Raw genomic sequence first — 143678 nt, forward strand, 5'->3', positions numbered from 1 at the left:
TGTTCATTTTGGATTTGGATTGCAAAAGATGAAATTTGTTAAGAGGTAAGAATGCTTTAATTTACACGTGTGTTACAATTGATTTGAACTATAGGAATGTATTAGTTTACATGTGTGTTTGTTGATGCACGTTAATTTATCGACTTTGATGATGCAAATATGTGTCAAAACTGTCAATATGTGTGCTATGCTTGATAATTTAAGTTTATTTTTTTTAAATTATGATAAACATTAATATGCACGTAGGATCAATTTGATGAATTGGATTGTTATTTTTCATCTTGACTTTTATAATTTTAATATTTTAATATTTTTTAAACCTATTTAATTATGATAAACATTAATATGCACTTAGGATCAATTTGATGAATTGGATTATTACTTTTCATCTTTGTTATGAAATATTTGTGGATATCCATTATTCCGGAACAATCTAGGGTTTATATTCTTATCCAATTAAACCCTAATATATTGTATGTATATATACACCTTATCATATGGAATAATATACACAGATTAATTCTCTCTCAATCTCTCACCCTTCCCCATTATTTCACAACACGTTATCAACACCATAGATCTCTCTCAAAGTGACAAATTGAATGGAATATAAATCCAAATTTTGCGATTTGCATCTTGCGTGCAATTATGTTACTTGAATTATAGTGTTGTTTAATTCAAAATTCACAACAAGATTAATGGTTGGACCATATTCTTGTTGGAATTACATGATCTGTGTTGGACCATATTCCTTTAATGGAATTAAGTGGGTTGCGGTCTCCTCGTGGCATATGTGAGATGTGACTAATCTAGAAAGTGAACATATTAAGAATAGAGAATCCTCAATTGCTACAACGAGATCCGTATCAGGAAAGTTTTTCATCTACTTATTATTTTCGTAACCATATTGTATATACAGTATATGTTAATTATGTTACGAAAGTTTAGTATTTTATTCGTTGTTTTGTTTTGCAATGTCGAAATTAAATTAGTACTCCTAAATGCTTGCCACATAAACTGTCGAATAATATACCCATATTAGTGAAACAAGTTTGGCATGACACTAATTGGTTTAATATTGTTTGACTTGTTATATATATGTAGTATGTTGTAGAGTATTATCCATAGTGCTTATAGAGACAAATTCTCATCACTCTATTATCCCCTATGTGGCACACATTAAATACCAATCCTACATCGCACATTTATGTGGCGCTCTATAATTTTTTTAAAATAACAAAATCCTATGTGGCTCTATAAAAATGCGGGGAAAAACTCCCCTTTATATATATATATTAGATTGGGACTAAGACTTTGTTATTGTTGTTGTATTTATGAATAGATCTCTAAATTGATTTAATTGGAAAACAACATAAAAATGATTCAAATACTGAGTACCCCCTTAACGCATTAGTGGCTAGTAATCTGAATCAAATGTATGCATGCACATCATTTAACCTAAATAATAATGCACCCTCAATTATCCATTGTATGTACGCACATTTCTTAAATAATTAATAATACGAAGTAAGTAGTTTTATAACAGTAATCATACACTAAATTTTGGCCCGGGCAATACTCATGATTATATATATATATATATATATATATATATATATACTTTCCGATCTCAATTACCATTATTATTTATTTTGTTTTGTTTTTAAACAAAATCTATTACCTATTACTAAAATAGAAGTTGCTGACATCACCGTTGCCCACATGTCGCTTTTTCAATAAAAAATTTCCCGCCTAAATACAATGATGATATCATTTTTTTTTGTAGAGCTATTATATTTAACATTTTTTAAATTTAAATATTGGAAGCTTCTACGACATTACAACTAAAACCTATCAATTTATCTTAGGAAATTGAAACAATTTTAAATAGTACACTAATAAATGACCTTCTATAGAACTATGAATTAAACAATGTTGAACATATAATAAATCATAATTTTTGATGAAAATTAAAAATTTTAAAATTACAAAAAATACGAATTCTTATTTATATTAATGTATAATAGAGATTTATTTTTAAAATGTACAAATTAAAAATAGGTTTTATATAAACCGTACATCGCACGGGTTCTAACCTAGTCATGTAATATAACATAGATTACGCTTGAGATTACGATTTAGATTAGTATATATTGAATCATGATCATAAGGTTAATTATAATCTGTGACAGCAGTACTCCATGGGTTCAAATATAGTTTCAATGTAACTGAAATCATTGGGATACTATCTATAAACCTATATTAAAGGCGAAACCTGGAATGACACTTGTCATTTTCTGGTTAAAAATTTTCCCACCTTTTTTTCTTTCCTTTTTTTTTTTCCTTATTTTTTTGCATATTTTAATGACATTCATTTTATAAACTACAATAATAGCTATTTCCATTTTAACAACATATCTAATCCGATTTTTTTTGAAGGAATCTTACTAATATAGATAAAAAATAAGGTATTGTAAAATATTAATTTCCAAGATTATTATAATATTATCAATATCAATTTTTTTCTCCAACTTTTATCATTATTTGACAGTAAGATTTATTTTAATTAAAAAAGAAAAATTATTTGGTATACTTAGTATAAATCTTAAAATTACATAACGTTTATAAGAACAAAATCATTCTGTTATAGTATGCATAACATATATTGGAAAATTTAATCTAATTACTCTATGTATCTATGTGATTATTATAAAATAAAAACCCCTACTACTCACTAAAAATATATTAAAAATTTATTGCGGAATACTTATTATTCTAAAGTAAAATGAAATCAACTAAATTTTCATATTATGCTGGTCAAGTGTGTCATAATTTAAGGATAGATGTATACGAGTTTGTATATGGGTACAAATCTAAGCTAATACTTTAATTTTCTTATATAAAACCTTATACCTTCTAAATTTCTATTACTATATATTTTTGTAAACAATCCAATTCAATAACCTTTACGTATTTGGTATTGATATAAACTAAAATTCAAGTCATTTTGTTACAAATAATTTTTGTAGATAAATTAATGTTGAATTTACCAACCATTATTTATAATTTATTTGTTGTAAAATTTAATTATGATTGTGCATGGCACGGGAGTTAATCTAGTATTAGATATATTTCGATGTATATTTTCTAATAAAATGTGATCATTTTACATGGAGTATCTAGCAAATTCATGAACTATAAATGTTAATGGTAATTTATATCATAAAGACATGAAACACAACCGTACCATAACAACTAAATCACGACACTTGAAGAATAATAAATCAAGCACATGTTATATGGAGTAATAATATTACAGTCAATGGATAGGTAGTAAAGGTATCATAACTTAAATTATTAAATAGTTTTCATATATGATGTATCTCCACAACCTAATTAAAATTCTAGTTCAAATATATGTCTAAATTTGCTAAATCGAGTTGTATTTTTCTAGTCAAAGTAGGTTTCTCGAGTTAGCTAGGTTTAAACTTTGACACAAAAAAATACAAGTACGTTTTTAAGTTGTCTAAGCACGCACTTTTTCAAGTAGGGGTGTGTTGGGTTGAGGTTATTGATGAATTAGTTCGTTGTACAAAAATAGTTGTACTATAGAGTAGAAAATTATAATAGGAGTAGTGTATGTACGTAGTAAATTAGAGGGGGGGGGGGTAAATTGGAAGGTTGTGTTGAATTCAACCTGAGGACTATATGATACTTCCTTTAAGCCCTAAAAATTCTGACGGTGTTTCTCTCTCATATATCACCCTACAATTGGCCTACATACCCTAGCTTTGCACTTCTCCAACTTTTCAGAGATTTGTGTAATTTCTTTGATTATGACACTACCATCATCACTCTTTTCCTTTGCTTTCACTTTCATTGCATTTACATTACCAGTATGTACTCCTTTTTTATCTCCATTCTGTCTGTTTTAACTTTGTTTATTTATTTTATTGTATTATTTATTATCTCCGTTTTTACATATTTGTTCCATTTTTTCATGTGTAGAGTTTTAAGAGAAATTGGAGAAAATAATAAAATATGGAGGTTGTGGGGTAGGTGGAAGAATAAAAAATTGTAAAAAGCAAAATAGTAGAGAGAATTGGAGAAGAGATAATATGAAATTAATAAAATATTATTTATGTTGAGTCAACTAGGTGAGATAAATTAATTCAATATTGTAAAAGTTTTCCAAGTAAGGAAATAGAACAAATATTTTAAAACCGCTGAAAATAAAAAGTGAAACAAGTATTTAAAAACGGAAGAAATATATTTTTATCTACTTCGTTTTACAATTCGTTCCAAGTTTTACATAAAACTACGTATTACCTTGAATTCTTGAAGTATGGTTCTATCAAGATAGTTTTTGCAAAAATATCACACAACAAAGGTCATTACTTTATGAACTTTGTAACTCATATTTACCAAATTTAACATTATTATTTGTGGATTAAAAAAATATTATATTGAGATGCAATCATTGTAGGGTTTGTTCACATTTATCGAACTGAGCTAAACTGAAGTGATTGGAGCTGAACTGAACTAAAATAAGCTGAAATGAATATTTTATGAGAGAAGGAAATTAGGAGTTGAACTGAATTAAACTGAACTGAACTGAAATTAAATTGAAGTGAACAGGCCTGTAATACAAACTAGATTAAAAATAGATCTAGGAGATGCTCCCGTGTGACGGCGTGTGACGGGGTTCGAACCTCATCCCTCGTGATAGGAGGGGGCTTCCCGTGCACCTTATCTATAAAAAAAATTATAAAAAAATCTCGATAATTCAAATCCCAATTTAATGACTTTACTAATAACAAAAGGTGCATCAATCCTTATGATTTTTTTCGGTTTAATGTATGTGTTAAGACATATCAATCTAAATATATGCTTAGCTAAAATACAGTAACAGAATATATGGAATATTTTCCTCAAGGGATTTCATTCACTGACTTCCCAATATATACAATGTAGCCGCATAATGCTAGCCATAATACAAGGCACCTATTTAGGAACTAATTACAATCATATCAATCTAAATATATGCTTAGCTAAAATACAGTAACAGAATATATTTACATATATATCTTAACAGTATGATATTCAAGCACTTGAGAGGTGAGGCCGTGAGGGTAATGAATTTCTTACTCACAAGCACCTTCACTGCTTCACAGCTCCACCTAGTGTAATTCGAATCTAAAGCTCTAGGATATGAGGTAAGATCCTTACTAAGTGAGCAAACAGTAAGTTAGTAATCACTGCATGACTCAGATTAAGGGTTTGTTCTATTCATCTTATTCTAGGGTATGAGTTAGTATGATTCAGGTGTGCTTTTTATAGATGCGTTCTTCTTATTTCAATCCCTTACTTGAGTACTTCAAACCGTTTAATTCAAAAAAATCACCAGGCCAACTAAACCAAAGTTGGGTTATTCTCTTTACCCTAAAAAATTACTTTGCTAGATGCCCCATATGAAGCAAGTCTTGTTTCACAAGAAGATGGATTCATGATAAGTTCATTTTCCAAGATAAAAAATCCACCTGTCCTAAAACGATAAGGAAGGGAATAACATAGAAAATAAATGTGTTAGCACCTCTCAAATCGATCTATCACACTGATTGTCACATGATCAAGTTAAAAGATTTTGATTTGCTAGCAAAGGATTTTGGATTTGGAAATTGCATAAATTTCTAAATACCAAATAATGAGATGAATTGCTTTAATTTTGTGCTTACCTCATTAGTCATAAATCATCAAGAGGGTGGCTGAGCCAGCCGCTTTCCCTCTGTTACACTTCCCTTTTCTCTCACTAGTAATTATTATTAGGACTACTTTGATTCATCTTATTTTTATTCTCATCAAATAACAATATCTCTCAATTTCCCACTTTTAATTGGTTGGTTGGACCGACCTTCAATTAAGGTTACCTTTTTGTTTTGAATTTTACTAATTTTTCAAATATTTTAATTTTAGTATAATTATGATGAGAATTATAGGTGTCTCATATGTGTAGTCGTATGAGTAAGTAAAAGTGTTACTTCTTACCTTATATCTGAAGTGTATAGGTGACTAAACTAATAGATTAATTACAATTGTTTTGAAGATAGAATATCATGACTTAAAATTGTGTTGTACGAGTATATGTCTCTTAGCTTGATGCGGTTAAGTATAGATCCAAATTCTAAAAATTGGTATATAAGCTGAATATTCGACTAGACAACAAAATCAAGAGACAAGTTAGAAGGTGATTGTGAATTTGTGATACCATACAACTATACAAGTATATCGGGCTAACCTTTTCTGATACAGTACATTGCAGTTTTCACTAGAATCAATCTCTAGTGTGGGCCTATGGTAGGCCCAACACATATAACCCTATTAGATCTATTTTATATTCTTCACATTTTCAATGATTTTTTTTTTTAAAAAAAAAAAAGAAGAAAAACACACTATGACAATGACATGATTTTACTTGAAAAAAAAAAAAAAAAAAACTTATAATCGACAACATACAAAATTACAAACCAAAATTTATATAATGGTGAAATATGGAACTCAATGTTTATGGAATTATGGTGATAAACCTAGGGCCAGTTCACTTCAGCTTCATTACAGTTCATTTAAATCCTTAATTTTCTTCTCTTATAAAATATTCATTTCAGTTTTATTCAGTTCAGTTCAATCAGCTCAACTTAGTTCAGTAAACGTGAACAGACCCTTATTTCATAAAAGTACATAGGTATATTAAATCCAAGACATGACTCAATGCAACATGCAATAAGGTAATCAAATAATATTGAAGTAAACCAAAATTATTTGACAATGAATTTTACTCATAGCCATACAGAAATTGACCACATCATAAGAAAATGATCTACTACTATACAAAGTACGAATCTTCAAGAAAAATAAATGAACAACGGAACTTTTGAATATGAGTATTACCCGATTAAAATACAAATTTAATAATGTGAACCAGATTAGGTCTAAATGACTCATTTACCACATATATAAGCCTACCCTTACGGATTAATTCAGTGTAATTAAAATTTTATGTATTGACAAAAAGTGTGATATGATCCAAGTAGATTCATTGTCAATTTTTCGTATGTACATAATGCAAATTGTAAATGCATAATATATGATGAATTAATATTGGAACTTGGGCAGGGTTTAGTCATGCAAGTTAATAACTTGAGTGCCTGGACCACCCTCTAGTAGCCGACTTGAATAATGGAAGCTATAAACAAATAGAAAATGGTAACAAAAATAGGCAAATTACTAATATGAGTCTACTGTATAGACTGAATGGTGGGTAGCTCTGATATCCTGAAAATAGGCATTTTTGTTCTACAATTATTCATCTTCAGATCCTCTATCTCTTTTCTTCATTTTAGTTTTATGATTCAGATCTACTTGATTTATTATAGCCAAACATTCTCGGAAAGAAGCTTCAAATTAAAAAAAATATTAAAATTTGTTTTGTTAAATTTAATCTAGGAGGAGAATTCAATTTAAGCTACGCGATTTATTATAGTGTTAACGTTTATCCATACATTACATACACAAAGTAGGTTTAATTTTTGCCTATGAGATTTATATAAAACTCCGTAAGATTTATGTTTAAGGATTTTATGTGTCTTTCTTTTTATCTTCAAAATGCTACACATATGTCAATGTTCAATTACTCTACAATATGTATGTACTCAGCTTTGTTGATATGCCGAGTATGTATTATTGTGTTGTTGGTTATATGTTGGTTACATGGTTATAACCTACCGTATTCCTTAATAACCCTTTGAATATTCATCATTGTCCGTACTAACAACCCTTTTATGATCTAGCATTGCTCTTGCTTTAATATAGGTTGTGCTCTTCATTCAACACTCTCAACACTCAGAGTAGTCAAGTATAGTAGTATACCTCTTAATATATTTATTTGTTAAACTATAATGACACACAACTTCGAACTCTTGTCAAAATTAATCACTACTCTCATGAATGAATGATGAATTTGATCTCTTGCAACCATAAACATTACATACAAGTATTGAACATTTGTGAACTCTTCTCAACCCTACCAACAAAAAAGGAAAATAAAAATAAAATTCATGCATAATTGCATATCTATAGTATTTGTTATATCCATTTTTAATTGGTCGAAAAGCCCTCTCTAAAAGGAGTGGAGAATAGAAACCTTTATGGAGATTAGCAGGACCCATACCTTTTCATGTATACCATGTACTTATTTTATGCTCATTTCATAGTTTAAGTGAGTTATTTTCTCAGCAGGTATATAATTAATCTTTCTCGTAAAAATTAAAGAGAGGGATACGTTAAAAGGTCTAATGAATCACATAAAGCTTATATATTAGTCCTGACTTTTACCTAAAGGGTGTGTTCTCTTTACCTTTAAATTTCTAAACTTTATAACTAAAGCTTATATATTAGTCCTGACTTTTACCTTAAGATTGACAATATTTCCTTAATTGTATACTACCTCTGTTTCGTATTAGTTGCAACTTTGAAATATTTTATATCTCACAAATAATACCTCAAAGTTGCAATTAATAAGAAAAGGAGGTAGTAATAAATAATTGTGAGACTCTATGTGACAATGATAAAGAGGTAATTATAGAATGAAGTACAGACAAACTACTTACAAAAGTATAAATTATACTATAGAATCACAACTTCAAGTCATACGGAAATCATGCAACGAGTAATTTAAAGCATAATGAATTATTTATGAATTGGTTGAGGTTCGATTTTTATCATAGATCTTGCTAACGAACGCCCCCGGACGTTGGATAAATATTTAAAATACTACCAAAAGTGATATAAATTTGGAAAAGCATGACAAAATCAAGTGTCGATCGGTGTAATTAATGTTCATTTTAATTTAACGTTTCCACTTGTAGTTAGCTTATCCAACGCCCCCGGACATTCGTTAGCTTTTGCCTTTTATTATAGGTTGCATTGTATCAAGGAGTATTGACTGTCGAGTACTTATAAAATTATGCCACACAAAACCAAATTGACAATGCACATATATCACATAATTTAACACAACCACATAAATTATATGGATACCCAATCATAACTCGATTTGATACTTTGGAGTACACAATATGGGATTATATGGGGATAAGCGGGTCAATCACATGTCGGAGTTTTCACTTCTCAATGAAGCCCATCCGACGTTTCAAAAATTTAACACAACTTTTAAACAAACACCAATTTTCTATACGGTTTGAGAAAGAGATTAAAAGTAAAAACCACACCATTAAACCTAAGCCCTTTTTTTGATAAAAAAAAATGCTTGAAATAATCTTTGAGACTTCCCACGACCAAGTTTACATCAAACAAACCAGAAAACAAACATCATGGGATTCAAAATAAAAAATACTCCATGTTGAAATGCATCTTTCATTAAAATCCTGAAAGTACATTTAAGAACATGCAATAAATGGCACTCACTTTACTCCTCACAAAGCTTTTAATAATGTCATCAAAACTTCAGTAATTCCAAATTCTATTTACTTTCATTTTTCTGATTTGTCCAATTAATTAAACAATCTTTTAAGACATCATCATCAACATATCATGAACTCACACTTACACATACATGAATATCATTAGTAACAGGAGACAGTATCATCAACTTTTAATTTCACTCAGAATATAATAATATATAAATATTTATAAGTATTTAATTACACTTAGAATTATTTGCACTCACTTTTCTGAAACTGCAATGATTACTATTGAAAAATGCACCCTAACTCTGAGTAACTCATACCACCTTTAATTTTTGTTTATTTATAAAAAAACAGGTACTGAGTTTCTTGAACATGGTTAAAAAAATAATAAAAAAAAAAGTAAAAAAATTGGGAGATAACCCTAGTAAAAAAAAACTCTAAAATTCTTCCTTAAAAAAAATTCACAAAATATAATAGAGAGTAAAATAAACAAGTGTTAGAATCATCTAGTAAACTGGTAAATCAGTTGTTTTATTTTAATCGAAGGTTGTTTTAGGTCAAACTAGAAATACCGAGATTTTCTCCTAATTGAAGTCTAATTCAATTTAAATCCGGATTAGTCGAAACCTCTTTATATTATTATTGGGTGACTTGCTATGTAAAAATAGAGAAACTTTATAAAACACATTCATTCATTCATTTTCTCTCTCTTTCTTAAAATCAAACTTCTCCATAACTTTTCACCCAAGCAATATATATCCTCTGATCCCTCAGTCTTTCTACAAACCTCTTTTGTCCCTTCCTTTTTTCTACAACTCCCTCTCTCTCTAACACAAACTTCTCTCTAAAATAAAACCCTCTACTCCAAACAAAAATAACTACAAATTCTTGTTAAAACTCTTCCAAATTTATTCCCAAACATTCATAAAATGGAATCACAACAACAAGATGAGATGAACATGAACTTAAACTGTGGGAAAATGACTAATAATAACATTACTAATACCAGCAACAACTACCTTTGTAGGCAAAGTAGCACAAGATGGACACCAACAACAGAGCAAATTAAGCTTCTTAAGGAGCTTTACTACATCAACGGAGTTCGGTCTCCAACTGCTGATCAGATTCAGAGCATTTGTGCTCGGCTAAGGCGGTATGGCAAGATCGAAGGCAAGAACGTCTTCTACTGGTTTCAGAATCATAAGGCTAGGGAGAGACAGAAGAAGAGGCTTACTCCTACCTCCCCTACTACTAATAACCCTACTAATAATACTATTACTACTAATAATAGTAATAATGTTGGTAGAAATAATAATTTCGTCAGAAATGGTGGTCTTACTTGGAAACAAGATCATCAGGATATCACTCTTCATGCTAATAAGTACCCTTGCACTATTAACAATCCTGGTAAAAATTTACAACTTTTTTTTTTTTGTTGTAAGAAAATGTTTTAACTAGATGTAGTATAATGTTCATTTAGAAGCATTTTTGTTGTTTTTTTTGTAATTTTGTAGTTAACTTATTTTTCTGTGAAAAATAGTTTAGTTGATATATTTGGGTGTTTTGTAATATATGTTGCAGGGGTTTCGTGTTCGAGTTCATCAAATGGACAAGAAATTCCTGGTGGAGGACAGTTGATGGGGGGTTTTGGGTATGGAGCTGTTAACATGGAGAATAAGTTTAGGGTAAGTACACTTATTACCCTTTTTTGCCCTAAACCTCCTTGTTAATAATACAAGTATTAATTAGTTATTAGCAACTTCAATTTCTTATACTATATATGCATATAAGTACAAGTACTTTAAAGTACTCTTAGCTTTGGCCCATATTCATCCTGCAAAATCTAAACCCAAATCTTAACAGTTCTTTCAATCAGTAATAAGTATGATCATATTCTTTCAGTCTAATCTTTTGGATTATACCGAGATTTTAATCATAATAGAGATGAATATAATGGAAGAAAATTGAAGAATATTAGGGTACTAGTACAATAGTGTTAATTATAGTATAATGTACTCCCTCCGTTACATATTACTCACAACAAATGAATACTTTATGTCTTACAATTAATACCCTTTTGTAGCGAGTAATATGTAACAGAGGAGTATGTAAAGTTGGCCTGTTTTGTATAGATAGTGAAAATTAATAACCTAAATTGGACACTAGACTATAGCTTAATAGAATAGTACTATGCTCTATATTTTTTTTTTTCTGATCACTATATATAATTTTTTTGACTGGAAAATATTATTTTCAGGACTGTTCAATATCAGGAGGTATTTTTAATGGAGGAAATCATGTGAACCAGTGGACTGCAGTTGGAGCTAATTACAGTCCATATGCACCAGCATCTTACGCAAATTTACTGGACAAGATATCAACCATCGACGAAGATCCTTACATTGACCAAGATCATTATGGGTCAGAAACACCAGAGATAGAGACCCTTCCTCTCTTCCCTATGCACAATGAAGAGCTTGATCACGACCACGACCACAACCACGGCTTCTATACCATTAAGCCTCCATCAGACGGCGGGTATTACACCGGTGGATACCGATGGTCTAATGGTAGCGGTGGCAATACTTCCCTTGAGCTTAGCCTCAACTCCTACGGTTATGGCTATTATTCACCAAATATCTAATTTGTAGTATGATGACTACTCTAAGAAGAGTATAGTACGTCCTTGACTGTCTAATCTTAATTAGTTATTAATTATTGTAAGTTTTAGTTAGTAAGTTAATTAGTTAGTCTAACGCTAACCATCATAATCACTAAATCATTGTCATATACTAGTAAGCTAAGAGTTTAGCTAGGTAGTGGTCTTTAGTTATGAGGGTATATGTACGTTTTCCTTGTAATGTTACCCTTTCAAACAAGACCCTAGTATTCTTATAACTTATGATTAAGGCCGCGTAATTAGGATGTACTTAAATTTCTAATCATATCCAAGTGAGTATATTACATAGTGATAATCTAATTTACTACCTCGCATTTAATAATTAATAGAGTACAATTATGATCTTATGGTAATCTAATTTACTAGCTCGCACATAATAATTAACGGAGTTAGTATGTTAATATATTAAATCAAAGAAAAAAGGACATTAGGAATAAGTGAGTGATGGGTCTGTGTATGTGAGTGTCTCTATCTCTTGGTATCTGACTAGAACAGTGCAACAAGAAGTACACATGACCTGTTGTTAAGTCTGTTTCAGAACCTCAAGCCTACACAACAGGACTAGCCCTACAAATCCTTTCTGCCTCAACAATCAAATAAAGAAAACAAAAGCAACTCTCTCACTGTCTAATTAATAACAAGATATATGAATATTTGTTGTTATATGTCTTCTTCATACAATAAATGCAAAATAATAAACTAATACTCAGTAAAATTACACTATATATATATATATATATATATATATATATATATATATATATATATATATATATATCTATATATATATATATATATATATATATATATATATATATATATATATTTTAATACAAGGAGATTCATTAGCTGATGTATGATAAAAAAAAAATATCCACAAAATATTCACTTTTTATTAAATTAATGTACTTAATTACTCACGATATTTTAAATTATATTTTGGCGTAATAAGTAAATACATCTAGCTGTACAATACAAATGTTTTTAATACCGACCTTATTCTTGATGTTCCTGACTAAAGTTAGTTTAACTAAAATTGTGCATATATTTTCAGATAGATGGTGCAATTCATTCTGTGTTTAATCAATAGAATGTTAAGACACTCAAGTGATGACTCAACCTAATTTAATGCAAGGGCTATTAAGGGTATGAAACCTTTTCGTGTTTTCTTTATGATGTTGTAAGGGAGGTCCAAATTTGTATACTAACGTGTTAGAAAACAAAACATGATGTTTGGGGCACAAAATGTCAAATTTTGTAAACATTAAACTTTAGGAATAACTCATAAAATAATGTTTTTTTAAGGTAATTCATCAAAAATTCACTCACAACTCAAAAATTCTCCTAAAAATTGGCATTGAAAAATGGATTAATGCCCTAGAAATCATAATCCTTGGATTTGGATGGCCAATAAAAGTGTTACGTACTATGTAAATTTTTATCACTTGATGTCATATACCACGCACAAGGAGAACAATACTAACTAGTAAAATTCCATGTATCACTAAAGGATCGGATGACATGTACTCACATAGACACATATAGTCACATGTATAACAAAATATTACTCCGTATATAAAAAATACTATACGGGGCAAGAAAATAGGATGGTCATATGAGCAATTTTCAAATCATATAACACGAGGGAGCCCTAGTTAATCCTCAACATAAACAAAAATTGTTTATCTAATAACATTTTTATAATAAATCTATAAAATATCCCAATTAGCATGACATTTTTACCACAAGATAAACATTGTTTTTGTTTATCACGTAATACAAAGACGTAGTTCCCTCTTCATGAAGATCCAGGATTATAGTGACAAAAGATACTCATCAACATAATAATTAGGGAAGAAGCAATGCTCCCAGCAAGTCCCAACATGCATGTGTATATAATTCCAGATTTGTAGGGACTAGACGAGTAAGAAGATGAACTCAAATATCATCTCGCTTGACATGATAAGACCAGCCAAAACAGCATTTATAATATAAAATTTAAAATAAAAAACTGCAAACATACTAAATTCATGCAGATAGATTCAAATCAAATCACCAAAAGCAGACTACCAATACGGCAATACATGATATACCGTATTTGATTTAGCTCCACGTTGTTATTCATATGGCCAGTCATTTGTTTTTGTATATGTTATTTAAATATGTTAAGGGAAAAGTTTATCTTATTAACATGAAAACGCTTCAATTTAAAAGGGGTCATTTTTAAATTGGCAAAAGCTAATGAGTGCTTCCGGAACGTTAGATAAGAAAATTAAAAATTGAAAATATTAGGGTAAAACTAACATTAATTACACTGAACTACGCATAAACCAATATAATCATTCCTTATCTAACGTCTCTGGGCACTCTTTAGCAAGATGCATTTAAATTTATTGAGGAAAAAGTTTAGTTTATTTACATGAAAAAACACCTTAATTTAAAAGGGGCCATATTCTTGCTTACAACTAACCCTATAACACAAAAATTAAGATTTAACATTTCTTAATACAGTAGTACCTTAAGATTCCATCAATTTTTGGATCTAATAAGAGGTGGGTAGCTTTCATTATTTTTAATTAAACTTTTGAAAACAGATCACCTATGTTGGGAGATAGGGAATTGTTGATGATTTTGGAACAAAATAATCTATCTTTAAGGATGTAAATCAACATCATTAATCACACTTGCATGCATATACATATACAGATATACTTATGTAAACATGTCACAATATCCAGATTTTAAGGTGTGTATCATTCATTTAACTTTTTAGAGCCTACTTTAATTTTTACTCCGTATTATTGAACTTGAACAATTTTTTTTCCCCCCCTCTAAACTTAACTTCTCATAATTTATTTTACTTTATTTTATCTGCAGTTCATTTCCTTGATTGAACAAACAAAACAAAGCCTAACTTTATCTTTGAACTATGATAATATTTTCCAATGCATTAGGGTACACATTTGCACATAAAAATATATTCCGTGCTTCGTAAATTTTTTAAGTTACTATGTAGTATTAAGTACAATAGGATATTAAAGACTCATCACACGAGCTAAGTACCTCGCATATTTATTTATTTTTCTTTTTATTAAGATTAAGAGAATGACCCAACCTAGATCTCGACCATCACAATATTCTTAATGGTGAGTAAGATACTTTGAAATAATGGGGTGAGATTCAAGTATTCTCACTTGGTGAGATTCAACCCCAACATCTTAGGATTCTATACCTTACACATAATGTAAAAGAAAAACATCAAAGTTGGTTCACATATACTCACTCATATACATACACACAGAAATATAAAAACAAGATAAGATAAAGATATGTGCACGTGGAATATAAACTAGAGATGAAAGATAGCACCCCACGAAAAAGGTGAATTGGTGGGAAGTGAACCCTAGCTACTCATACAATTTGATTCATAGTGTGAATTATTTGTAAATGGAATTATTATTTATAGTCCCTCATTTTATTTATTTTGTGGTATCAAAGTGGGTACAATTTGATATGATATTTGCCTGCACATTTACAAAATCTCAGTCCTACTTGTCATAATAATTCTTTCAAAAAAAAGGAGAGAGAAAGAACCTCGAGAAATTCCCCTCCAATGATGAAAGGGAAGAACACATAACAACTACAAACAATATTTCAGCCGTTATTATTAGATAAAAAGGTAACTAAATTTGTGGGTTTTGAAGTTTGTGAACCTTTTTTTCTCTTAGAAATTGCCGCATATTATTAGTCTGTCTGTCTGTCCCATCAATTTTTTTACCATTCCAACTGCTCGAGATTTTCCCTATCCACTAAAGTATCCTCGAATTTCTTAGCTACAATTATTATTACTACGCGTTATTAGCCCCATATCAAAATTCTATGTACTTCTAAGGTTACTTAACAGTGAAATTTACCCATTGGTGTTGAACTGAAGTGGAATGAAGTATATGGGTAATGTTACAGGCATCCCTCAACACGGCTATGCTCAAACGGAGCAATTACAAAACTTTTACGGAAATACTCAACTTGTAAAATGACTCTAACAAAGTTTTTCTTAAGTTAGACAATAGTATCAATATCTTTACGATATTTGATCTTAGGTCTACCTTTAATAAGGTTAAACTTCCTCAGATATTTGTTTGCGAAATATCCACTTTAGACTGTAGTGAATGAAATCTATCAAATTATCGTCATATAATACTTCACTTGTCACCACTATTAAATTCCGACCACGACACCAACCACTACTTAACACGTACTCAACTACAAAGTATTTGTTTTTGAGTCTAGGAATTTAAATACAAATACATATACACCCCAAGCCAAATCATTCAAGCTCAATTACGCATACAAATAAAGAATAGGATTATTCAACAAACCCAAAACTCTTCAACACAATTACGTACTTCCAATAGTGAAAAGCAAATGGGGTCACCATATAATAACATTGAAAGGAGATAGATAGGAAAAAGATGATGATGATGATGATGGTGGGGTCCCAATCAAGAAGATTTTGGATGGATGCCTTTCCTTGATTTGGTTTGACAAAATTTCCAGCTTTTGTTACAAGGAGTGACCCCTAATGTCTTTTAGGGCACTTACTGTTAGAGAGAGAGGAGAGAGAGAGAGAGAAAGAAGAGAGAGAATAAGGGTAACTAAAAAGACAATAATCCCCTTAGTAGGGGAATTTAGTTGTAGATCCAAAGGAAATCTTGGCTACTTTTTCAGAGGGTAAGTACGTAATGTCCTTAAACTAGCAAAATGAAGCGTGACATGCATCACGCCTTTTTTCATGAAAGCTTTGCTTCCATAAGCTTACTACTGCAACTTGTAACATTTGCCTATTTTAGGGTTTCACTTTGTAATTTTTGAATGGTTGGTTTTTGAATTCACTCTTCTCAAGTTTTATGTACTAATATAACCCCCCTCAAAATGCACACAAACATCATTGTGTAAGTTGTACATTGTACATGCTCTGTTGTGTGCATTACATAAGTTATTTTTGTACTTTCAGACTATGCGCATGTGCATCAGGACTATGTAACGTAAGCTTTCCCATATTATTCGTTTTGCCCGACCTGCACCTTGCTCTTCTTTCTTTATCTGAATGGTTTTCCTTTTTTAAGAGGTTCCTTGAAAATCAGGGATGGGGGAGGGTACATGTACACCACCTTCGCAGAGTTCGGTATTCACTAAGGAGTTGGAAAGATGGAGAGGGAATTGGGCTCTTGGGCTTAAACTGACAGGGTTCTCGGCCATGCCAGCTTCACTTATACCCAAAACAATTATTGGTGGCACTTTCTAGAGGCCAGCAACTTGAATGATGGCCATGTACATGTCAAATCTATGTCCATATTATTTGGGGCGGACCACCCATAAAGATCTCTATCTACCTATCCTTGAAGAGTAAAACAAAACAGAACTCCTAGATGAGAACTAACATTTTATGGATACAAGTTCAAAGCTCCATACTTAAAGTCTACAAGTGCCACTTTGTGAATATGGATGATGATATTAAGCAAGGGAATGCATGTGCGAATTTATCAAGTTACAACACCTCCAAACAGTCAACATAAGGTCCAAGTTACTCACAATGTTACAGAAAGCTCCAATGCGTGGGAGATTTATAAAGTACATATAAATATGTTACAATTTAGGGGTGAAAATTAATGAGCTAAATCATGAATATATAGTTCATCAAAGAAGAGTATATTTATAATGTTACATAGAACTCTTCGACAGATAAGATTATGATACAGAGTTCTCGACGTTAGTACCTGGATGAATGACCATTTCTTCAGTAACATGAGTTCAGCAGCATGCAGCCAAAGTATCACCACTTCTCCTCAAGAAGCTTCAATCCATAATAACTCTGACTTGTCTTATTCATGAGCTGTGAACATAAGTTGTTGAAGCAGACTCACTACAAGGAAAGATTCCATCATAAATCGTGATTGAAGGGTGCAAGCTGCATTTCTAGTTGACTAGACAAGCTGCATGTCTAATAAGCATAAATCCTTAACTTTGACCATCTGATGGGTAGTCTCATGACTATTTTCTTCCCGCAATAATTCCTCCATGATTAGTCTCATTGCTATTTTCTTCCAGCGTAAGTTCCCAGTTTAGACAAATCAGGAACCCAAAAAGATAGCTCAGAGGATCCAGTGGCAAACATGACGTTTCCTGGTGCCCATTTTATTACAGGAGGTTCCTTTTCGGTACTCATCCAACTTGCCACCTACACAGAAATTATTCGTAAAACATTACTAATTGCAAATTCTAATGAACAGTGGATGATATGAGAAATCAAGAGTTTAGAATGCATGTATGACTTGGAAAACTATAATATAATGGACAACTAACCAGAAGGATCCTAATGTATAGCTTGCATATAAATTTAATACAACGGACAAGTGACCAATAGGATCTAACACCTTGATCACTACATGAACATTTGTCCGATGCCACAAAAGGGTACAGAACAAATCAATTCACACCAAGCACCAATCAATCACCCCCCTTCCTTGATTTTAAAAATAAGGGAAAATGAGGTCAGAATTGAACAGTTTAAGCAAGGTGTAACAGAAATCTAATGCTGTTGACAACTGCTGAAGATTTTCAATTTCTCTAAAGTTGCTTCAACACATATTTTGAACAAAATAAAACAGAAACATTAAGTTTGGGCATGATGGAAATTTTACACTGAAAAACATGTTTTATTACTTCCGCTTATATACAACGCACAATGCTAAATGCAAGGGTGGGTTACATCCAATGGTAGTGGTATTTTGATTTCCAACATAAATCAAGGGAAAAAAAATCCTAGATCTTCCCAGACCGCATACTATATACACTTCTTAAGATAAAGCCTTTATAGATGTCCTTCCATAATGACGATTGCCAAATCAAAAGTTCCCCACCACCTAATTTCTAGCTCATGCAAACTTAGGTATCCAGATACAAGGGATTCTAAAAAGTCAAAATGCCAAGGAAGAACAAAGAAGCCAAACAGCCAGTGTGACATCTTTTCCTCAAATTTTATCATCCAGAAATACAAGATAGTACCTTCAATCAGGTAAGAAGACTAAAACAAGAACCATTTAATACTCCATACCTCTTTGCCACTGCGGACACTCCATGCATATACACTGCCATCCCCTGAACCTGCAGAAGAAAGTGGAATAAACCAAATTGGAAATTACTTAAAAGAAGAGAAGCATAAACAAACTGAACAAAGGCTGAATCCTTTCCAAACGGATAGCAGCATGTACTACAACTATAACACATCAAAAGCAAGTAAGCAAACAAAAGGCCAGTAAGGATCCCACATTCCCACTAATGGAAGGACTAGGGACTAAAATCATAGGTATGAAACACAAGTTACACAACTTTGTGCACAACCACTTCTAACATAAATTCATCCAGATCTGTGGATTCATTGAGCCTTTAAATTTTGTCCAACTTTCTCACTCCTACATAATCACATTGACAATGTATAACCTACCAAGAAAATTGCTCCCTCCATTTGAAACATTCCAAGAAAGTGATGTGCTGATCACAAAAATTCTGCACTATCATGTTTTAAATTTTCTGAGAAAGAATATCAAATGATGCAAGGAAACAGAGGTACACATACACTCAGCAAAACAGGGAAACAAATTAAATTCATGAAAGATTGGTCAAATGATTGTTTGACTATCCAACATAACTAGTTGGTAACACAAGATGGAAAGAGTGTTCAAGGTGACAGACAAAAGATATGTAGCCACAGTTGTAAAGCGATTAGGGGAAGGAATTTACAGCCATAACAGGTATGCAAATTTCCAAAGACGGTATCAATAGAGGGATTATGCTAACAAGAGTGAACCAACCCTTATAAATCTGCAATAAAGTAGAGCTCAAAAAATTGTAAGAAAGGGAGAAAAGCGCATGGTAAATCAAAGAATAAGCATAATTGAAAAAAGCAACATGCAGAAAAAGCTAGCAAATACGATAAAAGTTGGATAAAAATATAGACTAGGGTAAATTGATGGCGAAGTCCAGGCCCAGAGCATTTGAAATATTATCAAAGACTTGAAGCCCATAATGAGACAAAAGTTTAAGTTAGCTCAGACTAAGGAGAGGGGAAAGCAAGGACTTGCAGTGTTAAACCGCCTGAATGAAGGCTGCTGAGAAAGTGCTTGCCAATTATGCAACATCAAAGCTAGGTGAAGCCTGTAAAGGGTACTTTGACAGCCCTCTCAATAGATTGAAGAAGAACACATTTGTTTGGGAAAGGTCAGCTCCTCTATTCTTAGATAAACCTCGCTTTTGCATTAATATGGAGGAAGTTAAGAGTAGCAATCAAAAAGAACAAGAAAGGGAAAACATTTGACCTGAATTAGGGATACCAAAGTACTTTGGAAAAGTTAACATGCTAAAACAGTGCCAAATGTCTATATCAGATGGTCAAAACTCAAAAGTATGTAGAAAGGCATGATGGTTAGTAAAATAGGATACCAAGAATTCCCCAATAAATGCTGAGTTGCATCATGGTCTACTTCGTGTTCATTTCTATTTCAGCATTATTGGATAAACTTACTAGCTCAATTTAAGGCCCAAGGTTTTCGACCATGATGTATAATTTTAACAGATGACATCTCTGGTCGGCAAGTATCAAAGGGGTTTAGGTAAGCAAAATTCAGACAAACTTGAAATGTAAACTCAGGGGCCATTTGAATAAAAATTCATATCTGGAATCAGAATGAAATAAATTCAGGAATGGCAATGACCTTCATCCCCCACATTCTCAACCTCGCCGCTTTATCCATCTTAGCCCTCGCCTCGTGTGTGATTGACACCTTGGGGCTGAAGCATAATTGTTAATCAAGAAACTGTGACACAATATCTAGGTGCCTAGGCAATTTATAGCCACTGCCCATGGGAGTATGGGACACATTTGGTGGGTCAAAGATGATGATCTCATGAAAGGCTGGGCCATTGAGCATAGTCCATTAGTCATATGGACTATGGAGCAGCAAAGTCACCCTAACCCTACCCAAAACACGCTCACAATCTACATCTTAAAAAAGAAAATAAAAAAGCTAATTCTCTCTCTTACAGTCATATGGATGGCTTGACAGACTTCAAAGAAGTTTATACCCCACACAGACACATGCACATAATTCCACAAAAAACGAGGGTGCCCAATAATAAACCGAAGGGCCAATCACAAGAGTAAAGGTGGCTAGTTAAAATAGCCAATTAAGCCATCCAAGGAGCTAATAGAGAAAAAACTTTGTGTATTACCTGATATGACAAACATTCCCTCGGGGCTAAATGAGGCCTCCAAAGTCGAATTGGTGGATACTGGTTTTACGTTAAATGAGCATAACTGGATATAACGTCAAAAGAAACAGGAAAAAAAATTAGGAAAAAAAAAAGATTTTCAGAGTAACACCCTATATTTACATTATAATCATACTCAATTGAGAAGTTAATAAAAACTGGGTTAAGATGTAATCTTGGTTTCTGTTTAGAGGACAACTTGTCCTACATGAGTTTTAATTTTTTTATTACAGCTGATTAATAGACATATATATTTTTATTTTACTTATAAAACAATAATTGGGGGGTAAGGAACTTACAAGGGTACCACGGAATGAATCAAGCACATGAATAAATCCATTGGTTGTTGTTAAAAGCATAAGTCTCCCGTCATTGCTGAATTTGACTACATTGGCATCAGAGAAGTCTCCCCCAACAGAATATATTTCAAAAGGGCCCTAAATAACAAGAAATCAGCCATCAAACACACCTTCTAAGGAACCCACATCTTCTTAGATAAGCAAATTGAGGACATGAAGCACAAACCTTTTCATATTTGCGAGTGTCAAACAATCTTATATATCCTCCAGAAGCAATCGAAAAGACTAATCCTTGATCGTCATAAGCTGTTGCAGGCCTTCCCTGGACACGTAGAAGACCCTGAAATAGAATAAAAAAAGATAATAATCCTTTAGGTATCACTCACCAGACAAGCACGGGAAACAATACCTAATTTAGACAAGGGACAGACAGGCAACAATCATACCTGACATTTCTCAGCCCGTTGGTCCCATAGCAGAACAGTCCGGTCCAGAGAACCTGATATAAAGAATTCATTGCGAGCACACAAGCTTAGGGATACGACCCTGAAAGGAGTATTGTCAGGCAACATGAATCATGAGAAGTAAAATCAGTCACATATATGGATGACCCAAGGAACTAATACCTATCATGATGACCTTTGAAATATCGCAAATATTTGTTGTCGTTCAAGGAGAGAAGCCGCAGTGACTCTGCAGACAAATTATATCTGATTATAAATCTTAAATATATACATTTACCAATTTACCGTTTACGTGATCTAGAGTCAAGTTAAATTACCATCCCAGCCATTTTTTGACGAGTAGATCACTGTTGTAGGATGAGAAGTAAAGCACACAAGTTCAACTCCATACTTCTTGCTATTGATGGTTTTCAAACATCTGAAAACAAAAGCAAAGTTTTTAATAATCTCTGTATATCAGAATGAAATAGCGAGTTTATACATGACAACAGCAAAATGTAAACAAAAAGTTCCATATAATTAAAGAAACTGCAGGATGATTTAAAAACTAAACATAAACATAAACAATTGCCTAATTCAATTAGCCACCATTCATCTCTCTTGCAATGAAGTCATAAAGCTTAATTCAAAAAATTCACAAGTAATGGCAGACCATGGTGTAGAAGCCAAACTGTATCATGGTAGACACTGTTAGGAGGTATGTTTGGAATGAATTCACTATTTGTTTCTATTTTTGGTAGGTTCTTTCTGGATACTTTTCCCTTAAGGCACCAACTATACATTGCCTTCGGAAGCAACAGATAATCCTTTGTTATCCTTTCGCCTTCTATCAAGTCAACGAGGTTGTTATCTGCTGTGATTTATTAGCAGACATTACTTCAATGTTATAGATAATTACAAATCACTGCTGATGATTAGGAAACTAAACACAGAATGTTGCTTAATATTCACTCTCGAAACAAAGTCAGTCTACTCTAAATCCATGTGACAACTGTCCAATGCTATCAAATGTAGTCATGCTCATAATTAAAGGCAGGTTCGGAATATGGTGATCTCTATGGAAGTTGCTGCATCATTAATCGTCCAACCCAATTTGCACAAGTCGAAATCATTGTGGAAAACCATCTAAATCCTTACATTTTGGGGTTTGGAATAAAGCGACTATTATATCCTAAAAGATGGAGTAGTTTTAATATTATATATAAACAACAGAAAGAGACACTTAGAGTCAATGTAATGCAGAACAAATAGGAAATGATAATTGTAAACCCTAAAAAAGTTGCATCCTTATTTGGCAAGCATAGACTGCGTGTGTAAAATGCTTCATATTTCAGAATCAAAACACCTACGTGGCATTGGCGACATCATACAAGCGGATCGATTCATCATCACTAGCAGTTACCAAGTAACTTGAGGTCCTATGGAAGTCCATTGAACTGATTCTTCCACTCTGCAACAGCAACAAGTGCTACAATCATTAAAGTCTCTCCATAGGTTGACCATGAAACATCAAATACACTAACAATTCAGTTAAAATATGCCGTTACCAACTACCGAGCACTCAATACGCTAGAATTAGCAGAAACTACGAAAGGCGATCTTATACACAGACAATCAGCAATAATCCTTACTCAATAGTGTATGCATGACTGGTATATACATTAATGACAACATTAATTAATCTCATAAATTACAGTTCCTCAATTGCAACGACAAATCATTCAAATTTCTTCAAATTCACCAATCCATACAACAAAATCATCATAACACAATTTATTAAAAATTAATCGGAGTGACAGAGAAACATTACATAATCGCGAAACGCCATGCCGACTTCCATGCTCTGAAGAGTTTCTTCCGTCAAATCCAACGACACTTTATCTTCTGCAAATAATGTCAAAATTGCAGCAATTTAAGCAAAAAATGATAGTTTAATTAAAAAAAAATTCAAAGACGACGAAGCAAACATTAATTGAAATTGAAAATGAAAATGAAATTAGGGATTAAGAAGAAATACCAGCCATAATTAGGGGAATGAGAGAATTTTGTGAAGATGAATGGTGAGGGTTAACACTGAGAATCCAGCAAAACCCTAATGAAAGTCGTCAACTGAATTTGGGGATTATAAGACTTGTTATTTTTTGCATGTTGGCGGGAGCTCGGCGTCCGACTCGATTACCATTTGTATTTGCGTTTGTCGCTCTCTCTCTTAATTATACACTACTAGTTCATTACACCCGATGATGACACGACTCAATAGATAATCTCAATTTTCTGTTTTTAACCAATACGAGTAACAATTTTTAAAACATATAAACCTTGTTTCTTACTTCGTATTGGTACGAGTAATTAGCTAGTTGATATTACTTGCTTTGACTGGCTGGTTATATTAACTAGTAGTAAATACGAAGTAGTTAATTATGTAAAAGTGTTTGATAAATAACTGTTAATTATTAGTTATTTTTGTGTATTCAAATAGTCAAAAAGCTAATTGTTCAACATAAACTCATTTCAAAAGGTAATTATTCAAATAGCCAAAATAGCTTTTCGAGACCAAAACGCTTTTTTAATAAGCTATTTACCCAACACCTAAGGGCTTGTTCACATTAACTAAAGTGAACTAAACTTAATATTTTATGAGAGAAGGAAATTAAGAACTAAACTAAACTGAACTGATTGGAGTTGAACAGAACTGAACTGAAATGAAATTAAGCAGAAGTGACACTGGCCCTAAATTAGCTATTTTAATTAGTCAAATCTCTAATAGGGCACAATAAGCTTACTCTCCAAAATTTTCTGTATTATGTGTATTACAACTTACAAGTCTTTATTACTACTATTACTATTGTAGTATAATATCAAATTTTTATTTACACAAACAATACAACATTAAATATACGCAGGTTTAGAGCATAATCGACAATTAGTCTAGATGATTAAACAATAAAGTTTTTCCTAAGAGGTTAATTGTTCAAACCACCTCATCCATATATTTTTTTAAATATATAAAGTTGACTTAAATCTAATTTAAATATCATTAAAGAATGTCAATTTCTGCCAAAGTTAAGACACTTTGCGTGAAAGGTCCTAAGAGCAACTCTAATGGTTGTAGCTGGAGACTTGCTTGCAATTTCAATAATTCCCTATCTATTAGCTTGACCATTGGAGCTAGAAAACTCAATTAGCTTTGCTTGGGAATTAAACTAGCCAAAATAAAATGCTCATTGAACCAATTAAGCTTTTTTCATGTATTTTCAATCCAACAATCACTACTAAGCTAATAGCTAGCCATTGGAGCAAAAAGTAGCTAAAGTGATAATTAGTTTAAAAGCTTATTTGGCATGACAAGCTAATTGTAATTGAAATTGCTTTAAGCAAATAAATGCATGATAAGCATGTGGGTAATACTTGGGGGTGTTAAATATCAAAATTTCCATGATAATTTTGTTTTTGGATGACTTTTATACATTAAACAAAGAAGGCAAATATATTAGCAAATACATACTCCATATTAACAAATCAATCAATTCAATGTCCAATAGCATCCTAAAAACAGAGTAAACACATAACCACCTATCAGGAAGAGTAAAAAAAACATAACCTGATGTTCTCTCCAAAAACTGGAACAAATTGAGTAAATCAAAAGGGAGAACCAGAAAGGCAAAAAAACACTAATTATTAGGAGAAAATTTTTTGTTGGATAATTACAAGATCCATCTCAGATTAATCATGATGAACAAGCTTTTATAAACTCAGAGTATCACCACTCCACTAGATGATGCAAGAAGAGAACTAGTACATTAATTAGTACGAATATACAGCTTAAATTGCATTTTGACATGAGCAGGTGCATAGTCTTCTTTTGAGCCACTTGATACAGACATGAAAACTGAAACTGAGGTGCCAATGCAAATACTTTCCACATCCCTTGCAAAATAAAATGACCGAGACTCCAAGAGTAAGTGCAATAGTTTCTACTAGTAATCAAGAATGACTGTAAGAATCAGAGACCAAAGCTGAGTGCCTAATACTCCCTCCATCCACTTTTTCAATAACATTGGAACCCACAACCAGCCACCAACTTTCTTTTTCTCAGTTCACCCTCCCACCCCCCACACACAGGTCCTCCTACATTTACTATGGGACGAACGAAATATATTATACACGTTGCAGCATTCAATAACAACTAAGTTATACACATTTGCAGTGCCACAGAAATTCTCCCTTTTATCAAAAAAAAAAAAAAAAAAAAAAGAAAAAGGAGAGAAAAAAGTGTCTTCTTATCATTTTAAACTATAATGCTTATTATGCTAAGCCATAATTTGGAAGATACAACAAGCATATATAGAGAAAATACTCTCAGAAGAACCAGATGTGAGGGCTTGGCCCTGTGATGTTCTAAATTTCAGCATGTAAGTTCCTTTAGCAACTGAGTTGGGTGAATCTACATCAATATATCTAAGCACAAAAGAAACTACTTTAACCCAATGAAGTTATACAATCGCAGGGCAGCCACATCAGGTTCATCCACAATTCATAGACTGACAATGGCTGCATCCAGAACTCTGGATAAAAAGAAGTGAAAATGGCAAATGGGGAAATATGAAAATACCCTCAACCCAAATAGATGCCATCCTCGCGGTGTGCCCCCCAAAAAGGGAAAAAATGTCAGTCCTAAGCATTTTTCCTATTTTGGGCTGATATAGTTTCTGCACCTGAACCCAAAAAGAAAGGCTAGTGAATATAAGGGTTGGAAACCATAATATTCCATTCACGCCTTCTGAAAGCAATACCTGAAGGCTTTTTACAAAAATGAGTTGGTATGGTATATTTGAATGTGTAAATTAACAATCAATTCACTGCATACACAAGAAGGAAAGAGCAAATATCCTCTCCTTTCCTAATGGTTAAATATAAAGAAGAGGAAATTTGCCTCTCTTAAAAACACCATATCTGATGACTTTTTTTTTGCTTCTTTTTTTCATTAAGAAAAGGCAGATTCATAACCAAACCCCCCCCCCAAAAAAAAAAAAAAAAAAAAAAAAAACCTGGAATGATTATGAAGTTATCATCCTCGCACCGCCAATTCTTGTAAGTGATCCATGAAAACTTGCAAACTCACATCATCAGTGAATATGATTTCCGAGCCGTCAGCATACTTTGAATTATGGGTTACAGATGGGTTCAACTTGGCGAGAAGAAACCTAGCCTGACTGCTGTGCTGGTCACATCTGATGACTTTAGGAACTGGCATCCGTTCGGCAATAAGTTGGTCTACATCCAGTTCAGGTGCTTCCAACAACTTTCTGAAATTCTCATGATTAGGGTCCTTGTGATAACCAAGCTTCCGCCACTGTGCAACCTTTGAGCCATAGTGAATGACCACATAGAAGTATGAATCAAAAAGCAAAATTACATCAGGAGACACTGAGCAAATATCTAAGAGGACCGGAATAGGTGGGCCCTCAAATGAATATTGGAAAAGCGTTGGTTGAATCATGATCATAGAACCAACCACTCCTTCACGATTCAACATCAACGTAAAGAAAGCGGTCTCATCTGGAGAGCTGTTAAATACATTGATAAACTGGGATCTTCTTAGATAATACATAAATTGAGGATACAGAGAGAAGTTCGATGAAAGGCGAAATGAAGATGGGTCTTCTTGAATGTAGTCTCCAAACTGGGAAGCAAATCGTATTAAATTATCATCCAGCCACCTGATGACATCTCTAACAAAATGACTCTCTGCTCTGTCAATTGCAAGCCTGCCCATGACAGCAGCTGCAGCTTCTTGATCAAATCCAGCAGAAATCTCCGGCGAATTCTTCCCCACCCACCTTCTTGCTACAGTTGTCACTCTTCTCCGGATCCCAGTTGCTCCATATCGGTAACGGGTAATAAACTGAACAAAAAATGCAGAGCCAGGTTCAACTTTCTGACTGTCATTAACTTCAAAGAAAAAAGCAATGCATGTCTTGTTTGTCAGAGAGCACAACTTCCATGCATTAGTAGAAGCTTCCCCAATCTCATTGTCACTCACTAGACTATTCCTCTTCCGAAGAGATACACATGGACCTAGGGCACCACAAATCTTTACATCATTAGTTGTCACCACTTCTATAGATGCATCCAAACACATCTTCAGGTTCCCATTGCTGTCACATTTAAATAGATGACGTAAACATTTCTTAAAATGCTCTGAGTCAAATACTTCTCCGAGCATCATAAATCCACCCGACCTTTCAACTGGGGCTTTTAATTCTGCTGCTCCCACTTGATCCAAAGAACAAGCAAACAAATCAAGAACTACGGAAGCATCACATAATCGCTGAGTGATTTTCTTATAAAAACTGCAAGACTTTTCGAAAAAAGGAGCATAACCATTTATCAACTCTTGGTGATTTCTTATTGAATAGCTACAATCAGACTCCACGACAATGCCAGGGCCAATAGTTGCAGGCCCAGATGTAAAGACCATGACCCTGGAACCTGTTTTCACTGTACATCCTTCTATAAGTGCGACTGCAACAGATATTGCAGTTCCAGTAGCCCTCAGGGAGCGATGACCACGAGCAACAATTCCTGAAGAGCATATCTCTTCAATTGCTGTTGTGACAACAAATTCACAGTTTGACACTGCTAACAGAAAGCCTTGCTTTTGGACAACCGTGGTCTTCCCAAGGTAAGGTTGTTTCATGGTTGGAAATTGTAGTAGTTGTTGAATCTGAGGGTGAGACATAACATAAGAAATAATCTTAGAAATGAAATTATTAGATAACTTATTCCGTCTTCACCGACATGAATTCAGATGGGAGGAACATAATGCAACTTTCATTTGACGCCGTTCTCCCATAGGCCACTGGACTACCAGATTCTGAAGCTTAAATTGAAAATAATAGAACATAAGCAGTAGATTCTACATTATCTATCATCATGTGACCTGAAATACACATAAAGACCATTTTTCACACTGCTACACTCGTAGACGAGGAAGCTATAGCATATTCTCTTAAGCTCTACAATGCAAAAGCTTGTAGGGTTTTGATGAAACTATTGTGGAAACAACAAAATGGTGTATGGATCTCATACACATTTTGATACAGAATCTCAATCATAAAAAATGATATCCTCTTGATGCATTCCTCCTTGTCAATTCAATTAAGAACAAAAATGAATTTTCCAAGTGTAGCCTCTCTACTTCGTCCGCACGACACGATCTAATCATCTTTAAACTAGACAGCTAGAATTATGCACGACACGATCTAGTCATCTTAAAACTAGATAGCTAGAATTATGGAAAACTCTCTCTCCCTCTCTCCCTAATATACATTTTAAAAAAATAATTTTCTTATATATATAATTTTTGCTAATCGATAATTAAATATATTGATCTAATTTAATCGCCAAGGCATGCATGAAAAGGTATATCATTGTTTATAATTGAGATTCAACATTAATACATGTATGAGACCCTCTTACTATGTTGAAATTACTGCAAAAGAGTTGTCTCAAAACCCTACAGTGCTACATTCTACTCACTATTCTCTAGGAAAACTCTGAGGTAAGAACTTTGATACTTTCTAACAAGTCAAAAGTTTTCATATTGAGCAAAATTTCAAGACTTTTATTACAGTGGAATAGGTCAAATTTCCTCATAGAAGTGTCCTGCAATTATTCCTAGTGGAGAAGTCAAGATATCAAATGAGGCCATTACCACTATAATCAATTACACCTCTTAGCAGCTGCAGGGGAAGCCTTTAGATCCTAACCCCCATCTTGCAAAAGATGGAACCTTGATAGAGGTCATCACCGATGTGGTATGAATTCTTCAAACTCTTGCATAAATCATAATGGTTTTTGTGTAATATTTCGCAGAGAATGTCACATATATATGTCCAAAGTAACTCATCTCCTTTATAAGCATGTGGTTTTCTTCTTAACATGTGTATAACACTCACTACCACTTCAAGGAAATGTATGAAGGAAAGTACAGGTTTGTAGGTAGAGATACATAGCAGTTGACATTCACAGGGATACTCCATGCCAAATTACACACAAATACCTACCATTCTCTTGATTTATAACCTCATACGGTCATACCAAATAAGCCATACTACTGATACGAGTAAAGTGCACAGCTATTAAAGCTTTCCCAATTCTAAACTACAGTTTCCAAATCCAACTCTTTATGATAAAAATGGTGATTTGAAAACTGCAGCAGACCTATTGACAATGCCACGCAAGTGATACAACCATTTTTAACTTATTAAGAAGCCAACCTGGAGATTATCATTTTAATAGATTATCATTTTAATAAAACTCTAGCCAAGTAATAATCTTTTAGGTACCATTGAAGAAAATAGTCCAGGCATCACTCTAGACCAATAAGAGGAAAACAAAACAAAATTTCAAGTCATCAACTTTCACGGTTTCACCATGATCCAATAAACAAGTAATTCACATAGTTAATTGAAATAGAACAATTAACTAGTTTACCAATCAATGCTAAACTTGGCAACAAATAAGAGTTAATGAAAATTTAAAAATTTGAAGCAACAAATTAAAAAAAAAAATTACCTGAGTTGAGCTGAGATCCCTGCTACCTTGAAAGAGCACAACCCTATTACAATCAGCAAAACCTAAATCATGAACTCTAACCATTGAATCAAAAGTAACCAATCCCACCAATGTATTCTCAGGCAATAAAGAGATCACATGCAACAACTCATTCTTAAGTGCCCTGAGCTCATCCTCCGGCGTACAAAGATCCACCACAAACACGAAAGCCGGCCCGGGTTTCGAATCAACCGCCCCGGCCAACATCGACGGAATCGAGCTAGATGAAGAGGAAGAAGACAACCCATTTCCACCCCCTAAATTACTAAACTGATACTGGTATTCAACCGCACTATAAGTAGGAAAAAGTTCAGCAGGAAGATTGTTTTCACCAATCCAAGCATACGATTTAGGAAACCCATTTCTATTATGACAAAAAGGGCAATGCCAAATCTTCGATTGATAATCAACCCGAGCATAAGGGTTCAAAATTGCCCCACATTTGATACAAATCAAGGGTTCATATTCTAACACAGGAAGCTCAGAAGACTCCATTAAAGCTAATGGTGTACACATAATTGAAAGTGGGATTACCAGAGAAGTTGCTTCGGATTTCGAAGTCGGCCATGAATTCCATGACCATCGCAAACCTTCAATTCCTTCTAATTCTATGAAATCCATTGATTTTTTTTGCCCTAATTTTGTTTTTGTTTTTACTTTATTGGGGTTTTGCGAATTGGGAAATCAATTTTGGGTGGTGGTGAGAGTGATTTCCAAGACCTCCAGTTTGAATGAATTGTGGGTGTCGTCGTTGAGTATGCCGCCGGCATCGGTGGAGGGAGGAGATAGAAAATGGGAATTTCGTCGGAGAATTGGTGGGTGGATTTGAGTGAGAGCAGAGCAGTGCGCCAGTGCGGAATCTGCGGATGCGTAGGTGAGCAATTTTGGAAATTAGAGTGCCCCCCAAGGCCGCAAATTCAAATACGGAGTATGGAGTATTAATTTTGGTTGATTTTAAGAGTTGAGAGAGTCTATTATGTACACCCGCGTGTATCGTACATCCGATTTTTATTCATTTGTTGATTGAATTAGCAAATGACTCCGGGTGTACACAGTACCCGGATGTGTATAGCATTGAGTTTTTTTTTATCTACTACAAGTTTGTAATATAGAAGGAACAGTGAAATCATACACATTAGATTTGTGTTGTTCATGTTTGAAGCGTTGCTGGAGTCATGTGTTGAGTTGGATATTCCACTAGCACCATTGAATCTTTCTCCATCCTTCTCGATCTCCACCCACCTTCAGTCTACGTTTCCACCAATAACCCCACCATCTCTAATGGCTTCACCGTCAGATTAAATGAAAACCTTGTGAAAATGGTGAAATTCAGGGCATGGTAACCCTAAAAAATAGGGGTGACCATGTTTTCACTTTTTAGGATGTGTTTTGTGGTCGATCGACAAGTTAGCAAAGAGATTGACAATGACAAGTTAAGTGAAAAAACGAGATGATTGATTGATCGGTGTTGTGATGGGTTTCGGTATTGTAAGAATTGTTACTTCACTAACGGGAAGACGGAGGAAGCGGATAGAGGCACTTGGGTTTCGTTAGAGATAAAGGAGAAATATGCATGTTTTCATCGGGAAGAAAGGGGAATGATCAAAACTCATCCTATGAAACGATTCAGTAGGTTCATGAATTGCCTCAATATTCTTGGAATATGCACCGATTTAAAAACTTTCAAAGTAATCATGTTTTATAAGAAATTGCTATTCTCGTGTCGTAAGTAGGTCTATCAAACATGTATTTAGTTCAAAATTTACTGGAAAATCATTATTTTATAATCTCTAACTATTACATAAGTATATCTTAATTCGAAAACATAATGCGCATCATAATCAGAAGTTCATGATATAGTAGTACGTATTTTTTTATTCTTATCAAACAATATAAAAATGCTCATTCAAATACTTTTAATACAAAATGAATACTCCATAATTTTTTTTTTAATCTACAAAATAGGGGAGTATATTATCATTGTTGCTTTAATCTTCACATTTTCTTTATTTCTTACCGAGACCTAATAAACTAAACTTGGTTCAAAAGGCAAGAATTAGCAGCAACGTTGCAGCCAACATACTCTGTCTCTTTCTTCTTAAGCGCGGGGTTTTCACCTCCTTCTTCCTCTCTTCAAATGGTTCTTCTGCACGAATGAGTCTACCATTATTATGGCGGCATCTCTCAAATTAAAACCCTCCTTTTTCAGGCTCAAATGCCTTTTTCCGCAACTGGTTACTCTTTCTCTCTTTGTACCTTTAATTTTTTCTTTGAGGCATTTTGTCGAACACTTTCTGGGTATTACATTTTTCATGCTTGCAATTTTTGTTCACTTCTTGTTTCAGAGGTTTTGTCACACTGTCCTTGAAAAGGGTTCAGAAGCTGAGTTTTTTGAAGAGTTGGGTCCTAAAGCAATGGTTGCCTCTGGTAATTTCTGGGTTTAGCTCTATCTTTCAGCATTTGAAATTGTGTACATGTTTATTTCTCAAGCCTAATAGATGCATCGTTTTTGCTTAAATTATAGGTTATTACACTTCCTAGTAATCTAGAATTATGACCCTTTGGTTTTATTTTGATGGGTGTGTTAGTTATGATTTTGGCTTTCATTGTGCCCTGAGTTAGCTAGATTTTGATGTGCTGTATGTATCTTCTGAGAAACAATGGTGAATGATATTAGTATTCAAGTTGGGAGGATTTTCTCTGTCCATAACAATGATTTGCGAGATTGCTTTTTGTCTAGATCGATTTGTATCCATCTTTTGTTGTCCCCATTTTCCTAACGTCTCTAGCACGTGTTTTCTTAATTATATATATGCAGCCTGTGATTTGGTGTTTCTTCTTGTGTGTGTTTGGGTGGGTACCCCTCAATGTACATTTGCCGGAACTCATATCTTTCGTATTTAATAAAAGAAAAGGAACAAACATGTTAGAGCATGTCTTGAATTTGTTAGCTCCCTACAAATAACCCCATGATCAACAAGTTGGGCCTATTCTCAATATCAATAAAACTTTCTTTCACCTGCCCTTGGACGTAGGTATCCATTGTTAGTGAACCATGTGAACCCGTGTGATCTGATATGTTCTTCGCTAATCTTTTTTGTATCTGTCAATCCGTCATAACAAGACATGAGAGGATTGCGGCTTTACTTTTGTTGGTAATGATTTGTACTTTCAATTGTAAAATATGATTGACACATGTAACAAAGCTAATCGATGAATTAATTTTTTATGCGATCACCATGTTTACAGATGTTGCTGACACTTCAAAATGGAAAAAGATGGATGCAAGGGAACTAGGATTAACATTGTCGATGATACCATATGGATCAAAGACTGTTGTTAAGATTCTACAAAGTGAAGGTTACTCTCTTGATTGCTTGTACAAATCTATTTGTTGGTCTTAAATGGACTAAATTAGATAAGGCAGTATTAGTAGTTAGATTTTCATCTATTTGGCCCTTCATGCTTATATGAGTTGTTAACTTGTTACTTACTATCATACTGATTTAATATGGAAAAATAGTAACAAATGGAATTTGACATCCTGGGCAATCACTTAGAAATCTTCAATTTCTCTCTCTGTGCCGCATTTTGATTTTTCCTCATGGCTGGTTTGTTGTGCTATACTGTACTCGCCATCCTTTCTCTTAGCTATTGGCTTTTCATTGATCACCACCTTTTTTTTTTAAACCCCTTTTCTTTCAGTACACAAGATAGACTCTCTCTTAGGTTGCTTAGCTGAGTCTTGCATTGTGTTTAGGTGCTTGGATTGGGTGCTTGAAGCTAGTATTTTGTCAATAATATTGAGCAGTTTGGTTTATAGGAAATGTGAACCTTGTATTTCTAGCTTATCTTAGCATCTTCCAAGCTTTATTATTTTAGTTTATTTCACTTTTTGTTATTTGATTTACTGTAACTCTGGTGCTTATTAGTTTCTTTATTCTAAGGTTGACATGGATTCATGCTGTAGCAATGTCATGGAAAGTTGTTATTAACTTTGCAGCAGTTGTCTGTTTTGCAAATCTATGCCTATATTATGGGATTTAGCCCTGAAGTTATTTGAAAATACCAAAGTTGTCCCCACCAGCCACCACAGTTTGAACTTTGGGGGCTTTTCAGTTCAAAATTAAAGTTGAAGTTAATTAAAAATTTTCCGTCGGTTCCATCTTCGAATAATGTGGTAAAAATATGGCTGAGAGCTATCATAAGATCTTATAGTATGAGGAATAAGGGAGAAGGCTTGAACGTAAGTGTGGGTATGAGCCCAATAACTATTCGAAAGTTTTGACGCATAGAATCAAAGCTGAAAGGATAATAGGATCTCGGATCTATGTTACTCAGACTCGGAAACCATTTCCGACATGGGTATGTGTCCGAGTTTCAACTCGGCTTTTTTGTGAATATTTTCCATAAGTTTGAACAAGAATGAAGTGTCCAAGTGTCCTACCCACGTCCAAGTGTCGAGGGTCCGACATGGGTACTTGAGATGAAATGAAGAGGGTCCGAGTAATAATGAACATTGACTCAGATGGTGGGAATTGGGAAATATACCTTGACTGTTTTGTACTTTTGTTTCACGACAGTCATGATTCAATACTTTTTTACTAATGTACATTGGGAAATCTTTATTGATAAGGCATCTTCTGATTTGTTAATCTGCAGGTCATGATGCTTACTTTGTTGGTGGATGTGTTAGAGATTTACTACTGAACAAAATCCCCAAAGATTTTGATGTAGTCACATCAGCAAGTCTCCGACAGGTGATGTGATGCTTAGTATTAACCTCATACTTGCGATTCATTCATGAAGAATTTATTAGTAACTTCTCCATTTTCCTTTTCTTGCAGATCAAGAAAAAATTTCATCGTGCTTTTATAGTGGGCCGAAGGTTTCCAATATGTAAGGTTCATGTCAGAGGTTCTGAAGTTGAGGTTTGTAATATCACTTCTCGCCTTCCTGAGGATGTTTGTGTTTTAAAATAGCCACTTGAGTGTTAATGGTCCTTTCTGGCTGTCTGTACTATCTCGTTGCATGGTTTTGGTCTCCAGGTATCTAGTTTTGAAACAGTGACAAGCCAGGATGGAGAGAAAGAAGAAGCTCATCTGCCTAAGATGCCAAAAGGTTATGATGAAAAGGATCTCATGCGTTGGAGAAATTCCTTGCACCGAGATTTTACCATCAACAGGTAGTATTCATTTCTTTTTCTCAATGTTACGTAGACTTTCCGGGACATCCAGATAAATCCATGTCAAGACAAGTTACCTTCTATGTAAGGAGCTTGGCTTTGGTTTATTTCAGCTGTCAACTACGACTTGAGCTTCCTCTGATGCTAAAGTGTTGAACTGTTGATAGCGTGTAATTTAAAATAGTTTAACTTGACACAGACTCTACATAAGTGCAGCAATTGGTCGCTGAGGACACTGAATTACATTTTAATACCCATAAGAGGGTTTTGCCTGCACTGATGTCATACAAGTATATTTTTGAATTTCCAATTAAATATATACAAGCCTATCACAATTTGAACTTTTTTTCACCAAAGGTATCATAGAGCTATGAAAGAGCATTTTTGCTTAATGTACCTTGCCCTTGTATATGTGCTCAAATCTGAGATAAAGTTCCTTTAGGGTATCTATGATTCATTAATTCTACAGTCGGATGTCCTGAACATAAATCCAATATCTTAGTGTCTCTGAAGAATATGTGAATGTGACAAACTATTTTAATTAGATTACAATACAAAAAAATGACAATTCATGTTTTTGTCTTTCTCTTGTTATCTACATCATCCTCTCTTAAATAATACTTGACTACAAACTCTAAGAAAAGAAGATTGAATGTTAGCTTGATGACAATAAGGCATCCAAAGCAAAATGATTGAGATAACCATTATGTGGAATGGAAAGAGTTAAGCCCTGGGTACAGTCTGTTTGGACAAACTAGATGGAAGAGAGTTGTGGGCACCAAATTGCTGAGATCACCAGGATCTGAATTATTAATAGTGGAGAAACAGATTCTTCAAAAGTTTTTTCTTAAATTAATTGACTTATTCACATCAATTTTTTTTCTGGCTCTTCGCCCTTTTGGACATCAGTAATTATAGGCTGTAGGGGCGGATCTAATGCACACTATTGGCATACCCTGTGCTTTATATGTATATATATTGTCGACTGCTTAAGAGAGAGATATTTATCTACTTGTTGGTTTTTTTTTTTCCCCTCACATTAGAGAGAAATAGTAAAGTATTTCAATATAACTGGAATACTAGTATAAAGTGATGTAACCTAATCAAAATACCCTAAGAATAGATTTGAGAAATTCGCAATATATTCAATCAAACGCCCCTTAAGTAGAGTACATCTCTCTCTCTCTCTCTCTCTTTTTTTCTTACCCCTTTCTTGCAGTCTGGTCACAATGCCAAAATCTTGGATTAAGGCAAGTTGGACACAAGATATGTGCCCATGTATGACATGTAGTGTTTGAAAAGGCTCAAGGTGCACTAAGGCAGTAGGGTCTTAGATCCTAAGTGCAAAGTAAAGGCGCAAGGCATGTGGTTAAATGTAGTGAGGTCAATTCTAAAAACCTAAGGCTCTTTGTGTAGAATCAGGATGCGGAAAAAATAAAATTAAAGCAGCCATGGTGCCTTATTGTGCCTCAATGTGTCCTTTTGCCCACTTTAGCACATCTGTTTGCGCCTTAGACTGTCTCATTGGTGCCTCATCGAAATGCCTTGTCAGGCCTTTCTAAGTGTCTTAGGCTCTAGTGTCTAGGCATGTGTTTCAAACACTGCTGGCACCCTTACCCAAGCCCAGGTAACATAGTTTCTTCTTCTCACTTTGGGTTCTATTAAATTTGTTTTGTATATTGACATGCGAGATTCTGGTTTTTTGTTATTGTTTGAATAAATCTATGCTGTTTAAGTGTCTGTACTTCTGCATGGATGTTTAGAGATAGTTAAACTCCCCGACTTATCTTTCTTGTGATCGTTTGCAGTTTGTTCTATGATCCATTTGCGCAAAAAGTTTATGATTATACCGATGGAATGACAGATTTGTTGTCCATGAAGGTACTTTATATTGTATTTTTTGAAGTTGTCATCTTCATCCGTCATGTTCTGTGTTATTAATGCATTTCCTAAATATATCATCTCAGCTACAGACTCTAGCCCCTGCTCAATCATCATTCCAAGCAGATTGCGGTAATTTACTCAATACTTAGTAAACTGATATATTATTGAAACATAACAACCATCATTGAATAAGAGTTCAAATCTTGTTGTGCAGCAAGAATTTTGCGGGGACTAAGAATTGCTGCTCGTTTAGGTTTCTCGTTTACAAAAGAGACAGAGAAAGCAATAGAAAACCTCTATCTTTCTGTTAAAACCCTGGATAAGGTATTAATAAAGGAATTTAGCCCTGTGCATTGGGTCATTGGCATATTCTTTCAACTTTATGCCTTTAAAAGCATTATAGTAATTTGTAAAATGACTTTTTGCCAAAAATTATTCTAATATGGGGTTTTTGTATTCTCACCTTCCATCTTAAGTAGATTGTTGTGAGATTTAAGTTGCGGTATCAAATTGATTGTCCTTTTTTGTGTCGACACAGGGGTTGTTTAAATTTTTTATGGCATCCTATCATCAATGTACTTCTCTTCTTGCAAAACACCTTTCATTGCAAAGGAATTGTTAATAATTTTTTTTGAATAAAAAGAATTTTAATCAAGAAGACTGTTCATTGTTAAAATCCATGGTAATTTTAATCTGATAGAAAGTTTCTCCTAAACTTGTCTTTCGGTGATTTTTTATTTAGGACTATTTTTTAACTTGTCTGGAATTACTGTTACTGACTGTTTGATTTCAAAGGCCAGGTTAATGATGGAGATGAATTATATGCTGTCATATGGTGCTTCTCAGTCTTCCTTCCTCCTTCTTCAGAAGTTTAAAATTCTTGAGATTTTCCTTCCATTTCATGTAAGTAGATAAAAACTTGTGTGCGGTTCTTATATTTATTGTCAGAGTGAATATGACTGATTATTTGCATGTTTTCCAGGCTGCTTACCTTGCTGATCAATCTGCTGGACAAACTCCTGTAATGTTGATGGTATGTATAAAATCGAGCAAGAAATATGGGCGTTACATTTATTGCTCTCCTTTTCTGGTTTGTAATTAGTGCTAGGTACAATGAACATCACATGATAGTCCAACATCTTTGTACATTTGAATACTTATGTATACAATATATCTATGCTAATTTTTTTTATGCTTGTTGCTCTTTATACTACTCCATCTTATGCAACATATAAGTTATCCTAGGTTGTACAATCATTTGAAAGCATAATGTGAATTTTTAAGAAAATGTACACGTAGTCTGTAATCTATTTAGACTTAGTCTGTAATCTGAAAAATTAAATAATAAGTACAATAAGGTTTTTTTTTTTTTCCCCTGATATGTGAATTTAAAAGCAATGCTCCCTCTATTTCGTAATAATTTCAATAGTAGGGAGGGCACAAAGTTTTAGAAAATTTTTAGGGTGGGGACCAAAGAGGGAATTTTAAAATATAAATTATAGTTAGTGGGGATATATTTAAGTGCTAGTATGAGAGAAGATAAAATATTTGTGTAAGGTGGGGTTAGTGGGATGAAAAATAATAAGATATTAGTGGATACTTACCAAATAAGGAATTGTTGCAATTAATATATAATAGATAATAAATGAAAAAGTAAGTGTTGCGGCTAGTAGGGAACGGAGGCCGGAGGGAGTAATAAAAACAACAATAACAACTTTTTCAAAAGTTCGATTAGCTGGACAAAGCTTAAAAATCAGAAACTGCTTGTTACACCTATAGTGTAACTTATTTTCTATGGCCTTAGGAAGCTCCAAATGAAATATTCAACGGAGAGAGCTCGAGTTTCTGCAATTGTAATAGGTACCCATTTCTGACAAAGAACATGGCTAAATCAACATTAAGAAGCATGACTCAGATTATTTATTACTCCCTCCGTCCGTTAATACAAAGCCTCTTTCTAGCATTTATTACTCACATAATAAAGAGAAAGAGGCTTTGTATTAAGGGACGAAGGGAGTATTAATATGGAAGCACCGGCTGTTGAGGATTCTGTTAGGCTGAGTAATGCTGGAGAGGTTAGTGGAAGGGTTTTCCCTTTGCTAATGAAATATGATGATGACATAGGGCCTGTTCCGATTGACTGAACTCAGCTGAACTGAACTGAGCTGAGCTTATTAATTAGTGATTTCTAACTACGGATTAGTGATCTTTGATTATTTATTGATTATTTATTACTATACATATGTGTATATACAAATGTACATATTATTATTAATAATATTATTATTATAATTATTATTATTATTATTAATTTTTATTATTATTATTATTATTATTTTATTATTATTATTATTATTATTTATTATTATTATTATTATTATTATTATTATTTTATTATTATTATTATTATTTATTGATTATTATTATTATTTATTGATTATTATTATTATTATTTATTGATTATTATTATTATTATTTATTACTTATTGATTATTATTATTATTATTATTATTATTGTTAATATTATTATTATTATTATTTATTGATGATTATTATTATTATTATTTATTTATTATTATTATTAGTAATATTATTTCAATTATTATTATTGTTATTATTATTATTATTATTATTATTATTATTATTATTTATTGATGATTATTATTATTATTATTATTATTTATTACTTATTGATTATTATTATTATTATTATTATTGTTAATATTATTATTATTATTGTTGTTGTTGTTGTTGTTGTTGTTGTCGTTGTCGTTGTAATAAGAGCTTAAAAGAATGAAATTTGGCTTTATATCATTAGCAATATCATTAGACGTAAATTAAGAGCTGAGCTGAGCTGAGCTGAGCTGAGCCGAGCTGAACTGAACTGAACTGAATTTCAACGGAAGAGAACAGACCCATAATATGGTTGATACAAGTTCAAATTTAATTGGACGGAGTCAAATATTGAGGCCGAGGATGACATATTGAGGTGCAAAAATTGCTGATGAAGGATTGTTATTGGTAGTGATGTTGACTACACCATCAGTAGAAAGATGTTGATATCTTTGATGAGGACTTGGTATCCTCTAGTCGAGCTGATAAGCTTTTGGGAAAATATGTCAATTGACCTTGCATTAATCTGTGGAAGCATTACAATAGATATAGCTCTGAGAAGATGAGCTCTACTTGAAACCTAACTGTACATGAATTAGGCAACCGACTATACTAAGAATAGGAAACAGACCCATAGATAAATAAAAGATTCCTAAAATAAATCCACAATATGATCAAATTAGTTTCTCTGTAGAGCGGTTGAGGATTGGGAAATTTATGAATTCAGTTGTGCAAAAGGGATGAAATTTCACCTACACCAGATTTGTTTGTCCAGCAGTGTCATAGCTTTTCTTTCAGCAATGAATGTGCAGCACTGCATCTGACCTTGTTAACAGGATGGATGTTAAGCTTGTTTACCCTGGTGCCAAGAAATTAATGCCCTTGACTCAAACTTAAACTCGAATTAGATTGTATAAAACCAAGGATAAATTCGGACGGCTACGATCTTAGAAAAGGTTTTTTGAACAGATATCGAGTTATTTTGTGTCTCCTCTTTCCCTCTTTAAATCATTTGTGGAGAACCTATACTTATATTGTCTCTCTCTTAATTTTCTTCTCTTATTTATTATACTCACCATATGATTGCGTATTTGACCTTATTTTTGTCTTTGAAATGAAGCTTTGGTGATTTAAATTCTGTAGATTTTATTTATGTTTTGCGATTCTTTCTTATTTGACATTCTTTTTCCTGTGCAGAAATTGTTCTCTAATCTGGATGACATGATTTCATGTGACCAACCCTGTGATTCTGTCCTGTGGTGAGCAAGTATCTATTTAAATGCTTGGCTTCTGTACACCACTGGTTGGTTATCTTTGCGAAATTCTGGCTCTTGAGAAGTAGTTAAATAAATTTGGAACATGTCCTTTGCTGCTAGGTGCTAAACAGGAAAATTTTCTCTTTGTTCTTTTGTCATGTGTGGTAAATGTTTTGTACCTGGCACTGCTGGAGAAATTAAATAATATACACAGGAGAGTGATTGGGAGTTTGGTACTGCTTACTCGTCTGTGGCTCTTCCTGCTAGTCTGGTAGTTTTATCTTGATATTGTTTTTAGATGGAACTATTCAATATAAATTGCTTTTTGCTGGTGTCTGTCTTATTTACTTGATTAGGTTGCACAGTAATCTCTTTTTAGCAAAGTGCTTTTGTAAGGGTCTGTGGCGCAATGGGCTAAATTATGACAAGATATGGTGATTGGGTCAGGCAATAAGGTGTTTTTAAATTGTGCACACACACAGACAGAGAGAGAGAGAGAGAGAGAGAGAGAGAGAGAGAGAGAGAGAGAGAGAGAGAGAGAGAGAGAGAGAGAGGAAGCTTGTGGGATTGAGGGGAAAGAGGGAAGGAGAAGTGAGGGGTGGCATGGCTAACCTATGCTGTTATGAATCTGAATCTTAAATGTAGTAAACTCTGTTAATACTACAGTAAGCTGGAAGTATAATTTAATCAATCAAAGCCTTAATCCCATAAGTGTGGTTGGCTACATGAACCAAAAGTAATTATTCCATATAGTCATCCCCAAAAATCTTCCTCTTCCATCCCTTACAATCAAATACCTCATTATCATGCAAATCCATTTGCTTCATATCCTTCCTAAATCCTTCCTACCAAGTCATTTTCGGTCTCCCTCTACCTCGTTTAAGCTTTCCATGATCCCACTCTTCTACTCTTCGTACTGGTGGACCCTGCGGTCTCCGTCTTACATGCCTGAAACACAGACGATTTTCCCTTAGTTTGTTTGCAATGTTTGCAGCACCCACTTTCTTGCGAATAACTTCATTTCTGATTCTATTTCTCAGAGTGTTCCAGCATATCCATCAAAACATGCGCATTACGTAGCCTAGTCATTTTTGGTCTCCCTCTACCTTGTTTAAGCTTGAAGTACAATTGTTGACATAAAAAGAAGGGGTGGGGGAGTGTGCCTGTGGCCTGTGGGAGTGAGAGAGAAAAGAGTGAAAGACTACAAAGAGAGAAGGAGAAGAGAGGACACGGCTAGCTTTCTTATGCTGATATGAACATAAATTTAATAAAGTGAATCTTATCAATACAGCTGAAAGCTGGAAGTATAATTGTTGACTGAAAGGGATAAATCATTATGTGAGTTGAAAACTCGAAATGCAAGCTGAAATGTAAATGCCTCTTTTGTGTGCAACAGGATAAGCTTGCTGGTTTTCCACCTTGCATTGGTCAATAATCCTCAAGAAGCTTTTGTAGTGTGGACCTTCTCATCTCTTCTGCATCATGGCACGTGGGACGAAGGTGTAAAAGCTGCCAGAGAACTTTCTGGAGGGCATGTTAATTTTACGCCAGAGATCTTAAATTCCTTTGATGATGTGGCGGGAGAGGAACTTGCAGAGAGAGTTTCTGAATTTGCTTCAATTGTGCTCGACTCTATTGGTGCTTTGACTGATTCCAAAATTCTTCGTAAAATCATGGCTCGCTACCCATCATCTCCATGTCCTGCTGCGGTAAGAAATTAAGAACCTCTCTTGCACTAGCTTGCGTTTGCCACTCTTACACACTACATACTTCCTCCATTTCCTTTTAAATTGACACATTTCTTATATCATGTTTGCCAATGCACAAGTTTAACGATTGATATCTCTAATTATCAATAAGTAAATAATTGTTAAAATTTGATATTATGAAAGTATACATTGATATATAGGAAAGTATTGTATCAAGATCCTACATGATTATGTTTCATCATAACTATAAGTCTCAAATGGTAGTCAATGCCAAATGTTAAATCGTGTCAACTGGAAAAGAACAGAGAAAGTAAAATATTCAGTATGCTCCCATTCTGCAGTTGTTCAGATATTTTCAGAGGCATTTTTTAAAATCTCCTGTTCATTGTGAGTCTGTAGGTATTTATATCAAAGAATGCTGGTAAAGCAGCAACTGCAATTTTTGACGTGCTGGAGGGCAACATTAAGTATCTGAGGAAGAAAAGGCATTGTTATGGCATTGATTACGAATTGCTTGGGAAGGGGGACATAGCAGAGACCAGATTTGTTCTTGGCAAAGTTATTATGGATACAATGAGGGGTGGGATTACCAACTCTAGGCCCAAGCTCCTTTCAGAGAAGAAAGATGGCTTCCATAAATCTAAAGTAAAAGTTGAGCAAATGGAGCTAGGGAGGCCAAATTCAAAAGATCCTAAACATGAGACACAAATTTGCAAGGGCAAGTCAAAGCGTAATACAGATGGTCCTGATGATCAACTGCACCGACAAAGTACTAAGAAACTGAAGCAGAGCAAGAGCACAGATGCTCCACATGAGCTTGTTAATAAACAGTTGGGGGAAATTTTAAGCAGCCAAAGTATAGCAAAAAGAAAGCAGCAGCATAAGAAAGAGGTGGTGAAAGATGTCAACAATTTTCTTTCACTGCCGAATGAGATGCCACAGCAAGATTCTAAGCTGGAAATTAGACAGCACAAAGAAGCCGAGATTCCAAAGGAGATCCCTGTCATGCTAAAAAAAGTACCCATGATGGCAAAACAGCTCCAAACACTGGATCCAAACGAGATACTTAATGTTCTAGAGACTTTTCCCACAACAGAGAAACAACAGGATGCTGAGGTTCCTGAAGAGATGCTGGATGTGCTAGAAGATGCATCCAGTATATTAAAACAGCACAAAACTCAGGCTTCTGTCAATGTGTTGAATGTATTAAGTCTCTCTAACCTTTTCGAAGGAGATAAGGATCCTAGCAAGCCTTACCGTAAACCAAAAAAGCAGCCAGCCGCAGGAATGCAATGTCAAAAAGGGTCTAACAAGAAAAAGAGAATACCGAAACTGTCGAGCATTTTTAAATGAGTTGACATGCTCTATGATCGATCACCAACGCTTCAGAGCTCAAGAGTTTATCACAACACAGGTTTGTATACCTTTTTCTATTCTCTCACCCGTGTGTGTGTGTGTGTATGTAGGGAGATTATATATTACTGTTATAATTTTAGAGTTTCTCTGGAAAGTGGGACAGGGTTGTGTAATATTGGTGCCCCTTTGTAGATTCAGGAGTTTCTCTCTTTTACTGAGATGCCATTTTATACCTTCTTTTTCCGTAATGTTTCTATGGAATCATTCTAGTAATTTCCTGTAAATTTGTTACTGTTGGTGCAGGACAATGCAGGTTTTGGGGAAGGCTACCTTGCAATTCCAATTTCTAGTTCAGTCGTGTCTTCAGCCTGTTGCTACGCGAAGGGGAAATAGAAATCAAGCTGCATCTATTAGTTCTTATTCAGACACAAAAATGTGTAAATTAATTTAGTTTTGGTAGGAAATGAGTTAAGTGTTAACAAAATCAAGCAACGGCGATAGGTGAATAGTGCATCAGCTTAAAATCATCTCGGTGCCTTGGCATAGATGGAACATGTACCAAGTTTATGGTGCAATATAAACCATAAGGCACATATGAAAATTATTTTCTGGAAAATTATAAAGATACGTTATTGTTGCTTTTCACTTTAGTGCTTTTACATTATTTTCAAATATATTGTCAACTCCCTTTCTCAAACTAGTTAATTTAATTATTTAAAAAGCATACTACCTTATCTACTAAGGTCTAAAATTGTGTGGAAACTGTCTACCAAGGTCACTGTATGTTTTCAAATAATTTGATTTCATAAAACTAAGTAGTTCAATTGTCCACGAATAATTAATTCTGAGTTTTGGTGATTTTAGAATGGCTCTTTTCTACAATAATGATTTGATATATATAATTAGTTTAATAAAGGTTCAATGTGGATCTTTCATAAGATCATGATTGTTCTGAAGAAAAACTTTTTATGCATATTTTGTCTATATTCATGAAGGGTGATGGTGTAAAATAAATTTGATTTTTAAACTTTACCAGTAAAACTATTTGAGATGTAGAATTTTTTTATTATCATTTGTTATATTTGATGGTTAGGTGACTTTATACTAAAGGGTTGAACTCTCAAATTTGTGATGGTAATAATGTTATTATTTTTTGTTGGTAAAATGCTTCAATGAAGGACATTGGCAGAAAAGTTTCAAGTGGGTCTTACAGTTTTATATTTTTAAAAGCTTGGGATTTATGTGATGCAGTTTGGAATTTGGATCATATGCAGTTTGATGTAGGCTGACATTCTGGCAAACCATATATTACAATTTTTTATTTGTAAAATCGTACTCTTTTTTTTTTTTTTTTGAGGCAATTTGTAAAATCGTACCTTGTGGAGTCATGTTTATAAATTGGCTTATGATGAACATTTTATTTAGTTAATATTCCTATTAGTACTAATATTAATTCACTTTTATTAAGAAACCATCTTTAAATTTTGCATTTAATTATTAATAATGAAATGTACTAATATTAATTCCCTTTTTTTTATTAAGAAACCGTCTTTAAATTTTGTATTTAATTATTAATAATGAAATCTAATGTCGACTTTATTAAATATCCGCAATTGTAATAACTTGTTAATGCAAGTAAATCAACTAGTGTAATCGCTTTCAAAAAAAAAAACACTAGTGTAATCAATAGTTTCACATATCATATGAATAATGCAATTTAAAAAGTATGTGCATATATGGAATACATCCCTTTAATTTTAAAGTGTGAAAAAATAATTTACAAAGACGAAGGAAAGGAATAAAAAATAATCCATAAATGTTTGTTAGTTAGCTTAGATACGTGGTATATCCTTTGTATTAGATATTTTTAAGTCAAATTAATACAATGTAATATCATTACTATGAATTCCTTATATTTTGTAGCCGTTATAGTGCATGTTTTTTACAAGTAAATACATTTAATTACGGGGAATGAAATCCAATGACAACTTTAATAAATGTTAAGAGTTGTGATGACTCATTAATGCAATCAAATCAACTAGCGCCGTCAATAGAACATTTAAGGTATTTCACATGTCGGTTAAAGCATGCAATTCGAAACTGGTAAAACTTTGTACACATATGTGTATATAAATATTTTTTGGCAACCACGTGATTCTTATATGTATTTTGACCTTCTATTTAGGATCGAATTCATACATCTTTACTAGACCTGTCTAGCTAACATCAAAGCTTTCAATCTGTTGTCATTGCCTTTAATACCATTAACTCAATTAATTACAAGCTAATCCAATTCCATCAAATAAATGTACAAATAAAATTAATGACTCACCACATACATCCTAATCTAAATCAAAACAGATTCTCTAAAAATAACTTTCTAAAAACCAAGCTCCAATAATTTCACACATAATCCATATCAATGAGATATATTACCTTTTATACTTTCCAAATCTTTATGATTCTCACTCTTTTCTTTTTTTTTTCTCAAACCCAAAAAAAAAAATAAAAAAAAATAAAAAAATTTACAAAGTGCATAGGAGCGTATGACTCTTGCACTTAGGGAGAGCGTATGTCATCTTACCAAAAAGGAATAAAATAAAATAATAAAATCAAAATCAAAAATCAAAAACCCAATCATATTGTATACACATTACACTAATACAATATCAATATTTTCCAATTAAGTATGATTATTCGGGCCGGGTCGGGTCACGTGGGTGCAATGTATGTGTCACATGCCAGCCAATTTATGTGACCGTTGGCTAAGGCTAGCTCATATCAAAGAAAAAAAGAAGGGCGTGGTTTAGTTCATCCAACGGCCATATATTTTCACTAGCCGTTGTATTTGAAAATTTAAGGGGGTTTAGGTTCGTGTATTTTCCAGACAATTTTTCCGTTGTTTCCGTTTTAAGGCAACAATTTTATTTCTTTCCTTTTTCTGTTTTCTTCTTCTTCTTTATTTACCTGAGCTCTTGAATGACTGAGTAAGAGAGAGAGAGAGAGAGAGAGAGAGAGAGAGAGAGAGAGAGAGAGAGAGAGAGAGAGAGAGAGAGAGAGAGAGAGAGAGAGAGAGAGAGAGAGAGAGAGGAGAGAGAAAGTGAGAGAGAGAGAGAAAGAGAGTATAATTAGTAAATGAACTAATTATACCTCAGATTTTTTGTTCATTTTTGTTCATAATCAAGAGAAGTAGTTAAGATTTTTCTGGGGTTTTTATTAATTTTTCTGGGGTTTTTGTTGATTTTTCTGGGGTTTGATTTATTCTTTGTTATTTGATTGAGATTAATTAGATCTTGAGATTATAATTAGCAAAGATGATTAACAATGAAAATCAAAGTATTCCCAATTTCCAAGGTAATTTTGTTTGATTTTTTTTTTTCGGTTATGATTGATTAATTAGATGAAATTAATTGTTTAACGAAGTGGGGTTTTGAATTTTTGTTGAATTTGTATTAGGTCCCAGAAAATTTGGGCATGAAGCTAAAAGAACAAGAAGAGCATTAAGTGTGATTAATCAGAATTTGGTTGGATCTCAGCCTTATCCTTGCGTTGTTAACAAAAGACCCGATTCACAGTAATTCTCATTTTCTCTCTCCTCATTCAAATTTTGCGAAAAAAAAAAATGTTCAAAAAATTATGGGTTTTGAATTATTCGTTAAAATCTTGTGTTAATTTTTTGTTAATTTTGTTTTACTTGCAGAAAATGTGTAATTTTTGACGAAAACATCCCCAATCCTGTACAAAGACCAGTCACAAGGTATTATTTATTTGTTTTTTAATTTCAATTTTTATTTTAATGTGATATGATACCCAAAAAAAAAAAAAAAAAAAAAAGAATAACAAAAAACAAAAATCTTGAGTTTTTTCTGATGATTTTAGATATATTTATTTTCAGGAAATTTGCTGCTGAAATTAATAATAAACAAGAAATCAAAGTTCAAAATTCAAGTGAAGTTATTGAAGATGTTAAAATAATAGATGTGGAGTGTAAGACAATTACAGATGTGCCTGTGCCAATGTCATTGGAAAAGCCTGAATCTGCAGCACAAAATCAGATTAATGAGATGGTATACATTAATTTGATATTAATTTTGGTACAAATTTTGGTTAATTATGTGAAAATAATAATAATTTTATTTACTGTGAACTTTAATAAATTACAGGAAGAGGTTGAGATGGAAGACATCTTTGAAGATCCAATCTTGGACATTGATGGCCGTGATTCAAAAAACCCTCTTGCTGTTACTGACTATATTGATGATCTTTACCTTTATTATAAGAAAATGGAGGTAATTTTTCATCAATTTTGATTGTTTTATCATATAATTTTAATATTTTTAAAAGTAATGTATTGAATTTTTAAGTACTCGTGTCGGATTGCCAACGAACAATCCGATGTGGATGGGTAACTTATGGAAAGATCAATTTTACTTGTCATCGAATTTAAAAGTACTCGTGTTGGATTATCAACAATCTGACATTGGTGAATAATGTATGGAAAGGTTTATATAGAATTTAAAAAGTAACATATATAATTTAATATGTATTCATGTCGGATCATGAGCGTATGGAAACTTTTCAAAAATAAGTCGGGTTTCACACTTGAACACATATCCATATTACGTGGTCTGTATTGAAATTAAAGAACTGCTAAGCTAATTAACCTTGTTCATAACCTCATTGCAGGCATGCAGCTGTGTATCACCAGATTACATGTCACAGCAATTTGACATTAATGAAAAGATGAGGGCTATACTGATTGACTGGCTTGTTGAGGTAAAAATTATTTATAAAATTTACACTTCATATGACAATGTATATAATATAAAGTACATTAAATGAATTTGCAATTATATATTGACTTATTGTATAGTTTTCTAATCAAAATTTTGAATTCATACACAGGTACATTACAAATTTGAACTTAGGGATGAGACCTTATTTCTCACAGTACATCTAATAGACAGATTCCTAGCTAAACATACAATGGTGAGAAAGAAGCTGCAATTAGTGGGTTTAATTGCAATGTTGTTAGCTTGCAAATATGAAGAAGTTTCTGTACCTGTTGTTGAAGATTTAATCTTTATTTCTGACAAAGCTTATACTAGAGAAGATCTTCTTGAAATGGTATATAAATTACCCTCGAAAACCCGAATTTTTATCTGATTTTGAAACACAAGTAGTAGATTTAACTGTTAATATCATTGTTTTGCAGGAGAAAATAATGCTCAACACATTGCAATTTAACATTTCTTTGCCAACCCCATATGTTTTTCTAAGAAGATATCTGAAAGCTGCTGAATCTGACAAGAAGCTTGAGCTGCTGTGCTTTTATCTGATTGAACTTTCTTTGGTGGAGTATGAAATGATCAAATTTCCACCTTCACTGTTAGCTGCTGCTGCAGTGTATACAGCACAGTGCAGTTTGTATGGCTTTAAACAGTGGAGCAAGAGCTGTGAGTTTTACACAAACTACACTGAAGACCAGCTCCTGTGAGTCTTTCTTTTCACTTCCGCGCTTACCTATTAAATATGTTACTCGGACTCTTCATCTCAACTCGAAACACAAGTTCTAGTAACATAGAATCCTACCATTATTGAATTAAATTTGTGATTTCGCGATGATTTTCTAATTAAACTTTATGGGATTGCAGGGAATGCTCAAAGCTTATGGTCAATTTCCATCAAAAGGCAGGAACAGGAAAGCTAAGTGGAGTACATAGGAAATATTCAACTTCAAAGTTTGGTTATGCAGCAAAATTTAACCCAGCAACCTTTCTCCTCAACAATTGAGTCTAATGAGAAAGGATTACTGTATAGTTTACTGACTATACAAGAAATTTGGTAATTACAACAAAATGACATTTGAAAACTACCCATTTAATCTCTATTTGAGGGGGTGTGGCTAATAATCTTGATTGGCTTTTAGGATATTGATATTGACAATATTTACCACCCTTTGTTTATGTTTCTTGCAAAACATCCACATTGTATTTCATATTCAATTTTTTGAATAAATACAGATTCAACTGCTTATATTCTGTTAAATATTTTGTATCATTTCTTCATTGTTTTTCTTTCTCAATACAAAGTAGAAAAAGTTCTTTTACCTTAAAATTCAAATCTTATAAAACCCAAAGCATTTCTTCAATTCTGTTAAAAAAGTTATTGAGGAAAAAGTATGCATTTTCTGACAAAAGTTACACTGTATATGTATTCTGAGATTTCTGACAAGTTCATATTAATATATTTGGTGAAGAATGTCCCACCTCATGGCATGGAATTAAGTTAGTATAATAATAGAAAGGACCATATTGATGAAAGACCATGAAGTGATTTGAATATTGTCTATCTTCAGGACTATACCAAACAAATTTGCTTTTACTTAGATCACCATCAAAGACTATTTTAACAACATTGATAACAACATTTACTAAAATTAAATATGTGAAATATGGCTTGAAAATATGAACACAAGTTCACACTCCTACATGTACTTCAATCGTGATGTGATTAGTGTTGTATTAATTGTTTTGAATGTTTAAATAAATATTTGAATTGATACATAAATAGCATATATTGTTATATATTGTTCACACTCTGACACGATACTTCAATCTTGATGTAAGAGTAGATATACATATTTTATTTAAATAAGAAAGTATTTAAGATGAATATTCGATTTGATACATAAATGATCTTTATCGTTTCTTAGTAAAATTTGGACTTGTTATAAAAGTGACTCCATATCTGAATCAATGCTAAGCTAAATTTGCATATCATACTCATAATAATTTCATACCCTTGCGCTATATTGTTTTTAAGCGGATTATGAATATAACCCTAATACATTTGTTCATTTATTGTTCTTTTAAATACTTCCGTATTATTAACGTTATATTTTACAAGCACGTGATTTCTCTTTATTTCCATCCACATCACATGAGCTAACATTGATTCAAATACGATATGGTACATACATATATATTAGAGATTTAGAGGTGATCAAAGTTAGCTCGACCAGATTTTGGGCAGAATTTTTCATCCCGAAATCGACTCGGGCTAGCCCAAATATTTGTTTTGGGGGGGGGGGGGGGAGGTTTGGGAATATGTGTTTTTTTTTTCAAATTTAGTTGATTTTTAATGCCCGCCCCGCAAAGCCCGCATGGCCTGACCACTTTGGACACAAAAATTTCGGCCCGACCCGAGAAGTGGGTATATTTTCAAGCGTCGGCCCGGACCTAACTCGGCTCGACCTGCCCAATGATCACCTCTAATATATATGATCCTATTCAAGACTTATCAATTTGGGTTAGCGAGTCGAGTCCGGGTAAAATTTTGGATCGGTCATTACAAGATATGATATATGGGTCAAATTGGGTCGATGTTGGGCTATTTGAGTCAGGTCGGGGTTCCCTCTCAATAACTCGGGTTTCATTCTCATCATCTGCCCTTATAACTCTTTAAACACCAAAAAAATATTAATAAAATGGACAAAGTATTAAAGTAATACCAAAAAATGGACTCATTGGATCATTAGTGGGATGATTAGGTGGGGATTACTTACTCTAATTACAATCTATAACTTTTAACCCAAGCAAAGGTGGGCTTTACCCCAACAAAAGCGCAGCCTCCCCTTTTACCTACGCATAAAGCCCAGACTTTCCCACACTTTTGCCTCCCTCTTTCTCCCACCAACTTTCCTCACTTTCTCTCTCCTCTTTCTCTCTGCAACACCTTCGATACCATAACAATGGCAGCCACCTGCAACACACAAACAACCCTTTTCCTCAAAACCCCTTTCACTCCAACAAAAACCCACCAACAAACCCATTTCCTCCCCTTCAATTTCAAGATCCGAACCCCCATTTCCAAGATCACATGCACCGCCGCAACAACCACCACACCCACCACCAAATCTCCGGCGAACCACCGATCCGAAGACCGCGTCTTCAACTTCGCCGCCGGACCCGCCGTCCTCCCTGAAAATGTCCTCCAAAAAGCGCAATCAGAGCTCCTTAACTGGCGAGGTTCCGGCATGAGTGTTATGGAGATGAGCCACCGTGGGAAGGAATTCACCTCCATTATCGAAAAAGCAGAGGCAGATCTACGTACCCTTTTGAATATTCCGTCTGATTACACCGTTCTCTTTCTTCAAGGTGGTGCTTCAACCCAATTCTCCGCCATTCCTTTGAATCTCTGCAACTCTGATGATGCTGTTGATTACCTTGTTACTGGGTCTTGGGGAGATAAAGCTGCTAAAGAGGCTGTCAAGTATGCTAAATCATCCACCATTTGGTCTGGGAAATCTGATAATTATACAAGAATCCCTAATTTTGATGGGTCTGAGTTTGAGCAAAACTCGCACGCAAGGTATTTGCATATTTGCGCCAATGAAACTATTTATGGTGTTGAGTTTAAAGATTACCCTGTTCCTGCTAATCCAAATGGGTTTTTGGTTGCTGATATGTCTTCTAATTTTTGCTCTAAACCTGTTGATGTAACCAAATTTGGGCTTATTTATGCTGGTGCTCAGAAAAATGTTGGTCCATCTGGGGTTACAATTGTTATTGTTAGGAATGATTTGATTGGAAAAGCCCAGAAAATTACCCCAATTATGTTGGATTATAAGATTCATGCTGATAATAAGTCACTTTATAATACTCCCCCTTGTTATGGAATTTACATGTGTGGGTTGGTTTTTGAGGATTTGTTGAACCAAGGTGGGTTAGTTGAGGTTGAGAAGAAGAACAAGGCTAAGGCACAGGTACTGTATGATGCAATTGATGAGAGCAATGGGTTTTACAAGTGCCCAGTTGAGAAATCAGTGAGGTCATTGATGAATGTACCCTTTACTCTTGAAAAATCGGAGCTCGAACCCGAGTTTATTAAGGAGGCTGCTAAGGAGAAGATGGTGGCTCTTAAAGGTCATAGGTCTGTTGGAGGGATGAGAGCTTCAATCTATAATGCTATGCCTTTGGCTGGTGTTCAAAAGTTGGTTGCTTTTATGAAGGAATTCCAAGCTAAACATGCTTAGATTTTTTTTTGAATGGTTTGGTCTAATTTTGGCACTTTCTTGCAGCAGAATATCTGAGTGTTTGTTTCTCTCAGTTTAATTTTTTTACCTGGTTTGTTATGTTTGTTGCTTGTTACTTCATAATCATAATCATGAAGTATATTAGTAGTAGTAGAAGAAAGTTTTGTTTTTGAGTATTGTATGGCCAAATTACAAGAGCCTTTTAGTGGATGAATAAGTGTTTTACTGCTATGCAGCTCATTAGATAATAGGAGTATCACATTGTATGCAGTCTATGAAATATGCACAACTTAATGAGAATTACTATTACTATTATTACTGGGAAGTGTTCTGCTCATTCCTATTTTTTTATGTTATGCTTAAGATTACTGTGATCAGTTGTTGTGAGTTATGACCATTGATAAGAAGGCTCGAGGCGATAGGGGTCAAGCTCTCTTATTGGCCTAGAGGCATAGGAGAGGTGCACCGAAAGTGCACTAAGGCTCCTTGCTTTGATGAGGCATATATTGATCATTGATTCAATGCACCTTGAGCTTTTTGTATAATGCTTGTGACCTTTGTCACTTTGTGTATGTTTGAAATTATTTTGTCAGGAGGGTGGTGGTTTGGAGGCAAAGCTTTAAATCGAGTGGCAATAACATCTAAGAATGGAAAACCTTGCCTAAAATAATGTAGAACTTTTTGTATTTTTTAGAGAAATGGAAAATCAGAAAGTTTTTAACCCTGTCTTGTCTGCCATGCTGATGGACTGACTGGTCTGTGGTCGTTAACGCCTGGTTTAGAATAATAATAATACTGTGAATTTAGCAGGAGAATTAGGGACTACTTTGGAATTACAGCAACATTCATTTACAGTGTTCCCTAAACTCTTCACAAGTACTCCTTACAAAAGAGCAAAAATTAGTTCGATGAACTAACTACAATAGTACATTCTTGGTATCATATTCAAGATTGATCCATCAAATTATGTTCGATGAGTTTTGGTCATTACAACAGCTGATGGCCAAGTAAGTTACTAAATTGATTTAGTGATCGATTCCCATTTGGTGCTTATTAATCACAAAGTGTCTTAAACAAGAGTTGATGCTCATAATATTTGGCTTAGGATTAAAGAGATACAAATCAGATTTGCTTTTTAAAAGTTGTTAACTAAAGACCACTGCTTTTTCCCCTTTTAAAAGTTGTTAACTAGAGAGTTATTTCCGTCATTTCATTGTATTTATTGTTGTTTTTACAGGAATTTTGAGGATTAATTTCGTTTTTGGATCTTAGAAAAAAAAAAAAAAAAAATGGTACTGTATCGATTGAACAGTATTTTACGATTTTGCCCTCCTTAATGCCACGTCAGTTTTTGTTTTTTTTTTTCACTTTATTTATTTCTCTTGTACACTCAATTGAAGCGGCTTCTTAGCGTTCCCTCCTCCATAGAAAGCAGCTTCTTAGCTTAGGTTTATCGGACGACACCTGAACGATGAAGTAAGACTGTGATCTGAAATTCCGCTGATTTTCAGGTTAGATTTATACTTTTTTAAAAAAAAATGAAATTTTGATGTCATTTTTGGAAATAATTTATTTTATGCTTCAAATATATTGATTTTTCTCTTCTCTTCTTTGGTAAAACCATTATTGGTTATAATTTAGATACTAAATTGCTAGAATTTTGCTATTCATATTCTTAATTGAGAAAAATTTGATTTGATAATTGAGTCAAATTTGGTTTTTTTTATGTTGCAAAACCCTTGATTGTTAGCATGTTATGATAAATAATTAGCATCATCAATTGAATATAGCTATGAATTCATGGCTTTTATAGTTAGCATTATTCATGGTATTCTGCATCATAATAGATAATTTTTAATCAATTAATTACTCAAAAGTTTTGTAATTTCCTTGTTAATTTGGTTAAATTATCTAGAGTGTAAATGTTTATTAATTATTATGTGATTATCTTTGTTGTACAGGTTTAAATCCTCGATCTAACAGGTACCCTTCTTTTATCTCTCACTAATTTCTATTCTTCTCATAAATCCCATGGATATATTTGATTCTTGTATCGATTCCCCACAAACCGAACCTCCAAAACCTGAAATTCGGAGCAATGATAACCTAAATGATGAAGATATTTTTGGTTCCTCTATAAACTTGGAAGAATCTCACATCGAAGAAGGCTACAAAGATGGGTATAGGGATGATCTTACCTTGGGCAAGCAAGAAGGCTATGAAGTGGGTCTTAAACATGGGTTTGAGGCTGGTGAAGAGCTCGGGTTTTACCGTGGTCTTGTTGATGTTTGGACCTCTGTGATTCGGGTTGAACCCAACTTCTTCTCTTCTCGGGTAAAGAAGAGTATCCATCAAATTCAGGAGTTGCTTGAGAAGTACCCATTTATGGATCATGAAGATGAGAGCAAAGATGACATTTTAAAAGAGCTTAGGTTGAAGTTTAGGGCCACTTGTGCTTCTTTAGGGGTTAAATTGGAATACGAGGGATACCCTAAAAAGTCCGATTCTCATGATTATTGAGTTTTGGGCATGAGCAAGGTATTCTTGGTTGACGGCTACAGTAGATGCAGTATGGAGTTAAGATTTTCTTCTCAGTTTTGTTTATGATGGCTGTCTTACTGTTACCCTTGTAGCATTAGGGCCATGACTTTGTTATCTTAGGAAAATTAAATATATTTTTGTATTGCTTTGAAATTGTAGAAGATGCTTATCTTAAGTTGATAAGAAGTATTTATTTAGAAGCACATGGCGAAGAATACTTTGTGTGGTTTGATACTCATAAACATGTAAGAAAGTTTAATTCAATGAATCTATACATGAGAACTTTTGTATGCAGACTTCGTCTCTCAATATATTCACCATTTTTTATTGGTATTTGGATTGGGAAATTCTCATGTTAGTTGTTTTTTTTTTAATTGAATTTTAACTGCTTTTGGTGAAGATGAGTTCAAATCTTTCCTGTGATTTGAAATTTAACCTCTGGGTGTTCAATTGAATGAGATAATTACACCTGGGCAATCAGCAATGTCATTTCTATGAGTCATAGGATGTGGAGTCACTTTTTTCTTGCTTATGCTTGATCATTTAGCTTGATGCAGGATATGTATGTTGCATTGGATATATCCTTAAAGTTTAAACAACATTCCATCATCTTGGCTTATCTATTCACAACTACTTTTGGTCGTTGACTGCACATGTTATCTATTTGCCTTTCTTTTGCTTGGGATAGCAGAGGTGTCCTGAATATTTGACACTTCATGCTACTATGCTAGAGTTCAATGCTAGTGTAAAAATTGTGTGGATATCATCTATTTGATCGATTTTTTACAATTTAAAGATTTACTTTGATTTAGCAGAAAAACTTAGTTGCTGATGCTGTTATTTTTAAGCCAGAGCTACATGAGATGAAATATGTTGATAAAGATAGATCCTGAGTTTGTGGTCCTTTCTAGAATTTGATCAGGATCTTTATATTGTAGTTGCAAAGCTAACATTGGTATTCTATCTTTCCTGTAGATTGGGAAGATAAGTGGGAAAGAAGTAAATGAAAAATATGATACTGGCTTGTTGCAAACTATACATATCTGAAAGCCGCAACAAAGCTGCCCTTGAGTCTATTGAACGAGTAGCCAAGCTTGTGCATGATACTAAAGTTGTCAATAAATTTGAAGATGTAACTTATAACAGAGTTGGCTACACTCTTGTCTCTAAGCTACCTCCAAAGCCGTCATTGGATCTTTGCCCTCTAAAAGATGCTGCTTTTGCAATGGTTAGCACTGCTTTGAAAGCAATTGACTTTAATATGCACAGTGGAAGCCATCCTCGTCTGGGAGTTGTTGATCACATCTGTTTTCACCCATTGGCCAGTACTTCTTTGGAGCAGACAGCTAATATTGCAAGGTCCTTGGCCAAAGATGTTGGCACCAAGCTTGAAGGTTTGTTTACTTCATCTAGCTTAATAACCTAGAACTAAGATTTGGAGGATTCACTTTAATGTTTTGAGTAGAAAACAGAACCAATTGTGAGTCTTGATGCAAAGATTGTCATAATATTCACGTTATAATATTGTATAGCAGCTGTTTTTGTTGTCGTCCTATTGATAAGCAGCTTAAAATGGTGGCGCCTCACTGTTGTCTAGTTATGCTTTATGTTTTTGGAAAGTTGGGAGTCTTAAGGTACCTTTCAGATATTCGTTCTATATTCAAACCTCATAAGCTGTGTATTCAATCATCATCCTTGCTCCTCATTTTTTGTCCAGCACTATACTATTTCTCAAAGAAACATTTGGGTATGGATGATGTTGTGGAAAAAGTGGACAATTTAGGACATCTTAAAGTGGGAATTGAAGCTATGGAAGGGGACAGAGGGAGTATTATTGTTTTAAGCAAGATTCATCTGACAGTGAAAGAAACTGTATCTTTCTAGAGAACATGGTTATGGATCATATTTTTTTTGGGTGATCAATTAAGAGATGGGTGCCACTCAAGCCTCTTCTTTTAGTATAATCGTGATGATTTTCAAGCACCTTGGACATGCTGTTGTATCCTAGATGTATTTTATCTTGAATGGAAGCTCTATGGATATGTGAAATCTGAATTTATGCACGCTCTTTGCATATTAAAAGAGACTCCTATGACTTTAGTGTTACTCTGGTATTTGTGCGACTTATGTGACTGATAGTAACTAATGCTTAAGGCTGCCTTTGGTGTCAAAACTGGCAATCACCAAGATTTTGCAATTTTCAGCTTTAATACACAGCTAGCAGTTTCTTCCCCACAAGTAGAGGACTATTATTTGGTTAAAGCTTATCTGGACTATTATTTCACTCTTATGCAATTTTTATTTGAAAGCTGCAGTTCCTACCTTCTTATATGGAGCAGCACATGAAAAAGGACAAACTCTTGATTCAGTAAGAAGAGAACTTGGCTACTTTAGGCCTAACATTAATGGAAATATCTGGGCGGGAGGGCTGAGCTCAGAGACTTTACCTTTGCATCCAGATGAAGGGCCAAATCAAGCTGACCTATCAAAGGGCATTGTTGTTATAGGGAGTACAAGATGGGTAGATAACTACAACGTCCCTATCTTTTCCACCAATCTATCAGCTGTTCGTAGAATTGCCAAACTCGTTAGTGAAAGAGGAGGTGGACTTCCATCAGTTCAAGCTATGGCACTTTCTCATGGAGAGGAAGTCATTGAGGTTGCTTGCAATCTATTGGAACCGAACAAGGTTGGAGGACATCAAGTTCAAATTGAAGTTGAGCGCCTTGCACAGGAAGAAGGTATGGTTGCTGGTAAGGGTTACTTTACTGACTTTTCACAAGAACAAATCATCAATGCTTTCTTGGATTCTGGAGATACATCTGTTTGACCATTACTTAATTGTTAATAGGATTATCTCTGTAAAGGTGCCAGATTTCTTTGATGCATCATACTCTTGTGAAAAACAACTTCCGATTATGATACAACATATTACAATAGCAGTCAAATCTTTCCTTTGATTTTGTTGTGATTTGAGTCTACTAATTGTGTTACAGCTACGATGCTATGTTACTAACTTGGGTGAATAGTGCTCTTAATCAATATTTATTTGTTAGTTAATGGTGGCTATGACATATTGTCTCCTGCTAAATAGACTTTTTCTTTTGGTTTGGACTCAATTTTGGTGTCTTTAATCTTCAGATTGTTTCCGAGTGGTTGTATAGCAGAATTAGTGTTTTGAGTTTTTTACATCCTCGTGAGTCTTTGGCGTGCAAAACACAGGCTCTTTGGAAAGCATTATAACATGAGTTTTTCATATCTCGTTTTTCTTAGGCAAGCAAATCAAAGATGTCAAGGATCATTGCTCTTTTAACTTGTTTGCTGTAAGAATGGACTCAGTGATCGACTGAGTGGTTTGCATTTTTCTTTTGTTCTAAGCGTTACTCCAATATCTGATCTGATTTTTTTTCCTACTAATAAACAAAACATTTCTTTTTAATTTGGCCTGATTCCAACAAAAATTAAGTAATACTTGTATGTTCCTGAAAAAAAAAAATTAACTTATATATCCCAAATACAAGCAATTTTTTTACAGTAACTATAAGAGGAGAAGAAATTATCTTGCAAAGAAAAGCTATAATGTAGTGATGTATTCTCCATTCCCTTTGAATATTGTATAAAAATCAGTTGTTCTTTTTAACAGTAAGTTTCCATATGCAATGGCAATAATGATTAAGAATTTTGATGTTACAGAAAGACGATGTACATAATAAAATTAAAAAATACAAAAATTTGCAGCTCAGTGTCCTGCTTAATAGATTCTCTGTAAGTGAAGTTCACGGCCAGAAGTCTCTTTGGATTAAAAATCAGCTAGTCAGACAAATGAGAATCTAGAGAAAAGTGAGCGACTTGGTACATCATTTTCCAAGCTAGGTGATGCTTCCGCATAACTGCGATAAACTTGTTGACACTTCTGGACCTACAAGCGGTATAGAGCAGAAACAAGTAAAAAAAAAAAAAAAGACTTCTACATAGTTTTCAATCCAAATATTTTTCTTTCTGCAGAGCATCATATCAAAGATGCAGATATACAAAGGGTAGAACATGGCCTAATGATCAAATTGTCAAAAGCATCAACAATATGAAAGACTTTAACACGGAAAAGAAGCGGACTGCAGAAAGAGAAAAGCAGAAAAACAATGACTGCTATAAGCTTAAAACAAGTGACCATTAAGATTTTATAATCTGTTACAAGTTGCGCCTTATATACATCACAACTTAAATATAACTCAACATGGCCAAATATGTACATGCATATACATTACAATATACATAATACATAAAGTCATAAACACACATAGGGACGTTAGGACAGACCGATGGATTCATACATTTAAAAAGCAAACAAGCAGCAAAAATCACCTTCACCTTTCATACGAGTCAAGGCAGCAAAAACACACTATTCAAGATAGAATTTATTTAACTAGGTAAATAGATGTAATTACCTCATCAGGACTGAATTGCAGAAGCATTGCAATTACTGGTAGTAATGCTTCCACCTCACCTATGCAAGAGAAAAGTAACAAGGTTATGCTATAATTACCTCATCAATACCAATTAATAATTCAAGCCTGCCGTGAAATAGAACCCTAGATGTTTCAATATCTAAACTACACCTTAAGCATTTACCAGTTTCAAGAAGCTTCAAGACAACATTTTTAAGGTAGGTCATATCCACCCCTTCCCTCTTTCGCGCTCTATCCATACTTCGTAGTTCCTCCTTCAACATGTCAACCTGCAAGCACAAGTTATTAGGGATTCAGGCTTTCACTGAAAAGCAATTTTCTCAAACTACATCACAGCCTAATACCAGCTAGAAAGAAGCTTCTGAGTAATTGGGTCAAAAGTGTCATATTATAGATAATAGTCATAACACACAAACAGCTGAACTTCAATTTTGGAAGAAATAACAGTATCAAAGATGTAATGAACACAGAAGAGTGATGAATCCACCCATGTGGTCGTTGAGAAACTTAACAAGATAAATGTAAATGAGCTAGGAATTAACCATCCATGACCAATTAAGAGCTACAGATGGTTTTACTGTTTTGGATCAGAATCTAATCCATCAATAAGAAATCATACGAACCAAATGCGTTAATAAGGGGAAAAAATTGTAAATTACTAATTGCAATGTACTCGATAGTTTGTTGAACATCAATAAAACTGATTAAACTCCCTCCTCCTCACCCCACAAAGAGAACTGCACTAGTCTCATTAAATCACTGGGAGACAAGTCCAGCCGCTAAGGGGATCAAGTTGATCAAGGCACCTACCTGTTGGTTGTGAAGCCGATTTTCACGCTCAAGCTCCTCAATTTCCTCCTAGTATAGAAGAAAAAGAAAATCAGAACAAGTGGTATTTTAAATTTAATTTGTTCATGATGAAACTTTACCCACTTGAAGAGCTAGGATGTGGCGCTGAGACTGAGATAACTCTTCTTCTCTTTGGGCTTGCTGCCTTGCCAACATCTTGTAAGAGAAAACAGAGAATTAGCAAAATCAATTTCCTAACCACTCTACACAAACGCAACAAAATTTTCAATTCAACATAACTGCAGCCTGTAGGAAAGTAGAAAAAGCAACACGCATACATTGAAATTATCACTAAAGCGCTCTTCTACTTCCATTTAGTAATGTTTAACATACTAGGAACCAAGCTAAAGACGAAAAGGTTAGAAGATGACACTAATATTAAAACACTGACAAAAGTATGCACGTAAAATCGTGTATGCATCTAAAACAGAGCTAATGTAAGTGATTATCATCTATTGAAATTTGAAAACCTCAGTTATACACAAACACTTATCAGGATGTTTAAGTTACTATCAACTGATTATTTGCTTCTAAAGCAGATACAATTCATACTATAGCAGGAAAAGAGAAGGAATGTATAAAAGAATACCAGAATTTGCTGCTCTGCAGAGGGAGTGCTCAAGGTATCTTGTTTATGTGAAGCTGATACAATATATGAAGAATAAGCAATCATGCTGAAAAATTGCATCTTTTGATAATAAGTTATAACTTATTAACTTTATGTGCGTACCTTTCCCTTGAGTATCACCACCACCTTCCTGAAAAGAATAAACAATTTGAATAAAGTATAATCGACTACAAATAATGGGTAATGGGTTGCAGTTATAATCCAAGCCCAAATAACAGCAGCGAGTAAACTTAATCAGTACATACTTTGTGTTCCAAAGACCGCTGCAGTTTATTATTGTTGTTCAAAAGCCTTGAAATCTCTTTGTCTTTATCCTCAAGCATTTTATCAGCAAGATCACGAAATGAATCATGCTCTTCCTACAAACAGGGAGTATAATTATCCAGTGAAGTATGCACTATGCAGTAAATCATTCAATGACAAGACAACCAGCAACAAAACATACTTTCAATTTTCTATAATCACGTCTGAGCTCTTCGACTTCTTTTTGCATATCTGGCGCACTGGATGCCTCGTTTTCCGCTTTCATGGCTTCATACTTTCCTGTAATTTTGTAAGTTAAAAGTAATCTTGCATTGATAAATTTACAGTGGGAGCAAGCATTAAAAACATACCCCGCCATGTTTCTTCCAAATTCCGTAGGTTCAACTCCCAAGCACCTTTCTCTAATTGAAACTGTAAAGCCTGAGAATCAAGCTTTGATTCTAAGTTCTTTGTCTGCTGCTCAGCATTCTTAAGAGCAGCGTCCCTGGAATGTAGACACATAAAGACATTAAGCCTATGTTACTCGGACTCTTCGGTTTACCTCAAGTACCAGTGTCGGACCCTCGACACTCGGACATGGGTATGGCACTTGGACACTTCATTTTAGTTCAAAATCATAGAATTTTTTCACAAAATAGCCGAGTCGGATACTTGGACACATACCCGTGTCGGACATGGGTACCCGAGTCCGAGTAACATAGCATTAAGCAATAGCCATTAAAGGAGTATTTGATTAAATGTAAACTTTATGGTCCTGGCATATGTTGCCGATTCCAAAAAAAGATATATCATGATAACCAATACTAATATTTAATATCTAGCTAACAGCCATCTAAGTTTTTGCTCACCATTACATTCAATTGGAAAAGATATCTTCAGTTTACTACTCTTGATATTTATATTGTGTATACTCTTTAGAATAACTTTAGTACCTTTTTAGTATTTGAAATAAACCACTAAACTTCACAACAAAATAACTCAGAAGGCATATATTATCATAAACAAAAGTAATCAATAAAGAGAGCTTAGTCACAACATGACGACAACAGCAATAATAACAAAAATTAGTACCTTGCTGAAAGTTCCTTATCATATTTAGCCAAAGAAGCTTGAAGCTCAATGACAACCTTATCCCTTTCTGTAGAGACCAGTGATATTTCGTTCTCAGCTTCCTGTACGGCAAAGGACCACACAGGTTACTGAAAAATATTCAAAGTATTTCACATTAAGCAACAAGGTACATGACCCTATTTGTAGTACACAACGATCCAACTGTACCACCGTTCATAATAAACTAGAAAGGAAGGAGTGCAAGGGAGTCAAATGAAGAGGACGATAAAGGAAATTGATATTCTGATAAGATTATGTACTTTCAATGCTTCCTCTAGAGCTTTGATTTGCTCATTGTCATTGGCTGCTGCTAGCTCTGCATCCTTCTTCTGAAGAAGGGAGTGAGCACGGAGTTTGTAGGAAGAAAATTCAGCTTCTAGTCGACTAATCTACAAAGACATGATAAACATGCGATTAAAACACTTAAACAGATTGCAACTGCAAATTTACAATGTAAAAGCATCAAGACATCAGTCAAAAAGAGGGAGACTACAAATTTAAAAATATTACAATAAATCATGAATAATTAAATGGAACAATGGAGCAGGTGGTAATGATAACACAAATTGTAATGTCGTAATAAATGTACAACTACGATCCAAGCTTCAAAATCAAATGCAGATTAGCTAAGCGGACAGGGGAAAAACAGCTTTTTTGTACTTTGAGACAAGAAACTTCAACAGGTAACCATATGCCTAATCATACATTACAAATGAATTATTGCGGTCCACAATCTAAACATCACAACTAAAGTTCAAAAGAGATTATATACATCTAAACCATGTAATTCTAAAAAATGTCCTTATTTCAAATGAAAAATTAGAAAAGACCATCCAACCTTACAAATCCAGATTTCACAACAACAGGAGAATATTTAATCTTAGCTAAAGTACAAATACAAAGGTGATTCGCCCATGATCATAAAATTCATATGACTCCATTTTTAAAGGTGAATGTAAGGTTCTTTATAACTCAACAGTTAAACGAGAGTCAAAGCATGCAGCAATTATAGACAAAAAGCGAAACACGCCAGCCTTACTATGGCATGTAAAAGATAAATAGTGGTAGTTGGTACCTGTTCTCTGGAGGCTGCCAGTTCTGCATTTTTATCATTGAGCACCTGAGCTTGTTCAGACAACTGCAATTCAAGCTGACCTTGAAAAACAGAAAAACAGGGATGCTTCAGGAACTCAAGCGGTCAAGCTTTTCTTTAAAGGATTGTAATTGGAGGTGTCATGCAATAAGAAGTGTGCTTTTATTGATTAATTTTTACTTTTAATTTTAGCAGTCGCAATTTCTGCTCGCACGCGGCTACTCTCAGCAGTCTCTAACTTCGCTTTGAGGGCTTCACAGGTTGCTTCCCAGCTCTCTTTCTCTTTCTCCTGCATTCATAACGACAATCCAATTGGATGGCAGCATTAAAAAAGTCTTAGAGACAGTGCAAGAATCGAAGGAAAAAAAAATTGGAAATTTAAGAAATCTCTTAAAACAGATCTAGATAATTATTATCCCAGAATGCAATATCTTACACAAAAGCTTTACAAACTACAGTGAAACTATTTCTCAAAAAAAAACAAAAAAAAAAAAAAAAAAAAAAAAACACTACAGTGAAACTCTTTGACAACTAATAACATTAAGTGCATAGCTTAAACGCAACACAACAATGCAAAACCAACAAGGAGAGTGTAGAAACCACTTTACAGGGTCCAAAAAATCTTTACAGAAAAAGAGTGTCAAAAGATATCATGAGGTACACCTTTTTTACAAAAACAGGGAAACATAACAGGAAGCAAGAGGTATATGTCCTCTACCACGAAAAAGATCATGCCAACAAATTACATTGCAAGACAAATCAAATAAGAGAAACCTAATGCGGTTCCTGAACATGATCATTGTGTTGTCAATCACTAACCAAGATTCTACCATCAGACTAAACATAAGATAATTCAACCTGTACAGCAGCTTCTTAATTTTCAGTGTGTATACCAATCATTCACTGGCGTAATTGAGCCTAAAGGCATACAATAGATGGTGTACAACTTAAAATTTACAAGAAATACATACATGTTCGTGCTTTTGATGAACAAGTTCTCCTTTAACAGACTCGATGACAGCTTTCAGTCTAGCTGCTTCGCCAGAAGTAGTAGTGTCCATTTCAGCTATTCTTGATTCCTTTTCAGCAACAACTGCCTGGAAAGTTAATTGCCAGACATTACAACAACAACAAATACATGGCTTAAAACTCTTCCTTCACTTTAAAGGATTTTTAAATCACATGCAATACCAATTGAGGGAAAAAGTCATGTATTACAGAAGCTTATTTCACTGAAGTGTCAAGTTATTCATCTATATTGGTGGAACTTGAATACTTGATGGATTTTTTTTTTTTTTTTTTTTTTTGGGGGGGGGGGGGGCAAAAATATAACTTTAAAAGTTTTTACAATGAAATTCAATCGCATGATTTTTATAAATATATTACTTTTATCAATTGCAGTTTAACTTATGTTTCAGCAATATAGACTTGTAATCAAAGCATAACTTCTTAGTATTCATATTCCAAAATTGACAATTAAAAAAATCTCTGCCTACATATAAGATTTTAGTATCTTACTAATTTCAAAAAAGAGAGGAAAATTCTTTACCTTTATAGTTTAGTATTTTGACATGTACAATTAAAGCGTAAACCCCAAAATTGGTCACTAGTGCCAGGAACTGAGAACTAAATGGTCTCAAGTAGAAAAAGGGGGGGGGGTGGAAGGACAGAAATCGAATAGCCATATGAGAAAGGGTGAAATATGGGATAAAGAGTATTTGATGATGTGATAAACTGATAATCGGGAACAAACTTTATGTATTATTGTTTTCTATATACATCATGATACTCCATAGAAGTTATTCGCAAGAAAATGGGTGTCGCAAGCATTGCAGACAAACTAAAAGAAAATCGCCTACATTGGTTCAGGCATGTAAGACGGAGACCCAAGGGTGCACCGTTACGAAGAGTGGAAGAGTGGGATCACGAAGAGGTTGATTGAGGTAGAGAGACTGAAAATGACTTGGTCAGAAGGAGTTAGGAAGGATATGAAGCATATGGATTTGCATGAGAATAAGGTATTTGATCATAAGGGATGGAGGAGTAAGTTTTTTGTGGATGACTAGAATAATCACTTTAGGTTCATGTAGCCAACCCCACTTATGGATTAAGGCTTTGATTGAATGATTGATCGATCAATATATTCCGTAGGACGTTGTTGTTTCACTAACTAATCATCAACATAGGACGTTGCGAAGGGTTTGGAAAGAGAAGGGGAAGGCCACCACCCGCCTTTTAGACATTTCAACCCTAGTTGTGGGATGATCAAGTTAAAAAGGTCATTTTGTCCATATCAATCTCCCTTACACCTGTGTTGGACTTGAATTAGTTTTATCCAGAAATTCCAGACTATAAATTATCTTCTTATGTCATTAGGCTCACCACATTTTTTAAGGTTTTTTACCCTACTCCAACTGTTATATTGAGAGCAAAGCCTGCAAAAGTTAGATCATTAATGCTATTGCGGTTGCATCTGAGATTTTAAATCCCTGGTGTATCAGCTCCATATCAGCCAATACATATAGTCCTTTACATTTCGGTAAAAATTGGGTTAGAAAGCTGGAAAACCAATAAGTAATGGCAAATATTCATATTTATCATTCTAGGGAGTGCCAAATAGATTCTCAACCTTTGAACTTTCCACAAGACCATAGACAAGTAATAATTAGGAGCTCATTTTAAACAAAATTTTACCTGTAAACTAGAGACAGTTTCTGCAGCCTTCTTAAGATCAGATGTTGCTTCAGCAAGTTGCATTTCCAAACTTTCTACATGCTAAATAGAATCAGATCAACGAAAAATATCTGAGTAGCACTAAAATATAGATATTATAAAGTAAGGGAATTCTAAGAAACATCAATATGGCCTAAAGTAAGTGTGACATATCAAAGAAATTCCACACTAGATTCACCTTTTGATTTTTGGATGAGAGCTCAGCCATGGAAGCTTGCCGTTTTTCCTCAGCAGCTTGTAATAATACTTTCATGTTTTCCAACATCTACAAGAGTACAATTCAATAAATAAATTAGCAGATGCTTCAAAGATTTTCAGCCTTATCAACCAAAAAGCTAGGAGGAACAATGTGGAATTGTCAGCTTGACCATGATACAAGACTACAAGCAAAAACCGCTAGCAACAGTTACACACCAATTTATTACAGTTTATTGATAGAAAGATGACTACTAAAAGATTACAAACATAACACCAAATCAGTGAGCAAGTCAAAAGTTCATAACAGGATTGAGAACCCTACTGTTAAACGTTAATCCTACAATTGACCTGAGAATGGACCCAACTATGTTGAGATTCGTGCATAGAAATCATGCATTGACGATAAGGCTGCAGAAAATGGAGTTACAGATGATCAAGCTAACATCTAAGCAATTGAGCTCTAAATCATTGAGCATATTAGGGCACAGAGATACACTGATTTGCATTTCAACAAAAATGCATCTCTGTACAAGTGAAGCTAAGAACTGGTCAACCTGAGAAATTTAAACATATACGGATATACCTGTTCCTTCTCCAAAAGTGACTGTTGCAGTGCCTCAAGAGCATGTTCCTTGGGTTCCAATGAATGACGGAGCTCTTCAATGTTATCTCGAAGCCTGCATGTAGTAACTTGTCAATTCAATAATTTTATACAAGCAAAGATAAAATAGTAATTGTTTCACAGCAAACAAATAAAGTGGGGAAGACAATTAAGCCCATCCCATTTCAGATAACCCATTTTGTTTCCTTGGATATAAACATCTATGTAGAGCAACAATCTACTAAGGTATTTGGAGGTCCAACTCTATGTTTTCTTACCCTTCACCAGACCACACCAGATGAAAAACCAAGGAAATTCTTCAAAGAAAAAGCTTCCATATGAGATTAAATTATAAGTTACACATCCGCCTCATTAACTTGTACATGAAAGGCATTCGTGAAATTATAAAATTAAGGTTTAGGTTTTATACTTTTACATATGGAATTTCTAAATGGGTAATATGATGCCTGAATAAAAAGAAACAGAGGCTAATAGTAGATACTTCTTCACAGGATTTCAAAGGTCAGGTTCCCAGAATATATCATATATATATCTAGAATTTTATAATATAGTTGGCCCAAAATTTTTGAGAAAGATCTTAATCTCACTTATTGTTTTATTAATTTATTTTATTTAAAGAAAGATCTTACTTATTGTTCACACTTCTTAATTGCTGTCTTTCCCCATCAATTGCTTTTAATGCTTCTTTAGCTTGTTGTCGCGTGCGCTCCAGCTCTTGCTGCAGTGCCAAAAGTTGAGATGACACTTGTTCAGCTCTATCATTTGCATCACGGAACTGTGCTTCTAAATCATCCTTTTCCTAAAAATTTTTTTAAAAAAAAAAAAACATAAACAAGTATAATGTCAGACTCCTGAAGAAGAAAAGAAACGCCAAGAAACTTATTGCTGCTATTTTCAATAAAATAAAATAAATTAAAAAAAAAAAAAAAGAGCTGCATCCACCCGTCAAAAACAAATTAAAGAGACCAAATCCCCATGTTTCTACTGCTATAAGGAAAAAAGCCCATATAGGCTTTGTCCCTTTTTTTATTCCAAGTTCAGCTCTAAGACAGAATGTTTTAAATAAGACCAAATTAAATGATTGGTGGTCTAGTAATCTTTATCTGAATTTTCCCTAAATCCTACTCAATGGTCTCTGAGCAATAGGGGCATAGGGGTAAGGTTGTCCACAACTAGATTCCCACAAACCTCCAGATTTTTACTCGATGATTGTTTGTGGTTTGTACACGCTTGTGAAATCATCAATCTTGTCCCTAATATCTTAATCTTGATCCTCATCTTTACAATCGACATAATGAGCTACCATGGAATAATCGACTTCTTTTTCCAAGCTTAATATAGACAGAAAAAGGATGTAAACATGTAAAAATTAAGAAATCAACATTGTGGGAGAAGATATCTATGAAGTTTATAAAATAAATAAGTTTTAATAAACTTGCTGACTATCCCCATTGCCCATAAAAGTGGTTTCACAACCAATATCACGATTTCAAACAGTCAACCACATCCAATATTTAAAATCTCAGTAATACCCTCTTAATCTCTTAACACCATTAAAGTAAATTATTTATTAACTAAGAAAGTTAAGTACTCTACTGAGAATATACGGTACATATCCTTTATTATAAGTATATTTAAAAGAAAAAAATTACCTTCTGCACATCTTGAATGCGCTGCTTTGCCCTTTTGTGAAGCCTGCTAAGCTTGGAATCAAGCTCAGAATATTTATCATCTCGGTCTTTGATTTCTTGTTCCATCTTTTGTTGAGCTACAAACAGAAACAGTCAAAAACAATTTAATATAGTTTCCACATCTGACAATTTATCTTCAAATATTAAATAGTTGCCAACTTGCCATGCTATGACATACTGTCTTGGGTTTCTGTGCTCTATAAGAAAGTCCACATCTAAAGTCATACCTCTTTTTTTAAAACATGAAGGGAAGTGCCAACTTCTAAGTCACACAGAAATGCATAAATTTCATAAAAAGGAAAGGAAAGGAATAACTCACTACTGACCTTCAATAAGCTTAGCTGAGAACTCTTGGGCTCTAGCATCTGCCTCTGAATATGATTCTCTCAGGTGCTTCAGTGCCTCTTCTGCAGCACTCCGAGTCTGTTTTTCTTCCTGCAGTTCTTTATCTAACAACTCTATCTTTTCCTGTAATGCTTTTACATTATCTGATGCGGCGTTGTCTTGTTCAGCCTTTTGATTTTGCTGGGAAGATCCATTTAGTTCTATGCCTAAATTTTGCATGTGCAAGCCCTTGATCTGAGACATAAAATACTCATTTTGAAACTTGAGCTCAACAACCATTTGGACCAGCTGATCATGAGTACTAATAGAGCCAGAGTCATCCGGATCACAGACCCCATTCTCCCTGGGATGACATCCATCAGAATTCATTTCGGTCAATTGTTTAACCAGTTTTAAATCATCCTCTGCTGTAGTTTCTATCATGCCATTGATATCTCCTTCCTGGTTCAACATTGACCACCTATTTTCTGAAATACCCAATCTCAAAGTCAATATCTAATACTTTAACAAAAGACTCTCCTTGAGAGTTGGTACAGCGAAGAAAGCATAGAGCTAAATTTACAACACTTTCTAGTTTCTATCTGTACATCAGCATCTAAACCGATTACAATACCAACCTTACAGGACAGTAGGACACATTTAACAGGTTCCTTATTCCACTGCCAACATTATAGAATAGAAATATATGCAGTACATCTTTACTTGGAAAGTTGGAAACATATTTCTCTTAGAGTTAATCAAACTAGCATTCAGACAATATAATTAATTTCATACAAAGATGATATAATCAATGTGTAGTAGTACCACATACCAATACCACACATCAACAGATAATTATAATAGTAAGAGAATAAACAAGAGAAAATGCTCGTAGTAACTATGTATTACACAGATGACAGAACTATTGCGGCGAAATAACAAATCCAAAAATGTTCTCTTCTCCTCTCTCCTCTCCCTTCCCCTTTCCTAACCATATCCGCTCACTTAAAGATGTAAGTCATGTAACCAAGCTAATTGAAAACCCGATAATTACACACCTGATCTCGAATACTTAAGATCATATCAGACGCCTGGATAATGGTTCTCCTCTTTATTTATTTTTTTCTTTTTTAATTGAAGCATCATAAGTTCCTCAAACTATTATACAGTACATCTTCCTCGAGCTAATATCTCAGATCATAGCTTATTTCACAGTTAAATTGCGACAAAATCAAAGTCCTCAAACTAATCTGTAATATATAATCACATTATACAACTAATTTCAAATCATCAAACTAATCCATCATCCACCAAATAGTAATTTAAAACCCTAATTTGTAAATTGCATAAATGCAGCAACAAATTGAAACCTTAGCCGGCAAAATTGGCTTGATTTTGGCAAAATCAGCACATAATTACTCAACAATCAACCTTCGAAATCGATTTAACAACTATATAAGAATCAAAATCGCCAAATTGAAGGGATCATCAATAAACCGCATAATCAAATCGAATTAAAGCAATCGACAAGCTGAATTAAGAAGAAAGTAATCAATTAAAAGAAAAGGAAATTAAGACTTACCTAGAAAAGGTAGAGAGATCGAGAAAGGGATGACAGTAAGTTTGAGTGGATCTCAAACTGATGAACTCCTACTCCGTATTATTTCTTCGCGCTTCAAAATGAAGACAAATTCTACTTTTTAACTGTTTTGTTTTGGTGGAGAGGAATTATTTATTTATTTTTTTAACTCTGTAACAGTTTGTGTGAATAACAGAATAGTTACTCCATTAATGCTCATTCAATAATTTTTGTCTACACGTTTCGTTTAAAAAAAAAAGAAAAAAAAAACTTTGTCCACAATGGCAATTACCATGTACAGTGGCGAATCTGGGTTGAAAATATGAGGGGTCGGGATTTAAATATTTTACTTATTGCTCAAATCTAATCACTATGCCCCTCAATGGATGGTTCCTGCACGATCCGCATAGTGCATCCGCTGCGGAATGTACATTATGTTGTATCATAATGTTCATAGTTGTAGAAAATAACATATTGTTCAATTCTAATGTACACGAGTTATATTGAGCTTTTTTTTAAAAAAAGCAAAAAGATAAATAGTAATTATTTTTTTACCATATAGTAATTTCAAATCATTTTAAACTATACTCTCTCTCTCTGCAAGATTTCTCTCCCAAAAAAGAAAAAACTGAAAACTACTTCAAGTTCATCAAACCTTAATAAAGAAATCGTTAATTTAAACTTCTTGGTGCAAAATTGTTCAAGATGGTTGACGAAAACAAAAGGTAAGTACAATTTCGACATGCATAGTTGTTCAATTTGAGTTCGATTGGTAGTTTTTTTTTTTGCAAGTTCTTGGTGTAAAGTTGTCAATTATGTGGTTTTGGTGTTGCAATGAGAAACTATATGAAGTTCTTGAAGAAAACCGACCAATTATTACATTTTGAAAAAAGAAAGCAAACAAATTAGCAAATTCAGAAAAAAGTTGTGGATCTAAATAATACAATGTACATTAAAATACAGTAAAATGTTATTTTTCATATTTTATAAAGCGGATGAATATATTATAGATACATAATAAACATTTCTATATAGTTACAATGAAAAGAGCATACTATTAAAATGTAATGAACATATACCTAGAGTGAAAATAACATGCTTGCTATTTAATAATGTTCATTATCTTCATGTTCTTTATCTTCATGTTCTTTGATTGTTAGTATAATGTACTTTTATTTGTGACATAATATTCATTACATTATATTATCGTGTTCTTTGTTAATATTACAAATGTTCTTTAGATATATATAAAGAACATAAATCTATATGTTCATTACAAAACAATTACTAGTATATGTGATGTTCTTTATAAGATAAATATATGTTCTTTACAAAACAACTAAATGTTATTTACTGAACAACTATATGTTCATTCCGCCTTTTTTTTAAAAACAAAACTGGATGCACGAAGCATCGTGCATCCACCTGCAGGGAAAAAATTTCACTATGCCATATATAAGTAAAAATAGATTATTTATGTTCATTAACTAATTAATTACGGAGTACAATTTTTAAGGGGGTAGCAATTGCCTGCAAATGGCCCTAGTGGAAGGTCCTCTTTGTTAGTAAGATTCTTACTTTAGATTTTAGATTCTATATATTTAAGGTTCAAGGATTGTTGGGGTAAAAATTCTCTTATCCTTTCCAAAATTCTCTTATCCTTCCCTTTACTCTCAAATGTCTAGCTTGATGTTTAATTCAAGTAAATATTTATGGTCAAATTTGACAATTAGTTGTTAAGTATTTTGATTTGCTATTAGTTAGTACATAGTAGTTGTTTACATCAGATTTAACTAATCATCATTAATTGTGTTAAGTAATTTTTTTTTTATAACTAACTGACTAATAATAGCTATTACGAGTAGTTGTTTACAATGTTTAAACAACCAAAACACTCTTTCGACTCGGCTATTTACCTAATATTCCAAATAGTTTTTTAAAATGGTCAAATAACTCTTTTTGCTTAAAAAAAACCTTTTAAAGCTTGTTTAGTTGAATCTTGAAAAATTATATTCCCATGTAATTGAATTTTCAGTAAATGCAAAATAGTGTTTTGAGTTACTAATGGTAAGCTCTTCTATTTTGTAGAAAGTGGAATTTTTTTCATGCCTCCCAAAAATTTGTCACCCAAACGACACCTTAATGTATGCCTGATTTTTTTGTATCTAAATGGGTTAAGACTTAGGAATTGTTCTGTTTACCTTAATTTCACTTATTTTAGGTCTAATAAGTTCAGTTTAGGGAATATAAGTTCAAATAAGTTTAATTTAGGAAAAATAAATTATGATAAGAGTTATCTAACTTAAATTATAACTAAAATAAGTTCAGTTTAGTTCAGATAAATTAAGTTAAGTTTGGATAAATTCATTTAAATAGAACCCACCCTTAGTTTAAAACTCAAACTCGGTCCGTAAAAGCCATTTGGGTGTGAAATGAATTCGATGCTAAGATCTAATCCGATCCGACCCGACCCGACCTTTTTTTTTGTATTATTTTTTTTTTTTTTTTTTTTTTTATCAACTCGCATAGTACTATAGTAGTGTGACTCCATAGTATTGACGTTATAAAGAGGAAAATACAATAACCGACCAGATCTGATGGGCTAATTATAAAACAGCATAGGCTAACCCTGGTGGCCCGTACAAACCAAAAAGATTACAAACCAAAGAAACAATCAGTAGCTTTGTTAGGGTTTTCTCTCTTCAATCCTCTCTCCTCCATTGTTTGGGTGACCCAGAAAACGTTTACGAAAACGATGTACGGATCAGGCTACGCTTCGGGTTATGGCTCTGGCTACGCTTCTAGAGGGTATGCTCTCAATTTCCCCCTTTTTTTCTGCTTCGTTATCTTTAATTTTATTATTATTATATGATATGATTTCTTGGTTAAGGTTTGATGATTTAGGGTTTTGTTCATGTCCAATTTGATGATTTAGGGTTTTATTCGTGTCCAATTTGATTGATTTGGCTTCGCAGTTATGTTAATTTACGTGAAATATATTAAGTTAATTATATGATGCTATTTGTCTGGAATATTTGTAGATTAATTTCCTTTATTGGATCATTGACCCTTTATACGAAATTGCGAATTACACTATAATCCAAGAACATATGGAGTCGAATTTGTAAAAAGAATTTGAATTTGAATTAGATTAGATGTTTTTTCGTCTAACCCTAATTTCGTAAAAATATTTTGGTTTTTTTTAAAAAAAAAATTTGTTGATTGGCATTGTTTGGTTCGGTGATTTCATGTTTAAGTTGAGTTTTTGTGTTCTTGAAGAGGGTAGATTGTTTATTTTTAATTGCGTTTTAAATTATTTATGGGATTCAGACTTTAGGCATTACTCCTAGGAAATTCTGGGTTGGGTTTGGTTATATTAACAGGTTAAGTGGGGGATTTTTTTTCTTTGTTGGGTATGAAAAGGGCAATGTTGGGAAGCGGGGGGGTTTCGGACGGGTACGAGGTCGGCTCAAAGAGACAACGAATGATGGAATCAAATCCCTACTTCGCAGTGGGAAGCGGTCAAGCAGGATACCCGCCTTACAACTATGGAAGCAACTTTCAGCCTTCTGGATTTCCGGTGGTGCGCCTCAGAGGTCTTCCTTACAACTGCACTGATATTGACATCCTTAAGTTCTTTGCTGCCCTGGACATTGTTGATGTCTTGTTGGTCAACAAGAATGGGAGATTCACGGGGGAGGCATTTGTGGTGCTTGCCTCAGCAGTTCAGGCTGACCTTGCCCTGAACAGAGATCGACAGAACATGGGTCGTAGATATGTGGAAGTTTTCAGATGTAAGAAGCAGGACTATTACAATGCTGTTGCTGGAGAAGTGAAGTATGAAGGAATCTATGACAATGACCGCCCGAACTCTCCACCAGGTCGATCCAGGAGGTCTGCGGACAAGGACCAATTGGAGTACACTGAGATCCTCAGGATGCGTGGTCTTCCTTTCTCTGTAACCAAGGCAGACATACTGAAATTCTTTGGGGATTTTAAGGTGGCAGAGAATAAAATCCACATAGCAAGCCGAGCAGATGGGAAGGCTACTGGAGAAGCATATGTTGAGTTTTCATCCTCTAACGAGGCTAAGAGTGCCATGTGTAAGGATAAGATGACAATTGGTTCACGATATGTAGAGCTTTTTCCTGCAACACCTGAAGAAGCAAGGCGAGCTGAGTCAAGATCAAGGCAATGAGGAGTATACTGTAGTTAAGAGTTTCAGTTGCTTTTTCAGTTGCTAGATTGAGTTTACTGTTTTGGTTTTATCATCACTTATAGAATTGTACTTTGCGAGTTTGTTAGTATAGACCTTAAAATTGTCAGTTACTCTAGGTTTTCTGCATCATAATACAAGGTTTCAAAACTTATGATTTGTGTTTATGGCCTGTCTCGTTAAATTTTTCTGGCGGCATCTTTCCTTGGAAATTTATTCGAAAGCATTTCACTACAGCTGCAAATGTACAAGCTATACAGGTACATGGATGGCTGTCTTTTGCTATATCAATTGTCATTGTTGTATTGGGTATTCTTAATATGAAAACATGGTGGTGCCATACATGTATGGTTATCGGTTGTGCCATGCATATTTGGAGTATAAATGTATAATATATGCTTTGGATCATTGGATAAGTTGCATAAACACTCTGTATGTTACAAAGTGAAGATAATAATGAACACGATTACTTTCTAATACTTCTTCATGGTGCTCGTGTTATTGTCAGGGTTGACTTTAAACAGTTGTATATCTATTTACTAGACAGTTCCCAGCTCAATGAAGTTTATCCCTAAGGCTCAAGACTCCCCTTCAGACTCTATCACATCAGGTTTCCACTAAATTAGACTCACTCCAGACTCTCTATATTTTTTTTACTTTATTCCAAGACTCTACCTCAAACTCAGTTAAAAAAATTTAAGGATGAAAAATAAAGTACTCTATAATTTTGTTGGTCAACAAATATATGCCAAGTGAGTCTTGAGTAGAGTTTGATTTTTATAGACTCACTTCAAGACTCATCCAAATTTCATGCAAGATTATTGGTATGACTTACTCAAGACTCTCCACAAGACTCCCAATAAACACACCCATAGCTTGGGTTAGATCTTAAAGTAGCGACTTTGAAAAGTAGTTGTTGAACTGGGTTTGTCTGTTTGATTTTTTTAAACGTATTTGTTATCATGGTAGCTCTTAGGTGGATGAATTTTCAGGCCTCTCTTTTTCTAAACATGACCTGGAAGTAATGGATACTTTGCATAGAATTGTAGAAAATGTTGAGAGGTCTCTTGACTTAGACTACGACTTTGTGACGTTTCTAGATTTAATAAGACCAATAAGTGTGGATATTCTCTCAACCCGTCCCCATATCGCATTTTCATGTAACTGTATTAAATTTAGCGAAAAACCAGTCAAGCATTGATCCTGTCTGCTATCTTTGCTCCGTGTTGTACGGTATATTAAGTAATGGTCACGTCCATGTAGGTCGAGTTCTGGTGGCTCGAATTTATTCTATTGGATTCGATCGATTTTTACGGCGATCATGTATTCATGTGCACAGCTACTAGTATCGGAGATGGTAATCTAAAGATCACACTATTATAAGCGGCGAAACAATCCGAATAGTACAGTGTTTTCATAAATTGCATATACCAAAGATATTTGTCTAATCCAGACTAATCCTCCTAGGTGGGCAGGCAAAGCAAGACAGCATTTTTAAATTGTAAAGCAGCTTACTGTTTACTTATCTTTGGCTTTTTATGTTGGTCTTGTGGTTGTGATTATTCTCTCTTTTATATTATGGCCTTTTGGACTTTAATTAATGTGAATATACTTTAATCCAACGTCAAATAATTGTTGCTAGTGTCTTGTTGCTTTAAAGAAATAAAATTAATACATGTTCCACTTGTTTAGACTACTTAATGTAAGCATAATAGTATAACCTAGTTTTAGCCTAGAACCATGGAGTTTAATACCAGTACTTGCTAATTGCCACAGCTACACTTTATAAATATCTCATAACTATCATGTTACCGTTTTGACTTTTATTAACTTTTTGCTTTTCAGTATAATGTCCTTACAATTGTACCAGTGCATGTACTATATTGTGAGCTGTGACATACACTACCAACTTACCAAGTTGTCCAAGACTACAAGTTGTCTTTGTCCACTTAATTTATTTATTCCCTCCGTCTCTTAATTAGATACATACATCTAACATTTATTTTTTAGTTTTTAAAATGTAAGATATATGAAAGAGATTAGGTACGTCTTCTCACAAGACCTTGACCTAATCTATCAAGGAGTAATAAATAAGAAAATTTACTATCTAGAAACAGATTGATGATTCAGAGTTGAATAGTCGAGAGAGACACATAATCTATTGCTCGATTCCCTTCTCGATAGATATGTCTTGCTTGAAAGCTCGAGAAAGAATACAAAATAGCCTTGATATCTGCAATAAGAAGATGAAGTTTCCATAAACGGTTGAAATGACCATGTAAAATATTAATAACTGTTAGATTATCCGTCTTTATCCTCTTAATGTTCACCTAAATTTTCTTTTTATTTTCTCTCTTTTAAGTTTGTTTCTCATAGATCATTAGTCATCACAAATGGTTGTAAACTTAACTTGTAAAGGACCATGATTGTCGGAAGGAAAACAATTAAGTAATTACGGTAGATTATGTTTGAAGAACCTCACGTAGTCATGCCAGACACTTGTATTACATTCGTCGGTTTTTTTTTTCATCCGGTTCCTCCAACAAACAAGTGAAAAAAAAAAAAACAAAAAACAAAACAAAACTTATCTTATTAACACAAATAAAAGGAGACTTAAGAAGTAATTTCATGAGAGTGAGAGATAGCTTTAATGGTTAGAGCTTCCCTCCCGATTCCTGGCTACTATGTTACACATACTCATATTATTACAATCTTATTTTTTGCATGTGTGCACCCCACTTGTATAGTTGTACTATATGCATTAAATTGGCAATGGACTCTTTTTGTAACTTTGATTTAGATAAATGTTTTTATCGTCTTCAATCAAAGTGGAAAGAAAAATTAATTTCATATGGCTTAATTTAATTTCATATGGCTTAATTAATTGCATGAAGTATCACAATCTATGTAGTTATACCACCATGTTGCAATCTACTATCTATACCAAATTCACAGTTACCATATTCTTATCTTATAAAAAGTATTATTTACATTTTCTAAAATGAATTAATACAAGTTTGAGGTAGGTTTACAAATGCCAACAACGACAATGACCCGATGCAAGTTTGTAAAATTAAGCCATTAATTTACTAATTTTTCAATTTCTTTATTACTCGTATTAAATTTTGGTTCTTTTCATTGGAAGACCCTATATGATCGTTCACTTTACACATGCTCAGAACCAACTATAATACAAGTCATAATACCGTCAATAACTTCTTCTCAATGATGTGCAATAATGTGGTATAGATTTTCAAATGCAGTCTATGAATTACTTGCAATCAAATGCTTTTGTTTTTTAGGAGTTGATAAGGACAATTATGCTAAAATAAATTCTCCTTCAAAAAATACACCTAATATAAAAATTAAAGTTGACCAAGAATACAAAACAGGAAGAGTATTTTAACTACACATTCTCAGAATTGGACAAACTACACAGCAATACTGTTCTTACTTGAGAAGAAAGAGGAAGAATTTTCAACACATTTTCTCTCAATTTTCCCTCTCTTCCTTTCTTTCTCTCTCCTCCGTGACAGCTACTACCATTGCAGACCTGGGTTGAAGAATAAATTCATATGTAAACCAAAATATTGAAGTAAAAAAACCCCGGAATTTAAAATGGGTAATTTGATGGGTTGCTTTGGAAGATCCACCACCCAAGATTTACTCTCTGAAATTCTCACTCCTAATACTTCTTCAGGTACTCCCTTTATCTCTTTCTTTTGCAATTCTTCATTTTAAATACATAAAGTTTTCATCTTTTTTGGTGGGTGTTTACCATTTGTTGATATTTTTAGTTTCTGAAACTTTGGTCTTTAAATTTGTTGTTTAAATAAATGTGATTTTGATTTTTGATATTTACAGGAATTTCAACTAGAAATGCATCAGGAAAAGGGTATTCAGAAAGCAGTAGTTCAGGATATAGTGGATTTTCCTTTGGAGATCAGCTTAGTATTGGGGAAACATCACCCAGTGGAGAATTATTGGAAAAACCCAATTTAAGGATTTTTAGTTTTGCAGAATTAAAGAATGCTACTAAGAATTTTAAGCCTGAAACACTTCTGGGTGAAGGAGGGTTTGGGAGGGTTTACAAGGGTTGGATTGATGAGAAGGGCAGTGTGACTTCTAAAAGTGGGCTGAAACTTGCTGTGGCTATTAAGAAGTTGAATTCTGAGAGTATGCAGGGTTTTGAAGAATGGCAGGTAATAAATTCATTTCATGTCATCCTACATTTTTCGGTTTTGATTTACACAGTTCTAAGGCCTAACTATAAGCATTGGATATGTTCGTAAAATGAACGTAATATTTGTTTAGGAATGGCTGACAAAATCACATGTCGAGTGGTGTTATTAATGTTTTGCTGATGTCCTAATGCTTATTTTTTCTGCTTTGAGCCTCTTTTAGCTGGCTGCCTGGCTAACTATGATTATCATCCAGTGACTAGGAGTTTTAGATGCTACAGTTGGGAACCAGTAAGCTTTGTCGTTTGAGGGTGAATAGTAGAACCTAGGACTGACTGTTAAATTGGTTCTTTTTGTGATGACGCTTCTATGTGTTGAATTTTAAATGAATAGTACTTCGGATATGATTTGTTGATTGTGTTTAACTAGCTTTTGTTTAATTGTAAAAACTTTAAGAGGTAAAGAGTAAAAGTTATAGTTAGGACTTTTGCATCAAATAGGAAAGAAGATACTTACCTCTTGGATAGTTGGTAGGTTAATGGGGAGGCAGTTGGTGTTGTCCCTCTCTTCTTTTGTGACTTTAGATCTTTATGCATGATGTTGCTAAGGTCTAATTACTCAAGTTGCGGTTTTATAACTTTTTTTTTTATCAGCATTTCTTAGTCTTGACGACTGAAATTTGATGTGTTAGTCTTCAGTAGTTGAACAAAAACTTAAATCTTGGTATCATTATCGTAAAAGTTAGGTTATTATAAATACTGATCAAAATTAATATTTGACATTGTCAAAAAATTTTGCTACAGTGCTGATAGTTACTAGGCAGCCTAATTACGCATGTATACGTTGGAAGTCACGTAAAAAGATATTAGTGACCATTTCTTAACACTTTAACAGCTAATAATTGTTCTTTTGAAGTATTAAATGAATTAAGATGGTTAAGCTACCCTGCTGCCAATGTTGGCCACCTTATGCTGATGTTGGCCACCTGCTGCCAATGTTGGCCACCTTACAGCAGAAGAATTTGGAAGAGGCTTCTGCTTTAAGTTTTACTGCAGGGATAAGGGCTTCAAACCAACCATTAAATTGCTCATATGCCACCTTTTTTTGTCAATTTGTTTAATAAAATGAAAAGAGAGTTTCATAGTTAGATATTGGGGGGGGGGATCTGAGCATGTATCTAGCTGATGAATAGATATGATAAGGTGATCAGCAGGACAACCAACATCATAATGCATCGAGTTTTGTTTATAGTTAATTTATCTGACAGGAAAACCTTTCCTATTGGGGTCGTGTCTTACTTGCTGCTTCTGCTAAAAAATGCAGTCGGAGGTGAACTTCTTGGGAAGGCTGTCCCACCCCAACCTGGTTAAATTGTTGGGATATTGTTGGGAGGATAAGGAATTGCTTCTTGTGTATGAATACTTGCCTAAAGGAAGCTTGGAAAATCATCTATTCAGAAGTAAGTTTGAAAAGATTGATTGTCGATAGTGCTATGCTTTTTTAGAAAAAGCTAACTCTCTTTTGATTTATAGGGAATACCACCGTGGAACCACTCAGCTGGAACAGGCGGATGAGCATAGCTTTGGGAGTAGCCCGTGGCCTAGCCTTTCTGCATAATTCAGAAAATAAAGTGATATATAGAGATTTCAAAGCTTCAAATATACTTCTTGATGTGGTATTGTGGACGATTATATATTGTTTCTATAATAGCTTGGCTACTGTGGTAATATGTTTAAATGCTCTGTAGTAACTACTAGTAAGTAGTAAGACAATGAAAAATAAAGGAAGCAACGTATAGCTATGACCTCATTACTTTGGCTGTGTAACTTTGTTTTGTCAGAAATCATTTTAAATCTCTTCTACTGATGTGAGAATTTGGAATATTTTATTTGACACAAGCCATGTATCTCTGCACACAAATGATGTAATTATGGTAATATGTATGACAAGGATCAACAATTATGTTAAAATTTAAGCTGCACTATTATTACCAAATTGTCATGTTTGTCAGGAAATCGCTTGTAATGTTCATTCATCTGTTCCCTTTTTACATGACTGCAGAATTATGATGCAAAGATATCAGATTTCGGTTTAGCTAAACTGGGGCCATCTGTTGGAAACTCGCATGTGACAACCAGAGTCATGGGCACCTATGGGTATGCTGCTCCAGAGTATGTTGCAACAGGTAATATTTTTACACATGACAGATTTTACAACTTAGAAATAATGAACTGATGATGGATAGATTAAGGCTGTGTACATTTTGCTGAAAGTATGTGTACCCGATGTTCCTCAGGTCACTTGTATGTGAATAGTGATATATATGGATTTGGAGTTGTGCTGCTTGAGATGTTAACTGGGTTGCGAGCAGTTGATTTGAACCGACCAAAAGGGCAGCAAAATCTTGTAGAATGGATGGGGCCTTATCTCTCCAACAAAAAAAAGCTGAGAATCGTCATGGATACACGCCTTGAGGGTCAGTATTCACTCAAGGCAGCATTTGAGTTGGCTCAACACACCTTAAAATGCCTCCGCACCGATCATAAGACTCGCCCTAGCATGAAGGAGGCGGTGGAAGTGCTACAAAAAGTTGAAGCCATCAAGGTCAAAGAAAACAGAGGACGCGCTGGAGAAAAATCTCCATCTAATGATAAAAATTCTGATAATTCTCGACGTTCTCCTTACCATCCACGACACCATGATCCAAGGGCAGGGATGGGATCTCAGTCACCGAAGGAACGGTAAAACTGCAAAATACAGTCTAAGACGAGGTTTGCTCATGAAATTCCCGAAAAACATAATGGGTTCTTTTGTTAATGAGCGATTTGTTTGCCATGTCGAGCGATTTTTGTTGTTGATCTTGTCAAATCATGTTGTAAATTGTTTGGTTAATGGATATGTGGCTAATTTATGAGATAAAAGCTACTCGCCCTGCTTGTCTACAAGCTATTAATTGATTGCCCAGTAGTTTATCGTATTTAGTTTGCCTAGTTGTCTAATTCAGCTTCATTTTGTATATCCAGTGACTTTCATATGATTACATGATTCGAGAATTAGTTGTGAGTGTTTTTGTTTGCATAAAAATACCAAGACAAATAAGAAATTAAACTTTGAAGTTAATCATAACATGAATGATTGAGACAAGTTTGCTTCCAAAAGTCTTGAATTATAGGCTGTGTAATCAACTGTGATCACCCTGTTACGGAATTCTTAACCTGCCGTGCCATTTCAAAGAGCATGATAGGTGTGTTGGAGCAACCAGATTAATTACGTCGTGATGGTTAGTTGAGATAATATACAATTATTAAGGGGCCATTATTAAGGTCTTATTGATTGATGTATTCATCCAGTCAATCTCCCTAACAACAGATCGTTGTCTTTAATGAAATACCGGTACCAGTAGAAGTTATTCATGTAGTTGGCAATGAATTCCAATGATGATGATCAATTCTATTAGTTTGATCGCTTTAACACATGAGGAACCACCTGTACGCTGTATCCATGAAAATGTGGACCACTGTCACTACGAGTCTATGACAGCGACTGGATCATGCGCGTTATCCAACTTGTTTTACAGGGCACCTGGAATATTAGATGATTTACCCTGCTGGAATTTTCCTACAGCAACTGCGACTAGGTCATGTCTATTGAAAGACTGGCAGTGCCGGCTTGCCCATGGAATTGGTGATACCATGATAGGCATAGACATAGACTTAGCGGGAATTTCCAGATTTGCCACCTGAAGATGATTAGGCACAATTTGAACATCACCAAGTGAGGAATGCCTGCAGAATAAGTAAAACTGTAAAAGTCTCAACTTATACATGAACCAACTTGACATACTTTGAAACAATTAATGGTCTGGGTTCGAGTGGGCGACCGGGATGGTTTTCCCCATAGGACTGTAGTCCAAATCCAAGAGCTCTCCCTTATGAAACTAAAATTCCTACCCAAAGCCCAAACCCAAGCCCCTACCCCTGCTCCTTTATCTCCCTAGTTGCTTCTCTTTGTTATTTACTTCTAATTCTTCTTCTTCTACTTCTTTTGATTTTTTTTTGTTAACATGACTGTCTGTCTTATTCTCTGCAGTGTATATATGCAGGGATTGACGGCACCAGGCTAGGACTTGTAAGGCAGCACCATAAGATCAGACAGTACGATCCGATCTCAGTTTCTTTCTCTCGGTTAATCTACAATATATTGTGAGAGGAGATTAACTTTTTATGTTAATCTCAGAGATTAACTTGAATTCTCCCTTATTCCATTTTTCATCAAATTTAGTACTACGTATTATTAATCTTTCTATTTGTTGATGATCTTGATCTTGGTAAATGATTAATGATACAGTACTATGATAAGCTCATTTGAATGTAGTATTTAATCATTTTAGAGTTCAAATATTGCAGCTATTTGCAGATTACCATAATTTAACAAAGATTTCTTTCATCAAAGATTCAAAAACAAATTTAGAAGTGAAACTGAGGTACTAACCAATAAAATGTTTTTCTACTTTTTATCACATTGTCCCAACCAGCCAACCTCTTTCCACGCTACTCCGAAATTAAGTAAAGTAGAAAATGAGACTTTTTATCTGGCCATTTAATTTGAAAATTGCATACATGACTTTTATTTCGGGATAAAGGGAGCAGTAACTGGTTTCAAAATACATACTGTTGTGAGTATTGTTTCGTGATATATTGACTCCCTTTTCTGGTTCATGCATGTTCTAGTCTTAATAACTTAATAAGCAGATTGTTGTCTTGTTGCCTCCTTCTTTGATGTATTATTGGTTCCAAATTTCCAATTATTAACACAAGGCTGTGAATCTGTGATGTGGATTTGTGTAGTAGAGGGCTAAGGCCCTCGGCCGTTACACGACACACACACACAAGGACAAACGAGTAAATTTGCATGATCGACATACTTGTAGAGTTGTAGCAGAAGTATAAAATCATTGGGCGCTATAGCTTAATATCTACCATTCTACATGACATATGACACTATTGTCACTATATACTGCAAAATTTCGCCTAATCCAAAGATGATACTATTTTATTTTGATAATGATGCTTTTATCGAGATTAATTTGAATTAAGTTGAGAAAAGTAAAGAAAAATAAACTGATTTTACTGATTATTTTCCCCCAAATATACCCTACGAGTCTACGACTACTAAGCCAAACTTTTTCACCTCAATTTAATCTCATCTCCTACTTTAGTTTGCTTTCTTCTCTATTTCTTACATACCATTGATTTAAGTTGAATTAAATACGAGAATTATTATTGTACTTGTAGTAGTAACCACTCCGTAGCAATTTTGTCTCAATTAGTATTACATACTCTTGGATCATGTACTCCATACCAATTATGTTTGAGTTATTTTTCCTAAACCTCATGTTATTTTGTTTAAATGTCGTGTTATTTTGCTAAAATAGTATGTTATTTATTTCAATAACATGTATAAAAAAAGCATGCAAGAATGAAATAACATGTATTTATTTAAAAATAAAATGTATATAAATTGAAATAATAAGTTCATATCAAAATAACATGAGTTTTATAAAATTGGTTTCAAAATTATTTTAACGATATAAAATATTAACCAATTTTTAATTTCTTTTGATTAAATTTATGCATTGTGCGGACATTAACCTAATAATCACTATGATTAATGTTTGATTTACAATTGATATTTCAACCTTTAAGAATTATTTCTTGTGTCATATGTAACTATGTAAAAGAAATCCACATCATTTTCCATTTTCCATGGTTAAAACAAAAGCAAAACACTATTATTGTCTATTATTAATAATAATAATAAAAAAAAAACAGTAGTCGTGTACCTAAATTAATCCACCCAAACAGATTTATCTACATTTATTTCTAATTTCAATTATAAATTGACCCCATTACCCGAATTAGACATTTGTTTATGTATAAAGACTTGGAGAGTAAAGACACACACTTCGAATTGACTACTACATTGACTTCTCTACTTCTCTCTCATCATAAATCCATGTCGGTTTCCGGCGTAGGCTACCTCGCCGGCGCCGGATTATCATCGACACCACTGACGTTTTTCGGAACCGCCTCATCGCGGCGGCGACCGGCGGCAGTTGTTGCAGTCAACTTAGAGCGCAAGCTTAATTCATGGTCGGCTTCCGCCGCAACAACCACCGTAACGCCGATGGTAGGAGTGGCGGTGAATCAGGACGATAATCATATCAATGGAAAAGCCGTGATTTCCGGCGCCATTGAAGTGGAACAGGAAGTTCAAAGGAGTTGGAGAGATTACTTTGAATTGGCTAAGCTTTTCATCGGATCTGACGGTGGAGGTTGCCGTGGTCCGCCTCGTTGGTTTTCGCCATTGGAGGGTGGGAGTAGAATCGACAACTCTCCTCTTCTTCTTTACTTGCCCGGTATGTAATTTAATTCGAGTTTTGAATTATTCTGTTTCTTTTTAAATGCAACAGTAATAGATTCGGGTTTAAAATTATTTCGCAATTTAAAAAAATAAAAATAAAAATTGGAGCACAAGTTACATTTTTTTTTTTATTTTAATTTTTTTAAGTGCAACAGTTAGACTACGGAGTTTTAACTACGCAGCGTTTTTTTAATTTTTTAATTTTTTTTTTTTAACTTTTTTGAAAAGGAAAAGTACACCAAGTAGAGTTGACAATGGTATGTGGTAATGTGGATTGTGGAGTAGTTTAGGGTAGCTGATTTCGTTACTTGTTATAAAAGGTTCTTTTGAATGAATATTTTTAAAGGAGAATTTGACATATGATTATATGAATTGCATCATCTGTTTGTATGAAGATGTTTGCTAAAACTTGCTTGGTAGTATAAATGACATACTGATGTGAAAGGTGTGTATCATTAGCAAATGGGGTGATTTAATTGTTCATGCTAGGCTTGTGGGTGTGGGCAGAAGTAAAGATATCGAATTAGAGATTAATAATAGGAATGGATGTACTCCGTGAGACAAGAGAAGTACTCCCTCCGTCTCTTATTTTTTTTGGCTACATTTGACCCAAAAACTCTCACTAAAAGTGTATCCTTACATACCCATGTCCAAGTGTTGAGATTCCGACATGGGTATTTAAGGTGAAATGAAGAGTCCATGTGCATTCCAATATTACACTATCCCTCTTTGTAGTACTCCTTGAGTTTTACTCTGTATTTCTTTGATAATCCTGTTTTTACATGGATTTTTAGGTGCTCGTTTTTTTTTTCTTCATGAGTATGACGCTTGGACACTTCACATTTGGTTCAAAAACATGGATTTTTTTTCCCCACAAAATAGCCAAGTTGGACGCTTGGACACTTCATGGGTACCCGAATGCATGGGAATGCTTGTTGTTTGTATGGCATCTTGTGTGCATTTGGGATGATCTGATGGCTGCATAACTTTTTCATATACTTAAGCGAGGTATGTCGGCTACATGGGTTGCCAGGTAGGTATACCAAGTTGTAGAAATGTGGAAAAAGCTCCAAATTTTCCGACAAAAAAATGATCAACATTTTTGCAAAAATCTTGAAATTTGCCATCAATGAGTTAGGATTATGTAGAGCAAGTGCACTTGATCGGAAAAAGCTAGATGCATTATTATTGGACCATGAAATCATAGACAAATCCGACAGTTCGATAGTGCCTTTTCAAAATTAGAAATAACCTACAGAGTATTATCCAATCTGCTACCAAACACAAAAGTAACTAAACCACCTGAATCCTCTTATTTTTTGCCTAATGGATGAAACAGGATTGCATATCTTATATAAGATTATAACTAGCAGTACGTCAGCGCGTTATGTTTAATCTTTCATAACTATTTTTACCTATGTTTTTCTTCCTTAACTGTTGAACTTATGGATTGATAAAATATAATTTTCAGGACTTGATGGTCTTGGATGTGGACTTGTTTTACAACAGCAAAAGCTAGGCAAGTGAGTATTAAATGCTCCATTACCTGTCCAAAATTTTCTTATGTATGGTGCTTGCACAAACCTGCCAACATTTGATGTGAACTAATGAGGTGTTGTCTTCCTTTTCAAGGATTTTTGATGTATGGTGCTTGCACATACCTGTCAAGGACCGAACTCCATTTCAAGGTCTAATTCCTTCTCTTTTGTTTTTGCAACATTCATTATATATACATACACATGGAGTATATCACCTTTGCTTTTTTTTTTTTTTTCCTGTGGCCTGTAATCCTGTTTTATATAAGTATTAACAACATTATGGAATTACATCTTATATAACAAATGTAAAATAATTTTTATGTTGAACACTTTTTACATGTGCTACTCTCCTTTTCGCCCATTCCTCCTCTGTTCCGTTTTGTATTATAGTAACCCCAATTTCTTTGATCATATAGAAGATATTGTTTACTACTATTATCATTCTCTCTATTATAGAATTGGTAATGCTGGTAGAGGAAACTGTTAGATCAGAGTATGGTCGTTCTCCTGGGAGACCCATATATCTTGTTGGCGAATCAATGGGAGGATGTCTTGCATTAGCTGTGGCAGCTCGAAACCCTGATACTGATCTTGTACTCATTTTGGCTAATCCTGGTAAGAATTATTTTTGAGTAACTCGCTTGTGCTTGTAAATTTTTCTCAATGATTTCCCATTTAAATAATTTTTTAGCTGAAATAGCATCAATCTTGGGATTTCAAGTTTCTATAAAAATATGCCACTATTAGCTAAACCTTTGGCTATATGACACATTTTGTGAATCTTTCAATCAACGTTTAAAGTGTTACCCATATGATTTTATCTATTTGACTATTCAGAAAGTTTGGTTCCGCCACATGCAAATATTCTTAAGACCCTTGATCGATGAGGTTTTACAAGTAAAATCTGCAAGCTGGATATATAGTTAGAAACATCTCTCAGGAGATTAAAATATTGATTTAGTCATACCCTCACAAAAATTTGAAAATCCAGGTCTTTAATCCTTTACCAAGACTGAACTCAACATTTTAAGTCAACCATCACTTTTCAGTGTGCTGCTAGGTTAACTGTACATCCATTATACTATCTGTCTGGTTGCTACATACTTCAGGAGAAGTCTAGACATAATTCACATAAAGCTTTGATCACAGAGGAGGTTATTGTCAGGTCACTCCGCCAAAGCCGAATTTTACTGTGAAAAGGAACTGGAATTTGGCTTTCTTATGTTTATTCTGTTACCCTGCATGTATTAGTAATTATATGTTGTTGATTTTGGTCTTGCAGCTACTTGTTACAACAAGTCACACCTGCAATCTCTGTTACCTCTACTGGAAGTTATCCCTAATGAGCTTTCTCTGATTAGTTTACCATACACCCTCAGCCTAATGACAGGTATTGTTTCCTTTCTATTACGAAGTATTTCATTCTCTGATGTGTATTGTTTAATCTCTATGCCTGCAGTCTGTACACAGACTTAAGACTGGATAATATTTCCTACCTCCCTCTGTTCATTTAATAAATGATCACTACACCTCTTTTATAAATTAGTTGCAGGATCCGGACTAATTTGTGTTTGTCGTCTTTTGTAATAGATTTGTATAATTTTATGCGAGTAGGGTTAAGCTTTGAGTGACTCATAATTAATGGATCTACACCTCAGAAATGACGATAAAGGTGAATGTCAATGTCCAGCTGTGACTGGTGTCAACTTTTGTGCTCCATATATTCAATTTCTTTCAGAAGCAAAGTGAGGGCAGAAGTATGCCAGTATCTGTTTATAATATATGTTTCTAAGATAAAACAAGTATAGATCAGAGAAAATGTATCTGTCAAGTGATCGTAGTTCCCATGTTGCCAGAAACAGCAGTGTGGACCTTTACCTGATTTAAATCTTTACTTTGAAAAATCAGCAAAACATGGTATGTGGAGAATTTTAGTCTATTTTTCTATCTCAGAGGATGTAATAAACTGGATATTCAATGAAAGAGTTATGTATAAGAAGATGAGTTCGATTGATGAAATGAACCGTACATAAAATTAAAAATATAATGCAAGCTTTCAAAAGTTTAAGAGTCTTGTTCTTCAGAGGGAAGCTTGACTTCCATAAACATTACGAGCTGGACACAGTTTAGATACTAAGTTGTTAATTATTAACTTTATAATGTGGCTCCCTGATGATAGAGCTTCTGACTTCGTCACTACTCAGTACTCACCCATCATTAATTTTAGACAATGCAGTGAATTTTTTTTTTTATAATGCGACTTTTTGGTGCTATTCCATATTGGGCTTCAACTACGAGAATTGGACTAATTAGATTCAGATTAGCACCCAAAAAAAAAAAAAAAAAAAAAACAAGCAATTGACAATTTCTTGACAATTTTTTCAGGTGGGCCCTTTAATCTGATCTCATCTAGTGTGGGGAAAGGGATTGAACAACAAGCAACATTGGAACAACTTTCTCAAGGTCTTGGTGAGCTGTCATCATACTTTTCTGTAAGGCTCAATACTTTTAATGAATCTCCACTGCATGTATTGTCTGACATCTGAGTCATTGTGAAAATTGATTTGTGTAGTTTAAACTGTGTTGCAAGGCTTTTGAGCTTCTATGCTTGTTGTCAAAATTAAATTTTAAGGAAAGGCATTATAGAACAATAACTCCTTTACATGCAGTTTTTTTCACTCTGCTTGTCTGCTTGAAGACTTTCTCTTATTTCCTGGACTGCAGGGATTACCGGATAATAAATGTTATTTTGGGATTTGGGAGATCTATGGGAGAGAAATAAAAATTTTAAACCCTTCTACTCAATTATCATGTCTTCTTTCTGATTTTATGTGAAATATTATTGTAAGCTTTTTTGCTTAACATATATGGCTTATTATGTGACTTTACTTTGTTGAAATACCAAATTACGTATGAAGATTTATACCATTCATGTTATTAGAATGTTATTTTCTTGTCTTTTTACAACTGACAACAAAATAAGGTATGGGTTCTTGGTTGAGCTCATAGCTCATTGCTGGAAATTTCTTAGAGTGAACATGGTTCTTTCAAATTTTGATGTATCGGTGCTCAATCTAATTTGCAGAACGTGCAACAGTTATTTGTTGTATTTGTCTCCAGTTTGTTTATTCACATATTACCTACTTAAAAGACATTCATGATTAAGGTTGCAGGTCTTGGCTGATATCCTTCCTAGAGACACACTTTTGTGGAAGCTGCAGATGATGAAATCAGCTTGCTCATATGCCAATTCCCGTTTACATGCTGTCAAAGCTCAGATTCTAATTCTGGCCAGGTGGTCATTCTTTTCGTCTCATAAACTTAATCTGTTGATAAGTAACACAGATATCCTCTATATCCAGTTCTGATTTGCTTAAACCCCGAGAAAAGCATGCTATTTTAATTGTTTTCAGAGAAGTCAACTTGTTATCTGTACTAGGTAAATACAAGTATATAATGAACTCTTGCTTGCATGTACCACTCCTTTCTGTGTCAGGGTAAGATCTGACTCATGGTGGCTATCCTCACTTTTCACTTTCATTTCTGAATTTTGGCTTTTATGTTATCTCAGTGGAAGGGATCCACTACTGCCAAGTTTGGAGGAAGCAGAAAGGATTCGTGCATCTTTACCAAAACAAGAGATTTATGTGTTGAAGAACAGTGGTAAAATGTCAAAGTGTGAGATCCGCAAATTCAACGATTCTGGTCATTTTCTCTTCCTGGTTAGTTGAACTTTGTCCTTTCTTAAAGTTCAGGATCGTACGTGCAAAATTGGATGCTGGTATGACAGTTAATTCCGAATATAAATATTCATGTAATACTTGTGAGTGTTGTGACACATATAATTGCATTGCGGTGGCAATTTCATGGGGAGGGAATGTTATTTGAGTAATATTTTAGAGAGACAAAAATGCATTTGAAGACACCAGGAAATGATAGTATCCTGTTAATCCCATCACTTATTATATTGTGTGCTTATCTATCATTTATGGTATTCAGATATGTTTCTGAAATATGCAAGCTCATTTTTGAAACATCAAACATTACAACTTTACTGTATGCAACTTTACATCCAGGTCAATTTTAGGAAATATGTATGTTCATATCACACTATCTAAGGTGTACGCTCTATTATTTACATCTGCTCTCCTCTTCCCTCCCTGGAAAAAGCAAGGAATTCATCGTTTTTGTTTTATTTATTTATTTTTATTTTTTAATTTTTTTTATAGTATTTATTTTTATTTCTGGCAAGGGAAGTCAGAATTCGTTTGCCCCTCGTCTCTTCAACATTTGGTTACTTGTTTTGCACCCTTTGTATAAAATTACTTCTTGATTTAGTATATACGTAATCTGTTTTTGTTTTCATTTTTACTATCCACCTTTTCACTTATATTGTGTGGGTAATGTGACTACTATACGAAGTATTGAAGAAACCAATGTGCTTTGTCAGTTTGTCTTGTGCACACGGTATTAATTTTGCCTCTGACCCCAAAGGTTCACTCTTTTGCTTTTAACTTCCCTATCTTCAATTTATATACTTGTGTTTACATGATCCTTTTCTTCGCTGTGGATTTTCTGGTCTAGTCTTCACAATTTTTTTATTTTTAATTTTTTTTTTTTCACAGGAAGATGGTGTTGATTTAGTGACCATTATAAAGGGCACAAGTCTCTATCGCCGTGGTAAATTCCATGACTATGTTTATGACTATTTGCCTCCCACCAAAGCTGAATTTAAGAAAACAGCTGAATCATTCAGGTATATAATCAATTTTAGTATATATCTCCTGAATGAACAGCAATATGGACACCAGACGTGTAAAAGTTAAAAAGGGAGAAAAGAAAAGTTTTCGATGTCATATTAATCGTATAGCCCCTTCATTACAAGATATACAACATTTTAGCAAAACATTTTGTTTTTAATACTAGTCATTCTACTATTTCAATGCTCAATTAGTAGTTCATTCTATACCATCAATGTAATACGGAGTATTATGTCAATTAACATCATCAAAGCAAATAAGCAATTCTTCTTTTTTTTTCCTCTAAAATTAAACTGATTTCTTAATAGATACATAATTGGTTAAATTGCCTTATGTTTTGATAGGGAAGGAACAATGAGAAACTCTATTAATACGGTTTAGATTTTAAATGTTGTGTGGATCTAGAAAATAATTGTCTTCAATTCATCATTGATCACAGATGGCTTGAAATTGCTACTGGACCAGTGATGCTCTCTACTTTGGAGAATGGTGATATTGTGCGAGGCCTTGCAGGAATTCCTAGTGAAGGTCCTGTTATATATGTTGGATATCACATGATACTGGGTTTGGAGATTTATCCACTAGTAATGAATTTTATGTCAAAGAGAAATATCCTCATGAGGGGGCTTGCACATCCTATGATCTTTGCAAAGGTGCAAGAAGATGCCCTGGATTTATCTATGTTCGATTCATATAGGATCATGGGTGCAGTTCCAGTCTCGGCCAGTAACTTCTACAAGTTGCTTTCCTCAGGTTCTCACATTCTTCTGTATCCAGGAGGAATGCGTGAAGCTCTTCATAAAAAGGTTCTGTCTCTCTTAGAATATTGCATGTTTTTCGAGTTAAGCTCTTTTTTATGGAAGGTTAAGGCTTTAAAGTATAGATGAATGTCAAATGTATGTAGCTTTCCCCAATATTAGGGTAATGTAGAATAGACTTTTTTTTCAGAAAGACCTGCAGTGAGAACCTTTTGTAATGGGAAAAGTGGATTCATAGGTAATTCTAGCTACTTAGCAGAGAACTATTTTATAAAAGCAGGACCAGGATTCCTCGAGTAATATTAATAGTGTGATGCTAATTCATCAGGTAGCATCTACAACATTCTGTATCTTTTAAAGCCACTGCTAGGAAAGGAGGAGTGATCACTGGAGAAGACTTTGAGGGAGAAGAGTGGAATTGATTTTTGCACCATCTGTGATTTTGAAATGCTATAGGAGAGCCCTTAGTCTACAGAGTCTAGAAATTTGCACCACATTATAATATTAGAACTTAAAAAGCTAAATCTAGCATTACCTCTTCTATCTTCTCCTCTTACAAGATTAAGCTCATGTATTATGTTATGACTTCATTCTTGATTTTAGCATTTCTAGTTTAGATATACATTGAAGCATTCTCATCTTCCCCTGTGTAGATTTATGAATGGAAGTTGCTTAATTGACCAAAACTTACATTGCTCCCTATAAAATGTAAGGAAAATCAGCCAAGATGATAAAAACTCAATATTGTTTATCGCTTATGAGTGGTATCTTGCTGAAAACTTTTCAGCAACCCAGGAATACTGCAACACACAATATTTTCAATATCATTGCACTGTCTTAGAGAAAACAAATTAACCTAGACATGTCATATCTGAAAAGGACCAGCTATTAGATGATCCATGAGATCCAGTATGCAAGAGTGCAATGTTAGATGATTTTGCACTTGTAATTTTATATGCTTTGATAAGCAGGCATAAACTGATAATACAAGCTCCACTTTAGATGAGTTTCCCCTTAACAGGAGAAAATTCTACCTTAGGCTGTGACATATGTTAGTGAAGTCTATTGCAAAGCTTGTTTATTTGCTACTACAGTCATCAACACAAATATACATCTGAAAGTTCAAAATTAATTTATAATTTATTGCATTAAAAATGCCAGAAGCAAAATGTTAAAAGAGAAGAATCAATGATTATATAATCATGTGCCTTGTACATTAGTTTCCAAAGACTGCTAATTGACGTGGCTAATGTCTATCGGTTAAAACATTGATTTTCGAGTAGATATGTGGGCTAATTACATACAGAGCTACATAGAATTATATGCTGCATGTTTGAAACCCCCTCTCCTTTTTGGAATAGAAACACCTATGTAATAAAATATAATTGTGCCAAGTTTTACTTCTATTGTAGTTCCTGGAATTAGATAATTTTAAGTCGCAGATGCAAGTCTTGCATCTGTATGTATGATTGCATTGGAGTGATTCTGTGACAATTTATAATTAGAATTTGATTAAATGTTGAATAATGCAGGGTGAGGGATATCAGTTATTTTGGCCAGAAAGGTCTGAATTTGTGAGAATGGCTGCTAGATTTGGAGCCAAAATTATACCGTTTGGGGCTGTTGGAGAAGATGACATTTGTGAGGTTAGTTTGTGCTCCTCTGTTATACTTTATCCATTAGAACTTTTTCATGCTTGTCCATTCTGTACTACAAGTCTACAACAATGAGCTTATATGAACTTATTTGCAAATTCATTCATACACACTCATACGACACGATCCTTGGCTTACTGAGGTTAGTGAAGTATGCAAGTTGTCGACAACCTTGTTCCTTATAGATGTACATTTTTACACCTTGGTTTAAGCTATACAACTTATTTGTCTCACTACTTTCATCCATAAATTGCTTGAATTTTTTTATGTATGAATATTCTTTTGGTTTGGTTTAGTATATGACATAGTTGCATTTCTCCAGATTCTACTAGACTCAGAAGATCAGATGAAGATTCCATATCTCAGAGAAACCATAGAAAAACGAACTACTCAGATTCAGTTAAGGTAATTCTTGTCCTGATTCTTACTTGACAAGAATTTTATATGAGCCATTAAACAAACAACAAAGGCTTGCAATAATATGAAAGCATATGCATGCCCCATTCAATCTGCTCATCTACGACTACGAGTTAACCTTTGCTAAAACTAATGGTAGGACTGACATGGAAGGGGAAGTTGCAAACCAACCTGCGTATTTACCAGGGCTTCTGCCAAAACTTCCTGGCCGTTTCTATTTTCTGTTTGGTAAACCAATTGACACAGCAGGTATCTTTCTGATTTGCTTATGCGAAGATTCTATCTCATGTCTACTACTCTATTCATCATCCAATCAACTTATCTTTTTAGCATTTTGTCAGTCATCTTTGCTATAAGCCTATAATGTATAGAATTTTGTTGTGTACTACAGGGATGAAACAGGAATTGAGCGACAGAGAGAAAGCTCATGAAGTATATTTGCAAGCGAAGTCAGAGGTTGAGCGTTGCATCTCGTATTTAAAGGAGAAAAGGGAAAAAGATCCCTACCGGAGTCTTGCTGCCCGAACATTGTACCACACCATTCATGGTTCTGCGGATGATGCTCCTACATTCGAGCTTTAACTATTAGTTACATAATTACAAATGGTCCAGGCATCATGCATGCTTCCTACACAGCAAAAAAGACCTTTACAACAAAAAAAATCTGGCAATCGATCGGTGACTCAATTCTTTCTCTTATTAATACAGGGTTAAAGCTTCAACTTCGTATTGGTTGAAAATAACATTATGTAACTGCTGTATCGGTTTTTATTCTTTTCAATATTTAAATATAGATATAGTAATTAGTACTGTTAAATATTTTCATAATATACCAATTAGTTGTTGGTGTAGTGGTGATTGGGACTACACTTGGTAGGGAGGACCCGTGTTCGATCCCCCGCAACAACAATCGGAATTCGGATTAGCCCAAAGGGTGAACCGGATGGAACACCAAAAAAAAAAAAATATATATTTTCATAATTAAAGACTAGTTAACGTGTAAGCATTGAAACACCTTCCATAATAATTGATCAATTATGCATATATAGTGTTCAATTTGACTACTCTACTAGCTTAATTCTCCAACAATTTTTTTCAAGGTTTATGTGCTAAGTTTATTATTTGTTTAAATAACATATTCTATTTTCTATTATTGCCCGTCTAACGGTTCCTTTAAAAAAAAAAAAAAAAAATCTCTTTCTAAGAGTAAGGTCAATATTCGATTCAAAATTTGGCCTGAAAATAGAATACAATAGTATAATGCAATGTAAAGAATTATGAAAGTGAGGGATAGTTTAGTTGGTTTGAGATTACAAACTTACAAAGGTAAATAAGTGAGTTGATTATTTATTCCCTTTTAATTTTGTTTTTGTTTTTTTGTTTGTTTCATTATAATTTATGCCCCTTGAATGGGGATACATTCCAATGCACAAATTTGACTTACTATATTCAAATATTTATTAGTAAAAATTACCCAAAACTGATATTAAGAGAATTTGCGTCAATTTTAATATAATACGGAGTAGTAGTAAAAATCGAGTTTTAAGTATATTTGCACGTGTGATGTGCTAATGCATGGTTGGTTTTGACCATCAATCATCATTACATAATACTAAAAGCGAATCTGACACGACACTTGTCATGTTCTGATTAAAAAATTTCCCGCCACTTTTTTCTTTCCTTTTTTTTTTAAAAAAAAATTGTACAAAATCTTCATTAATATTAATTTATATATAACCTATAATATTTAACCTTCAATTTGGCAACTATATACGAAATATTCTATATGCATATTTTTTTATAATAGGTATTTTTCTATCATAAACAAACATATAAAGTAATATGAGTATTAGAATAATGTACTACTCCCGTTTTTGTATCATTCTACAACGTATTTTTTCTTTGAATTTTTATTTTTTGTTCCAACCAGGATTTGAGACTTTAGCTTTTACTATATATTTATTGATTTATTTTATAATAATAACACTATAATTCAATAACTATAAACATAAATATAAAACAAAAATTATAGTCTTTTATATGTGAACTAGTTAAGTCCCGTGCAATGCACGGATTTTATAAAATTATTTTTTATTTTTATTTTTATTTTTTTTGTGTTCCACCCGGTTCACCCTTTGGGCTAATCCGTATTCGGGGATCAGTTTTGGGTGGTTAGGTTCTAGTCCCCTCTCGATTGTTGCTGCGGGGGATCGAACATTTTATAAAATTATTTAACTAACTATAACATTAATTTAACAATTATATATAAACAAAGAATTACATTTATAAATGTAAAAAACAATAGCTATATTGACTTTTTTTTTTTTTACAATGATGCATGTAAATTTCTAGGGCTATTGATGTGTTAAACTTTATAAATATGAAAAAAAAATTAGGGTCTATTGATTATTTAGAACCCATGCTATATACCCTATCCTGTCCTTATTTTGTTGACGTAGTTTGACATACACATTGGTTTATACAAGTTTAGTTAACTTTAACTTTAGTTTTCTATATGTAAAAATCAAATTCTTAAAAATGAGTGAGTCATAGGTTTTTCATTATGATATATAAGTAAGGTGAGGAAAATAATGAAACATCAAATACTCTTATAAAAAAATATTAGCATGAGATTAATATAGAAGTAAGGCTTTCCCAAATTATAATATTAGCATGAGATTATTATAGAAATATTAGTATGAGAATATTGTAGAAATCTTGGAGAAAATTACAAAATTACTTAACATAAAAATATATATATATATAAGAATATTTCATTAGGTGAATATTATAGGCTATAAATAATTTTCATGAAGAATTAACAAAATAAAAAAAAAAAAAAAAAACACACACACAAAAAAAAGGTTAAAAAAATGGAGGGAAAATTTTTAACTAGTGAATGACATGTGTCATCACTGGTTTCGCTTTTAGTATTAAAATTATATTGATGATTATTGATTATTGATATTGAGTTTGAATTGAATTATTGATTATTGATAATGCACAACTCTCCCGAAATTAGGTGATAGGGAGTATGAAGATCAAACTTGTATTTTTTTCCCCAAATTAGATGGTAGGTACGATTACTTAATTAGTACTCCTATTTAAATGAAGTTATTGAAAATTGTACTTAGAGTACTCACTACTCAATATAACAATTAATTAAGCAGGAAGAGAACTTTCGTTAGTGTAATAAGATCACTGGACAAACAAATTATGTTGTATACTCCACAGTCCACAATTAAAGTGTTGTAGACATTGCCGTGTTGGATTCTTGCATTATATATTTGCATTCTCTACTGTTTATGTACTTTTCTCTCGTACTAAACCAATGGCTACTTCCGTCGCCGGTGCCAGATTATCATCGACACCACTAACATTGTTTGGCACCGCCTCAGCACGGCGGCGTTCAGCTGCTTTTGTTGCTGTCAATGCGGAGAGTAAGGAGGATAATTATATGAACGGAAAAGCTGTAATTTCCGGCGGCATGGAAGAGGAGCAGGAAGTTAAGAGGAGTTGGAGAGATTACTTTGAATTGGCTAAGCTTTTCATCGGATCTGACGGTGCAGGTTGCCGTGGTCCGCCTCGTTGGTTTTCGCCGTTGGAGACTGGGAAGAGAATGCACAGCTCTCCTCTTCTTCTCTACTTGCCCGGTATGTTATCTAATAAAAGGAAACATGGTTTTTATACAAGTGTGTTCTATTCGGCTGATTTTTTTATATTTGTATCTAATCTAAACTTGTATAGAAAGAACTAAAGGAAAATTGTTCACATAGTATATCCAATTATCCATACATGCAAGTTTGAGGTGGCCCGGTGGAGAAGTGGGCACGTGGAATAGTAGCCAGAGACGGTGCTATAAATACTAACACTGAAAGTGGCCTCGATGCAATTTTATTAAATTGGGCCCTAAAATCATTTTTTGAAGGAAATATACCTTACTAAATTATAAATTTTATGATAGAATTAAAGAATAGATTATTGATTAACAAATTTTCTCTTTACTTTTTACAAGTAAATTTAATATATTGAGGGTCCTTTTATAATAGTTTCACTTAGGGGCCATGTGCAATCCACCACCCAACACATATTCACAAATTATAGTGGTAATCTGGTAAATGGTCATATCAAAGTTGAGAAATGTGTTTGATCAAACTCACTCATTACAGAAGGTAAAGGTGTTCAAATAAAAATAAAGTTTACTGGGCTTCACATAACGTTATATTTGAGTTGAGAGTTGATGTGAATTATTGATCTGAAAATCAACAAAACACAAGGGATATGTTTAAGTCTAATTCTATACAGGAAATCCACCAAGAATTAAACAAAAAACTAAGACCAATCAATTAAGAATCCACCTAATTAATCAATCCAAACGAATGTTTTATCTAAAACAAGCAGAACAACAATTGATCACAATCAACAAAACTTAAGTGTTTAAACTTAAAACAATGTATATTAATCTGTCTATAATTCGTGTGTTTTACAGCCCTATTTATAGACTTAGTTTTCCTAGGAAGATTAGGACAAGTTCCTAATTCAATCCTAATTAAACTAGAATTCTAACTTGCTTGAAGAGCAAGCACCTTGGAGAACAAGCACACGCCTAAACTGATTTATTTTGCTAACTAACTGATTTTTAAAGCAACTAAATAAATATTAAAGATCCTAATGCTTGAACCAAGAAAAACCCTTTCAAGTGAAAGGTAAAAACTTGTAAGCAAAATCTAAGTAAAGAAAATTCAAGAAAGTTCAAGAAAGTGAACTAGATTCCAAGAAAAGCCACTAAGCAAACCGTGGCTTTGCTTTGATATCCAAGAAAGTGTCCATGCAATGCTTGGCTTGAATCAATGTTTAGGGACAAGCTATCTTGATGCATGATAAGCAAATCTTCGAAGTTCTCTATGCTTAGACTTGCATCATCCTCCTCTTCTTCGAAAGAATTTGTCCTCAAATCTCGAAGTTCTTCATCAGGAATATACTTAGCCAAATCGCCAACATTGAATGTAGCACTAACTCCATATTCTCCCGGAAGTTCTAACTTATAAGCATTGTCATTGATCTTCTCAATAATCTTAAAAGGACCTTCACTTCTAGGCATCAACTTATTCTTGCGTTTTCCTGGAAATCTTTCCTTTCTCAAATGTAACCATACCAAGTCTCCAACATTGTAATTTTGTTGCCTTCTATGCTTGTTTGCTCTAGCTTTGTACATGTCATTTACTTTCTCTATTCTTGTTCGAACTTGAGCATGTAATTTCAGCATACTCTTCAACTTAGACTCGGCATCTTTGTGAATTAACTCACCCTTAGGCAATGGAACAAGATCAATTGGAAGTTTCGGATTGACTCCATAAACTACCTCAAAAGGACTATGTTTGGTAGCATATGTAGGTGATCTATTATAAGCAAACTCCGCATGAGCTAACTTGATGTCCCAATCCTTTTGTGTCTTACTCACTAACCCACGCAAAAGCGCACCAAGAGTACGATTAGTAGCCTCGGTTTGTCCATCAGTTTGTGGATGGTAAGATGTACTAAAGAGCAATTTAGTTCCCACAAGCTTCCATAGAGACTTCCAAAAGAAACTCATGAACTTTGTATCTCGATCACTCACAATAGTTTTCGGAATTCCATGCAATCTAACAATCTCTTTGAAGTATAATTCCGCCACTTTCATAGCATCATCCACTTTGTGACAAGGAACAAAGTGAGCCATCTTAGAAAACCTATCCACAACAACCATAATAGAGTCTTTCCCCCGTTGTGTTCTCGGCAATCCCACAATAAAATCCATAGAAATATCTTCCCAAGGTGAATCTGGAACAGGTAAAGGAGTATACAAGCCTTGATGAAAAGTAGCCTTCGCTTTTTGACAAGTTGCACACCTAGAAATAACTAGTTGCACATCCGTGAGCATCTTAGGCCAATAGAAGTGTTCTTGTAACATACACAAGGTCTTTGTAATGCCAAAGTGACCAGCAATTCCTCCCCCATGAGCTTCTCTAACAACTAGCTCTCTAATAGAACACATAGGAAGACAAAGTCGATTTCCCTTGAAAAGAAAACCATTTTGCAGCAAATAAGAACCCACGACTCCTTTAGAACACTCTTCAATCAATGTAGCAAAATCATCATCACCTTTGTAGTATTCTTTGATCAATTCAAAACCAAGTAGCTTGCTATTTAGAATTCCAATCAAAGTGTATCTTCTAGATAATGCATCAGCCACAACATTCGATTTCCCTTGTTTGTACCTTGAAGAAAAATTAAATGATTGTAAAAATTCAACCCACGTAGCATGTCTAGGATTGAGCTTTTGTTGTCCATGTATGTACTTCAATGCTTCATGATCAGAATGCAACACAAAGTGATTAGGTCGGAGATAATGACTCCAATGATCTAAAGCTCTAACAATGGAATAGAACTCTTTATCATAAGTAGAATAGTTCAATCGAGCTCCTCCCAATTTCTCACTGAAATATGCAATAGGCCTCTTCTTTTGGAGTAAAACTGCTCCAATTCCAACTCCACTAGCATCGGTTTCAACTTCAAAAGGACTTGAGAAATCTGGTAACGCAAGTATAGGTGCTTCACATAGATTCTTTTTAACCAACTCAAACGCACTTTGAGCTTCTTTAGTCCATTCGAATTTACCCTTGTCCTTCTTCAAACATTCGGTCATAGGCGCCACAATACTTGAGAAATTCTTGACAAATCTTCTATAGAACGAAGCTAGACCATGAAAAGACCTTACTTCACTCATATTAGTAGGAACAGGCCAAGTTTTAATAGCCTCTACTTTCGAATGATCAACTGAAACTCCATCTTTTGATACAACATAACCAAGAAAAGTAACAGTAGGCACTAAGAAGTAGCATTTTTCAAGCTTAGCATAGAGTTTCTTCTCTCTTAACACTTCAAACACACTTGTTAGATGATTTAGATGATCATGCAAATTTTTAGAGTATATCAGAATATCATCTAAATAAACAACAACAAACTTGCCAAGGAAAGGTTTAAGTACCTCATGCATCAACCTCATGAAAGTGCTAGGTGCATTAGTGAGTCCAAACGGCATCACCAACCATTCATACAACCCTAACTTAGTCTTGAATGCTGTTTTCCACTCATCTCCTTCTCTCATTCGAATTTGATGATAACCACTCATAAGATCAATCTTAGAAAACAACTTTGAACCATGTAGTTCATCAAGTAGATCATCTAATCTTGGAATAGGAAATCGGTATTTGATAGTGATGTTATTCACACTCCTACTATCAATACACATACGCCAACTCCCATCTTTCTTTGGGACAAGTAAAGTAGGCACGGCACAAGGGCTCATACTTTCCCTCACGTATCCTCTAGTCATAAGCTCTTCAATTTGCCTTTGCATCTCCTTTGTTTCTTCCGGATTACTTCTATAGGCTGCCTTATTAGGTAATGGTGCTCCCGGAATCAAGTCAATTTGATGCTCTATCCCACGAATAGGAGGTAGTACCGGAGGTAATTCCTTAGGAAAGACATCCTTGAATTCTTCTAAAACAGATTCCAATTCATACGGCCTCTTTGCTTGTTTATTTTGATCAATTCGAATCTCATTAGAAACAAGTATATATACCACATTGTTGCTGCAAATTTCTTTTTCTAATTCCCTCTCACTAATCAAATAAGAATTCTTCGAATTAGAGGTGACATTAGAAGACTTGTTGCTTATCAAAGGTTTTAAAGCAACCGGTATCTCTTTTTCTCCTTTTCTCACAACATACACATTAGTCCTTCCATCAAACTCCACAAATCTATCATATTGCCAAGGACGGCCTACTAGTATATGACAAGCATCCATAGGACTAACATCACACAAAACTTTATCATGAAATTTACCAATTGAAAAGGAGATTAAGGCTTGTTTAGTTACCTTAACATCACTCGAATTATTAAGCCAATGAAGCTTATAAGGGCTTGGATGTTCAGTAACTGGCCACGTCAATTTGTCTACCAAAGTAGTAGATACCACATTAGTGCAACTCCCCGTGTCTATGATCATGTCACACAACCTATCTTCTACCTTGCACCTTGTAAGAAAGATTTTTTCCCTTTGATTGTTTTCCATAGGTACGGTTTTAGAGTGTAGTGCCCTTCTTAGAACCAAACTTTGACCATGAGTCTCGGGATCAATTTCGTCAATATGCCCCTCCTCTTCTTCAAAGTTTTCCTCTTCGTTCTTTTCTACATAGTCACTACCTTGCTCACACTTAGCTTGTTCTTGTTCCCACTCTTGAGCAGTCATTACTCTTTTTAATGGACAATTTGTTGCAATGTGACCAACACTACCACACTTGAAGCACTTCCTATCTTCAACAAGATTTTTAGGAGCTTCAAATTTTGATTTAGTCTCCTTGTAGTTCGAACTAGAACCACTTTTCTCCAAGCTGTTCTTCTCAAAAGGTTTAGCGAAACCCTTTACAAAGGACTTAGTGTACGTCCCTTTCTTCCCCTTTATCTGTTTTTCAACTTTCAAAGCTACCTTGCAAACATCCTCAAAGGACCAATATTGTTGCAATTCAACTTTTTCAGCAATATTATCATTCAACCCCGAAATAAATCTAGCAATCTTATGCTCAACAATCTCTTCTAAGCCACATAGCATGCATAACTTTTCAAATTCACCAATATAATTCTCAACAGTCATAGAATTTTGTTTAAAAAGTTGCATCTTAAGATAAACATCTTGAATATACTCACTAGGTACGAACCTCTTTTTCATGTGCCTCTTGAGTTGTTCCCAAGTTGAGATTCTTGCACGCCCCTCCTTATGCCTCTTCTTCTTTAGATTATCATACCAAAGACTAGCATAACCGGTCAGTTTTAATTCAGCCAATTTGCATCTTTTCCTTTCATCATACTCCTTGTAATCAAAGAGTGTCTCGGCCCTTCTAATCCACTCAAAGTATTTTTCAGGTTCATTCATACTCCCATTGAATTCGGGAAGATCTAATCTAAGGTTCCTATCATCATCCTTTGGTCTATCTATTCTCCTAGGCCTTGGTGATTCATCACTTGAGGAATAATTATTTCGTGGCCTCCTTGGGTTCCTCCTTGGTTGTTCTTCCTCACTTGAACCAGAATTAGGGTTAGAATTCCCTTTCCTTGAAGAATCTCCAGCACGAGTATCAAGCCTTTTTAATATCTCATCCATCCTTGCTGCCAACTCGTCAATTCGCCTATCTCTTCTAAGATTTTGAGCCTGTTCTAAGGTTAATCCCCTTGGAACTTGTGGGACCACTTCGTCACTCATGATTCCTACACAAACCAAGTCAGTTTATGCAAAAATCTTGATTAAAAGATCGAACCTTGAAGGAAAACTAGGCAACACAAAACCGGACTCCCAACCGCAAATCAGTGCACAAACACCAAACGTTTGAGGCTGTGTAGAGTGCGTTACTCAAAAATTATGAAATTTTATATGGTGATAGCTGGACGTTTTTCGAGTTCAATGCAAAAAGTATCACGTAAAAATTCCCAGCCAATTATTCCCAGTTTAATTTTTGCCGAAGTTGCGTAACTGGCTCTGATACCAAAGATGATGTGAATTATTGATCTGAAAATCAACAAAACACAAGGGATATGTTTAAGTCTAATTCTATACAGGAAATCCACCAAGAATTAAACAAAAAACTAAGACCAATCAATTAAGAATCCACCTAATTAATCAATCCAAACGAATGTTTTATCTAAAACAAGCAGAACAACAATTGATCACAATCAACAAAACTTAAGTGTTTAAACTTAAAACAATGTATATTAATCTGTCTATAATTCGTGTGTTTTACAGCCCTATTTATAGACTTAGTTTTCCTAGGAAGATTAGGACAAGTTCCTAATTCAATCCTAATTAAACTAGAATTCTAACTTGCTTGAAGAGCAAGCACCTTGGAGAACAAGCACACGCCTAAACTGATTTATTTTGCTAACTAACTGATTTTTAAAGCAACTAAATAAATATTAAAGATCCTAATGCTTGAACCAAGAAAAACCCTTTCAAGTGAAAGGTAAAAACTTGTAAGCAAAATCTAAGTAAAGAAAATTCAAGAAAGTTCAAGAAAGTGAACTAGATTCCAAGAAAAGCCACTAAGCAAACCGTGGCTTTGCTTTGATATCCAAGAAAGTGTCCATGCAATGCTTGGCTTGAATCAATGTTTAGGGACAAGCTATCTTGATGCATGATAAGCAAATCTTCGAAGTTCTCTATGCTTAGACTTGCATCATCCTCCTCTTCTTCGAAAGAATTTGTCCTCAAATCTCGAAGTTCTTCATCAGGAATATACTTAGCCAAATCGCCAACATTGAATGTAGCACTAACTCCATATTCTCCCGGAAGTTCTAACTTATAAGCATTGTCATTGATCTTCTCAATAATCTTAAAAGGACCTTCACTTCTAGGCATCAACTTATTCTTGCGTTTTCCTGGAAATCTTTCCTTTCTCAAATGTAACCATACCAAGTCTCCAACATTGTAATTTTGTTGCCTTCTATGCTTGTTTGCTCTAGCTTTGTACATGTCATTTACTTTCTCTATTCTTGTTCGAACTTGAGCATGTAATTTCAGCATACTCTTCAACTTAGACTCGGCATCTTTGTGAATTAACTCACCCTTAGGCAATGGAACAAGATCAATTGGAAGTTTCGGATTGACTCCATAAACTACCTCAAAAGGACTATGTTTGGTAGCATATGTAGGTGATCTATTATAAGCAAACTCCGCATGAGCTAGTGCAAACATTGTTTTTGCACTTGCATCTCAATGTCATTGAAAACATGTATTTACTGCTCCATAAATTGTGTTGATTTCGCGAAACTGAACTAATGATGAGGTATTGTCTTCTTTATCAAGGATTTTTGATGTATGGTGCATGCACATACCTGTCAAGGATCGAACTCCATTTCAAGGTCTACCTCCATCTTTTCTATTTTGTTATTCACCATGAATGGTTATATACATATGCATAGTACTTTAGTTTAATTTGTTATATCCTATTATCCTATTATCCTGTCATCCTACTTTTCTGTAAGTCTCAATGCAATGTATGCTATCTATATTTTTGTGTATTGTGTTGCTTTTGATCTTTTGAATTATATTGCCAAATACAAACTGAAAGGAAAGACATTTCATAACAATCGCGCCCTTAATGAACCTACAGAGTATATGAAAGAAACTTGTATTTAATCGCAGGTTTTGGCTGATATTCTTCCTAGAGACACACTTCTGTGGAAGCTGCAGATGATGAAATCAGCTTGTTCATTTGCTAATTCGCGTTTACATGCTGTCAAAGCTCAGATTCTAATTCTTGCCAGGTGATTATTCGCTTGAAATCTCGAATATAACATTTCACTTTCTGGTTTTTGTCTTTAATATTTGTAAATTATATCAGTGGGAGAGATCCACTGCTACCAAGCTTGGAGGAAGCAGAAAGGATTCGTGGAGCTTTACCAAAACAAGAGATTCGTGTGTCGAATAACACTGGTAAAATGCCAAAGTGTGAGATTCGTAACTTCAGGGATTCTGGTCACTTTCTCTTCTTGGTTAGTTGAACTTTGTCCTTTTTAAGAGCTTGGAACTGCGGATACTCTTGTCTTGTCAAGATTATTTTCTCCCTCTAGTTGTTCTGCTCTAGTCTTTGTTCTGTTCTAGTGTTTGACATTTTATTTTTATACTTTAATTCACAGGAAGAGGGTGTTGATCTAGTGACCATTATAAAGGGTACAAGTCTCTATCGTCGTGGTAAATCCCATGACTATTTCTGACTTCTTGCCTCTCAATGACACTAAAACATATGAATCATTCAGGTAAATAATCATTTTTAGTATGAACACTATGTATATATTACATTGTTTAGATTCAAACAACGTACGTGTAGATCTTGAATGTAGTCTTATAATCATCCTATCATGGACTACTACAGATGGCTGGATGTCGCTACTGGACTGGTGATGCTCTCTACTTTAGAGAATGGTAAAATTGTGCGAGGACTTGGAGGAATTCCTAGGGAAGGTCCTGTATTATTAGTTGGAAATCACATGTTACTGGGTTTGGATTTATATCCTATAGTACTAAACTTTATGACAAAGAGAAATGTTATTTTGAGAGGTCTTGCACATCCTTTGTTTTTTGTAAAGCTGGAAGAAGACGTATTGGATATATCTTTGTTCGATTCATTTAGGATGTTGGGTGCACTTCCTGTCTCAGCCAGCAACTTCTACAGGTCACTTTCATCGGGTTCTCACATTTTGTTGTATCCAGGAGGCATGCGTGAAGCTCTTCATAACAAGGTTCTGATCTCTATTGAAATCTTTGTAGTGTTGTAACTGTATGGCAATGGAATGCTCTGTGGACATGTTGTAATTAAGTTCGATTACAAAATAAGCTATGCAGGGTGAGGAATATCGATTATTTTGGCCAGAAAGGTCTGAATTTGTGAGAATGGCTGCTAGATTTGGAGCAAAAATTATACCTTTTGGGGCTATTGGAGAAGATGATGTTTGTGAGGTTAGTTCGCGTCTGTCTTAATACTTAGTCCATTAGAAATTTTACTTGTTTGCTTTTTATAATTATATATCCATTTTGTATTAGTCTAAATCAATTAGCAGATATGATTCTTTACACAAATTCATTCATATGCACTCTAAGGTATGCAATTTAGCAACAACTAACCTCCTTTTCTGTGGATGTACCTATATGGCTATATATGCAACATATGCAACATAAACATGTTTATCTTAACTTGAATAAGAATAATTTTGTTTTCGATCTTTTCCCTTTTTGCATTTCTGCAGTTTCTTCTGGACTCTGAAGATCAGATGAAAATTCCTTACCTCAGGGAAGCCATAGAGAAACGGACTAATCAGATTCAATTAAGGTAATCCTGATTTGACAAGATTTAATATTCCGTAATCCTTCTACTAACAGGTATGGTATTATCTTTTGCTGATTTGCTACAGTTTTTACCTTGACATATATGAGCTAACCTTTTTGTTAAATTTATGCAAGGACTGATTTGGAAGGGGAAGTAGCAAACCAAGTTGCGTATTTTCCAGGAGTTGTACCAAAAATTCCAGGCCGGTTCTATTTTATGTTTAGCAAACCAATTGATACAGCAGGTACAGACTTAAATATACGCCTTACAGTCTTCTTTTGAGTTTTCAGATTGCTGATGAATTCTAGTATAACCTTGAAATTAGAGGACTTTATTGATGCAAGTAGTGGTTTTGCAATCATGTACTATCTATGTTTAGCTGCTACATACAATGATATGAATTTTGCTGTGTATGACAGACATGAAGCAGGAATTGAGAGACAGAGAAAGCGCACGAATTATATTTGCAAGTGAAGTCAGAAGTTGAGCGTTGCATCTCATATTTAAAGGAGAAAAGGGAAAAAGATCCCTACCGGAGTCTTGCTGCCCGAACATTGTACTACACCATACATGGTTCCGCGGATGATGCTCCTACATTTGAGCATTAGTTGCTCATTATTTACAATTTTACATACATGAAAGTTACAGGAATTCAAGTACTATTATGTACAGAACTGAATACAATGGTCCATTCATCCTCTATATTCCCAACACAAGGTATAAGGAGACCTTTACTACAGTATGTAAATTCAGACAAACGATTGTTGATTGATGATTGGTGAATAGATTCTTTAATTTTTCTCGATAAAGATTTCATTATACACAAAGCAACATCCAGAGCTATGCCACCACACAATAGTTAATATCAATATATAAGTATTAATTTTTTGGTGCAAAATGCAAATATATATAAAAATTAAAACTCATGGCAAAACATGTTATTTTGCCATGCGTCACTAAGTTTGCCATTTGGCATATGATGAAAATGACACATGGAGAATTGACACTCCTTACCTTTGAGCTTTAATAATAATATTGATTTGTCACTAATTTTGCCTTGGCATATGATGTGACGTTATATCATCATCTCAGTCTAATAATGATTGAAAAACTCTTTATATGCATAACACCATAAGAATAAATTTTTTTCATTAATATACATTGGGTAAATGATAAATCAATCCGTTGTTAAAAAAAGATGATAAATCAAATCTTTATAAATTTGATGTCAATATATATGCTACTCCATAATGCACCAAAAAAAAAATCTATAATTACAATTTTATGAATTAATGCAAAAAAATACGGAATATAAATATTATTTTGAGTAAATTTTCAAAATATTTAATTCTCATAATAATGGCCAAAACCCGTGTGCTCGCAAGCATCTCCAATTGCATGGCTGCAAAATAATACTGAATTATATAGGAATCATATACTAATCGTCTAATTTGATCTATCATTAATTGAAAATGTCCTTTCTTACAACCAATAATAGATGTACACAATTATTAGTAATCGCGTACTCAAATTATATCCACCAATTCTGAACAAAGATATCAACAATTTCCATAATATTGACATTTTATTAATCCGTACTCTTTATAATATCTATACTTAATCAATTGGTAGTTGTTGTGGTGATGAATGGTGGTGGGCTGCATTCCTGATAAAAAGGACCACGTGTTCGATCCCCCACACAAACAATTGGGATCTGGTGAAGCCAAAAAAAAAAAAAAAAAAAAATCTATATATAAGATTATAGAGTAATAATACTCTACTACACTACCTAAGTTATTACTTTTCTCTTCATCTCTCTCATCTTATATTGATGGCGGTTACCGGTAAAGGCTACATCCCCGTCACCGGTGTAGGATTATTATCGACACCGGTGACGAGGTTGTTTGGTAGTGCTTTGCCGCGGCAGCGGGCAACCGTTTCTGCAGTCTACAATGCAGAGCGTAACTTTATTAGTGCATGGCCGATCACTTCCACCACGATAAAAACTACTGTAACGCCAACTGTAAAAGTGAAGGTAGCTAATAAAAACTATACTCATACCAATGGAAAGGCCATTAATGCGGGTGCAATAATGGAAGAGGATCAGGAAGATAAGAGAAGTTGGAGAGAATATTTTGAATTGGCTAAGCTCTTCATCAAATCCGACGGTGGAGGTGGCCGTGGCCATGGCCCGCCTCGTTGGTTTTCGCCATTAGAGACGGGGAGTAGAATGCACAACTCCCCTCTTCTTCTCTACCTTCCCGGTACATAATTTAATACTTTCTCCATTCTATTATCACGCTTGACAACGCATGTTTTTAACGATTAATATCGCTAATTATCAACGATAAAAAGTACATATTAATAAAATATAGATTGAAATGATTCAAATAAGATACCACATGAATATGTTTTATCGTATCTATAAACCACAAAGCGAGTCAAAGCGTGTTGTGTGAATAGTGTAAAAGTCAAACAGTGTCAACTAAATAAAATCAGAGAAAGTATAGCATTGCTTTTTAACATTTTTCTAACGTCTCATAACTATTTGTACATTATTTACTAAGGTGAAATTAAAGTTAAACATGTGCATAGATAGTATTGGTCTATAATAATATACTCTGTATTAAGGGTTGAAATTGAAAAGAATTACGGTGATTACATTGTTTTGTACTTATTTAAAGTCTCTCTTTTATTGATGTTTATATTTATTTTCATGTTGCAAATTACCCATTTACTCCCTCCGTTTTTGAAAACTTGATTTATTTTTCTTGGACTCGTATGCCGATGTTAATATTTGATCAATAATATCTTTAATTATCAATAACTGTAAATTCTAATACTCCGTTATTGAACATTAATAATCTATTCGTTGAGACGAGCGATTCTAACAAGTATCTACAAGACTATAGTTTTTCTTATGCATAAATCACAAATATTAATTAAAGTAGGACAAATAAATAGCGTAAAAAATAGAAATTAAGGAGCAGTAAGTATTTAAAAATGGAGACAATGATACGAAGTAACCTATCTTAGCTTCCTTTCCCACCTTAATTAGTTTTGAGGCTAAATCACATGGGATGGTTTTGTACTTTTGTAATTTTCTCTCATCATTAATTTATTTTCTTATTTGTGCACCCTAAAATCTTTGATGGCTAATAAGGCATCTATACTTTTATATACTTAAGGCCTGTTTTGATACGATTATTTTCAGTTCAGTTCAGTTCTAATAAGTTCAGTTCAGTTCAATTCAGCTCATAATTTCCTTCTCTTATAAAATATTCATTTCAGTTCAGTTCAGTTCAGTTCAGTCAATGAGAACATGCCCTTAGTATTAGAACCAATTGATTGTTAGTATAATGGTAATTGGAACTCCACTAGATAGGGATGACCAAAAAATATACAAGTACATAGTATTAGAAAAAGCGCTTATACAAAGACTTGAACTTGAAAGTTGAAACCAAGAAATATTATGTTACAAGCAAAGTCTTACACCAAATGTTCGTTGTGTATTTTTACTTAACAATATTATAGTCAACTTGAATATGATCCTCCTTAATTGTACAATTTGTTACATTCTCACATATCATAAGATAATTTAACAACTTTAATTTGATTTTGAAGTTTGAAAAATTGTACTTCCTCCGTTCTATTAACATTGCAACAATGGACTTTTTGCACTATTCATCACTCTTGTTTGACCATATAATATGAGTTATACATTAAGCAAAATATAGTCAAGTGGGATCTTGTTGGATTCGTCTCATAAAATACTTTCACAATATCAACTTTTTATAATTTTTACTCTTACACAATTATAGATATTTAGCATATAATATGTGTTTTGGGATGCGTAATTTCCTCCTTGTTGCAATATTAACAGAACGGAGGAAGTATTGTTTTTCAATTTGATGAAAAATAAGATATTTCTAAAATTTAGCACGTGATGCACATGTTATTGTGTTTATCTTTTGGCTAAATATATGTTATCTTTTGGCTAAATATATGTTTTTAAATTAAAATGTTTTATCGTGTATTTAAATTGTTTATAGATTGATTTAATCAAAACATGTGTAAATTCCTATTTAATTCATCTTAACAAAATAACCCTTAAAATATATTATGTAGGGGTGACAATTCAGGTCAGCGGGTCGGGTTTGGGTTAAATTTCAGGTCGATTTTGGGTTATGCTTAAAAACTATAAAAAAATAGCGTAAAACTAAATATTATTATGAAATATGAATTGGATGACATCGGGTCGGATTCGGGTTTCTCTTAATAACTTCGCATCGGATTCAAGTCGGGTTATCGGGTCTGGTCAGGGATTGTCAGTCATATATATATTTTTAAAGAAGTCCTAAAGGACACTAAATTTCATTAAACCATACAGCATCTACAGTTGACAATGAACGATGATGAAAACGAATTTAACAAAATCAAACAAGAATTAATCGGGTAAGGGCTAAGAATCCAAATACATAAATATAACAATTCAATTCGGCATATTCTCGATATGTTGTCCCATACAACTTTTTGAGTGGATCCGTCGTCGCTTCACAATTTTGTGAGAAAGTAAATTCTTGTGCCGATTGCGTAACCCGAATCCGAGCCATAATCAATAGTGGCCCCGCACAACCGAATACCAACTTAAGCACAAATAAAACCTTGTCTTTGTATATTATTATGGGTATATCTTATATACCCATAATTAAAAATTTAACATGTCTTTGAAAGTGTCTATAATAAAGATGAAATTATTCAAATTAAGTGTCACTTTTTTTTTTTTTTTTTTTTTTAATACAAATTAAAGTGTCACTTAGAGCAAAGTCTAGGGTTACACACTACTGGGGTTAAATTGTTGCAATTTATTTCAAAAAAAAAAAAAAAAAAAAAAATTGACTTTCATGGATTCATACATTCATGAGTTCATCCGGTTCCTGGGCTCTTTTATCTAATTATCAATTTCCTTTTCATTTCCAATTTCATTACAAGAAATTTATTCCGCCAAACACTTCCCCTCTTCCACAATACTCGTATAAATTACACAAATCAATAAAAAAGTGTTCAACTTAAAGTTACGATGAATTTGAGGATTTCTAGTTTATAGGAGGAAAGAAAAATGGGTGAATTTCAATTTTTTTGGAGTGGTGATGGTTTTAATAGGTTGGGTTGATGAAGAATTGATGATATTTTGGATTAGCAAGCTCAACAAACTCGTCGCCAACTCTACCACGAACTGGGTTTCCCTGTTATGGGTGTTTAGCACTTTGGCGACGAGTTTGTTGATTTGTCGTGGGAAACCCAGTTCGCGGTAAAGATGAATATGTTCAAATTTCATGATATGGAAAATAGGATGGGAGAGAAAACTAAAAAATGTGGGTTTGATGAATACTGTCAATTGGTAGTGTCAACACTCACCAAGGAGGTAATTTTTGACAAAATTTCAATCTTAAAATGAGTGCTTTACTAGTAGTACAATTTGCTATGTTTAATATTTCATTACTCATTCAAAGTTGGTTTTTATCAAATTATTTACAGGAATTGATGGTCTTGGATGTGGGCTTGTTTTACAACACCAGAACCTAGGCTTGTTTTACCCTCCTCATTAGTTTATTGCCAATCCTTTTACTTTACTGTTTATATAATTTCATTGGCAAAAAAGCCTGTTTTTTTTAACAACAAAGATATCCTATTTTGGCTATTTGTATGTAATTGTTGATGCAAAAGATATACCCATGAGATTTTATAAACATGTACTGCTCCATAGTGACCATAAACCTTTACACTTGGTTTGGATGAGACTCATGAGAGATAATTGGAAAGAAAGGGCGGGAAGCGAAAGGGAGGGGAACAGATTCCTGTGTTTGGATGAGAGGTTGGGGGGGGGGGGGGGATGAAGTTGAGGGAAAAGGCCCTCCTTGTTTAATAAACAATATCCCTCAAAATTGGAGAAATTTGGAAGGAAAATGATCCCCTCCCTTTCCTCCTCTTTCCCTACATTCCTATCTATCTTGCTATACTAAGTAAGTGTTTATCACGCCGAACTAATGGGATATTGTGTTCTATGTCAAGGATGTTTGATGTATGGTGCTTGCACATACCTGTCAAGGATCGAACTCCATTCCAAGGTCTACCTCTTTTTGATTTGCACCATTAGTTATATACATATGCAGAGTACATTGTCTGTTTTTTTTTTGTTTTTTTATTTAATTTTTTGTAACCTGTTATCCTGTTTTGTATTATACTTTGTAATAAACTAAATGATCATGTAATCAATTCTATTCAACGTATCACGTATGTAGCGTATATTCATGTTGAACCCATTTTACATAAATATAATGTGTTGCTGTAATAATCCTAATGTTTGTGGTCATAGAAAATATTGTTTTACTACTGATATTATTCTTTCTTCATTTAGAACTGGTATTGCTGGTTGAGGAAACTGCAAGGTCAGAGAATCATCAGTCCCCTGAGAAACCCATTTACCTTGTTGGAGAATCAATTGGAGGATGTCTTGCATTAGCTGTGGCAGCTCGAAATCCTGATCTTGATCTTGTACTCATTTTGGCTAATCCTGGTAAGAATTATTGTTTGTGTAACCAACCTGTACTTGTAATTTTCTTACAATGATTTCCCATGTAAATTTTCTTGAGCTGAACGACCATCAATCTTGTGATCTCAATTAAGTTTGTATAGAAAATATACCACTAAGTTGTATCAGCTAAACTTTGGCTAAATGTGCTGCATTATGTGAATCTCAGTCGATGTTTAAAATGTTATCAATATGATTTTATCGATTACAAAAATCTACCTCTACGGTGCCATGATTTGCAGAAATTCTCTATTGTTGAAGTGAAATGCCTAGGACAAAGACCATTGGTTAATGAGGAATATCCAGGAGCATATGTAAGCTAGATTAATTTATGTTAAAAACATCTCTCAAATCCTGGAGATTAGAACATTGGTTTTGTTATCTCTGGTTATTTGATCCTTTATCAAAATTGTATCCAACATTTTTAGTCTACTATTACTTGTTAGTTTGCCACTCCATAAAGTTTAACTGTCATGTTTATTCAGTTACTTTGCTAGAACTAGTTATAATATAATTTTGATATTGGTCTTGCAGCTACATGTTATAGCAAATCAAACCTGCAACTTCTATTTCCTTTATTGAAAGTCATCCCCAATGAGCTTTCTCTGATCAGTATGCGAAACACCCTCGGCCTTATGACAGGTTTAGTTTTCTTTTCGTTTATCCGATTTTGTATCCTTCATCTAATCCAATAATTTATGCATGCTGAAGACTGAATACTATTTCCTAATCTTCCTGGGTGTTTTTTAATCAAAGGATCATTGATACGTAGTACCTCTTTAGTAAATCAGGTGTATGTAGGTCCTAAATAATCTGTGTTCATGGTCCTTTGCTTTAGTTTTTTATGTGAATATGAATCCGACTTTAAGTTACTCATAATTAATGGTCCTACACCATAGATATGAGTGTGAGGTTGAAAATGAAATGTCTACCTTTGGTTGTAGTGCTTCACATATTCTAATTATATCATCAACAAAACAGACGGGGCAGCTGTATCAGTTCAAATATGTGTTTATGAGATAATAATTTATTATATCAAGTGATTTTAGCGTGTGCCCATGTTACCAGATTCTCCATTGGAGATTTTGTTTTTGTGTTTTTGTGTGCGTGTGTGTGTGTGTGTGTGTTTTTTTTTTTTTTTTTTTTTTTTTTTTTTTTTTTTTGAGAGAGAGAGATCATAAAAAAATGAGGTCTAGAGTATGTAGTATAATAGTTATAGGAATATATATTTCTCTCATGATTTTTACTCAAAAGAGTAGACTTGTATAGAAACATGTTGAGACTCAAAAATGTAAATAGAAAAGACAATGTCAACTTGTTTCAGAAATAGAGAAACTCTAAAGTTTGACCTTCACATTTGCAAACTTAAGTGTTGGATTTCAATGCAGGGTATGTACCATGCCCTGAATTATGAGACCTAAACTCATAACTGTGAAAGGCTACCATTGCAATGTCGAATAACAAATGCTAGGAATACCTGATGATACAGTTTTATAAGCAGTGATTTTAATAGAGGAGCGCTTGACTTCCATAAAAAATAGCAAGCTGGACATAGGTTAGAAGCTGAATTGCTAATAGACCTTGTAATATCATTGAGTTTATAATTCCGCCACCACTCATATCATTAACGATGGGCAATGCAGCAAATTTTCTGAGCCATTAGACTTTTTCATTACTGATCCATGTCTGTTTCGACGAGGAGGAGCAGACGAACTGTATCTGGCTAGCAAAAAAATTAAGCAACTGCCAACTGACAACTTCCTTTCAATTTCCCCAGGTGATCCCTTTAATTTGCTCTCATCTAGTGTGGAGAAAGGGCTTGAAGGTCTTGAACGACAAGCAACATTGGAACAACTTTCTCAAGGTCTTGGTGATCTGTTATCCTACTTATCTGTAAGGCTCAATACTCTTATTGGATTCCATTGCACAACTTATTTTACATTTATGATAGTCATGTATGTACAGCAGATTGTCCATGTATTTGTGTTTTGTTTTGCTTTTATGCATGTTGCCAAAATCAAATTTAATTGCAAAACAATAACGCTCTTACATGCTGTTCTTTCACTTGGCGTGTCTCTGCTTGAAGGCTTTCTCTTCCTTTCTATCTGGTAGGATAATTAAAGTGTACTTGGGATTACTAAGGAAGAGAAAAAAAAATTCAAAACTTCTTTTACTCATTATTCATGTCTTCTTTCTTATTATATACAAGTACAAATTAAAGTATCATTGTAAGTTTGCAACCTAATTTCCTTAAAATATCAATTCTCTTCATATATGGCTTATTACTTATGAAATTTTATCATTTATTTACAGTATCAGAATGCTCTTGTTTTTCATTATACACTTATACAAGTGAATACTTACTAAGCAGTGAGCTCTTGATTGAGGTCACAGTTATTCACTGGAATTTTAACTGTGAATTATTGTGAGCCTTTTGTCATTGATATCTTAGACCCAATCGATTTTCTTACTTCGCACGTTACCTAGTTGTAAGAAATTCATTATTAAAGTCGCAGGTCTTGGCTGATATTCTTCCTAGAGACACACTTTTGTGGAAGCTGCAGATAATGAAATCAGCTTGTTCATTTGCTAATTCGCGTTTACATGCTGTCAAAGCTCAGATTCTAATTCTTACCAGGTGGTCAATATTTTCATCTCATAAGCTTAATATGTTACTGTTAAAACTTAAAAGAGTTCCTTAATTTGCAGTTCTGGTTTGCCATAGCCCCAAGATAAGGAATGAATATATCTTTAATCTTGCTAATCTTTAGTTTGGGATTTTCAGATTTACTTGCTTGAGTACTTCTTAAGATTGATTACACTGTGTGTTCCTCGCCAGACCACATGGAGTGCCTGTCAAAATAGATTTGTGAGGCGATGGTACTAATTTGGTTTTTGACCTGATGTACGCCACAATAGCTCGTTTATTTTTTATGGTAAATAGTGAGTAAATCAAATCTCACAAATACATATACAATTAACTAATACAAGCATGCAGCACACCTTTAAGTATTTGTGCAAATAATACTAGGAAGCATAGAACTAGAAATAAGATGATGTCAAATAAGGCAGGATGGTCTTAGATAATACTTAGAAAAAAAATGCAGAGGTATATCAAACACTTCACAAAACTTTTAATTCTTCATGAGAATCACCATCATTTGATTGTACTCAAGAAGTCTTGTACAGTGATATATGACTTCACTTTCTGATTTTCAGCTTTATTATTTGTAATTTATCTCAGTGAAAGGGACCAGCTTCTACCAAGCTTGGAGGAAGCAGAAAGGATTCGTGGAGCTTTACCAAAACAAGAGATTTGTGTCTTGAAAAACACTGGTAAAATGCCCAAGTGTGAGATTCGTAGCTTCAAGGACTCTGGTCATTTTCTCTTACTGGTTAGTTGAATATTGTCCTTCTTAAATGTTCGGGACTGGATGCTGATATGGCCCTTTCTATTCTTCTTTATATGATACTCTTGGCAAGTTTTTTGTTCCTTTTGTTTTATTTGTAATTCTGTTCTAATCTTGACATTTCCATTTTAATATGCTTTAATTCACAGGAAGATGGTGTTGATATTGTGACCATTATAAAGAGTACAAATCTATATCGTTGTGGTAAAATCCATGACTATCTTTCTGACTACTTGCCTCCCACTGATGCTGAATTTAAAAATCTATCTGATCCATTCAGGTAATCATCATTTTTAGTAAATTTATCTGTGTGAATGTAGTAATGACACCAGATAGGAAAATTTCAAGAAGGGAGAAAAGAAAAGTTCTTGAGGTTATATAACCATATAATCTCCTCATTTCAGAGTATACTACCATAGCACCATTTAGATCCTAAAATGTCAATGCAACATCAGATGTCACTATACATCATCAACATAATTATATGTGATATTAACTGAATTCTATAAGTGTTTAAGTAGCTATATTTCCTTTTATCTTGAAATGAAGGGGGAAAATGAGGAACACTATATTACATGGTTCAGAATTCAGATTTTAAACATTTTGTGGATCTTGATTATAGTTGCTTTTATCACCATATCATTGATCACAGATGGATTGACATTGCTACTGGACCGGTGATGCTCTCTACTTTGGAGGATGGTAAAATTGTGAGAGGCCTTGCAGGAATTCCTATTGAAGGTCCTGTAGTACTAGTTGTAAATCACATGTTACTGGCTTTGGATACATCTCCTATACTACGAAACTTACATGGAAAAAAGAAATATTCTTTTGAGAGTTCTTGCACATCCTTTGTTTTTTGTAAAGCTGCAAGAAGATGTATTGGATTTATCCATGTTCGATTCATTAAGGATCATGGGTGCAGTTCCGGTCTCAGCCAGTAACATCTACAAGTTACTTTCATCAGGTTCTCACATTCTGTTGTATCCGGGAGGAGTGCGTGAAGCTCTTCATGACAAGGTTATGTATCTCTTTTAAAATTGTGTCTTTCTCAATTTTAGCTCATTTTGGTGATAGTTTAAGGTTGCAAACTCTAGACTGATGTCAGATGTGTGCAGCTTTCCCCATTAATTTACTTGGCTAATCTTGTATAGCTGTCCTTTTATGTAGAGATCAGCTGAGAATTATAAGTAACTCAAGGATTTTTTTTAAAATAAAAAGGGCAGACAATTCCAATATAAATACCAAGTGTAATGGTAATACTAAAGAGCATTTCCTTTTATAAATCCACTGCTGGGAGAGAGTCAAAGTCACAGAATTTTGAAATCCCTGTATGGCAATGGAATGTATTGGTTGACATTTTATAAATAACATTCGAATAAACAATAAACTATGCAGGGTGAGGAATATCAATTATTTTGGCCAGAAAGGTCTGAATTTGTGAGAATGGCTTCTAGTTTTGGAGCAAAAATTATACCTTTCGGAGTTATTGGAGAAGATGATGTTTGTGAGGTTAGTTCACGTTTGTCTTAATATTTGGTCCATTTGGAATTTTAAGCATACTCGATTATGATTATCCATTTTGTACTTCAAGTCTAAAACATTTAGCATACATGTATGATTCTTTTACGCAAATTCATTCATATGCGCTCATGTATGACAAATTCCCTAGCATATTAAGGTATGTAATTTGTCAACAACCTGTTATGTGGATGTACCGATGCAACAAGCATAAATCATGCTTGTCTCGCGTTTACATCCATAACTTGCATGTATGATTTACGTAAGATTTATTTTGTTGCATTTTTGCAGATTCTTCTAGACTCTGAAGATCAGATGAAAATTCCTTACCTCAGGGAGACCATAGAGAAACGGACTAGTCAGATTCAATTAAGGTAATTTTGGTTCTATATCCTGATTTGGCAAGATATTTATAGTATCTCTTGCTCCGGTTTTTAGCTAACATATGAGTCCTCAAATAAAGGCTTGATACAAACAAAAAAACATCTATGAGCTAACCTTTGTTAAATTTATGACAGGACTGACTTGGAAGGGGAAGTAGCAAATCAAATTACATATTTTCCTGGAGTTGTACCAAAACTTCCAGGCCGATTCTATTATATGTTTGGCAAACCAATTGACACAGCAGGTATCTTTCCAATTAGTGTATGCAAAGATTGATTCTGTCTCATGTCAGTACAGACGACTTACACGCCACTTTTTTAGAGTTTTCAGATTGCTTATGTATAACATGGATATCAACGCAAGTAGTGGTTCTGTAATTCATATACTATTTATGTTCCTGATTTCTCTATTTCTTCATCCGATCAAATTTTCTTTTAAAGGTTTGTCAGTCATCATTGTTGATGATATGAATTTTTCTGTGTATGACAGGCATGAAGCAGGAGTTGAGAGACAAAGAGAAAGCACACAGAGTATATTTGCAAGTGAAGTCAGAGGTTGAGCGTTGCATCTCATATTTAAAGGAGAAAAGGGAAAAAGATCCCTACCGGAGTCTTGCTGCCCGAACATTATACCAAACCATGCATGGTTTTGATGCTGAAATTCCTACATTTGAGCATTAGTTATTATTTACATACATGGAAGTTCTTTAATTACAGGAACTCATGTTATCTACAGAACTGCATACAATGGTCCAGTCACCCTGTATACTCCAACACAATAAAAGGCTAAGGGACCTTTACTATGTAAAATCAGACAAACGATTAATAACGATTCATTGGTGGCTTATTTGCTTCCTGAACCGTTATTTTCATACCTGAAGGAATATGTTTCATTTCTATCTTTACGTTGTCAACCACAATGCTCAGGTGCCAGTGTGCCACAACAAGTTTCATTCATCACAGGAGACAGTTATTATAAGTCTAACAAGCCAGATTCATTCGAGGAGTCCAGTAACTACTTTGGAGCTCCTGCTGATTGATGAATGTGTTGATTTTAAGGTTGCTAACTACATCCTCCAATACAGTACGATTCTGATTAACAGCCGAGCTCTTAGTATGAATGTAGCTTGAAAGTTTTCTTCATTTTCTGCTTTCTGGCTTTGTAGTCTCTGTCTTTGTTTATAGGAGTTGGAAACTTGGAAGCACTAGCTAAGCTTTCTTAATGAAACTGGCAGCATGTGTAACAAAACCGTAAAGATATATAAATCTTCTGTTCTCTTGTACTTCCTTCGTGTCCTCGAATCCTGCTATATATTGAGCTTAGATTAAGTCATACTTCATAGTATACATTCATTGGTTTTTACAGAAGCAACTATTTTGTATACAGTCACAAAATGAACATGGTAATTTTTTTTGTTAAACTCGGTATTTTTGTTACCAAGTACCCTATTACAGTTAAGCCATAAGCCAAATGTTATTACAGGACCTTGGAAGGAAATGCGTCTACATAGTTTTTTTGGTCATTCCTATATGATCAAGTAATAACATTTTCTAACCCAAAAAGATGAAATTAGTATTGTAACATTTGAAAATAAGATAATGAAATGGGCTTTATATGGTCCATTATGGTAATGCATAAAAATCGGGACTATGATAGGCCCAATATGAGTCTGGTCTTATTTAAAATTGAGATTATAGCCGATTCATAGATTCTAAATCGCAATTCGCAATTGACAATTGTTAAAAAACAAAAGACGTGGAAACTGCAATGCATATACTAAGTCAAAATTTGAATAGTTATATCAAATATAACAAGTCTTCTGGCCCGTGCAATGCACAGGTTATTCATATAAAATTGTATTGAGATATAAACGAGGAAATATCAGTAAGTCATTATAGGTTATAATATGTAATCGGAAAAATTGTATTGAGAGATAAGTGAGCAAATATCAGTAAGTCATTATAGAGTATAATATGTAATTGGAAACATGATTAAAGAAATTAAAATTTTGGAACTTTAATAAAAAAAAAGAGGCTTAAATAGAAGGTGGAAGGCTAAAATTAAAGAGAGAATAGGAAAAGGTTGAATTAAAGGAGATGAAGTGTGTATGAAAGATGAAGTATAAGTTTAATGAATGAATTAAAAAAAATGGTGTAATAAAAAATTAATAGTGTAAGATGACATGTGGCACTATGGTTAAAGAAATGTAATAGAATGGATGGGGACATGTATCTTTCTTAGTTTCTTGGTTATAGCTTTTAAATACTAAGTATAGATTTAGAAAATTTTATACTTTGGTATCTTGAGGTTTGACATAATTTCTAAGTCAAAATTGATCAAACTGTAAAATCCTAATGACTTTGATTAAAGGTCATTCAAGTGTATGATTTTATTCCTTTGATGATTAAGCGACTGCAAATATTTTAGCGAAGGTAGCTATACCCTATACGCAAATTAATACTCCGTAATAATGTAAGTCTGTCAAGGATTATCTTTAGGAGTTAAATTGTGAAACCAAATACGCTTTTTTGAAAATTTTTGGAGGTTTCGGGGCACGGTGTCGAAAGCCTTGAGATTTTAGGGAATTTATCTCGCGTTCATATAATGCCGTTTGGAACCATAACTGATCATTATATGTTGTCATAAATGTTCGTGGTAGACTTGAGTTAATGAAATCGGTGCAAGTTGTAAAAATGTAAATCGGTAAATTGGTCGTTTAAAGGCAAAATGGATGGTTCCCCCCACCCAATCGGACTCCCGGAGAGTATTAGGAACCATGGTAAACATTTTGGCTATTGTTATTTTCGAGCGAAAAAGTCAAAAAATTCCAAAATTAAAAACTAATATTAATGCATTTTGCAAAAATTTGAAAGTTTAGGGACTCGGTGTCGAAAAGTATTGAAATTTTAGGGAATACATCTTGGGGTCATATAATGCCGTGGAACCATATATGATCATTAGGGTTGAGTTAATAAAATCAGTGCAAGTAGTAAACCGGTAAATTGGTTGTTGAAAGACAAATTGGATGGTTCCACCAAACCAATTGGACTCCTGGAGGGTATTAAGGACCATTGTAAACATTTTGATAATTTTTATTTTCAGTCGAAAAAAGTCAAAAAAATCCAAAATTGAAGGCTAATATCCACGTTTTTTGAGAAATTTTGGGGGTTTCCAAACCCAATGTCAAAAAGACTTGAGATTTTAGGGAATACATCTCAGGGTCATATAATGCCATTTGGAACCATATATGATAATTATTTGTTGTCATAAATGTTCGTGGTAGGCCTGAGTTAATGAAATCGATAAAGTAGTAAACCGGTAAATTGGCCGTTTAAAGACAAATTGGATGGTTCCACCACCCAATTGGACTCCCGAAGGATATTAGGGAACATGGTAAACATTTTGGCTATTGTTATTTTAATTTCGAGCGAAAAAAGTCAAAAAATTCCAAAATTAAAAACTAATATCCACGCATTTTGCGAAAATTTGAAGGTTTCAGGACCCGGTGTCAAAAAATATTGAAATTTTAGGGAATACATCTTGGTGTCATATAATGCCGTTTGGAACCATATATGATCATTATATGTTGTCATAATTGTTCGTGGTAGGCTTGAGTTAATGAAATCAGTGCAAGTTATAAACCGGTAAATTGATCGTTTAAAGACAAATTGGATGGTTCCACCAAACCAATTGGACTCCTGGAGGGTATTAAGGACCATTGTAAACATTTTGGCAATTTTTTTTTCAGGCGAAATAAAAGTCAAAAAATTCCATAATTGAAGGCTAATAACCACATTTTTTGAGAAATTTTGGAGGTTTCGGGACCCAGTGTAAAAAAGCCTTGAGATTTTAGGGAATAAATCTCAGGGTCATATAATGCCGTTTGGAACCATATATGATAATTATTTGTTGTCATAATTAAATCTTCGTGGTAGGCTAGAGTTAATGAAATCGATGAAGTTGTAAACCAGTAAATTGGTCGTTTAAAGGCAAATTGGATGGTTCCACTCACCCAATTGGACTCCCAAAGGGTATTAGGGAACATGGTAAATATTTTGGCTATTGTTATTTCCGAGCGAAAAAAGTCAAAAAATTCTAAAATTGAAGACTAATATCCACGCATTTTGCGAAAATTTGAAGGTTTCAGGACCCGGTATCAAAAAGTATTGAAATTTTAGGGAATACATCTTGGTGTCATATAATGCCGTTTGGAACCATATATGATCATTATATGTTGTCATAATTGTTCGTGGTAGGCTTGAGTTAATGAAATCAGTGCAAGTTGTAAACCGGTAAATTGGCCGTTTAAAGACAAATTGGATGGTTCCACCAAACCAATTGGACTTCTGGAGGGTATTAAGGACCATTGTAAACATTTTGGCAATTTTTTTCAGGCGAAATAAAAGTCAAAAAATTCCATAATTGAAGGCTAATATCCACATTTTTTGAGAAATTTTGGAGGTTTCGGGACCCAGTGTAAAAAAGCCTTGAGATTTTAGGGAATACATCTCAGGGTCATATGATGCCGTTTGGAACCATATATGATAATTATTTGTTGTCATAATTAAATCTTCGTGGTAAGCTAGAGTTAATGAAATCGATGAAGTTGTAAACCGATAAATTGGTCGTTTAAAGGCAAATTGGATGGTTCCACCTACCCAATTGGACTCCCGAAGGATATTAGGGAACATGGTAAACATTTTGGCTATTGTTATTTCCGAGCGAAAAAAGTCAAAAAATTCCAAAATTGAAGACTTATCCACGCATTTTGCGAAAATTTGAAGGTTTCGGGACCCGGTGTCGAAAAGTATTGAAATTTTAGGGAATACATCTCGGTGTCATATAATGCCGTTTGGAACCATATATGATCGTTATATGTTGTCATAATTGTTCGTGGTAGGCTTGAGTTAATGAAATCATTGCAAGTTGTAAACCGGTAAATTGGCCGTTTAAAGACAAATTGGATGGTTCCACCAAACCAATTGGATTCCTGGAGGGTATTAAGGACCATTGTAAACATTTCAGCAATTTTTTTTTCAGGCGAAATAAAAGTCAAAAAATTCCAAAATTGAAAGCTAATATCCACGTTTTTTGAGAAATTTTTGAGTTTTCGGGACCCAGTGTCAAAATGACTTGAAATTTTGGAGTTTTCGGGACCCTCTGGCAAAACATTTCGATAATATTTATTCCGTGCGAAAAATGTCAAAAAATTCCAAAATTAAAGGATAATATCCACGTTTTTAGAGAAATTTAGGATGTTTCGAGGCCTGTGTCGAAAAGTTTTGAGATTTTAGCGGATACATCTCGGGGTCATATAATGCCCTTTGGAACCATATAGGTTAATTATTTGTTATCATAAATGTTCGTGGTAGGCTTGAGTTAATGAAATCGATTAAGTTGTAAATTGGTAAATTGGTCGTTTAAAGGCAAATTGGATGGTTCCACCTTACTAATTGGACTCTCGAAAGATATTAAGGCACATGGTAAACATTTTGGCTATTGTTATTTTCGAGCGAAAAAAAGTCAAAAAATTCCTAAATTGAAGACTAATATCCACGCATTTCGCGAAATTTTGAAGGTTTCGGGTTCGATGTCGAAAAGTATTGAAATGCTATGGGATACATCTCGGGGTCATATAATGCTGTTTGGAACCATATATGATCATTATATGTTGTCATAAATGTTCGTGGTAGGCTTGAGTTAATAAAATCAGTGCAAGTTGTAAATCGGTAAATTTGCCATTTAAAGGCAAATTGGATGGTTCCGCCAACCCAATTGGACTACCGGAGGGTATTAGGGACAATGGTAAACATTTCGGCAATTTTTATTTTCGGGCGAAAAAAAGTAAAAAAATTCCAAAATTGAAGGCTAATATCCACGATTTTTGAGAATTTTTGAGTTTTCGGAGCCTTTTGTCGAAAAGTCTTGAGATTTTAGGGGATACATCTCGGGGTCATATAATGTCGTTTGGAACTATATATGATCATTATATGTTTTCATACATTTTCGTGGTAGGCTTGAATTAATGAAATCGGTGAGAGTTGTAAATCGGTAAATTGGCCGTTTAAAGGAAAATTAGATGGTTCCACCTACCCAATTGGACTCCCCGAGGGTATTATGGACCATGTTAAACATTTCGGCAATTTTTATTTCTGGGCGAAAAAAAATTGAAGGCTAATATCCACGGTTTTTAAGAAATTTTGGAGTTTTCGGGGCCCGGTGTTTAAAAGTCTTGAAATTCTAGGGAATATATCTCGAGGTCATATAATGTCATTTAGAACCATATATGATCATTATTTGTTGTCATAAATGTTCGTAGTAGACTTGAGTTAATGAAATCGGTGTAAGTTGTAAACTGGTAAATCGGTCGTTTAAAGGCAAATTGGATGGTTCCACCCACCCAATTGGAATCCATGGGGGTATTAGGGAACATGGTAACATTTTGGCAATATTTATTTCCGTGCAAAAAAGAGTCAAAAAAATTCCAAAGATGAAGGGCTAATATGCAAGTTTTTTGAGAAATTTCGAAGATTTCGGGGCTCGGTGTCGACAACAAATGAGATTTTAGGGGATACATCTCGGAGTCATATAATCCCGTTTGGAACCATAAATGATCATTATATGTTGTCATAAATGTTCGTGGTAGGCTTGAGTTAATGAAATCGATGCAAGTTTTAAATCGGTAAATTGGCCGTTTAAAGGCAAATTGGATGGTTCCACCCACCCAATTGGACTCCTGGAGGGTATTAGAACCAGGGTAAATATTTCGGCAATATTTATTTCCGGGCAGAAAAAAGTCAAAAAATTCCAAAATTGAAGGTTAATTATCCACGTTTTTGAGAAATTTTGGAGGTTTCGGGGCCCAGTGTCGAAAAGGTTTGAGATTTTATGGGATACATCTCGAGATCATATAATGTTGTTTGGAACTATATATGATCATTTTATGTTGTCATAAATGTTCGTGATAGGCTTGGATTAATGAAATCGATGTAAATTGTAAATCGGTAAATTGGCTTTTTAAAGGAAAATTGGATGGTTCCACTCACCTAATTAGACTCCCAGAGGGTTTAGAGACCATGGTAAACATTTTGATAATTTTATTTTCAGGCGAAAAAAAGTCAAAAAAATCCAAAATTTAAGGTTAATATCCACACTTTTTGAGTAAACTTTTTGTTCGGTAATTGTAGAGTCAATTTTGCAACATTTCACCTCAATCTTATTTACAAATCAATACTCAAATTCTAAGCATTTCACTTCTTTTTTTCCTACTCCTTTTTTTATTAAAAAAAACACCAATAACTACCCATTCTACAATATTTTTTTTTTTCTTTTCGGTATATTTTTCGAGCAGGCCCAGGTTGATACCAGTTAGAAACGACAATTGTTTATCTCCGTGGAAGATATGTAAATAAATGGTGTTGATTTTCGCGCTGAGCAATAAAATATTATTTTGTCCCATAAAAGTTCTGATGTCCAGCACTTTTGATTCAAAAAGTGCACTTTACTCCGTTAGTGTACCTTCCGTCTACATTAACCAAGCTTAACCCAAGGTAACTGAGGGTGAGTTGTGTCTTCTTCTTCAACTTCCCATTGAATTTCTCTCTCCTCTCTCACAAGTACCCACCATTGCACCATGAAACACGAGCAACTTTAACAACAAGGAGGCAAACCTTAAAGCAAGCACCACAACTAGCACCTCCTTTTAAAAGGGAAGGAAGGCCAGAAGAAAGTAGTTCGTCATTGAAATTCCAAGCTAAAGGTCCATCACCACAACTAACACCAACATTAACCCATCTTTTCCTGCGGCCATTTCGCGGCTTCGCCGCTATATTTAACGAAAACCCTAAGAATACGGGAGAAATTAAGGGTATGGTTAACCCTAAAGGATAGGCGTTTTTCGTTTTCTTGTGATTTCCCTCCTCCATTGAAGTTGCTAGATTTAGAAATTGAAACTTCTATGATCAACTGGGCATTTGACAAAATTCGATGGGGGAGAGGAAACTCAAAAGCCGCTTCAATGGGGTACTATGGCGGGGGGAGAGAGAAAGAGAGAGAGAGAGAGAGAAAACTCAAGGCTACTTCAATGGAGTACTATGGCAGCCGCAAGGAGAGAGAAAAAGTTATTTTAGAGGTTATAATTTGTAGATAATTTTATGAAACGGATTATTAAAATTGAAGAACAAGAATTTACCCTGAATTGAAGAACGTATAGTCAAATTGAAGAAGAAGATGCTACGTGTCGCTGAAAGAAATCAATTGGGTAGGTGAGAGGCTGACATCAACTAACCATGGTTACCTTTCTCCTTTTAACGCCCATGTAACAGCGTAAGACTGCCCAATAAATGTTGACAATATTACCCTTACTTTTACACGCGAAAAGACAAATTTACCCTGATATAAACATCCCTTGTTTCTATCAGATATTAACTTAGATTTTCTCATATTTTTCAAAGAAATCTAATAACTACTAATATTTCACTTTGAGTTATTTTCTTTTGCGTGAAAAAAACCCATGCATTCGCACGAGTATACTCTAGGTATTCTTAAGCTATAAGCTAAATGTTATTAATTAGAGGACCTTGAAGAAAATGCGCCTACATATATACTTAGGGTCTGTTCACTTCAGCTCCTAATTTTCTTCTCTCATAAAATATTCATTCCAGTTCCGTTTCAATCACTTAAGTTCAGCTCAGTTAATGTGAACAGACCCTTAGTTTAGGCCTTTTGGGCTTGAAATGTGGATGCAACACAGGCCTCTCTTACCTGACACAAATTAATTTCACTTTGAAGGAGGAATGGATGAGATACGAACCCGTGACCTCTATATCACGTTGGCTCCCATATTATGTTAACGGACCATCTCAAACAAAAGCTTAAGCTTATGGTTGAGGTCCATGAATATGTTTTATACTCTATCATATGTTTCATAGTGTATCAAAAGATTTATGTTAACAAAAGTCGGAATCATAAAAACATAAAAATAATAATTAAAAAAAAAATTAAAGAAAAACTTCAACTTTAGTGCTTAATACATTGAAGTGAAAATTGGTACTATAATAGAGTAAATTAGATACAGTCAGATTGAAAAGAAGCCAATAATAATAAGCAACAATCTTTATTAATCGATGGTACTAAATTATTACAATTGATAACTTGTAAAAGTAAACAACAAACGTACTTAATATAACTAATAATATAAAACATCAAAGAATTGAATGATGAGTACTACTGTACAATTAATCCTGGAAAGAGTATGTGTGCCCTATTGCAGTTCCAAACACCCTGACAGGTTTAGCTTTGATGATGACAAAGTGAAGAGCGTTGTTGTGTCGACACGTTGCAACAAGTATGTAATCATCTTCTTGTAGTCCATTCTCCTTCTTCAGTCTAGGCCACACCCGTCCTTTCCCGGACTTCAAAACATACTTAAATCCGGGATCATCCTCGTTGTTGTTGTCGTTGTTGTTGTTGTCGTTGTTCTTCTTCTTATTTTTATCAAAATAATTCCATCTACTAAGGGGCATCTTGTACACGAACGATCCCATGATGACCTTGACTTCGATATCCGCTTGTTTAAGAAGCTCTTTCTCTTGATTTGTTAGAAACGACGCGTCTAGCTTTTTTTCTGAACCTGCCGGGAGGGCTAGTCGTGCCTGTTGAGGTGCCATGTCAGATGGAGTCATTCTCTTTTCCATTATTACTTTGACTTCGCTGATATCTTCTTTATTGTATCCCAAATTACGCGTCACATGCTCGATAATTGAGGCTTTAGTAGCATCATTATTATGATCAACAAAACATAATTTAATAGCAGGCTTCTTGATCTTCTTCACTTTAGGTTTGTTGTTGTTGCTGCTGATCACGTGCACGGGGGTTTTCGAGGCCTCGCCGGGTTGTTTGTTGCTGTTGTTTAAAGGTTGTTGTTGTTGTGAAGGTGGTTTGGCAAAGGTAATCTTTAAGTTGAAATTAGGGTTTCTCATAATGTAACATTCTCTTTGTATCTTGGATTTTGGTTCATCATCATCTTTGGTGTTTGGATTTGTTGGTAAGGAAGACGAGGTTGTAGCATCATTGTTTCGTTTCTTGTTGATCATGGTGCTGGTGTTCTCTTGGCTTTCATCTGATTTCTCCGTCGAAATCGATCGAGAAATTAAGAAGAAGGATGAACAATTAAGGGAGAAAGATTTCAAGGGAATTGAATGAAGGTATCTATGGTACGTCGAACTGAAATAAGTAAACAAGTATATATAAGAAAATGTACGTGAATCAACAGTTTGGGATGATTTAGGAGTGATGAGCAAACTTTGTGAGCAAGTCACCTAATATATTTGTTTTAGTAGTAATAGGATAGTTTTTAGAAAATAAAATCCAAAGATTTTGTTCAATAACATGATAATCTTATTTTCTTAGGAAATAATATCTAAAATCCTCGATTATGATAGCAGATACTCGAACATTTTAGGAAACTTTTTAGTTTGGAAGCTAATAGACTACGAGTATCACTTACAATGGGTTTTGTTGATATAACATCTGATGTTTTACAAATTTATGATATAATCTCAATTTTTTTAATAATAATATTAATAACTCCTCACAATTGTAGTCCAAGGATTTGGCGCCAAAACTATATACTACCTCCGTGAACTATATTATTTGCAACAAGAAATGTTTTATATCTCACAAATGATATTTACATTGATATCATTAGCAATTATTTTTCAGACTTATAATGTGGGCAACCAAAAAGATATAAAGCCTATCATAATCCGAATCAAACTTGACCTGAAATCTGACATGACCCAACCTGAACCCATCTTGAATATCCAATTTGACACCGGCCTCTAGCCACAAGTATTAAATAGCTTATTAAGATACGGAGTACGAGTAATATATAGCTAGTCATTATAGCTTAAAGTAGATAAAATAATAATAATTAGTTTAAAAGTTATGTGATATATCAAGCTAATTTGACCATTAGCTTGTCATTGGAGTTGTTGCTCTAAAGAGTCACGATCCTAGTTGATTGAGTACCTCTTAGCTCTCAAGGATTAGCATTTCTGCAGTGCTTTTGCAATTAAGTTTGCTAAATTCAATGAAGCTTATGTTGCTTAATTTAATTTGTCTATAAAACAGTAATCACCATGCATGTATGCTCATTCAAATCAACAACATTACAAAGTATTAATACAAATGAATTGTTACAGAATATAAGCCACCAATTAGTCAATTACAATACATTAGAATTCTTTAATTTCTATCAATAAAAGCTTCCAACATTATATAAGTTCTGAGGTTAACATTATGTATCAATTATTAATCTTTAAATATAGGTTTAGTAATATTATCACGGATTCACAGTGCTTGACGGCTTGTTACCTCAATCGAGTGAAGCCCAAATCGGCACGTGCTGCCGCCAATTCATGTGTATATAATTATGTACACGTGACATTTCTTTACTTCACCTTATTTATTTCACATTGTTATTGTACATTTGTACGTAGTGGTTGTTACTGATTTTTTTATAAGTCAGATTTACAAAAATAAAAATAAATCAGAAAAAGCTAGATGGACTCAATAATACTAGGTAAATCATATATATATATATATTTTTTTTTCCATCTGTAGAACTGATCAAATATTCAACAACATTTTAACAGTGAGCTACTTAATGAATAATTTCTCTTAGTTAATTTACCACTAATAAGTAGTATGAATTCAGAGTTAAGCTGCCAATGAAAGTATAGTATAGTACTAGTAATGATAACAGATTCAGATTCAGGGAAGTAGAAAGTAAGTGAAGTTCAAATAAATAAAATAAAAAAAAAATTAAACTGAAGAACAAACTTAATTCATAATACCATCATATCATAAGTATCAAAACTAGGGTGTACTGTACTACGGAGTACAAGATTAAGAGATCAGATAACAACCCTCTTAATTAAACTAGATATATAGTCATTATTACACATCAAAATAAGCTAGAAACCAATAACAAAACAGATTAAACTAGATGCTATTTAAACTAACAGAATCACCTTTAATCAAGTTAATGATTCATGCATAATTAGTAACTTATCTTAGCTTGAAACTAAACCATTTTTTGCAATGCAATAATCCCATGCAAAATACTGATTAATTAAGGAGCCACCAACAAGATTAAAGAGACAGTGAGAGGTCTATACTTTTTCCTCCTGAACGCTGGTGTTGTTGTTGGTGATTCTCCAGGGGAAAAGGACTTAGCATGACCGCGGCCGGTGGCGGCGGAGTGTGCACCATACCACCCATACCCATACCCATTGTATTACAAAACCCGCCACCGCTACCGGTATCATCAAAGTAACCATCAGAAGGCGGCGCCACCACTGGACCACCGCACCCACAACCGCAAGTAGTACCAGAAACAGTATTAGGATAGAAAAAACCAGCTGCATCAGAATGTAGAGGTGCTGAACCATACACCGCCTCCATTAATCCATTATTATTAGTATTAATAACATGATTATTATTATTAGTGGTAGTAGTAGAATGATTAACCTCAAAATTAGTACACCCTCCTCCTGCTGCTGCATTCCCATACCCAAACCCGTATCCGTATCCGTACCCGAATGAATACGAACACCCATCTCCATACCCAGAACTCACCGGAAAACCAGCAGCGGCGGTAGGATTAACGACGGCGGCGGCTAGCTGTTGGTGGGAAAACAGAGTAGCAGGAAAGTAAAGAGACCCAACTCCTCCGCCTTGAACAACGTCGTCTTCAGTGGAATAATAGGTGTTATTGGGGGTGTTAGAGGCGGCGGAGGTGGGAGATTCCGACAACAAAAGACGGCGAGCGGCGGCTCTTTGAGCTTTATGGGCATTTTGATGGCCACCCAAAGCTTGAGAAGAAGTGAAGGTTCTAGAACAATAATTGCAGCTAAATACTCTGTTGTTATTATCACTGCAACACTTCTTCGTTTTGGGCTCTTTTCTGGGTTTTTCTTCGTAAATCGAGAGAGTTGAAGAGTTGTTAGTGTAGTACGAAGGGTATTTTAGGAATTCATACAAGCTTCCATGGATAATAATACTGTTATTGTTATTATTATTATTATCTGAATTATCCCCCATTTTTGGAGTTGAGTTTGAGATGAAACTCTGATAAAATGATTAGGAAGAAGAAGAAGAGAGAGAAAATATAAGAGTTTTGGATTTGTTAAGAGGGGTTTTATAGAGAGAGAAAGCTAGAGGGGTTTAGCTGTCCTTGATTTTGTAGTGCTGCAGTGATTCCAACAAATTCCAATTATTCCCAAATTCCGTTATCCAATTTTATCTTTACCTTGATTTTGTAGAGGAAACTGTTATTAATTTTTGATATATGACCATTTTAACCTTCTCCAATATTCTTGTAATAATGATTATTCATGTATAGTACTCCGTTACAATATTTAAATGTCCGTGTGTAACTCATGTGTCATTTTGTCCGAAATCATAGCATGAGTAGAGATACATAATAGATAGAGTACGAATGGAAGTATTATATATCAACGTAGCTATTAATGACGGATATTTTTAAAATAGAGTGAAATGAAGTGATGGAGGGAGGTAGGTAGGTAAGAGATTGTGCACGACAATTGTACATATACTAGACCACCTGATGATGAATAATAGAGTACTAAAAAGTTGAAAGATATGAAAAGAAAAGGTGAGTAGTACTAGTACAAATTAAAAAGCACGTCGTCAAGTGAAGTTGGAGGGCGCCCCTCCCCCCCACTCCAAGTTTCTGTAATTTTTGCAGATTGTCAGTTTTCATCTTATTCTCTCTCTGTCCGTACCAATTGGAAAGTAAGCAAATCAAAGGAGAGATCACCACGTGGCCCAACCACAATGAGGATGGTTGTTTTTATTACAACCATAAATCTTTTTATTCAAAAAAATTATCTAAAGTCGAATTGTTAATCTAGCTCCATCAAGTTGTGAAATTAAATGGTATACAATACGACTTACTTTACATTTTGTATGAGAAGTTTCGAAATAAGCAATTGTTGTTGATCTAATATGGTGAAATTTGGCAAATGTTAACAAAGGAGTCATTATAAAAATGTGTTAAATAAAAATTCGAGAAGATAATATTGCTATGATTGTATGGATGGGTTTAAAGGAGGTTATAGATGTCGGGGTCATGTTTTATATTGTATGTTGTACATTTGCATGAGAGTGGAAGGAGATACATATGTCATGCATACAAGGTATGGGTAAGGGGGGGTCTTATACGTTATACTCTAAGCTCTTGTAATTTCACTAGATATTAATTGAAATTGACTATTCATCTTTATTACTCACATTATTACTTCCCAAAATCATTGTCCGTACTTGTAAAACATATATTTTGAAGAAGAAGAAAATATCGTATTATAGATTTTTTTTTATTTTGTTCAACACGGTTACTATATTGATACATAAATTTAAAAAATAAAAAAGGTGAATTAAGTAAGAAAGATTGCGAGTGAAAAATACAAGTACTATATTAAATGAACAATAACATGTTTATTTACATTATTGTTTTATTTCTTCCTAAGTAATGTACAAATAATAAACACTATTTGTATGTAGTATTTGATTTCCTGAAGTTGCATTACAGGCCTTCCTCTTCTCTTTAGTTTGCAGGACTTTAGGTGATGGGCCTGCCATGTTTGGGCCTTTCTTATTGGGCCGATCATTCAACGTTAGTGCAACAGGCCAAGAAGTACAAGCATATAGCTCATGCTAGCAGTCCATAGCACACAACAATCAGAAAATAAAATAAAATAAAATTTATTAAAGTAATTGTCAGCTGTACAGATGAAAGTAAACTTAAGAAGACTCCCAAGTTGGAATCATTATGATGAATGTAGATTTACAATATGTACAGAGTCAGAATAAGGAGATCAATCGCCGAAGTCGTAGTACTTTGGATCTGCTGGGAAATGGTATTCCACATTCAACTGCAACCACAACATCAATAAGTTCACTATCAGAAGAAGCTCAGTGCATAACAAAGACATTCAAACTTAGCAACCAAAAATCAACAAGGGTACTATGGAAGAAGCTCAATTCATTGCAAAGACATTATCAGAGTAAACCTTATAATGACAAATGGAAGTAGGTTCCCTTCCAGATCATTTTTACTCATAAAAACTATAGCCATTGCCATTTCTAAGCAGTACTTTGGAGCAAACATCTAACGGTAAAATTCCTACATTCAGAAGTCAGAAGTCAGAACTAAGCCACCCGCAAACTTCAGCCACTCGGATTTGAGGAAAGCAGATGGCTAATGCATTAGGGCAAATATTTGTGCGTGATGAGCCATTAAACATTGCAATTGCAATAGTTGGAATTTTGGAAAAATCAGGGAAAAAAGTTGGACATAAAAGGAGACTTTTGTTGAAGTTAGTGATGTCTCTTTGGAAGTTTAAAATATTCGCACGATTTGGAAAAAAAAAAAAAATTCTAACTAGAAGCAAAATACTTCGTATGTAATAAGCTTAGTTTGAAGCTTTATTGTACAAAAAGAGTATAAGTGAAGCAAAAAAGTTCAAATCATACTATCATATAGTAATAAGGACACATACCTTGCCTTCATCGGAATCAGTATGCCTTTGAGGGAATACAACTCTCAGGTCATTGTACAAGTAAAATCTCCTTTCCCGTTCATTTTCTCCAGAATTACCTCTTGGAGAACATTTCTTTAGTGGAGGACACATAAAACGAAGATGCAGAGCATATCGTAGGGTTCCAGAACCGTTAACGTTCTCTTTAACCTTAAATGAACCAAGTGAAGCTTTCTTCCCACTTGCATTGCTCGCACCCTGGTAGAAATTTTCATGGCAATTGTTTTGACATTCACTTTTGTAGCCACTACAAGCAATTCCCATTTCTCTTAAATTATTATTACAGACACGGTGTCCTTCTTTCCCCGTAGAATCTGCTAAATTAGATAATCCATGACCTTTGACTGGAAAAGAGGATTTTGTACTACTGTTCGTATACCTTGGGTTCTCTTCACATGCAATTCTTGATGGTGTGTCCAGTCCCGCTGAAGAATTCTTATTTGAAGCTCCTGTGATCCTTTCCCTCACCGTCCTCTCACAGGATTTATGTTGTTCAGGTTCCGTAGAAATTTTAGTAGATTCAAGTGTGATCCTTTGGCGCATGAATGTCTGTGTCAATGAGAAACAAAATAAGGAATATGATCTAACCAAAATACAAAACAAGTGGCTCCAAATATTAATTATAATCTCAATCATTGGCTCATTGCCTAGATCAAAATTGAGAATTGTGAGGCTCAATTCTATAATAAAAAAAAGGAAACAGTTGCTTCAGTTACATCCAGCAGTATACAAAACAGCAATTGCCAACACATATTGTTAAAGAAGATAATGGATCTAATTTACAAAGAGAAATCACCGAAACGAGCAAAATAGCCCCATAATCTGTCCATACTACTTTGCTAGCCAGATAAGTAAGCAGTGGAACAAGATGCAGATAATAAAAGCAAATGTTCGGAAATTCACTCATAATTCTCCATCCAACTACTTTTAAAAACGAGATCCAATATTTACAAAAACCAAAAGGATAAACACGCGGAATTGATGTGGAAACAGAACAGGGGATAAACTACAATTTAATTATTTAACAGTATCATAAATGAATCCTAATTTACTGATAAAACCACAACCTCATATTGCGGATCTTCAAACCATATACCTCCATTATTGCACATCTAACATACATGTCTCAACCTAGAGCCACCCCCAACAGCTTGAAGGCACTCAAACTCGCAACTCCTATTCAAAATATATGCACTAACATCCAAAAATCCCTCAACCTATAAACTTTTAATAATAATCTCTTTTTCACACAATTTGCGTCTTCCTAGCTCTACAACTCTTGCAATGCACTTATGCACTATGTCTGCCTCTGACTAACCAATTTCTTCACAAACCAAAATAATCTGTTATATGAGGGCCCCTCATATTACCATCTAATCCAACCACATATCAGCTTGCGCTTGTTTCCTAGCAAGATGTTATAGTGCCATAAAAATTTATAGGCTCTAACCAGTAATAAGCAGAATTAGAACATAAATTTCACCTTGGTACCAGAGGGCATGTCACTCAGATCATAGTTGCAAAAGAAGGTATGAATAGGGGTTTTTTCCGGATTGCTGAGGACCTGCAGAGTGAAGTCAATTACAATTTTCAAAAAATCAGAACAAAATTGCTATACAATTTCTTTTAGAAAACAAAAGTATATATCCAAGAACAGCACAGCACAGCTTGTAATAAAAGGTTATCACAGAAAGATGAAAGTGCAAGTCCAACAACAAAATACCAGCTGTATCCGTCCTTTCATGGGAATGCGCAGTCTATTTTTGTCAACTCGTGCATCGTTATTGCTAAGACTTCTTTGGAACTTGTGGCCATAAATCCCACCGGAAGCAGCTCTACTGGGAAGATCTATGGATGCATAGTAGAGTAAGTAGCTATCTCCATCCACGCTGGTAACAGAAAATGGAAGTTTCTGCGACTTAGGTGAGAAATTTCCCCCGGTAACACTTAGAACAGCTAGGAAGCCATCAAGTTTCTAAGCAAAGACAAATATAACTGTAAGCTTAATAAAACATTAGAAGCCATTACTTTCTAAAAAAGAAAATAGGCAGAAACCTGAAGATCAAAGTAGTGCACCAACCTGATAGACACTATCAATGGGGAATCTACCTGACAAAAGAGATTCCTCAAATGAGCCAACCAAAGACCTCCGCACACAATGTCTACTCAAAGTTCTAATTGGCTTTCTGCTTTGAAGATTAGGGGCCAAGTCAGGAAAAAATGGCCAGATAAACCCCCCCGAAGAATCCAATGATGATGGCCGAAAGTCTTCTTTCGGTAACCTAGTGACATTGCACCCCTCTTTTTCAGCAGAAACGGGTGTGCCAGCATCAGGTCCATCAGGTGACAGTCTAATACTACTAATTGCAGTATATTCACTCTCTAACTGTCTTCTAATAGTCCTAAACCCATCTGCAGCTTCCATCCTATCACAAGATTTCCGACCAAGTGGAGAAGATGGAAGGGAATGGGAGGTCATTTTTTCCATGCATAAAAAGTTACCCCCAGCATGACTTCTTACTATGCTAGGTTTTTCCAGTTTGCTAAGTCCATTAGAGGATAAAAAAACATCAGATGATTCCTGGTCTAGTGGTGATGGGCCATCAACCAAAATGTACGAGGCCTTTCTACCACCTACATAAGATGTATTTATCTGCTCTCTGCAGTAAGAGTACGCCGAGATTGGGGTAGTCATTTGATCCTTCAATCTAGAATCATCTACTTTACGGTCTTGTGTCTCTGCACTACATGTTTTCTCAGTACTGACAGGAGACAGCATCCCATATCCCAGGTTTAAAACATCACGTTTGCAGTTATCAGGGATCATCAATTGGCTCAAGGGTGACAACATTCGCTTTCGAAGTGTTACACCACATGATCCAGTAACATTCACTGCACGATCAAATTCATCTGAAGAACTACTGTTACTCAATTCATCACATCGTACAGTTTCATTTGCTTGAAATCCTACAATCCTAGAAACAGGAGTAACATCCACCTCCTGCTTAGCATTGCAGCAACCAACACCCTCTTGCCCAAATTTCACTCTGGGAACATAAAGCACAATATCTCTATTCCTTCTTAACATTAAAGAGTCATCAGAAGTGCCTACACCCTTGTCTCCATTCTTCGAGAATTCTCCTCTTGGAGATATTGACGAATTCCCACATACTGAGCTTACATGTTCCCCACACAATCCATCCCGATCACGTGAGCTCACACTACTATAATGGGTAAGCTGGCTCAATTGTGCCAGACGTTCCTCATTAGACCCACTAGAGGATACTTGAGGCAAACCCATTGTGAAGCTTACTAGTACTACTATAAAAAAAAAAAAATCAAAAAAATCCAAATTGAAGGTTGAATCTTCAAGTTCCTCTACCTATCTATTGCAGTGGTCCATTAATTCAATCATCGCTTAATTTTCCAAATGAGCAACCCTTTAGATACCTCAAGCCGCCCTAAAGAATTCAATTCCATTTTATCGGTTATCCAAAAACTAAACATTCATACAATTACCACCCTTAAGTCTTCAACCATAAATCAACAAACAACGGCACAAAGAAGTCCAGTGCAACCTAACCATCCGACCATACATTAAAGTCCAAATCATTATCACCTCAAAGACCTTAGGCAATGGAGCTTACACAAGCCATTGTCATTTGTACCTGCAAATGTATCACAATACTTTAAAAATCGCGCATAATAGTGGACCGTCAAATTCAATGAAAGTTCAAGCAACCCCAATAAACCAAACATTATACAGATGCTACAAAAGTTAAAACCGCATACACCTCAGAAATTAGGCTCTTACAGTCTATAACATAACTACGAATTCACCAAATAATCAAGAATCAAATGCAATACAATCCAATAAACTCCAATTTCATATATTATTAACAAGAAGACAATATTATTACATAAAAACAGCCCATCAATAATGTAACATTAAAAGATAACAATAACAACAACAAAAATAACATGGTAATAATTTGCAAGACTAACTTAAACAAGACAACAATTATTCAAAGCTTATTACAGCTCCTGTCAATCTTTTCAAAAAATAAACAAAAAAAAATCTCAATTTAAATTCCCAAAACAATCAACCCAATTTAAAGTGATAAATTGATCAAACAAATCAAAATAATCACATAAAAAGTAAACAACCCGTTTAAAAAAAATCAAAGAACAGAAGAAACCCAAATAAATACGCACCAAATAGGAAGCCATTTTCAATCAAACTAATAAAAATCCATGAAAATCAGCAAAAAATAAAAAAATAAATTTGAATTGAAATGAGAGAAAAGATGAAATAAAAAAGAAAGAGATAGAAGTAAGAACTGGTAAAGTGAAATGGGTTGAATTTTCAGCTTTTTCTTGCGTCGCTTTGAAGAGGCAGAAGGTTGAAAATTTGGGATTGCGGTTTTCGACATAACCATTACTTCTTCTTCTTGTATGTTCTCTCTCTCTTTTATCCTCTGTATTTTTTTAATGTTGTTTATCTGTAAATTGTGTTTCACTTTGCCCATAGATTTTAATTGCCTTTTCTTTTTCTCTTTTCCTTTCTTTTTACTCTTTCTTTTCGTTATTTATTATTACCTCTATTTTATAATGTTTTAACGTATACTTTATCGATTCTTTTTTACTTGACCAGTTTTGACTTTTACATTATTCACCATTCCTCCTTTGACCGTGTTTTGTGAATAATATATAAGGAAAAAATATTTATGTTGGATCATTTTGAATTCGTCTCAATAAATACTATCATAATATATGACTTTTATATTTTTTAATTATGGAGAATTAAAGTTATTGACCGTTAAAGTTTTGTATTAACAAACGTGATAAAAGAAACAGGTCAAGTAAAAAAAAACAGAGGAAGTAATATATTTCATTTTTGTTCAATTCATATAGACTCCATATTATAATGTTCTAGTTTAATTAAGTCCGTTTTATAATGTTCTCAACATATTTGTTTTATTACATTTTTAACAAGTTAAACTAACTTTATTGAACCTATTTCACTTTTTTTTTTTTAACGGTATTTCACATTATTTTGTATTAAGTGAATCTTCCAATAACCATATTATCGTAGGGGTCTAATAATTTGAGATAAAACTGGTGTATTTCAAATGAAAACAACTCACCACTTTACTTCTTCAATTGGTCATCAATTCTAAAGTTTAAGGCATGGAACACCATCTTTTACTATTGTAACTTAAACTTAAATTAAAGGTTCTTCAAAATCAACACCATCATCTTGCCCATATTGGAATCAATAATTCTTATGGCTAGGTTATTTTATTACTCTGTATTGATGAAATACATTGTTTTGATTCATTTTTCTGCATTATTTTTCCGAAAATAGATTTAATGTACTTCCTTCGTTCTTGAATAATCGAGTATTCTAAAATTATTTTTAATTACATGTATGGGCCATGTGGCATATTAAATTGACATGAATAATAAAAATATCCATTAGTATCCATGGCCCAATACCTTATTACCTTATTAAGCTATAAACTAGCCATATTCGGACGACACGTGGCATACGATGTGGCTAGGTAGCAAATTACGTTGACACGAGAAGATGAAGAAGAAGCAGCAAACGACACGAGTGTGGCTAATTCCAAGCATATTTGGATAACATAGCATGATTGCACACCTTATTTTGTACTATACTCGTTTAGTTTAATCATAGGGAATTTATAGATATTGTAAAATTGAAACTCTAGAATATGGTGTGTGCGATTGGAACATTTTGTTTTCCTAATTGCATTATTATAGAATTCCTAAGTACAGAGGATTATTATCGGTTTCTTTCTAATAATGGTGATTATGATTTTACAATCGATATAGTAAGGAATCATAAATCATAATAATGAGTTTTCATATATATTTTTGAAGAAAATCTTATGTCATGATCCATAGTAATGTGAGTGCATACTTATTATCTCATTATATACGCTAATTTTCATTACATTCCATTATCACATATCACTTGAGAAGTTGAGAGGCGGTATTGAATGATAATGAAATGTTTTGAAGGAAAACACTTGTTCGACTATAAAGGTTAATAGCCTTGTTGGTAATGAACCTGTCTTTTTTTACTAATCTACACGCAAATTTGTTATCATTTTATACCCACGATATATGATTACTTACTAAAGTGTCGTTGTTTTAGCCAACATGTTTGTGTTCAAGGGATTTTAGAATCCAATCATTTGTGTTTTATCTAACATACTTGTTCTTATGTCCGTTTGATTTCGTATGTATGAAATTCAGTTTGAGGATAAAATAGTAATCGGATTCAGGATGAGCTAGGTTACTAGGAGGCTTGGATTAGTGTTAGGAATATAGGAAAATATATTATTGTGATATATTTTCCATATAAATCTTATGATATTATATTTAGGATAATAATATATCTAAGTGATATTCTAATATAGATTTATGGAAGTTTATATGATAGAGTTTATATTGTGTAGGTTATCTTATATAGGCTATAAATAATAGCCAAAATCATCAATACAATTCAAGCTATTCTCTCATAAATAATTTGTCATGGTATCAGAACCAGACCCACGATATGGGACCTTAAATGGCTAAAGTTCATTGGGCCAAGAGTAGGTCCGTGTGAGGGGGAGTGAAGAAGCACTCTAGCCCGAAAAATCACATGAGACAAAGTTAAAAGGGATCTTACATGTGAGAGGGAGTGTTGAAGAATAAACCTCTCAAGTGTCACCACATGTAAGTGTCCCACATTGGTTGAAAAAGAGAGAGTTAAACACTTTATAAGGCTAAGGGGCTACTCCTCCTATTGCCATATGGTTTTGGGATGGAACCTCCTTGGACTTGTGAAGTGGACTCTCTCTCTTAGTTTGCGGGTGCTGACAATTAGACTAGATGTAGGTTTCTTGATTGCAAAAGAACAACCACTTACCTTGATAATAAGCTTGAATAAACTCTATCTAATTCTTAAATCACTTGCCTTGAAGGCTTGAATTAATACGGAGTATTTTCATATGGTTGTTATTGGTTTCGAAATGGAGCTACTTTGAGCTTTGGACAAACTCTTTCAGTTCAAACGTTGGGCCGGCCCATGACTCCCTATTTTTGGAGTTATTAGCCCAATTCAGTTCCTCACTCAAACTTTCTCCATGATATTCAAACTTAATAAAAAATACTAGGTTAGATCCCGTGTCATGCATAGTAATTTTAATATTTATCATTAGTTTAATACAATTATTTTACTATAAAAAATAATATCA

General features: G+C 34.1%; 13 protein-coding genes and 2 pseudogenes across 17 annotated transcripts; 11 read left to right on the plus strand and 4 right to left on the minus strand.

The window, feature by feature from the left end:
• Window positions 1-9653: 9653 nt before the first annotated feature.
• LOC110699046 (protein WUSCHEL-like) lies at window positions 9654-12433 on the plus strand. The gene is made up of 3 exons (XM_021876566.1): window positions 9654-10889; window positions 11064-11167; window positions 11740-12433. Exons 1-3 carry the CDS (start codon window positions 10412-10414, stop codon window positions 12124-12126), a joined length of 969 nt encoding a protein of 322 aa, XP_021732258.1. The 5' UTR covers window positions 9654-10411; the 3' UTR covers window positions 12127-12433.
• A 5260-nt stretch (window positions 12434-17693) lies between these two features.
• Window positions 17694-24464, minus strand: LOC110724828 (protein ANTHESIS POMOTING FACTOR 1-like). Of its 2 annotated transcripts, XR_002512076.1 has the most exons (12): window positions 24270-24464; window positions 24063-24136; window positions 23602-23702; window positions 22570-22670; window positions 22415-22481; window positions 22235-22334; window positions 22015-22128; window positions 21789-21926; window positions 21451-21535; window positions 19277-19326; window positions 18186-18400; window positions 17694-18085 (listed from the first exon to the last, which is right to left on the minus strand). XR_002512076.1 is itself a non-coding variant. In XM_021904311.1 (11 exons), the coding sequence occupies exons 1-11, from the start codon at window positions 24274-24276 to the stop codon at window positions 18257-18259; spliced, it is 981 nt and encodes a 326-aa protein (XP_021760003.1). In that variant the 5' UTR covers window positions 24277-24464; the 3' UTR covers window positions 17694-18256. The 2 variants fall into 2 exon arrangements, 1 of the variants encoding a protein (XP_021760003.1); XM_021904311.1 differs by having other exon boundaries at window positions 17694-18400.
• A 2526-nt stretch (window positions 24465-26990) lies between these two features.
• LOC110724839 (protein transport protein SEC23-like) lies at window positions 26991-31910 on the minus strand. Its single transcript, XM_021904327.1, has 2 exons — window positions 30833-31910; window positions 26991-28979 (listed from the first exon to the last, which is right to left on the minus strand). The coding sequence occupies exons 1-2, from the start codon at window positions 31490-31492 to the stop codon at window positions 27321-27323; spliced, it is 2319 nt and encodes a 772-aa protein (XP_021760019.1). The 5' UTR covers window positions 31493-31910; the 3' UTR covers window positions 26991-27320.
• A 966-nt stretch (window positions 31911-32876) lies between these two features.
• LOC110724849 lies at window positions 32877-45519 on the plus strand. Its single transcript, XM_021904339.1, has 15 exons — window positions 32877-33105; window positions 33217-33298; window positions 34121-34231; window positions 35534-35631; window positions 35719-35802; window positions 35920-36056; window positions 37865-37937; window positions 38024-38069; window positions 38155-38264; window positions 38736-38843; window positions 38923-38973; window positions 41751-41812; window positions 43206-43518; window positions 43918-44932; window positions 45178-45519. Exons 1-14 carry the CDS (start codon window positions 33043-33045, stop codon window positions 44869-44871), a joined length of 2292 nt encoding a protein of 763 aa, XP_021760031.1. The 5' UTR covers window positions 32877-33042; the 3' UTR covers window positions 44872-44932; window positions 45178-45519.
• Window positions 45520-47468: 1949 nt separating this feature from the next.
• On the plus strand, window positions 47469-50922 carry LOC110724857 (G2/mitotic-specific cyclin-2-like). Its single transcript, XM_021904352.1, has 9 exons — window positions 47469-48228; window positions 48331-48448; window positions 48575-48631; window positions 48770-48941; window positions 49038-49163; window positions 49561-49650; window positions 49780-50001; window positions 50090-50367; window positions 50529-50922. The coding sequence occupies exons 1-9, from the start codon at window positions 48189-48191 to the stop codon at window positions 50665-50667; spliced, it is 1242 nt and encodes a 413-aa protein (XP_021760044.1). The 5' UTR covers window positions 47469-48188; the 3' UTR covers window positions 50668-50922.
• A 1540-nt stretch (window positions 50923-52462) lies between these two features.
• LOC110724867 (phosphoserine aminotransferase, chloroplastic) lies at window positions 52463-54236 on the plus strand (the record flags this gene model as incomplete). Its single annotated transcript, XM_021904363.1, has 1 exon — window positions 52463-54236. A coding segment is annotated over one exon (1449 nt), but the record flags the coding sequence as incomplete, so codon positions are not given.
• An 834-nt stretch (window positions 54237-55070) lies between these two features.
• On the plus strand, window positions 55071-59508 carry LOC110724884 (glutamate formimidoyltransferase-like). Of its 2 annotated transcripts, none has more exons than XM_021904391.1 (4): window positions 55071-55422; window positions 55873-56487; window positions 57428-57846; window positions 58768-59508. In XM_021904391.1, the coding sequence occupies exons 3-4, from the start codon at window positions 57456-57458 to the stop codon at window positions 59280-59282; spliced, it is 906 nt and encodes a 301-aa protein (XP_021760083.1). In that variant the 5' UTR covers window positions 55071-55422; window positions 55873-56487; window positions 57428-57455; the 3' UTR covers window positions 59283-59508. The 2 variants fall into 2 exon arrangements, with proteins under 2 accessions (XP_021760083.1, XP_021760075.1); XM_021904383.1 differs by having other exon boundaries at window positions 55075-55422; window positions 55873-55894.
• Window positions 55943-56431, plus strand: LOC110691064 (oral cancer-overexpressed protein 1 homolog). Its single transcript, XM_021868024.1, has one exon. It carries the CDS (start codon window positions 55943-55945, stop codon window positions 56429-56431), a length of 489 nt encoding a protein of 162 aa, XP_021723716.1.
• A 505-nt stretch (window positions 59509-60013) lies between the features above and the next one.
• Window positions 60014-72163, minus strand: LOC110724877 (protein GRIP-like). Its single transcript, XM_021904373.1, has 22 exons — window positions 72013-72163; window positions 70433-70918; window positions 70068-70183; window positions 69045-69214; window positions 68377-68470; window positions 67774-67860; window positions 67557-67637; window positions 65834-65959; window positions 65043-65151; window positions 64845-64924; window positions 64030-64158; window positions 63731-63831; window positions 63010-63143; window positions 62841-62938; window positions 62641-62754; window positions 62498-62525; window positions 62357-62409; window positions 61852-61923; window positions 61729-61776; window positions 61082-61187; window positions 60898-60956; window positions 60014-60371 (listed from the first exon to the last, which is right to left on the minus strand). The coding sequence occupies exons 2-22, from the start codon at window positions 70902-70904 to the stop codon at window positions 60267-60269; spliced, it is 2382 nt and encodes a 793-aa protein (XP_021760065.1). The 5' UTR covers window positions 70905-70918; window positions 72013-72163; the 3' UTR covers window positions 60014-60266.
• Window positions 72164-74604: 2441 nt separating this feature from the next.
• Window positions 74605-76392, plus strand: LOC110724901 (heterogeneous nuclear ribonucleoprotein H2-like). Of its 2 annotated transcripts, none has more exons than XM_021904399.1 (2): window positions 74605-74817; window positions 75522-76392. In XM_021904399.1, the coding sequence occupies exons 1-2, from the start codon at window positions 74793-74795 to the stop codon at window positions 76205-76207; spliced, it is 711 nt and encodes a 236-aa protein (XP_021760091.1). In that variant the 5' UTR covers window positions 74605-74792; the 3' UTR covers window positions 76208-76392. The 2 variants fall into 2 exon arrangements, with proteins under 2 accessions (XP_021760091.1, XP_021760087.1); XM_021904395.1 differs by having other exon boundaries at window positions 74607-74817; window positions 75433-76392.
• Window positions 76393-79599: 3207 nt separating this feature from the next.
• LOC110724915 (probable serine/threonine-protein kinase PIX13) lies at window positions 79600-83459 on the plus strand. Its single transcript, XM_021904404.1, has 6 exons — window positions 79600-79925; window positions 80090-80427; window positions 81730-81865; window positions 81939-82081; window positions 82468-82591; window positions 82703-83459. The coding sequence occupies exons 1-6, from the start codon at window positions 79844-79846 to the stop codon at window positions 83149-83151; spliced, it is 1272 nt and encodes a 423-aa protein (XP_021760096.1). The 5' UTR covers window positions 79600-79843; the 3' UTR covers window positions 83152-83459.
• A 2689-nt stretch (window positions 83460-86148) lies between these two features.
• Window positions 86149-97401, plus strand: LOC110724925 (acyltransferase-like protein At3g26840, chloroplastic). The gene is made up of 14 exons (XM_021904418.1): window positions 86149-86824; window positions 88301-88352; window positions 88462-88517; window positions 88824-88982; window positions 89650-89757; window positions 90753-90859; window positions 91541-91662; window positions 91939-92089; window positions 92993-93123; window positions 93567-93933; window positions 95418-95531; window positions 95863-95945; window positions 96097-96206; window positions 96349-97401. Exons 1-14 carry the CDS (start codon window positions 86338-86340, stop codon window positions 96537-96539), a joined length of 2238 nt encoding a protein of 745 aa, XP_021760110.1. The 5' UTR covers window positions 86149-86337; the 3' UTR covers window positions 96540-97401.
• Window positions 97402-106829: 9428 nt separating this feature from the next.
• LOC110691236 lies at window positions 106830-109674 on the plus strand (annotated as a pseudogene).
• A 649-nt stretch (window positions 109675-110323) lies between these two features.
• Window positions 110324-122063, plus strand: LOC110724933 (annotated as a pseudogene).
• Window positions 122064-135264: 13201 nt separating this feature from the next.
• Window positions 135265-140942, minus strand: LOC110724937. Of its 2 annotated transcripts, none has more exons than XM_021904427.1 (6): window positions 140749-140942; window positions 138488-140075; window positions 138131-138382; window positions 137891-137971; window positions 136369-136956; window positions 135265-135741 (listed from the first exon to the last, which is right to left on the minus strand). In XM_021904427.1, exons 2-6 carry the CDS (start codon window positions 139706-139708, stop codon window positions 135685-135687), a joined length of 2199 nt encoding a protein of 732 aa, XP_021760119.1. In that variant the 5' UTR covers window positions 139709-140075; window positions 140749-140942; the 3' UTR covers window positions 135265-135684. The 2 variants fall into 2 exon arrangements, with proteins under 2 accessions (XP_021760119.1, XP_021760123.1); XM_021904431.1 differs by having other exon boundaries at window positions 140623-140942.
• Between the last annotated feature and the right edge of the window lie 2736 nt (window positions 140943-143678).

This window comes from Chenopodium quinoa, unplaced genomic scaffold, assembly GCF_001683475.1.
Source record: "Chenopodium quinoa cultivar QQ74 unplaced genomic scaffold, ASM168347v1, whole genome shotgun sequence".
In the NCBI taxonomy this organism is placed as follows: Eukaryota; Viridiplantae; Streptophyta; class Magnoliopsida; order Caryophyllales; family Amaranthaceae; genus Chenopodium; species Chenopodium quinoa.

What these genes read in the sequence shown, in the direction of transcription:
- LOC110724884 (XM_021904391.1), top strand. Translation starts at nt 57,456, where the DNA reads ATGAAAAATATGATACTGGCTTGTTGCAAACTATACATATCTGAAAGC. An exon ending in TGTTGGCACCAAGCTTGAAG is followed by an intron (nt 57,847 to 58,767) that starts GTTTGTTTACTT and finishes TGAAAGCTGCAG; the next exon opens with TTCCTACCTTCTTATATGGA.
- LOC110724925 (XM_021904418.1), top strand. Translation starts at nt 86,338, where the DNA reads ATGTATAAAGACTTGGAGAGTAAAGACACACACTTCGAATTGACTACT. An exon ending in CAACAGCAAAAGCTAGGCAA is followed by an intron (nt 88,353 to 88,461) that starts GTGAGTATTAAA and finishes TTCCTTTTCAAG; the next exon opens with GATTTTTGATGTATGGTGCT. An exon ending in AGCTGTCATCATACTTTTCT is followed by an intron (nt 90,860 to 91,540) that starts GTAAGGCTCAAT and finishes TTAAGGTTGCAG; the next exon opens with GTCTTGGCTGATATCCTTCC.
- LOC110724915 (XM_021904404.1), top strand. Translation starts at nt 79,844, where the DNA reads ATGGGTAATTTGATGGGTTGCTTTGGAAGATCCACCACCCAAGATTTA. An exon ending in AGGGTTTTGAAGAATGGCAG is followed by an intron (nt 80,428 to 81,729) that starts GTAATAAATTCA and finishes TAAAAAATGCAG; the next exon opens with TCGGAGGTGAACTTCTTGGG. An exon ending in TCCAGAGTATGTTGCAACAG is followed by an intron (nt 82,592 to 82,702) that starts GTAATATTTTTA and finishes GATGTTCCTCAG; the next exon opens with GTCACTTGTATGTGAATAGT.
- LOC110724877 (XM_021904373.1), bottom strand. Translation starts at nt 70,904, where the DNA reads ATGTTGAACCAGGAAGGAGATATCAATGGCATGATAGAAACTACAGCA. An exon ending in TGGTGATACTCAAGGGAAAG is followed by an intron (nt 62,410 to 62,497) that starts GTACGCACATAA and finishes ATATTGTATCAG; the next exon opens with CTTCACATAAACAAGATACC. An exon ending in TGCAATTCAGTCCTGATGAG is followed by an intron (nt 60,372 to 60,897) that starts GTAATTACATCT and finishes TACCGCTTGTAG; the next exon opens with GTCCAGAAGTGTCAACAAGT.
- LOC110724937 (XM_021904427.1), bottom strand. Translation starts at nt 139,708, where the DNA reads ATGGGTTTGCCTCAAGTATCCTCTAGTGGGTCTAATGAGGAACGTCTG. An exon ending in CCATTGATAGTGTCTATCAG is followed by an intron (nt 138,383 to 138,487) that starts GTTGGTGCACTA and finishes GTCTTTGCTTAG; the next exon opens with AAACTTGATGGCTTCCTAGC. An exon ending in TGAAAGGACGGATACAGCTG is followed by an intron (nt 137,972 to 138,130) that starts GTATTTTGTTGT and finishes TTCACTCTGCAG; the next exon opens with GTCCTCAGCAATCCGGAAAA.
- LOC110724849 (XM_021904339.1), top strand. Translation starts at nt 33,043, where the DNA reads ATGGCGGCATCTCTCAAATTAAAACCCTCCTTTTTCAGGCTCAAATGC. An exon ending in AATGCCTTTTTCCGCAACTG is followed by an intron (nt 33,106 to 33,216) that starts GTTACTCTTTCT and finishes TTCTTGTTTCAG; the next exon opens with AGGTTTTGTCACACTGTCCT. An exon ending in CAGATTTGTTGTCCATGAAG is followed by an intron (nt 37,938 to 38,023) that starts GTACTTTATATT and finishes ATATCATCTCAG; the next exon opens with CTACAGACTCTAGCCCCTGC.
- LOC110724857 (XM_021904352.1), top strand. Translation starts at nt 48,189, where the DNA reads ATGATTAACAATGAAAATCAAAGTATTCCCAATTTCCAAG. An exon ending in GTACAAAGACCAGTCACAAG is followed by an intron (nt 48,632 to 48,769) that starts GTATTATTTATT and finishes ATTTATTTTCAG; the next exon opens with GAAATTTGCTGCTGAAATTA. An exon ending in TACACTGAAGACCAGCTCCT is followed by an intron (nt 50,368 to 50,528) that starts GTGAGTCTTTCT and finishes ATGGGATTGCAG; the next exon opens with GGAATGCTCAAAGCTTATGG.
- LOC110699046 (XM_021876566.1), top strand. Translation starts at nt 10,412, where the DNA reads ATGGAATCACAACAACAAGATGAGATGAACATGAACTTAAACTGTGGG. An exon ending in TTGCACTATTAACAATCCTG is followed by an intron (nt 10,890 to 11,063) that starts GTAAAAATTTAC and finishes TATATGTTGCAG; the next exon opens with GGGTTTCGTGTTCGAGTTCA. An exon ending in ACATGGAGAATAAGTTTAGG is followed by an intron (nt 11,168 to 11,739) that starts GTAAGTACACTT and finishes TATTATTTTCAG; the next exon opens with GACTGTTCAATATCAGGAGG.
- LOC110724839 (XM_021904327.1), bottom strand. Translation starts at nt 31,492, where the DNA reads ATGGATTTCATAGAATTAGAAGGAATTGAAGGTTTGCGATGGTCATGG. An exon ending in GGGATCTCAGCTCAACTCAG is followed by an intron (nt 28,980 to 30,832) that starts GTAATTTTTTTT and finishes TCTCACCCTCAG; the next exon opens with ATTCAACAACTACTACAATT.
- LOC110724828 (XM_021904311.1), bottom strand. An exon ending in AACGGGCTGAGAAATGTCAG is followed by an intron (nt 22,129 to 22,234) that starts GTATGATTGTTG and finishes ATTCTATTTCAG; the next exon opens with GGTCTTCTACGTGTCCAGGG. An exon ending in GTGTCCGCAGTGGCAAAGAG is followed by an intron (nt 18,401 to 19,276) that starts GTATGGAGTATT and finishes ATTTCTGTGTAG; the next exon opens with GTGGCAAGTTGGATGAGTAC.
- LOC110724901 (XM_021904395.1), top strand. Translation starts at nt 74,765, where the DNA reads ATGTACGGATCAGGCTACGCTTCGGGTTATGGCTCTGGCTACGCTTCT. An exon ending in TCTGGCTACGCTTCTAGAGG is followed by an intron (nt 74,818 to 75,432) that starts GTATGCTCTCAA and finishes GGGTATGAAAAG; the next exon opens with GGCAATGTTGGGAAGCGGGG.
- LOC110691064 (XM_021868024.1), top strand. Translation starts at nt 55,943, where the DNA reads ATGGATATATTTGATTCTTGTATCGATTCCCCACAAACCGAACCTCCA.